This window comes from Leopardus geoffroyi, chromosome B1 (genome assembly GCF_018350155.1).
Source record: "Leopardus geoffroyi isolate Oge1 chromosome B1, O.geoffroyi_Oge1_pat1.0, whole genome shotgun sequence".
Taxonomy (NCBI): domain Eukaryota; kingdom Metazoa; phylum Chordata; class Mammalia; order Carnivora; family Felidae; genus Leopardus; species Leopardus geoffroyi.
The window spans coordinates 21,244,153-21,373,269 of NC_059327.1; the positions used below are offsets into that span (position 1 = coordinate 21,244,153).

The 129,117-nt window shown below is 38.4% G+C and overlaps 1 long non-coding RNA gene and 1 pseudogene across 3 annotated transcripts; both read left to right on the top strand.

Moving 5' to 3' along the window:
• The first annotated feature begins 10,169 nt into the window (after positions 1-10,169).
• LOC123586142 lies at positions 10,170-90,250 on the top strand. 3 transcript variants are annotated; one of them, XR_006706632.1, is made up of 3 exons: positions 10,170-10,311; positions 14,168-14,355; positions 90,102-90,250. It is a non-coding gene; the product is annotated as an uncharacterized LOC123586142 (long non-coding RNA). The 3 variants fall into 3 exon arrangements; XR_006706625.1 differs by lacking the exon at positions 10,170-10,311 and adding an exon at positions 11,251-11,488; XR_006706629.1 differs by lacking the exons at positions 10,170-10,311; positions 90,102-90,250 and adding exons at positions 11,251-11,488; positions 60,623-60,705.
• LOC123586137 lies at positions 68,160-68,805 on the top strand (annotated as a pseudogene).
• Positions 90,251-129,117: the final 38,867 nt, after the last annotated feature.

The following is a 129,117-nucleotide window of genomic DNA, read 5'->3' on the forward strand; positions in this document are numbered from 1 at the left end:
TCCCGTTGGCAATCCATTCATTCTCCACATCATTTCTAGAGTGACATTTGTAAGAACAAATTTATATATGGCACCCAGATGATGCAGACTTGTTGACAATTCAACAAATGCCAATAACTCTAAGGGGAGGGATGCCTTCCCTCTATTCTTCAATAAGGTCATTCTTTAGGACTTAATTCCAGCATGACACTTCCAGGAAACCATTAGTGGAATCTTCCTGTCTGGGTTAGAGGGCTCTTTCTCTTTCCTTATGCAACAATTTGTGCTTATCTGTACTGTAACCCTTATCATACTGTACTCTAGTCATCTCTTTGCTTCTCTCCTTCTTTCACCAGATTGTAAATTCTTTTTCCTGGTTTCATCATTTAATAGAATGCATCATCTTGGCCACGGGAACTTTGTTTCCGAGCCTCACCCAGTTCTTTAATATGCAAATGGGAATGATGACATCTATGTCACAGGAGTGTGGGTCAGACAAAACGAAGTAATTCGGGTACAACATTGAGCATGACGATGGCACAAAGCAGTCATATTTGGCGGGCAAAGAGATAAGCACTTTACATGGATTAGCTCACTTATTCTGTACAACATCCCGTGAGGTGACTATTCTATCACTCTCTTTTCCAGACCGGGGAAACTCCGTCTCAAGGAGAATAAGCCTCTTAACTAAGATCACATACTTAGTGAATAATGTAAGTGGGGCTCAAACACAGGGAGTCCTAGTCACTCAGTTTTCTCACTAAGCTATACTGTCTACTGTAATAAACCCGGAATGGCCACTTTTACCATAATTTCTCTTTTAGCTCTAGCACCGTTCAGTCAGAGCCAGGTAAATGTTCATTGAATGCACATTTTCTTTTTCTTTTTCTTAAATTTATATTTTTAATTTTAATTCCAGTAGAGGTAACAGTGTTATATCAGTTTCAGATGCACGACATAGTGAGTCAACAATTCCATACATTACCTGGCGCTCATCGGGACAAGTGCACTCCTTAATCCCCATCACCTGTTTCACCCCTCTCCCTACCACCTTCCCCATCAGTTTGTTCTCAATAGTTAAGAGTCTCTCTCTCTCTCTCTGTTTTTTTCTTTGATCATTTATTTTGTTTCTTAAATTCCACATAAGAAGGAAATCGTATAGTATTTATATGTCTTTCTCTAAGTGATTTATCTCACTTAGCATTATACTCTCTTACTCCAACCACATCATTGCAAATGACAAAATTGCATTGTTTTTTATGGCTGAATAATATTCCATGTATATATACACCCCATCTTCTTTATCCATTCATCTATCGATGCACACTTGGCCTGCTTCCATAATTTGGCTATTGTAAATAATGCTGCTATAAACATAGGGATGCGTGTATCCCTTTGAATTAGTGTTTCTGTATTTTTTGGGTAAATACCCAATAGCATAATTACTGGATTGTAGGCTAGTTCTATTTTTAACTTTGAGGAAACTCCCTACTGTTTTCCAGAGTGGCTGCCCCAGTTTACGTTCCCACCAACAGTGCAAAAGGATTCCTTTTTCTCCACAACTCAGCACCACCTGTGGTTTCTTGTGTTTTTGATTTTAGGCATTCTGACAGGGGTAAGGTGATATCTCCTGTAGGTTTGATTTGCGTTTCCCTGATGATCAGAGATGTTGAGTTTCTTTTCATATGGGTGTTGGCCTTCTGGATGTCTTCTTTGGAGAAATGTGTGTTCATTTTTTAATTGGATTATTTGTCCTGGGGGGTGTTGATTTATATAAGTTATTTATATATTTTGAACATTAGCCCTTTATTTATGAATATGTCATTTGCAAACATGTTCTCCTTGAATATCTTCTCCAAAAAAAAAAAAAAAAAAAATCCCCCTGCTTTCCCCACACCCAAGATTCAGACATATAAAAATTATCTTGGTATCCTAGAAAATCATTTTCTTTTAAAAATTCTTAGTGTATTTTTTTTTAACCTCTGCATGAAAAATCTCACTTTCCTTCCTTGCCAAATAAACTCAATTTTCAATTCTCTGCTGTTTTGTCTGTGAAGCATTTCCCGGATCCTTGATCCACCAACATTTTATTGATGCCTTAACTTTAGTACATATCTTCCTGTTCTGAAAAAAGCTGTGTGTTTGTCCACATCACTAAACAATTAGCTCCTTAGGAGCATGAGTCATATTTCGTTTCATCTTTGTTTCCCTGTGCCTGATGCAGTGGGTGCCCAGTGGGTAAAGAAAAATTGTCAAGTGGCTGGATAAGAGTTGTGAGATGCTGAAACGAATTTCCAAGAGGTGTTGTGAGTTTCTCAGTATATTTTTAAAAAGGTTGATGTGTTACTTTTTTTTGACACTATTAAGTTTCTTTGTAATCCCTTCCAGAAGTGTTGGAATGGTATAGATAATTTCTATTTTTAATTCTGTTACTCTATTATGCATAGACATGTATGTGAAAGGTGTAATGCTTGTATGTATATACAGACAGGCAAGAATTTATTGAAATGGAATAACAAAATTTATTGGTCCTTATAAATCACATGAAATAGTAACAGACTGAATTATATCTGGCAAAATAAATGAGGTTTTGGACTTGGAAACAACAGTTCTATCCATGGACAATACTCTATCCCTCCAAATTAGTTTAGAGTAGTGTTATATGTAAGACAAAACCACAGACGCACATATTTAAGCAGTTTCTAGGAAATGCTGATGCTCTATTCCAAAAATAACTAGAAAAGAGGAAAAGTAAAATATGGCTTCTTCAACAAGGAAAACTTCAGAAAGAATTGCAGTGAAGAGGAACCATCCATATCTCTAAGCTCCAGTGAGATCTATGTGCATGAAACTCAGGTTGCACCCAGATGAAAATGTCAGCAACCATGAATATGCTAGGTCTTTTTAAAAATTAGATTATTTTATTTTTTAAAAGTTTGTTTGCTTATTTATTTATGTAGAGAGAAAATGAGGGAGGGGCAGAGAGAGAGAGAGAGAGAGAGAACCCCAAGGAAGCTCCACACTATCAGGGCAGAGCCTGACTCGGGACTCGATCCCACAAACTGTGAGCCAAAATCAAAAGCCAAATGCTTACCCAACTGAGCCACCCAGGCATCTCTGAAGTAGCTAAAATAGTCTCTGCCACTTAGTAGGCACTCAATGCATATGTTTTGAATGAATGAACATAAACGTAATTTTGTGTGATGTAAGATCTGTTTTCAAACATTATATTTGAGTTTAGATGGATACATTCAAGATACAGTAGAGAGAGCTCATATAAATACTTGATTTTAGCTCATTTCATTCTCTTTTACAACATCTAAGGGAGATCCTATCCTTCACCAAAATGTTAAAGACTTTGGTTTTGGAATGTTGTGCTGCCATCTAATGAGGCAAGTACAAATTACATAAATTTCCTTTTCTTCTATTTGTTGCTACAACTTTTTCTTCAACAACAACACCCATTAATCTTCACAGAGTTGCCAAGACTGGAGAATGTTAACTAGCGAATCCGGATCCTTGAAAGCAAGCAAGTAGAAGCATGCAAACCGCTCTCTTGAAGTCTGAAAGCTCCCGATGTACAAAGCTGAGGCAGAGTAAAAGATTATATCAATTACAAATGTATTATCTTTACTTCAAATAACGTTTGCACTGGAAAATGAAACAAATCACTTTATGGGTCACGCTTTTATTTACAAAGTACACCTCTGGTTTGACCTTGTACTGACCTAAAACATGGGGAATTTCTTTAGCATAAAATAGAGCTTAAAGGGAAACTTTGCAAGAGGTTTGGGAAAGTGGAGAACCGGATTTTTTCTCTACACCTGGGGCTCAAAAACAGCTCACCTGGGGCTGAAATTTTAGAGGCAGTGGACCACAGTAGAATGGTTTTTGCATGAAATATGTCACAGGAATATATACATAGTTAAGATTTGAGGGCCTTGTAACAAATGAAGATGCTCAGGCACAGAAGCCTATCTGATGGTCTTGATTCGTTAGGTAGCAATATTTTGGGACAACCAATTGAAGACCCACTCACAACTTAAAATATCACAAATTTTTTGCTGTGGCTCCATAATCTGTTATTTTATAGATGCTACATATATGTAAGTTTTTCCCAATGACTAGAAAATTTTCCACACTATATTGGTCATCTGATCGACAACCTGTCTTCAGTTCACGGATGTTTTCCCCCTCTTCCAAGAAGTTGTTTCTCTACCCTGTTCTTTGTGATTGCTAAGAAAATATATTTGCTTAAATTTATTTTTATTTTTACCTGTTTAAAATTTTTTTTTAATCTTTATTTTTGAGAGAGAGAGAGACACGGAGTATGAGTGGGGAGGGGCACAGAGAAAGGGAGACACAGAATCCGAAGCAGGCTCCAGGCTCTGAGTTGTCAGCACAGAGCCCGACACGGGGCTCGAACTGACGAACTGTGAGATCATGACCTGAGCTGAAGTCGGATGCCCAACCAACTGAGCCACCCAGGGGCCCCTGCTTAAATTGTGTATGTTTAGAACATACATAATCTTGCATTTCCCCCTTTTTAAGAATTGACATCTTAAAAAGTCACCAGTATTTATTAGACCACAAAGCCACGTTTTTTTTTATTTTTTTATTTTTTATTAGTGATTGACAATCTGCTGAAAGGCATCAAACACAAAATGGAAACTCAACATACTGGCTAAAACTCTATGCAAAACGTGTACTGGAATGGCTACTTAAATGCATTTTGAGAAAGCCATTCTCTTCTGAATATTTTTTTTTCAATTACCTACAAATGAATTTACTAAGAAAAAAATCCAAATATAATTTCAAATCATTTGAGCTTTTTATTTGGTAACTCTCATAGTATGACAAACCCTTAAGAGCCTCTGGGTCACTATGTCAACTACAGAGCCATGAGGGTAAATCTATGTTCCTTCTTACTCCATAATTCATTTTGTCACAGAAATGCTTGAAGCCTGATTCTATTCCTATCCTTATTGCTCTTTTCCTGTCTCATGCTTGGAATCTGAACTCAAGAATTATAATGACCTGCAGTTATCAGGTGAGTGGGGGAAACAGTGCTTTAAGTGATTCAAAGCTTTGGACCATGTTTGTAGAAATTGAATTGTGTCTTATGCTGTTAGTCCTGACTTTATTTATGTTTGTTTGTTTAAATTTTAGTTAGTTAACAGACAGTGCAGTATTGGTTTCAGGAGTAGAATTCAGTGATTCATCACTTACATACAACACCCAGTGCTCATCACTAGTGCCCTCCTTAATACCCCTCACCCATCTAGTGGACCCCCCAGCCACCTTCCTCCATCAACCTTCAGTTTGTTCTCTATTGTTAAGAGTCTTTTGTGTTTTGTTTCATTTTCTCCTCTTTTGTCCCCATTCCCATATGTTCATCTGTTTTGTTTCTTGATTTCTACATATGAGTGAAATCATATGATATTTGTCTTTCTCTGACTGACTTATTTCACTCAACATAATATGTTCTAGCTCCATCCATGTTGTTGCAAATGGCAAGACTTCATTCTTATTGATGGCTCAGTAATATTCCAACACACACACACACACACACACACACACACACACACACTTCTTTATCCATTCATTACTCAATGGACATTTGGGCTCTCTCCATAGTTTGGCTATTGTAAATAATGCTGCTATAAGCATAGGGGTGCATGTATCCCTTTGAATTAGTGTTTTTGCATTTTTTAGGTAGATACTGAGTAGTAAAATTACTGGATTGTATGGTAGTTCCATTTTTATTTTTTTGAGGAGCCTCCATACTATTTTCCAGTGTGGCTGCACCAGTTTGCATTTCCACCAACAGTGCAAGAGGGTTTCCCCTTTCTCCGAATCCTCCCCAACACCTGTTGCTTCTTGTGTTGTTAGTTTTAGCCATTCTGGCAGGTGTGAGGTGGTATCTCATCATGGTTTTGATTTGTGTTTCCCTGATGATGAGTAATGTTGAGCATCTTTTCATGTGTCTGTTAAGCATCTGGATGCCTTCTTTGGAAAAGTGTTTATTCATGTCTTCACTGGATTATTTGTTTTTGGGGGGTTCAGTTTGATAAGTTCTTTATAAATTTTGGATACTAACTCTTTATCCAATATGTCATTTGGAAGTATCTTCTCCCATTCCATAGGTTGCCATTTTATTTTTGTTGATTGTTTTCTTCACTGTGCAGAATCTTTTCAGTTTGATGAAGTCCCAAGAGTTCATTTTTGCTTTTGTTTTCCTTGCCTCTGGTGTGCTAGTCCTGACTTTGTATTTAGAGTGAAGTACTAATTTATTTAAACCATATTACGTATATAAAAAAAATCCAAACTGGGGTACCTGGGTGGCTAAGTCAGTTAAGCGACTGACTCTTGATTTTGGCTCAGGTCACAATCTCACAGGATTGAACCCCATGTCAGGTGCTGTGCTGGGTGTGGAGCCTGGTTGAGCTTCTCTCTCTCTCTCCTTCTCTCTGTCTCCTCGGCTCCCTGCTGGCATGCACGTGCACTCTCTCTGTCTCAAAAAAAAAAAAAAAAAAAAAAAAAACAAACAAAAAACAAAACAAAAAACAAAAACAAACCCACAGCTCTCTATTTTTATCTTCTTAGAAGCAATAGCAATCTATTTTGGAGTCACATGGGTTGCCCTTTACGGTTGAAGAACTGTGAATCATGTGCTGTATTGTTTCCTTACTGTAATTAACATGCATGCCCAAGTGAAAACTGTTAAGTTATAAATGATTATTATCTACATAACTTTTGCTTTTAGAAACTTGTGTTTTCTTCAAATTATGTGAAATTCACATTTATTTCTATTTTATGTTTCATCACCCGTATGTTGCAGAGGTTGTGATGACTCTAAACAGGTAGAAGATAACTAAAGAGGTTGCCAAGTGTCCCTTTACTGTTCAACCCTGCTGTTCATTTCTCCTCAGATTGCTCATTTGTTCAGTGTTCAATCTTACAGATAGATGAAAACTATCTCCCGTCAAGGGTATGAGTAAGTGTGAGCTCCTGCCAGAAACTTGAAAGCAGTGGCAGGAATTTAGCTAGAACTTCCGCTCATTTCAACAAATAATTAAAGAGAGTTAAGTACGTGAACCATTTCTGATCCAGAGCAGGGAAGAGGAACGTGGACACTGAAGAACTTGCTCATCCTTGTGGATGATGGTTGGTCTAGCCTTGCTAAGATGTGGTTTAAAAGGCAACATAGGGGCTGTCTAAGTGAATGAATAACCATATATTTAATAAGAAAGTAGAGCACTACTTAATTGGTCACCAATAATTAGAATTACCTTTGTGCAGCACATTAACTGATGTAGAATAAGGGCATTGGCCAATCACCAAGGGGTAGGGAAAGCTTTATCCAAAAACAAAACACAGTCTCCTGGGCAGTTCTGTAAATGTTCACGTCTTGTAAGAAAATGCCTGTTTTCCTTTAGTGCTTGACATAAAGTGTAACTTCCTGCCCAAAGCTAATGCCTAACTTTGTGATTTTTTTCACAGCACTTAGCACAATATAGATCTTTATGTATATCATTTGTGTGTGTGTGTGTGTGTGTGTGTGTTTGTGTATCTGCCTCTCACAGTGTGTAGCCTATAGTAGGTATTCAGTAAATAGTTGTTGAATAAATGAAATTGGCAATTTATATTGTATATTTGTTCCAGAAAATGCTGCAGTGTACCCAGACATGTCTGAATTCCAGCGAGGAGTACAGCTTTATGTTCAAACCTAATCTCTCCCATTTCTTATCCCAAGTCAAAAAAATAATACAGATACGAAGAAAGAAATGCCTGAACACATTCAAGGTAAATTAATGGGGGAGCTTCTTTACTCATAGCAACTTAGAATAATAGGGAGGATTCTAAACACGAGAATATTCCTAATCTGCTAGTGGCAGTGGAACTAGCAAGGTGTCATGGAGGTGATCAGGAGTTAAAGACTAAAGTTCCATGTGTCCCATTAAATGGATACAATGACCTAGAACAAGCAACTTAGCTTCAACTGGCTTCTCTTCCTTCACCTGAAGGAAGAGGGGGCTGGACTACATGATGTATAGTTTCTTCCCGCTTACAGATTATTGTTGTGCCACATACCCTTTAACAACCACAAACAGGGGTTTGAGATTTCTTCAGCAAGAACGGAAGACAGCAAGAGAGGATGGCTGTCCTGGAGAACTTGACCCTCAATAAAAAAACTAAAGTTAGGAAACATGAGAACTTAGGAAACTTGTGAAACCAAGCATAGATGAGGTGGGCAATCTAGAATCTTACTGTCAGGATGAAGCCCGAAACCCATGTAAATATGTTAGCTCATAACACAGCCAGTTAGCTGCTGGACTTTATACTCTGCTCTCCGTGCTGTGAATAAACTTTGGCTAGCTCTGTTTTTTTCGTTTTTCTCCCCCCATCACTCCCTAAAGATGCAAAGTCTCAGGAGTAGCCCCTTAGCCAAGGTCAGCTCTCTCGCTCATGTCCTGGCTAACCTGGACCGTCTCTTTTTCTTTCCATAGCAGGAGCCGAGGCCTTGCTTCCTTTCCTGTGTGGTGATCCGTTTCTGGGAAGGCAAAAACAGCAGACCTTGGCTGGATCCGGCTTGGGACAAAATGACAATCTGGCGAATTCTTTACTCTTGTCAGTCTGAGGCTGATGGGTGAAGCTCCACGGCGTGGATCGAGACTCAGGAACTACGTTTTGGGCGGAACCAGACGATGAGGGGTTTACGTGCCTACGTTTGCTGCTGGGGACACAGCGCACCCGCTGCTCCGAAGGCTGAGGCTCCAAGTTTTCCAGAGGGTCTGAGGAGCCTGTGGTTATGACACTAGTACCGGCAGCCCGGAAACCACGGTCCTGGGGAACTACATTTGTGCTCTGCTCCTGGGCTTGCTCCATCTCCTACCGCCCTGCTCCCGGAATCAAGATGCAGGCCAGCCAATGGGTGCCATGCCTGCTCTCGCACTATCTGGGAGTCTCAAGGGGGCACTTGGTTAGAAAGACAGATTATATATATATATATATATATATATATATATATATATATATACATATATACATATATATTTATATATAATATAATATATTATATTATATATAATTATATAATTATATTATAATTATAATTATATTATATAATATATTATAATATTATATAATTATATAATTATATTACATAATGTAATATAATTATATAATTATGTTATATATAATATATTATATATAATATATATATAATCTATGCCTCTGAACAAAGGTTTCAAACTGACTTGATCTTACTTAAAGAAATAATATGACATAGGGCGCCTGGGTGGCTCAGTTGGTTAAGTGTCTGACTTCGGCTCAGGTCATGATCTCGTGGTTGGTGAGTTTGAGCCCCACGTCGGGCTCTGGGCTGACAGGTCAGAGCCTGGAGCCTGCTTTGGATTCTGTGTCTCCCTCTCTCTCTGTCCTTCTCCTGCTTGCACCCTGTCTCTCTCTCTCTCTCGCTCGCTCGCTCAAAAATAAATAAACATTTAAAAAAGAGGAGATAATGTGACATAATGTCAAGCATCGTTTTGTGTATGACTAATCCCACTCTATTATGCCGACTTCTTTAGTTCTGATCCCCAATGTTTCAACGATATGTTCTAGTGTTTGTTTTAAGCTTTGAAATTCCATGGATGTCCTTATAAAGTTATTATGAATACTTTATAGATAGTATCCATATAGTCATTTACTTATTTAACAAATAAGTAAGCACATTCAGGATTCTAGGCGCTGAGTATACAATTAATGAACAAGACTTCATTCCCATTCTCAAGTAGCATACAATCTTGTGAGGCAAGTATATATATACGTAAAAAATGTAGTACAGTTTATGAGGCATGGTATATACATCTACATAGGGTGTCCTGGGGGCAGAGTAGCTGGGCATCCAACTCTTCAGTGGGCAAGGGAGAAAGTGTTGTCATTGGAAGTTTTTCAGACAGGTTGACAGTTGACCTGAAAACAGAAGCAGGGCACCTGGGTGACTCAGTCAGTTAAGCATCTGACTTCAGCTCAAGTCATCATCCTATAGTTCATGAGTTCAAGTTCCATATCGGGTGAGTACGAGCCCCACTTCTCTCTCTCTCTGCCCCTTGTGGGATTCTCTCTCTCTCTCTCTCTGCTCTTTGCTCACTTGTGCCCTTTCTCTCTCTCTCTCTCTCTCCAAAAAAAAAAAAAAGAAAGAAAGAAAGAAAAAAGAGAGAGAGGAAAGGAAATATTTTTTTTAAATAAGAGAAGCATGAAAATGGCAACTTAGTATTTGGAAAAAATATGTGCAGAAGAATAGAGACCCAAGGGAGCCTGGTATAACTGGTAAGTGGAAGGTAATTTGCTTATGACTGGTATGCAGTTAGTTTTGACTTTATCATTGGTGATGTAGAAGCTGTGGTATGGAAGCAAAATGACCAGATTTGAGCGTTAGGCACATCTCTTCGGTGGCAATCACTGTGGAAGATGATTGAGAGTAAGTGGCACTTATGTATATGTAGGTGCATAGATGTGTGTGCGTGTGTATATGTGTGTATAAATGGAAATGTCTAGAAATTCCCAGAAGGGAATCTGAGTAAGACTGGCTAGCTGAGAAGAGGGAGTAAATCTGTAAATGGACAGCTATACGTGAGTACTAATTTTGAATTAGGTAAAAGGCTCTTGTGCTTATACAAATTCACATGGCATGTGCATTTCCTCACTGAGGGCTCTGTTTGCAAGCTTAAAGCCTCTAGCATTTCTAATATGTGTACACAGATGCCACCTGCATAGAATGTTTGTTGGTTCACACACAAAAATACAGTGCTGATCTCAGAGCCATCTGTCATATGCTTGGCTAGATGGTGTTACAAAATTTGCAGATCTTTGAGGCAGCTCACAAGTGAGATGCTGAAATAATATAGAATCATATTTCAAGATTGGGGAGGACTTAGAACTATTTGATTCTTCCAGTTAATGGAATTATTTATTTATTTATTTTTTTTTTATTATTATTTTTTTTAATGTTATTTGCTTTTTTCAACGTTTATTTATTTTTGGGACAGAGAGAGACAGAGCATGAACGGGGGAGGGGCAGAGAGAGAGGGAGACACAGAATCGGAAACAGGCTCCAGGCTCTGAGCCATCAGCCCAGAGCCTGACGCGGGGCTCGAACTCACGGACCGCGAGATCGTGACCTGGCTGAAGTCGGACGCTTAACCGACTGCGCCACCCAGGCGCCCCACGGAATTATTTATTTTTAAACCTTACTTGTTGTTGAGTCCATGATCAAAGACACAGTATGAGAAAAGTAGGGAACTAGTCCTTCTGGCTTCCTTTCCTGCTTCCCTCTATCTTTTTGTGTATGTTTCTATCTACCAGGCTCTGTGCTACATGATGGGGATGTCAGGAAGGCTAAGACCCGGATCCCAACCTCATGGAACTCAATTTCTCTAAGAGAAAGTAGATAGGACAAGAAGTAAATATAATGCAATTTAATAATATGATAACAACATGACAAAAAGTAAGTAGAATGGAATATAATAAGTACTATGATAATAGTATGAGCCAAGCTTTGGGAGAACAGAGAAATGAACATTTAATTATTGTTGCCCAGCAGAATTGTGGGAGTCTTTATAGAGGATATGACACCTGACCAGGTTGTTGAAGGAGGAACAAGATTTTGCTTTGTTAGATCAGCAGGGCATTGCAAACCTGAGACAGACCACATTCCCTTGCCTTTCAATAAGAGCCTACTGAGTCTGTGTTCAATGTCTCAAGAACTTGAGGACATATGTTAATGCTGAAACAGCAGACTAATTAAATTCTAAAATTGGATTAAAAACTTGGACTCAAGTCTGGGTATGATGATGATATGGGGAAGGAAAAGAGAAATAGTATTTGTTGGTTGCTACTATTCTAAGTGCTTAATATTGCTGATCTCAATCTAACAATCAGTGAAGTAGGTATTAATACTTATTCATTTTTAAAGATAAGAAAAATGATCAAGGCTACTCAGCAGTAATAGCCAATATTTGGACTTGGATCGTTCTGACTGAAAAAGTCAACATAATTTTCTCTGCACCCTGTTCCCTCTATGCACCTTCCTTGAATATGTGCATACATATACACACAAATACATAACATTATAAACAAACAAAAATACATACATACGTAAGTCTACATCCGTGTATATATTCTTTGTGTTCTTTACCATAGTATGAATCTATGTTGCTGGAATACTTTTTCCACTAACTCAAATGATTCGGAAATAAAATATAAATACTTTTATTAGGGAATAACTTAGGGGTTGTATGTGAATGGACATTACCAAGCCTAATTCTGGTTTGAACCATGCTCTTTTGTCTGATTTTGGTACAAAATATTAGTAGGACAGTCTGTACTTGTGGCAAGACTCAGCCTACCACCAACTCCTTTTATTGAGAGGCTTTCAACACATAGCTGCCTTACTGTTTACTAACACTTACAAGTGTTAAAATCTTTCATGTCAACAGTTTGGGGATCTGGCTGTTGAGTCAATGGGGGCATTTTGTTGACTTCATAGGGTTTTTACAAAGGAGATCAAAGGGATGCATTATGTTTCAATACATAACTTTATAGGACAGATGGAATCCACCTTGAAAGACCTATGACACTTAAAGCCAGATTACCGAAAGTTTCAGACACTAAAACCTATTAGCTTCCTCGAAACTTATCCTCACAGTTGGCACATTTCAGCTTCATTTATAGGTAGTGGACAATCCAGCTTGAGTTTTAACTACTGCCAAAGTTCAAGCACGGGTTAGGAGGATGGCCACGGAGGGGTGGTTTGTTCTGGAGACGTTCTGGTCTCGTATGTGCACTTGCTCTCTTGAATGGTAATTATACATAAATGACTAAGTCACTTCATTTGAATAGAAACATTACCCAGTCACAACTTTTGGGAAGAATTCCAGAGCTTCATATTTGGCTAGGTGGTAGCTTCACAAATCTGTTCTGTCTCTCTCAAGAAAAGAGCACGAAAGAAAGTTGTTTGTTTTTCATCTTCCAAAAACTCCAAAGAGATTCTGCTCCTGTCCGCATCTGTCATCAGAAATGCACACAAACTTTTAGCTTCCCCCCTCTAGCCTGGAAACAAATTGCAGTGTTAGAAATGACGGTGGTGTACCTGAATATCCCTATTTTTTTATTGATGAAAAAAAAAGGAATTCTGTGCATCCAAATCATTATTAAAGCTCCTCAAAAATCTTGTTTTGTGAAATCCTTTTAGATACATAGGGTAATTTTTTTTTTTTTTTCAACGTTTATTTATTTTTGGGACAGAGAGAGACAGAGCATGAACGGGGGAGGGGCAGAGAGAGAGGGAGACACAGAATCAGAAACAGGCTACAGGCTCTGAGCCATCAGCCCAGAGCCCGACGCGGGGCTCGAACTCACGGACCGCGAGATCGTGACCTGGCTGAAGTCGGACGCTTAACCGACTGCGCCACCCAGGCGCCCCAAGGGTAATTTGAAATAATTATTTTATAAATTAAAATGCTTTAAAGACGTCTTATTGTTTGGTGACATAGACATTTAACCCAGTGTTTGATAAAACATTTTTAGATGTAATTAAGTCCCAATTGCTTTAACATATACAAAGTCCTAATACTTTATTATCTTTTACACATACTGCTATTTTAAGTGGTGTTGCAAGTGAAATCTTTCAGATTTTCTATAATGTGATACTTTGAGTTACACAATTATTAGAATTTTTATTTTTCTCTTTAAGCAGCTTGGTTAAACATTTCCCAAACAGGTTCTGTACCTGTTCATTTCTTAGTGACTCATCCATTTATCACCTCAAGGTTTCAAAAGAGTAGATTAAAGCAATTGTATACTATTTTTAAAATGATACGAATACACACGACATCAAATTAAGTATGCAAATTAGTGTTTAAAGACTATAAACTACATACGTGTCTGGTATTCATAAGATAACTGTTTTTCAAAATTCTTTTTCCAGAAATATACATAGGCTGTATTTATGCTTGATACATTTTCTAGTAATAACGTAAAAATTAGCTACCATAACAGCTACCGAATGTCGTACATTTAGATTCCTTTAAATAATAATTTATCTTCCTTTGGTGTTTTTAGAAATTTGCCTTCCCCTGCCCCCATTTTTGTTTAGGAGCAAACTAAACTTTTTTTTTTCTATTAGTGTATAGTTTCCTTCCAAGCATGTTGCCAGATGAACCCTATGACTCGGCACATAAACCTCGGAATACGCAGAAGTTTTGTTCTCCTGTTCTTCTATGCATCACCCTTTGAAGAGTGTGTTTTTCCACTTCTGTCCCGCGGGGACCCATCACGAGCAGAAGAGGTGAAAGGCATCCGCCCATCCGACAGGTGTGTAGGCCAAAGTCTCCGTCTCCCTTTGTTGGCGGCTCTGAAATGCAGGTGTTGAACACCAGTATCATCATTCCGTTTGATAGTTTGGCTTTTGTGTGTGTCAGGTGGGGACATTTACACTAAATCTGAAGGGGAAAACCTCTCATGACTTTGTTGTCTAGTCTGAGAAGCATAAAACAGATTTTTTTTTTGACTGGTTTTAAAGCTGAAAAGATTGGTGTGGCTTTACCTGTCAAGCTTCTAGGTAGAAGTCTTGTTTTAACTTGACCATAAAACAGATCCAATTTATTCCTTATATAAAAAAAAATTAAACATTAAACGGTTCTAAGTGGAACACTAGATATTTCCAGGATTTAACCAAGAGATCTCGGGTGAAGTGAATGCTTTGCCCTGATTGGAAAATACACCACCTTTTAAGACACTTGTATTTGTCTAGATCCTTTGGGTTTAAATTATAATTGTACTTTGTTTTTTATCACACTATCTGTCGCCTTAAATTAAGATGTATGTAGCACCAGGTCAGAGGCACTCAAGAAAGTCTCCCTTTAAAATGCCAAAATTATCTCTAGTATCTCTTGGGCTCCCTGGATCCTATCCAGCTGTCACTTCTGCTCCATGATTCATTCTTATAACGTTAACCAGCTGTTGATTTAAAAATCTATTGTTGCTGGAGTTCACGGCAGGAGTTTTGGTTCTTTCTGAAATAGGCTGAACAATATAATAATGATGTTACACTCTTTCTACAAAAATATGTTATTGTCATTCTGATTCTTCAATCCTGGTGGAAAAGGACGTCTATTATGCTTTGAATTATTTTCATGTCTGAGCATGTCTAAGATGGAAAAGTGATTCCTGTGTTTGCATCTCATGGAAAAGTATCAGGGCTCCAGAGTATCAACATGTGACAACATGCATTTCCCTAAATATCTTAGTATCACATGTTCCTTTTTTTTTTTTATCTGTTAACATTTCTCTTTCACCCAAGAGGCCACATCACTCAACAAACGTCAATAATTTGGTAAACTAGACAGCTTTTGTTCTTCCAATTAACTAAATTCATTTATCTTTTAAATCATGGAAATTGGTAGTAAAGTGAAGCCATTTTATTCAAGGACTTAAAAATATCCTTTAAATATTATTAATGTTAAGCCTCGCTTATGATACAAATTAAATATTGAGTACTGTAATAAAAAATTTAATGTAAAGATTGAATAACTACGTAGATTATAATATTGATAAGAGCTACAATTTATTTTGGGTCCTACTCTGTGTCAAGTGACCCGTTTAATCTTTCTACTAAGAATTATTCCAAGTAAGAAAGAGCTGAGAATAGGAAAATTTAAGTAACTTTCAGTCCCTCAGCTAATTCAAATCCAGCCCCATCTGATTCTCAGCTTCTCTTATCAGGTGGTAGGTACTTGCTTCTTGGTGAAGTAGGAAAATAACACTGTGAAAAAGAAGGAATTAGGGACACCTGGGTGGCTCAGTCGGTTCAGCGTCCAATTCTTGATTTCATCTCAGGTCATGATCTCACGGTTCCTGAAACGTGACAGAATGGAGTCTGCTTGGGATTCTCTCTCTCCCTCTGCCCCTCCCCCACTCATTCTGTCTCTCTCTTACTCTCTCGGCTCCCTTCCCACTCACTTCTGTCTGTCTCTCTCTCAAAATAAATAAACATTAAAAAATAAAAAGAGGGGCGCCTGGGTGGCGCAGTCGGTTAAGCGTCCGACTTCAGCCAGGTCACGATCTCGCGGTCCGTGAGTTCGAGCCCCGCGTCGGGCTCTGGGCTGATGGCTCAGAGCCTGGAGCCTGTTTCCGATTCTGTGTCTCCCTCTCTCTCTGCCCCTCCCCCGTTCATGCTCTGTCTCTCTCTGTCCCAAAAATAAATAAACGTTGAAAAAAAAAATTAAAAAAAAAAAAATAAAAAGAAAGAATTATGTAATAGGGTGTTAGAACGAATTGCATTTGCAGGTTAGAGTACATTCATTAACAAACTCTCATTAACAAACTCTGCATTAGATTGCCTTACCAAAAGATTTCTAATACACACAGGTGCGTACACACACACACACACACACACACACACACACACACACACACTTGCTTTAAGAGTTTATATAGGAAAACTGAATTGGTGATAGTGTAGTGCCCACTTCCAATGTGCTTGACATGGATGGTTTCTTTCGATTGTCATAACAACCGTAAGAGGTAAATTATGATTCCCATTTTACACAGATGAATACAATGAAGCCTACTAATTTAACAAGCAAGTGGGAAAGCCGGGTTTTGAACTTAAGCCTCTTTTAACTCTACGAGCTAGAGCTAGGCTGCACTGCAAGCTAGTCTCACTCTGTAGATCAGCGTTTACTACACAAATGTGAATGTGAAAGATTCACAGCGTTTGAGGTTAAATTAGAAAAAAAAAATTAATGTTTATTTATTTTTGAGAGAGAGAGTGCAAGTGGGGAAAGGGCAGAGAGAGAGGGAGACAGAATCTGAAGCAGTCTTCAGACTCCAAGCTGTCAGCACAGGGCCTGACATAGGGCTCAAACCCAAGAACTGCGAGATCACGACCTGAGCCGAAGTCGGACGCTTAACCGACTGAGCCACCCAGGCGCCCCTGAGGTTAAATTTATACTGAGTCCAAGGTATATTTACAAACGTTTTATGCATTTGTTTAATTAAATCTAGTATGAATGTGTGTGCATATGGATGTGTGATTTGACCCTGTCCCCCCAAATTAGTAGGGGAAAAAATCCCAGCAGTTAATGAGGGATTCTAGTCCAGTTTTTGACGTTTTACTGTATCTTGAACTTACCGCTGAAATAAGAGAATACTGGGAAAAGAAGAGCCAGGAAGCCCAGCCCTTCCTTCTTAGACGCCCCTGCCGCCTGATGGCGCCCCTCAGCTTTGGTGAGAGCGCTTGCAGAGATCTGCTCACAATTTGGACGACAAACTGTTGTTCTTCATGTTCTTTGTGGTAATGTTGCTGCGTGCGGTGCTTACGAATTTTGTGGTTATTTTGTTCTTACTGTTCTTCTAAGCATTTTTCCTCGGCCTTTGTAGTGTATCAGAAGAATGCAGAGAAATGAAACCTATTTCGTGTGTTCAAATGAGTGAACAACCACGAACTGATGAGCCCCTCTGTGCTTACACACCGGAGGCTCAGCAGGTGTGTGGTTGCTACTTTTAATTCAATATTGCACTTCCTCCTCATCAGAACTTACTTTATATCCTGAATGATTTTTCCATTTGGTTTTTGTATTCTTCCCAGTATGATTAGCAGCTCTGTAATTAACAGAAACGATACAAGGACTAGATTCACTCCAGGCAAGACGAAGTGTAGCTTCTAAATCCAGGTCTGTTAAGCAGTTCTTTCTAACCTTAAAAATTTTCTTTTGCAGACCCAGCTTATTATACGTAGCTAGGTTTCAATCTTCCTTATTATAGAGTTCATATTCAACCTCATGTTAATGAATTTAATATGATTAAAATATAGTAGTAAGGCTCCAGTACATGCTGCTAGAATAATGGCTTAATTAAGCCTAATGTGCTTGCGTTTATAAGCCCATAAACAGGTTGCCCCACCTGAATCTGTAATATTTTTATATAATTAAAAACATATAATTTGTAGGCACCTGGGAGGCTTAGTTAAGTGGTTGACTTTTTTTTAATGCTCATTTATTTTTGAGAGAGAGAGAGAGAGAGAGGCAGAGAGAGAGGGAGACATAAAATCCAAAGCCGGCTCCGGGCTCTGTGCTGACTGAGCCCGATGTGGGGCTCGAACTCACAGACCACAAGATGGTGACCTGAGCCAAAATTGGATGCTCCACCGACTGAACTACCCAGGCAAAGTGGTTGACTTCTGGGTTTGGCTCAGGTCATGATTTCCTGGCTGGTGAGTTCGAGCCCTGCATCCAGCTCTGCACCCACAGCTTGGAGCCTGCTTGGGATTCTGTCTCTTCTTCTCCTCTCTCTGTCCCTCCCGTACTGGCGCTCTCTTTTTCTCAAAATAAGTAAAAATAAACTTAAAAAAATATAATTTGTTTTTTTCACATGCGAGTAAACCTTAAGAAAATTATATACTGATAAGTTTCTGGAAGTTAGTTCAATTTTTAAGATAATTTTCTTTTCTCTCTTAGACTATTCTTTTGGAAATACCATTGTTGGTTGTTTTCTCAGTTGTTCCAGGATACTTTGAAGTAAAGGCAACCTGTCAAACCAAAGTATGGTGTTTTATATTAAATAAGTTATTGTATAAGATTATATACAAAACAGAAATGCCTTTGGGTACTGTGTAACTGTTGTGAAAGAGTCGGGTAGATGTACCCAACAGATCATATTTTTAATATTTATAATTGCTTTTGTGACTCAAGATCCAGAAAGTTTATAATTTTTTTAATGTTTATTTTTGAGAGAGAGAGAGAGAGAGCGAGCAGGGGAGGGGCTGAGAGAGAGAGAGAGAGAGAATATCCCAAGCAGACTCCATGCTGTTCACACAGAACCTGACGTGGGGCTCGAACTCCTTAACTGTGAGATCATGACCTGAGCCAAAATCAAGAGTTGGACATGTAACTGACTGAGCCACTCACAAGCCCCAAGATCCAAATAAGTTTAATACATTGTGATTAATAAAAGCTCTTGAGGATCTCCTAATCTCAGATTCCTCTTCCATTCTTTGCAATTTATTTTCTCTAGTTTTATTGAGATATTATTGACATAATACATTCCATAAGATGCACAGTATGTTGATTTGATACACTTACATGTTGCAGAATGATTGCTCTCGTAGCTTTGGCTGACACTTCCATCACCACACATTATTATCACGTCTCTTTTGTGGTGAGAACATTTGAGAGCTCTCGTAGCAACTATTAACTATTATCACCATGGTGTGTACATTACACCCCCAGAATTCACTGATCCTGTAACTGGAAGTTAGTGCTTTTTGGCCAGTGGCTCCCCATTTCCAGGTCATATTAACTATCATATTTTACTAGGTAGCCATCTTCTTTACTTCCACTGAGAAGTGAAGTCTAATTTTTCTTGAAATAAGCTGTTTTCATCCATCTATTATCTTTTCACTTTTGAAAGGGAAATTTGGATATGAGATATTTTATGTTTTGTTCTCCTTAATCTGTGACACAAAGCAAATAGCACAAGTCCCATGACGAAAGTCAGCTGACTTAATTTCACGGTAAGGAATGCCGAGGAACTTGTGACTTCGTACTAGAGTATGACCTTGGCCATGCAGCTTCAGCTGATGGTTGCTATCCAGGCATATCCCCAACTTTTTTAATAAAAGCCAGAAATTCACATTTTTAATGTGAAAACTTCTAATTTTAGAAGATTGACAATGAGTGAAAAAACACCATGTTTGCTAGAATGACTCAAACAAAGCTCACTGCCAACAGGCCTCCAATTTGTGGGAACTAGTTTTCTCTTCATACAGTTCGCTCAGAGAAATGGTAGATTGCCAATCAACCCAAGATACGGTATTTCTTCCTCTCCAAACGTTCCCCTTTCTTAGCTTTACTAATGACATTTTTGTTGTACTTTTAATATAAATATTAGTACCCAAGCATTCAGGTTAGCTATCGTGGAGGTCTGTGGTGGGCCAAAAACTTTAGAACTGATATAGCCCACTTCCCTCATTTCACAAGTGAGAAAATGGGACAGGAGGGTTTTGTCTTTTTATCTCCTTTATTTTATGATTTGGCCAATAACATTCTTTGCGGGGGATTTTCCCCACAAAGTCAATTTCGGTTTAGTTCACTGGACTTACACTGTGGTATTCTCAGAATATAGTTTCTGAAAAAAAAAATTAAATCTAGTTTACTTTCTAAGAGTTCCTGTTGCATTGTCCACTTTGTCCTTTAGTATCCCATTTGTGAGAAACCTCAGTAGAGAAACTTCGACTGAATCTCAGTGTAAGGATAAACATTGCTTCTTGGAGGCAATCAGGATGTCCAGTCTTATGATCGGTTTGGATACTGGAGTCTGTGTTTCCTCTGTATTTTGACCTCTGTTGACCCTTAGGGAAGTCAGGGCCGAATTAGCAATTGACGTTTAGTAACTGACTTTAGGACTTTAAGGCCTGCTTTTATGTGCTTACAATTTTTCACGGTCTTTTTACTGGGAGAGTCTCTTTCTCTCCGATTATATATATTTTATTATTTTGTATTATGTATATTTTTATAAGTCATATAAAATATTTTGTAGAAATGCTTGGAATATAAATAAATATGTAAACTTACATTTATATATGCAGGCGTATGCATATACACATTTGTACGAAGTCACATATTCAGAGCAGGTGGTATGCTATTATGTCTTTATGGACAGTCATCCACTAGCTTTAGTAATTATCGCTTTTCAAAATTAATAACCCACAATAAGCACCCAATCTATTTTTTAATGAATTGATTTCTCTAACATGTGTATCATGCAAAGAGTGAATGATCAACCAAACAATTTCTCATTATTAAGGGCAGGATGCTATTTTTCAGGATGGCATAGGAAAGTGCTTCTAGAATGGCTATCCCCTTTGTATTTAGGTTTTTTAAATTCATCAGCTTTGCCAACCTTGGATTACAGGGTTTCTAGGGTAGGGACGATGTTGCTTTAGTATACATGATACATTGTGTAACACTGTTTCTTACAGATGCTTTCTAAAAGCCTTCAGTGATGGGAGCAGCTGGATAATTTTCTTTTTTTTTTTCACATTTATTTATTTTTGAGAGACAGCGAGACAGAGTGCAAGTGGGGGAGGGGCAGAGAGGAGGGACACAGAATCCGAAGCAGGCTCCAGGCTCTGAGATGTCAGCACACAGCCCGACGCGGGGCTCAAACTCATGACCGTGAGGTCATGACCTGAGCTGAAGTCTGACGCTTAACCGACTGAGCCACCCAGGCACCCCACGATAATTTTCATTTTTATGGGAGAGTGTTGTAGCTCTTATTTTCAAAAGGAATGGAAATAACTCAAAACATGATTCAAAATCTGCCTTGTTCCAGGTACTTGGTGTATTTTCTCACTGCATTTATCAATATTCTTACAAAATAGGTTATTACCCTCCTTCTGATTGGCTAGAAAACTTAATCTCTGCCCTGCCTTAGGTCACGTAATAAGCAGCGACTCCCCAGCTGGCCATCAAATTCCATCCATCCATCTTTGTATGGCACTGGTTTTTGGGAAGAGTAATTTAGGGGATTTGTCTGACTCGGTTTTATGCTCAGCTCTCACCTGCCCACCTGTGCAATGTGTCTTTAATGTTCAGATAAAGAAAAGATTTGGTAGGGATGGAAGTCAATGTTCACATAGGTCCAACGATAGTGTGATTAGAGGTACTTACACATCTGTCTCAGCCGAACCCGTGTAACAAAAATATTTAATTTAGAACAAGCATGATTCAGAATAATTCTATCTTCCTTATAAGTGTTTAATTCAACTCCCAAGTGCCCCTGGTTTGATTAATAATCTTGAGTATGAAACATTTAAATTTCTAATTAGTTAAATATAAAAGAGGAGTTACCTTTGCCTTAATCATGCCCCAACCTAGGCTCCCACCCTTTCTCCTAGGACTTGTGACTTACTAATAGTAAAAAATCTTTACTATCTATTCTATATTTTGATCTCTTTATATACTTATGGCAGATAATTCTGTTGGAATGATTAGGACTTAGCTTGGAGCTAAACAGTCATTCTTATATAATTAGTTTAATATCTTAAATAATGCTAATGTAATTTTAGACCAATTGGATTGATTTTCTACTAGATTCCTGAGTGACAAATGGCTGACCCAGAGACATGGGCACATAGTTTTGCATTATAAATTCCTGAAAGATAGGGACTTTGCTGGCTATCCATTTTTTTTTCTATTGTGATTAATACCATGATAAATAATTTCAGTTTCAACTAAATAATTTCATTAGCTAAAACAATATCAGAGGAAAAAATAATTTCAGTTCCCTTTTATTTCTTCTTCCTTTTTTTCTTTTTTCGTTTTTTGGATTGTGAAAATTTTCAATAGGCATGTGTTACTTAATCTATCAAGAAAAAACTGTGGAACTATTATCATTTTAAATAAGTAAAAAGGAAGCAGTGATACTGTAGGCTCTGTGTTTGTGGATCAAGCAGTAGATTGAACTAATGCCTCAGGGAAAAAAAGCATTTTGTTGTTGTTGTTGTTGTTGTTGTTGTTGTTGTTGTTTTTGTATAGATTAGAATGCATTTACAAAAAAGCAGCCTGAATAAACAACATTTGGCACACTAAGAGTTGAGCTTGTACTAAGATTCGAGTTTTCATATTTTGCCTTTATAGGAGAACTATAGACTCAAATTCTAGTGACAATATTATTTATATTGTGTGGGGTGAAAAGATTTTGTGAGTTTTGGTTATCACCATTCGAAATTCTCTAAGTCAGTTGAGACAGAAAGTGCAAGAATAACTTCGGCTGTGGAATAAAAGCTGGACTCAATCCTAACAGGGGTGTTTTTGGTGTTTTCAACCTCAGGACTCAATACAAAGTGATTATATGATCCGAATTTGAAATGAAGAAAATTCGGGCTCGTAACCTTTGGGCTTTATCTAAAAAACAAGCTAATAAAAAGCCCAACCCTGTCCCTTACCATCAATAGTTTTCAAAAACATATTTTGATATTTATTAGTTCACCTTCAAAATAGATACAGATGAATCTGGAGAAGAGAAACCCCATTCAAACAAGTAAGGACACACAGGGATTTAAGGTGATATCTCTAATGAAATACAGAGCTTCAGTACTGTGAGAAAATTAAGACTTGGGCCAAGAATCAAAGAGGAGCTGAAGAGTGTTCAGAAGGCGTTTTTATAGTCTGGGATCAAGGGGGTTTCATCTGCTGAAGTGTCGACGACCAGTAATGGTCTGTTAATCCATGAGGAGCTTTTATATTGTTTTCTTTGCAGTTGCTGAGACTGTTAAAGCTTAAGAGTAAGAGGTTGCAGGCTGGAAGTCAGATGAGCTCCAGAGGGAAGATGTCCCACCTTAATTCAGTGCCATTCGATGCAGGAGGGCACGGAATGCTTTTAGGGTTCCCTTCGAGGTTAAAGAGGTCAACTACTCTCAGTTGCTTCATTGACATTTGAGGGACAAAAAAAAATTAGAGAAAGAAAGAAAGAAAAAGATACAGAAGCATAGTGAGCTATTCAGGTTTCTGAATCAAGAGTAATGGTTGCATTTAATTTTTTTTTTTTTTTTTTTTTTTGGATACATGATATTTGATTCTTCCATGCTGAAGTGACCTAGTGGCCAGTATAAATTTGGTATACGTTTGCATATCATTTAATTTGAATGTTTATGAAGAAACCTTAGAGTCTTCATAGTAAATATTGATATTTTAATACTGGAATTTAGTCTTAATTAAAAAAAGAAGGTGATTAAAAGCTGCTTGTTTTTATTTTGAATACAGCAGTACCACATCTTGCTGGGGGGCTAACTTCTCAAGTTAGAGCATGCAAAAATCACATGGAATCAAAATTATGCTTGAAAACTCCTTCCCTCTTCCACAAAGTACAGCATATCTGGTTTTCTGTAAACAGCCTGTACAATAATTATGTACATACTAAAATATAACATATAACAGAGAGCATATAAAGTATAATTTCACATTATATAACATTCTCCATTGCATCTTTATTGTTGTTATTATTTTTGCCAAACGCATTGTTTCTGCAAGCTAAGTATGCATCTGAAGAAACACCAATTACATATCTGGTTAAGTGAAAGGAAGAACCTCTTTGGTTTTCAAATGTCAGTATAGTAAGAATAACCAAAAGATAAATGTTGCCTTGGCATATTTAATCAATGGCAAGATTCTGTTTATCTATTAAATCATCACCATTGGTCTCAGTATGGGAGAAGGGAAATGCTGAGTTCTCTAAAACCCCATCCCAAATGGCTTTGAAAGATGATATCCGCAATTAGATCTATGAAGTAATTTAATGAAACATCCTCAATTTTATCCTCTCCTTTCTGTTAAAAATTTAGAAAACACCAAGTAAATCTCCCAATAAAAGAACTACTGAGAATATTTAAAATTCTAGTTAAAGGCAAAGATACAAAATCTCTCTACTTTTCCTACTTTTTTCCTTCATTGACTTATCTACAAACCTCTCCTACTTTAAAATGATCACCACTACCATAGGGGACATGATTTTTATTAGCTTAAAAAAAAAGTCCCCCCCCCCCTTTTTATCTTTAGAATACCTCATGGTAGGAAGACAGGCTAAATTAAACAGAAGTACTTAATAATTTAAGAAAAATATTTTCATATTTTAGCTATTCCATACTGTTACATGCTACCATGGCAACATCTTCCCCTCCATGGCTATTGTTTAGAAATCTAAACGATCGTGGCTGTTAGTTAAGAAAGTAGTGCTCAGATTTGACCAAGGTGAAAGGTGAAATTAGGCCAAGGTGAAGGCAGTGGTGGCCTTGGGTCTGAGTCTGGCCTCCACACACAACGTACAATGTGCATCTCTGGAACGTGGTTATAAGGGTTAAAAGAAAGTAATCTTTGGAAGTTCTTTATACACCTTAAAGCACTTGAAATTCTATGATTTGAAGGCAGTATTGTATAGTGTAGAGTAAGAGTGTTATTGCTGCAAAGTAAACCTTAAAACCCCAGCTCTTTAACAAATGGTGTTAGCTCTCCTGGCTTAGCTAATTTCATTAACCCTAGATTGATAATCAGTAACAAGAACACACTAACAGTATCTACCGGGTAAAGATGTGAAGATTAAATAAAATAATGCATGTAAAACTTACGGCTCAGCGCTTACCACATGTTAGGTATGTAGTCAATGCCTGTTTTAAAAATTATAATTTGTTACAATTCTCAGGTTCTAAGGAAGTTTCATAGCACATATAAACAAAAAACATATTTTCTTAGTCTACAGAGTATCATACTCTTTGAATAGTTTTACAAATAAAATGTAACATAATTTGAAAAACAATAACCGGGGCACCTGGGTGGCTCAGTTGGTTAAGCATCCAATTTCAGTTCAGGTCACGATTTCATGGTTTGTGAGGTCAAGCCCCACATTGGGCTCTATGCTGACAGCGTGGAGCTGGCTTAGGATTCTCTCTCTCCCTGTTTCTCTGCCCCTGCCAGGCTCATGTGTGCCCTCTCTCTCTCTCAAAATAAATAAATAAGATAAACTTAAAAAAAAAAATAATCAAATGACATATTGTTCATTAACTGTACTCTGTCCTCTTGAATTTTCTTTTTTTTTTTTTTTTTAATTTTTTTTTCAACGTTTATTTATTTTTGGGACAGAGAGAGACAGAGCATGAACGGGGGAGGGGCAGAGAGAGAGGGAGACACAGAATCGGAAACAGGCTCCAGGCTCTGAGCCATCAGCCCAGAGCCCGACGCGGGGCTCGAACTCACGGACCGCGAGATCGTGACCTGGCTGAAGTCGGACGCTTAACCGACTGCGCCACCCAGGCGCCCCGGTCCTCTTGAATTTTCTACCACCATCAGGTCCATCAGTTTCCAAAGACTCAGCAGCTGGCTGAAGGGATCTTTTAGAGTTATCTGCTTTCAGCCTAAATCCTTTTCTACGAGGGGATCCTTTCTGAGAGGAATGGGGCAGGGGTTGACTTCTTTACTTTGTTAACGTGTGTGTGTGTGTGTGTGTGTGTGTGTGTGTGTGTGTGTGTAGTAGACAGACATTGAAGATAACCCACCTTAATGTGAGATGAGTTGTAATAGCTCATATCTTAGTGAAGCCATCTGCCAGAAAGTAATGGCAGCAGACGTTGGTACATGAAGCAGTCTCCTACAATTAATCAGCAAATTCACTAATTGCCTCTCATTTGCATATCTTGAAAGATAATAATTTCAAAATCTGAGTTCCTAGTAAGATATGAAATCAGTATGAAATCTAAACATATTAATGCAATTTAAATATAGTGTCATTTGTTAATTAGCTCAATAGTTGAACATGGATTAAGCAGTGCAGATCAAATAAAGCAATACTTAGATCTCTCTCTTCACACCTTTATTTTCCATCTCTCTAATCTCCTCATGAATTTTACCAGTTAATCTTTGCTTAATATGTACATACTATACATTTCAGAATTCAAGGAAGTTTTGTTAGATACTGTCATAAATTTACCTACAAACATGTATGACTTCCAAGGCTTCTCCATGCTACTCAATTTTTATCTGGGTTTGTCCTTGGGTTTCTAGAATATATGTACTTGGCATTACCTAAGATTATGTAAGATTACAGACCTGTTTATTGCATCATAGCACCTAAAGGGAAACTTTCTCATGAAAAAGACTGAAGTGGATTATATTGACTTCTCAAGTACGTGGTCAGTTTTACTGTGATTATTATTGTTTCTTAAATGGTAGCTGGAAGAAAATAGGGGTGAGCCTATTGAGTTTCAACCCTTTGAGTTCTTTATTTTGTGTTGTTTTTTCACTTTTACAATTGGATCAAGGAGTGAAATTGATATATTTAATAATTAGTATTGATGTAAATTAATATGTAGATCACAATTTTAAAATACATGACCTTTTTCTCCAAACACTAATATAAAATGTAATGCTGCTTACCAAGTGATTGAAGGTGAAGTGCAACACATCAAATTATTCAATAATTTTCAAAACACTTGAATCCAATTACTTGAAATGGTTGACTCATCTTGGAAACTGTTGATGAAATCTCTTCGTGTTATTTGACTGTTCCTAGCTAAATGATGCCCCTGAATCATGATCTGTCATGGAAACTGTCATGCAACAAGACAAAATGGCTACGTGGCCACACACTACCTCGCCTCAAGACTGGAGTGTCTCCCAACAAGCTAGTTCCTTTCCTGGGAGGAGGGTCTACAAGTTAACTCTTATTTGTCAGTAATCACATCCATCTTCCAATTCTTCCCAGTTAAATTGGTATTCAGTTGACTTCCAGCTTCTGTAAGCAGAGGATTTCTTTAACATCAGTGATATGTTAATGATGCCAATTGTTTTCTCAGCTTCTGCTGAATTTAGGGGAATTGTTAAAATTATTTCTTTTTTGTTTTGTTTGTTTCAAGGTTTTAAAAGTTTATTCATTTATTTTTGGGAGAGAGAGAGAGCGAACGCACGCACAAGTGGGAGAGGGACAGAGTGAGAGGGAGAGAGAATCCTAAGCAGGCTCTGTCAGCATGGAGCCTAACTCGGGGCACGAACCCATGAGCTGTGAGATCATTAACTGAACCGAATCCAAGAGTCAGAGGCTTAACTGAATGAGCCATCTGGGTGCCCCTTGTTTTAAGCTTTTATTTAAATTCTAGTTAGTTAATATACAGTGTAATAATAATTTCAGGAGTAGAACAAGTGATTCATCACTTAGATATAACACCCAGCACTCATCACAACAAGTGCCCTCCTTAGTACCCATCACCTGTTGAACCCATCCTCCCCTCCAGCAACCCTCAGTTTGTTCTCTATAAGAGAACGTTTCTTGGTTTGCCTCTTTCTCTTTTTTTCCTTTTGCTCATTTATTTTGTTTCTTAAATTCCACATATGAGTGATATCATGTGGTGTTCGTTCCTCTCCGACTTATTTTGCTTAGCATAATGCATCCTAGCTCCATCCACATCGTTTCAAATGGCAAGATTTCATTTTTTATGGCTGAGTAATATTCCATTGTGTATATGTGTGATATATATATATATATATATATATATATATATATATATATATATATATATTTATATCTCACAGCTTCTTTATTCATTCACCAGTCAATAGACAGTTGAGAATTTGGGCTCTTTCCATTAAAATGATTTCTAATCATTTTAATTCTTTCTACAACAGACAAATATTAACTATCTCTATCATATACTAACATAAATTATATATTGGAAGTCATATTTGCTTAAGTCAAACAATCCTTCAGCTTAGAAGAGAGGTATTGTAAATGGTATCATTGAACATGGTCATTTGCAGGCTTCCTGAGATTTTTTTTACCACAAAACCTCTGCCTCTATTTCCTCACCTGTAAAATACAAATGATGATATTAATCACAATCATCAAATGGGTTAATATATGTTTAGAATGGTATTTTATAAAGATAGTTTTATTTTTACTAATCAAATCAAAGCTGTTATGCACACAAGGGATGGACATTTAGTGAGTTTTTTTTGTTTTGTTTTGTTTGTGTGTGTGTTTGGGTGGGTGGGTTTTTTTTTTTTTTGCTGGTGAAATGTTTAAATTTTATTCTGGTTGCAGTGGGAAGTCATCGCAGGTTTTTTTTTGTTTGTTTGTTTTTTAACTGATTGTACTTTTCAGAGCAGTTTTAGTTTAATAGCAAAATTGAGCAGAGGGCGCAGAAATTTCTTCTATACCCCCCGTCCCATAAATATATAGCCCCCCTGTTATCAACATCCTCCACCAGAATCACATATTTGTTACAATTAATCAACCGAGAGTGGTACATCGTTATCACCCAGAGTGAGTTTATGTTAGGGTTCACTTTGGGTGTTCATTCTGTGGATTTGGAGAAATACGTAATGACGTATACTCACTATTATACTATTGCACAGAGTAATTTCACCAAAAATCCTCTTCCTTGTCCCACCTATTCAACCCCCTTTTCCACCAATCTTGGCAGCCAGTGATCTTTTAGTGTTTCCATAGTTCTGCCTTTCCCAGAATGTCATATAGTTGGAATCACACAGCATGAAGCCATCTCAGATTACCTTCTTGCAACTTTGTAATATGCATGCACTTTGTAATATGCATTTAAGATTCCTCTGTGTCTTTGCATGGGTTGGTAGCTCATTTCTTTGTATCACTGTATAATATTCCATCGTATGGATGCATCACAATTTACTGTCATCCAAGAACATCTTGGTTGCCTCCAGATTTTGGCACTTATGACTAAAACTGCTATAAACATCTATGTGCAGGTTTTTGTGTGGACATGTTTTCACTTCCTTTCGGTCAATATGAAGGAGTGTGATTGCTGGATCATACGGTAAGAGTATGTTTAGTTTGATACGAAATGTCCACTTGTCTTCCAAAGTAGTCTACCATCTTGTACCTACCAGCAACGAGTGAGGTTTCCTGTTGTTGCACCCTTATCAGTATATGATGTCATTAGTATTGTGGATTTTGGCCATTCTACTAGGTGTGCAGTCGTATCTCATTTTAATTTCCATTTTCCTGACGATATATGATATTGAACATTTTTTAACATGTTTATTTGCCACCCCTAACTCTTTGGTGAGGTGTCTGTTAAGGTGTCTTTTGTCCATTTTAAAATCAGGTTGTTTGTTTTCTTGTCTTTGGGTTTTAAGAATTCTTTGTATAATTTGGATGACAGTGCTTAGCTGTCTCTTTTGCAAATATTTTCTCCTGGTCTGTGACTTGCCTTTCCATTCTCGTAACTGTATCTTTCACAGAGTAGAATTTTTTAATTTTAATGAAGTCCAGTTTACCAACTATTTCTTGCATGGATTGTGCCTTTGGTGTTGTATCTAAAAGTCATCGACATACCCAGGGTCATCCGGGTTTTCCTCTATGTTGTCTTCAGTGTGTTTTATAGTTTCGTGTTCTACATTTAAGTCTGTGATAAACTCTGAGTTAATTTTTGCGAAGAGTGTGGGGTCTTTGTTTAGATTTACTATTTTTGTACATGGATGTCCTGCTCTTCCTGCATCATTTATTACAGTGACTATCTTTGCTCTATTGCATTGCATATGCTCCTTTGTCAAAGATCAGTTGATTAATATTCATGTACTTCCCTCTCTCTGAGTTTTACTCTGTTTCTTGACATTCTAATATATGAACACAAGTAGCAAGCTCACTTCTACTGCCTCGGTTTGTGTTATCTGGTACCTGGCCTACTGCAATAACCTTTTCTTTTCCCAGATGATAGTAGAGTTTCCTTTTAGTTCTTCTACACCAGTGGCTTGCAAACTTTAAAAAAATGCAGCCAAATCTTCTAAAATCAAGCTAACTCTCAGGTGCATCCAAAAAAACCCCATTATACCACACAGATAGAAGGAGAAGCCTCTGATGTCTTTGCAATCAGAGGATTGGGCCTGGCCTCTCTTGTCTCCCTTGCCCATTTTCCTTACCTGCAACTGAGGGTCCACTTGACGCTTAGTAGAACTCTGTGAAAAGTAGCACTATTTGGTAGGGCTTCTTAGAGACCTGAAAACTACTTTGGTTTAAGTTCCATTTCTGAAGCCCAAATCTGATCATCCCATTCCTCTGCTTAAAAGTCTTTGTATATCCCAATAATTTCATATCTAAATATCTTAAACTATGTTCAACACCCTCTAAGATCTGCCTCCCACCGTCTCACTCTAGACTATACCCAGGTCTTGATGGTTTCATTTCTACCTTTCCATGCCAACTTCATAACTGCTGAAACTAAACCTTATAACTTCCCTGTCTCAGAAAGTGCCAGTGATATTTTGCTACCTGAGCGTTTGCACATGGTGATATCTTTGGAATCCTCTTTCCCCTCTTGCCTATAACGAATTCCCGGTAATACCTCTTCCAAAGCTTAGGTCAAGCGCTATCTCTCCGTAGAGACTTCTATGTTGCTGAACAGAGAGAGGGTCTCTTCTCCCTTAGTTAAGTACCTGTTTTCCCTAGTGGTCTGTGAACTCCTCAAGGACTAGGAACATGTCTGCACACCATATCTTCCCTTCTGTTCTATCAACCACAAACGTTATGCTGTCTGACACAAAGAAGGAGTCCATTACATATTTGCTGGATGAAGAAATGAATCAAATATTCTCATATAACAGAAAAGACATGAAATAGATAAATAGACTTGCTTGGCTAAAGAGAGTTTGGAGCCAGATCTCCAGGTTCCTTAAAATGGTAAAAAAAGAAAAAAAAAAGAATTTTAAGAAATATCCTTGAGTATCTTTGAGCCTATTCTTCCTGACAAGATTAGACCCTTTAGAATAATACTCCTTAAAGTTAAAATTTTTGTATAATGTTACTTACCATCAGAAATTTTCCTTTTTACCAAAGTAATGCACTTTTCTATTCCTGAGCATCCACCTAAGGTAGGAGAATGATCTTAGCCCAGCAAAGGATGAGCTTATTGAAAGATGTTGCTGCACATTCGCGTCAAAAAGAAATAGTACTTCTTTAAGAGAGCTCCAATTCTGAATTTGTTTCCAGTCCTTAAAACTCAAGGAAAATTCGCCCTTAATCTTAGATTTTAGTACTATTTTTGAGTTTTAAATTCCACTGCAATCTCTTGTCTGGAGTAATAATGTCTACCACTTGAAGGCACACTTAGCGTTATTATTATTTGACTCAAGAGGTTAATCCCTAACTGTAGGTTTGTGGTTGAGGGCCGTCTTAGAAAAGCTGAATTTTGGCAGGAACTTTAACCACAAATATTTAGGGGGTTTCTTTTCAGTTCAATTTTTATGTTACTAAAAGCTGGTGCCGTCTAAAATGCCTTTCATTTCCTCTTTGAGCCTGTAAGTATAAAGAACATGCTGACCAACTATTAATACTACACTTATTCTTTAAACACAATAAACAACTATGGACTACAGGAGCTTAATAAATCTTTGGTGATTGAGGGACTCGCTCTAATGGTAGTGAACAGTTGTTGCCACTTGTGTGATCTGTGAATAAATATCATCTCTTAATTTACATCTTCCTCTTCTGGTATTTATCTTGACTTTCGACACATGTATATTTTCATAGGTCATAGAAAAACACAATGGCAGAAAAGAAAGAAGATAGGATTAGATCTTGCATTATAGCTCTGGGAGGGATTCTATAAAATGAGTCCAATATGTGAAATTTATAGATGAAAATAGTGATAGTCTAAGACACCACGGGATATGCTCCAGGTCACAGTTAGCTAATTGCAAAAATGTTACTGGAAAACCTAGTCCATTCACCAGGCTCCCAGGTTCTCTTTTTATTGTTCCAACCTTTTAAATATTTTTAAGTTGGGTCAAGTCATGACCCATTGGCATTCTCATTTCAGCATTGGATATAGCAAAGTTGTACAGGATCTAGCTTAGCCTCTTCAGGGTGGCTGCCTTAAGTTATGTAGGCAATCCTTGCATGAAGAGTTAGATGACCTGAATCACTTTCAGTCTCAGTGTCTTTGACATAATCTTAATTTGGGCCAGCTCACAGCCTATGGGACCTCTGTGTAGGGCATTTATCTCAGACCCTCTTTGTTTTTTTTTTTTTTTTTTTTTTTTTTTTTTTTTTTTTTACAACTTTAGTGAGATATCATAGAAATACAAATATTTAAAGTGTGCATTTTTGATAAATCTTAACACACGTATATGCCTACAAAACTGCCACCATAATCAAGATAATGAGCATATCCATCACAACCAAAAGCTTCTGCATGCCTCTTTGTAATCTCTCCTTCCCCTTAACCTCTCTCCCACCCCTTTCCCAGGCAACCACTATTCTTACCTTTTGTTCCATTGATTAGTTTTATTTTATAGAACTTTAAATAACTAGAATCATACAACAGGTACTCATTTTTATGTGGCTTATTTTACTTAGCACAATTATTTTGAAGTTCGCCCATGTTGTATTGAGTGTTGATCGTTTATTCCCTTTTATTTGTAAGTACTATTCCATTGTCAAATACACTATACTTTATTTATTCATCTGTTGATTGTCATTGGGTTATTTCCAGTTTTGGACTGTTACTAATAAAGCCGCTGTGAACACTCATGTACAAATGTTTTTATAGACATAAGCTTTCATTTCCTTTGGGTAGATACCTAGGAGTGAAATGAATGGATCACAGGGTAGGTGTAAGTTTACCTTTTTATGATCTTGCCAAACTATTTTTTTCATAGTTCTTATCTCCTATTCCCACCAGCAGCGCATGGGTATTCCACTTGTTCCGCATCCTTGTCTACACTTGCTGTGCTCAGCCTTTTACATTTTAACCATTCTAGTAGGTGTGTATCACATTGAGGGCTTAATTGGCATTTACCTAATGACTAATGATGTTGAACACGCTTAAGTTTATTTGCCACCCGTTGAACAGATAAAGTTATCTTTTCAAAATTTTTGTCCTTTAAAACATTGTATTATTCATTTTCTCACTATTGTGCTTTGAGGGTGGTTTTTGTATTTTGGATACAAGTCCTTTATCAGATACATGACTCCAAAATGGTTTCTGTTAGTGTAGCTTGTGTTTTAATTTTTTTAATAGTGTCTTTTGAAGAACAATGGCTTTTATTCTGAAGAAGCTCAGTTTGTAATTAAAAAAAAAATTGATTTAGTTAAAGGGGTCTAAGTAATCTTTGCCTAACTAGGGTCACAAAGATTTTTTTCTTACATATTCTTTTGAAAAGTTTTACAGTTTTAGGTTTTACATTTGTATCCATAATCTATTTGGAGTGGATTTTTTATACTTTTGTGTTTTTTTTCATATGGTTATCCAGTTGTTGAACATTATTTTAAAAAATTATTATTTTACCACTGATTTGCTTTTGCAGCTTTGTTGATTATCAGTTCTTCATATATGCGTGGTCCAGTCTATTTCTGGACTTTCTATTTTGTTTCCCTGATGTATTTGTCTATCTTTATGCCAATACCACACTCTCTTGATTGTTGTAGCTTTATAATAAGCCTTGGGACCAGGTAATGTTAGCACTCTAATTTCGTCCTTCTTTTTGAAAGAGGTTTTTGGGTTTTGTTTGTTTGTTTGTTTGTTTTGGCTATACTAGGTCCTGTGCATTTCCATACAAGTGTTAGAATTGGTTTGATAATTCTTACATAAAAATCTGCTGGGGCTTTATTGGAATTATGTTTAATCTTGAGTTTTGGTTTGAGGAAAAGTAACACCATAACAATATTGAGCTTTTCAGCCATAAATGTGGCCTATCTTTGCATTTATTTACTTTAAAAAACGTCTCAGAAATGTTTTATAATGCCCAACATGCAGGTCTCAGGTATCTTTTGTCATATTTCCCCCTATTTTATATTTTGATGCTGTTGTAATTTAAAAAATCAGCTTCTGATTATTTAAAGTTTTAAAATTTCAGTTAGTTAACATACAGTGTAGTATTAGTTTCAGATGTACAATATAGTGACTCAGCACTTCCACACAATACCCGGCTACTCATCACAACAGCTGCCCTCCTTCATCCCTATCACTGATTTAACCTTCATCCCCACCCACCTCCCCTTTGTTAACCATCAGATTGTTCTCTATAGTTAAGAGTCTGTTTCTGGGTTTGCCAATCTCTTTTTTTCCCCTTTGCTCACTTGTTTTCTTTACTAAATTCTACATATGAGTGAAATCATATTGTACTTGTCTTTCTCTGAGTGACTTGTTTACTGCTAGTACATAGAAGCATCTTTAACTTTTGTTTGTTGGTTTTGTATACTGTGATTTGTTAAATTCATTTATTCTAGAAGAGTTTTTTGTAGATTTTATTGGGTTTTCTACATAAGCAATGTCTGTGAAACAAATTGTACTTCTTTCTCAAACTGGATGTATTTCATTTATTATTATTATTATTATTATTATTATTATTAGCCTTATTGCACTGGGTAGAACCTCCGATACAACGTTAAACAGAGGTAGTAAGACTGAACTTGCTTGCCTAATTCCTGATCTTAGGGGAAAACATTTATCTTCCACTCTTAGGTATGTTTGGTTAACAATTTTTTCTGTAACTATTGAGATGATAATATTATTTTCTTTTAACTTTGTGATCATGGTGAATTATATAGATTTTCAATGTTAAACCTTGTATTCCTTGGATAACCCCTTCTTTTGTCATGATGTGTTATTCTTTTTATGTAATTCTGGATTCTATCTGCTAAAATTTGTTAGGAGTTTTTCCTTTGTGAGGCACACGGGTGGCTCTCTTGGTTAAGCATCTGAATCTTCATTTTGGCTCAGGTCATGATCCCATGGTGGTGGGATTGAGCCCTGTGTTGGGGTCCATGCTGAGTGTGGAGCCTGCTTAAGATTCTCTCTCTCCCTCTTCTTCTGCCCCCTCCCTGCTTGCACACGGGATCTCTCTCTACAAAAAAAAAAAAAGGCATTTTGCCTTCTAAGTTTGTGAGGAAGATTGATCTATAGTTTTCTTGTAATGCCTTGTCTGATTTTGGCCTAAAGGTAATGTGTCTTTATCAAATAAGTTGAAAAGTGTTTCCTCCACTACAGTTTTTGGGAAGATTTTGTGTAGTATGTATATGTTTGTAGCATATTACCATTATTACTATATTTATAGGTATATATGTTATAAATATACGTAAATCCATAAATATGTATGTTTTATTATTATATATATTTTATGCAACCATATTACAGTTATTTCTTCCTTAAATGCTTTGTAGGATTCACCATTGAATCTATCTGGGAATGAAAATTTTCTGTGTGAAAAAATTTTAATTTGTTGTAATAGCCATAGATTTATTCTGGTTGTCTATATCTTTTGGAGTGACCTTTGATAGTTTGTCTTTCAAAATTTTTTCCCCCATTTTATCTAAGTTGTTTAATGTATTGGAATAGAATTGTCTATAGTACTGTTTCATCATCCTGTCCTTTAAATATCTACAAATTCTATTCACTTTCACAGGTACTTTACCACACGCCCCATAAGTAATGATTTTTTTCTAGTTTGGCTTGAGAACAGGCAGCATGGTCAACCCTATGGGATTGCCTCATGGTCTTTCCTCTAATCCTTTCTGGGTATTTATTCCTCGCCTTGGTAGTTTCCTTGAATGCGTATTTTTATAACTACCTAGGACACATATCCAATGTTCTCTCCCTGTGCTGCACTTTTCTTTCCAGAACAATGTCTTTAAACACTAGCTGCTTTGGTTGCCTGGAACTCTGTGTTGGATCTTCTCAGCTCAGGTGGTCCCTTGGGTTCTGCCTGGCTCCCCTTCCTTTCATGTGGCCTGGAAACTCTTCGATGCAGTAAGTTGGGGTAGATGCAGGGCTCAGTCCCTTTTCCTGTCTCTCAGCAACCACCATTATTTGTTGTCTCATGTTCAGTCCCTTGAAGATCGTTATTTTATATATTTTCTCTGGTTTTTGGTTAAGTTGGGCAGGTAAATCTAAATCTCTGTTACTGCATTTTGACTGAATGGAAGTCCCTTTTTCAGTTTTAAGTTACTGGAAGGAAGTTTTTGATCGATCGGAACTCCAGAATTTATTGAATGAAGGTGGGAAGACTTTTAACAATTCAGATAAATTCAAAATTACTTTGAGGTATAGATTAGATGAGATATCACAGTAACAGGTGAGGAAACTATAACCGATGATCTACAGGACAGCAAGAGAGCACATAGAAAGGTGTGAACGAGGGGATCCAAGGACGCTTTTCCATAAGAAGTGCCATAAATCTGGGACCTGCTTGGTATTAACTAAGTTAAAGTAGAAGAGGGAGAGTGTTGTGCACACAGAGAGTGGCTTTCATTCATTTATTCATACCCTGAGAATACATTTGAAAGCCGTTTTTAGGCATCTCTATGTGTCAGGCTGCATTGTAATGAACAAGATAGGCATAGATCCTACCCACATGGAACTTACACTGAAGGAAGGAGACAGAGTAAAAATAAGGAAGAAAGATCTACAAAATAATTATGCATTGTTATAATGATTAGGAGGTAATCTATCAACAGGATAACTGGGATCATGTAGAATCTTCTAAGGATGGGTAATAAGGACATGCTTCTTTGAGAAGATGACACCTTAAGATAAATCTTAAAGACTGAAAAGGGTCTCGCCCTGTAACTTTAGGAGGAAAAGAGTGTATCAGGCTGATGGAACCACGTATTGGTGAATGCAAGTTTCGCTCAGTAAAGAAGAGAAAGGTGTACAGAACGCCTAGAGCAGAGAGTGTACAATGGGTAGTGGCTCAATGAATAGTTGAATAGGGGGCATCAGAACTATACTGTAGAGGGCCTTATAAGGAAATCTGAAAACCCAGGCTGCTTTAGGATCTGAGAAGTTGCCATGGACATGTAGAGATCCTGTGAAAAGGAGAAGGTAATATAAAGGTGAGTTAAAGCTGACGACGTCAGCTGGCCATCCTTAAGAGAGAAATGTCCTTTGAGGCATTCCATCAACTTTTTGAGGAAATTGTTCTAAATTCTTTGTAGGAGGGAAATGTACCTCTTAGAGTATAAGCTCTCTGAATGTGTCTGTGTTGCTTACAGCCTTATCCCTAGTGCTTAGCATAGTGTCTGGCAAACTGGAGGTATATGAACAAATACTTGCTGATAGATGGGGGCCAAAAGAGATGAAATTTCAAAAGATCTTTCACCAACTTAGCAAGGGCTTCTAAGAATGACAGCAGAGAGGTAACAGGGTAGTGTTTGATGGAGGATAGTTCCAACAGGGACAAAAACATGAACTTGAGCCATGAGAAGGGAGATAGACTTGGAAGAAGTGTTGGAATTACTATGATTTTTTAAAGATTTTACTTTTAAGTGATCTCTACATCCAACATTGGCCTTGAACTTACAAACTTGAGATCGAGAGTCTCATGCTCTACTGACTGAGCCAGCCAGGTACCCCGAAAGTATTACCATTTAAATAACTCTCCCACCAATGGCAACAAAGGTAAAATTGTTGCCTGCGAAGAAAACACAGTGCCAGGAAATGTGGGAATTGGCAGTCACTTGAAGAGGGTTGAGATCTTAGCAGGCACTTTGTGGAGTTCGGAGTCTTGCCCAGACAATTACAACAGGGTCCTGTCTGATTTCCTGCTTCCACCCTTGTTCCCCACCAACAGACTTTCCTTATAGCAACAAAGTAATCTTAATATGTCAATTAGACACATTCCTCTCATGCTTTAAAGTTCTTCCAAAGCTTCCCTCTGTCCTCAGAATAAAATCCAAGCTCCCTTTTGGTCTGTAACGCTCTGCAAGAGGAGCCCCATTTCCCCAGCATTCCCCACTGCTTCCTACTTTCCAGGCGTGCTCGGCTTTGCCTTCCTTGCCTCAAGGACCTTACTCCTGGGGTTTCCTTGTCCTGGATTACCTTCACTCTTAACCTGCTAGCGCCTTCTTATGTTTTAGGTCATAGCTAAAATGGCCATAGGGAAGTCTTCCTTAGCGACCCTAATAAATTGGTTTTTAATTTTTTAATTTTAGCCCATTGTTATTTTGTAATACTATTTATCATAGTTTGCTATTATCTTTTTGTCTTTATCTTTGTCTGCCTTCCCATAAAAATGTAAGCATCATGTATACAGGATCCATGTCTTTATTCATCGATATTGATCCCTAGGACCTTGCACAGGACTTGGCATATGGACTGCCTCATAAATTGTGGTTGAATGAATGAAGAAATAAGGAAGGAAAGGAAGAAAGAGAGAGGGAGAGGGAGAAAGAGAGAGGAAGGAAGGAAGGAAGGAAGGGTGGAAGGAGAGATGGAAGAAAGGAAGAAAGAAAGAAAGAAAGAAAGAAAGAAAGAAAGAAAGAAAGAAAGAAAGAAAAGAAATTCTTCTGTTTTCCCTGATATGACCTAAGGGAGGTGATCACAAATTATATTTTTTATTCATTATGGAAAATTTGGAAAACAAAAAAAATGAGAAGAAAAAGTATGGTTATAGTCCTACCTGAAGATAACCATTAATATTTCTGCCTAGATTCTTATAGTCTTTTTCTTTTGCATTTTAAAATACGATTGCCATCATATAGCATATATACAATTTTAGTTACTGATTTTTAAAATTAGCTAATTTTTTTGGTATAATCATAGTGCAGAAAAAATTAAATATATAAAAAGGATTAATAAAATGGCACAGTGTCTTGACATATAGAAAGTTACTGTTATTAATATTTGGGTGTATTCTAGTATTTCTCAACCTTATTTTCATTCTCTCTCCCTTAAGAATCCTTCTTAGACATTTTCCAGTTGCCTTCCCCATCATTCCATAAAATTTTAATACCACAGATATACTGTATATCTATTTATCTGTTTATGTTTACCTGTGCTTTGTACATATAAACTCCAAGGTTTTTTTTCCCCTCTGTAATAACCAATTGTGTGCTTTTGGGAGTGTTATTGCCTCAGTTGGGAATCACAGTCTATTGTATTTTTTAAAAAAATTTTTACGTGACCTTTTAAAAAATGCTTATTTATTTTTGAGAGCGAGCGAGCATGCATGGGAGCTCGCGTGTGTACACACACACACACACACACGCACACACGTGGGGGAAGGGCAGAGAGCGAGGGAGACGCAGAATCCAAAGTCAGGCTCCAGGCTCTGACCTGTCAGCACAGAGCCCCATGAGGGCTTGGACCACAAACTGTGAGATCATGACCTGAGCCCAAGTTGGACACTTAGACAACTGAGCCACCCAGGCACCTGCATGGTATATTGTATTAAGCACTTTTTTTTCCATCCTATGAACCTCTATTTTATGTTGTCAAGTAATAAGTGCATGTATAGATTTTATAGCACTCTTAGGGCAGAGCCATCCATAAATCCGAAGTAGAATATGATATGAAGAAGATTGTCACAGATGATAATAAGCCACTGCATAGTTCATTAGTCTTCTTTTAAATTAATAAAAACTGGCTCACTATGGATATGCATTTTCCAAAATTAAGCAAAATGTTTAACAGTGCTGAAACACACATAACATAAAATTTCCCATTTTAACCTTTTTTAAGTGCATAGTTCAGTAAGGTTAAGTATACTCACGTTACTGAGCATATAATCTCCAGAGCTTTTTCACCTTGCAAAACTGAGATTGCATTCTTATTAAACAATAACTTCCCATTCCCCACCCTCCCCAGGCCCTGGCAACTTCCATTGTGTTTCTGTGAGGTTGATTACTCTTGATTGCCCCATGTTTGTCTTTTTGTGGGCTGGCTGTTTTCATTCAGCATAGCTGCTCGCTTCCATCCATATTGTAGCATGTGTTTGTGTTTTTTGTTTGTTTGTACTTAAGGCTGAATACCATTCCATTGTATGTATAGATCACATTTGGTTTCTCCATCCATCAGTGGACATTTGTGTTGCTGTACCCTTTGGCTATGGTGAAAAATGGTGCTGTGAACATGGATATACAGATGTCTCTTTGGGATCTTGCTTTCAAATTTTTGGATGTATAAGGATATGAATTGTAAAGATGCAATAACCACACACATTTCCCAAGACAAGAGTAATAGGAGAAAAATAATTACCAGCTAAATCAAACATTTAAAGTCAAATTTCTTTCCTACTGTGTGGAATTCTCCTGATAGAACATAATCTATCTCGGAGTTTGAGGTTCAAGCCGGTTAAGAACACGTTATAGTCTTTATGACATTTCTTCCAATTTTGTAGTTACCATTTGGTATTTGCCTGTGCTTAGTTGGAATGTATGTTCAAATAACGTAAATTTTTTTTAAACATTTATTCATTTTTGAGAGACAGAGAGAGATGGAGTGTGAGTGGGGGAGGGGCAGAGAGAGAGGGAGACACAGAATCTGAATCAAGCTCCAGGCTCTGAGCTGTCAGCATAGAGCCCGACACAGGGCTCAAAATCACCAACTGTGATATAACGACCTGAGCTTTAGTTGGACACTTAACCGACTCAGCCCCCCCAGGTGCCCCTCAAAATAACTTTAAAGGTATAAAAGGACTAATATATTTTCTGAGCTTCTGTGGAATAAGCACAGCTTTCTATTTCCTTCACACATGTAGATTATGTTACAGGATAGAAAATTCTTTATTTTATTTTATTTTATTTTAATTTACATTCAAATTAGTTAGCATATAGTACAACAATGATTTCAGGAGTAGATTCCTTAGTGCCCCTTACCCATTTAGTCCATCCCCCCTCTCAAAACCCCTCCAGTAACCCTCTGTTTGTTCTTCATATTTATGAGTCTCTTATATTTTGTCCCCCTCCCTGTTTTTATATTATTTTTGTTTCCCTTCTCTTATGATCATCTGTTTTGTCTCATAAAGTCCTCATATGAGTGAAGTCACATGATATTTTTCTTTCTCTAATTTCGCTTAGCATAATACCTGCCAGTTCCATGCACGTAGTTGCAAATGGCAAGATTGCATTCTTTTTGATTGCCAAGTAATACTCCATTGTGTGTGTGTATATATATATATATATATATATATATATATATATATATATATATACACACACCACTTCTTCTTTATCCATTCATCCATCAATGGACATTTGGGCTCTTTCCATACTTTGGCTATTGTTGATAGTGCTGCTATAAACATTGGGGTACATATGTCCCTTTGAAATAGCACACCTGTATCCCTTGGATAAATACCTAGGAGTGCAATTGCTGGGTCATAGGCTAGTTCTATTATTAATTTTTTGAGGAACCCCCATGCTGTTTTCCAGAGTGGCTGCACCAGCTTCCATTCCCACCAGCAATGCAAAAGAGATTCTCTTTTTCCACAGCCTCACCAACATCTGTTGTTTCCTGAGTTGTTAATATTAGCCATTCTGACAGGTTTGAGGTTGTATCTCATGGTGGTTTTGATGTGTATTTCCCTGATGATGAGTGATGTGGAGCATTTTTTCATGTATCGGTTGGCCATCTGGATGTCTTCCTTGGAGAAGTGTCTATTCATGTCTTTTGCCCATTTCTTCACTGGATTATTTGTTTTTTAGGTGTTGAGTTTGACAAATTCTTTATAGATTTTGGATACTAACCCTTTATCTGATATGTTGTTTGCAAATATCTTCTCCCATTTCGTCGATTGCCTTTTAGTTTCACTGAGTGTTTGCTTCGCTGTGCAGAAGCTTTTTGTTTTGATGAGGTCCCAGTAGTTCATTTTTGCTTTTGTTTCCCTTGCCTCTGGAGAGATGTTGAGTAAGAAGCTGCTGTGGGCAAGGTCAAAGAGGTTTTTGTCTTGTTTCTCCTCGAGGATTTTGATGGCTTCCTGTCTTACATTTAGGTCTTTCATCTATTTTGAGTTTATTTTTGTGTTGGTGTAAGAAAGTGGTCTGGGTGGATTCTTCTGCATGTTGCTGGCCAGTTTTCCTGGCACCACTTGCTGAAGAGACTGTCTTTACTCTATCGGATATTCTTTCCTGCTTTGTCAAAGATGAGTTGGCCATACATTTGTGGGTCCATTTCTGGGTTCTCTATTGTGTTCCATTGATCTGAGTATCTGTTTTTTGTGCCAGTACCATACTGTCTTGATTATTATAGCTCTATAGTATAGCTTGAAGTCCAGAACTGTGATGCCTCCTGCTTTGGTTTTCTTTTTCAAGATTGCCTTGGTTATTCGGGGTCTTTTCTGGTTCCATACAAATTTTAGGATTATTTGTTCTAGCTCTGTGAAGAATGCTGGTGTTATTTTGATAGGGATTGCATTGAATATGTAGATTGCTTTGGATAGTATTGACATTTTAACAATATTTGTTCTCCCTATCCAGGAGCATGGAATCTTTTTCCACTTTTTTGTGTGTCTTCTTCAGTTTCTTTCATAAGCTTTCTATCGTCTTAAGTGTATAGATTTTTCACCTATTTGGTTGGATTTATTCCTAGGTATTTTATGGTTTTTGGTGCAATTGTAAATGGGATCGATTCCTTAATTTCTCTTTCTGTTGCTTCATTGTTGGTAAATAGGCATGCAACTGATTTCTGTGCATTGATTTTATATCCTGCCACTTTGCTGAATTCATGAATCAGTTCTAGCAGTTTTTTGGTGGAATCTTTAGGGTTTTCCATATAGAGTATCGTGTCATCTGCGAAGAGTGAAAGTTTGACCTCCTCCTGGCCGATTTGGATGCCTTTTGTTTCTTTGTGTTGTCTGATTGCAAAGGCTAAGACTTCCAAAACCATGTTGAATAACAGTGGCGAGAGTGGACGTCCCTGTCTTGTTCCTGACCTTAGGGGGAAAGCTCTCAGTTTTTCCCCATTGAGGATGATATTAGCGTTGGGTCGCTCATATATGGCTTTTATGATCTCGAGGTAGGATCCTCTATCCCTACTTTCTTAAGGGTTTTTATCAGAAAGGATGCTGTATTTTGTCAAATGTTTTCTCTGCATCTATTGAGAGGATCGTATGGTTCTTGTCCTTTCTTTTATTGATGTGATGAATCATGTTAATTGTTTTGTGAATATTGAACCAGCCCTGAATCCCAGGTATAAATCCAACTTGGTTGTGGTGAACAATTTTTTTAAATGTATTATTGGATCCGGTTGGCTAATATCTTGTTGAGGATGTTTGTATTCATGTTCATCAGGGAAATTTGTCTATGGTTCTCCTTTTTAGTGGGGTCTCTGTCTGGTTTTGGAATCAAGGTAATGCTGGCCTCATAGAAACAGTTTGGAAGTTTTCCTTCCATTTCTATTTTTTGGAACAGCTTCAAGACAATAGGTGTTAACTCTGCCTTAAATGTTTGGTAGAATTCCCCTTGAAAGCCAACTGGCCCTGGAGATGGTTTGGGAGATTTTTGATTACTAATTCGATTTCTTTACTGGTTATGGGTCTGTTCAAATTTTCTGTTTCTTCCTGTTTTAGTTTTGATAGTGTATATGTTTCTAGGAATTTGTCCATTTCTTCCAGATTGCCCATTTTATTGGCATATAATTGCTCATAATATTCTCTTATTGTTGTTTTTATTTCTGCTGTGTTGGTTGTGATCTCTCCTCTTTCATTCTTGATTTGATTTATTTGGGTCCTTTTTCCTTTTGATCAAACTGGCTAGTGGTTTGTCGCATTTGTTAATTCTTTGAAAGAACCAGCTTCTAGTTTCATTGATCTTTTCTACTGTTTTTTGGGTTTTCATAGCATTAACTTGTGCTCTAATCTTTATTATTTCCTGTCTTCTGCCTGTTTGGTGTTTTATTTGCTGCTCTTTTTCCAGCTCTTTAAGGTGTAAGGTTAGGTTGTGTATCTGAGATCTTTCTTCCTTCTTTAGGAAGGCCTGGATTGCTATATACTTTACTCTTATGACTGCCTTTGCTGCGTCCCAGAGGTTTTGGGTTGTGGTGTTATCATTTTCATTGGCTTCCATATATGTTTAAATTTCCTCTTTAACTTCTTGATTGGCCCATTCATTCTTTAGTAGGATGTTCTTTAGTCTCCAAGTATTTTTTACCTTTCCAAATTTATTCTTGTGGTTGATTTCAAGTTTCATAGCATTGTGGTCTGAAAATATGCACAATATGATTTCTACCTTTTTGTATTTGCTGAGGGCTGATTTGTGTCCCAGTATGTGGTCTATTCTGGAGAAAGTTCCATGTGCACTGGAGAAGAATGTATCTTCCACTGCTTTAGGATGAAATGTTCTGAATATATCTGTTAAGTCCATATGGTCCAGTGTGTCATTCAAAGCCATTGTTTCCTTATTGATTTTTTGATTAGATGATCTGTTCATTGCTGTGAGTGGGGTATTGAAGTCACCTACTATTATGGTATTACTGTTGATGAGTTTCTTTATCTTTGTGAGTCATTGATTTATATATTTGGGTGCTACCACATTTGGCACATAAATGTTTACAATTGTTAGGTCTTCTTGGTAGATATACCCCTTGATTATGATATAATGCCCTTCTTCATCTCTTGATACAGTCTTTATTTTAAAGTCTGGATTGTCTGATATAGGTATGGCTACTCTGGCTTTCTTTTGTTGACCACTAGCATGATAGATGGTTCTCCATCCCCTTATTTTCAATCTGAAGGTGTCTTTAGGTCTAAAGTGGGTCACTTGTAAACAGCATATAGATGGATTTTGTTTTCTTATCCATTCTGTTACCCTATGTCTTTTGATTGGAGCATTGAGTCCGCTGATGTTTAGCGTGAGTACTGAAAGATATGAATTTATTGCCATTATGTTGCTTGTAGAGTTGGAGTTTCTGGTGGTATTTTCTGGTCCTTTCTTTTTTTTTTTTTTTTCAATATATGAAATTTATTGTTAAATTGGTTTCCATACAACACCCAGTGCTCACCCCAAAAGGTGCTCTCCTCAATACCCATCACCCACCCTCCCCTCCCTCCCACCCCCCATCAACCCTCAGTTTGTTCTCAGTTTTTAAGAGTCTCTTATGATTTGGCTCTCTCCCACTCTAACCTCTTTTTTTTTTCCTTCCCCTCCCCCATGGGTTTCTGTTAAGTTTCTCAGGATCCACATAAGAGTGAAAACATATGGTATCTGTCTTTCTTGTATGGCTTATTTCACTTAGCATCACACTCTCCAGTTCCATCCACGTTGCTACAAAGGGCCATATTTCATTCTTTCTCATTGCTACGTAGTACTCCGTTGTGTATATAAACCACAATTTCTTTATCCATTCATCAGTTGATGGACATTTAGGCTGTTTCCATAATTTGGCTATTGTTGAGAGTGCTGCTATAAACATTGGGGTACAAGTGCCCCTATGCATCAGTACTCCTGTATCCCTTGGGTAAATTCCTAGCGGTGCTATTGCTGGGTCATAGGGTAGGTCTATTTTTAATTTTCTGAGGAACCTCCACACTGTTTTCCAGAGCGGCTGCACCAATTTGCATTCCCACCAACAGTGCAGGAGGGTTCCCATTTCTCCACATCCTCTCCAGCATCTATAGTCTCCTGATTTGTTCATTTTGGCCACTCTGACTGGCGTGAGGTGATATCTAAGTGTGGTTTTGACTTGTATTTCTTCTCTGGTCCTTTCTAATCTTTGTTGCTTTTGGTCTTTATCTATCTATCATCTATCTATCTATCTATCCATCCATCCATCTATCTATCTTTTCTCTCCTCAGAGAGTCCCCCTTAAATTTCTTGCAGGGATGGTTTAGTGGTCACAAACTCCTTTAATTTTTGTTTGTCTGGGAAACTTTTTATCTCTCCTTTTATTTTGAATGACAGCCTTGCTGGATAAAGAATTCTTGGCTGCATATTTTTCCGATTCAGCACACTGAATATATCCTGCCACTCCTTTCTGGCCTGTCAAGTTTCTGTGGATAGGTCTGCTGCAAACCTTATCTGTCTTCCCTTGTAGGTTAAGGACTTTTTTCCCTTGGTGCTTTCATGATTCTCTCCTTGCCTGAGTATTTTGTGAATTTGACTATGATATGCCTTGTTGATGATCAGTTTTTGTTGAATCTAATGGGAGTCTTCTGTGCTTCCTGGATTTTGGTGTCTGTGTCTTTACCCAGGTTAGGAAATTTTTCCTCTATCATTTGCTCACTGAACCCTTCTACCCCTATTTCTCTCTCTTCCTCTTCTGGGACCCCTATGATTCTGATGTTGTTCCTTTTTAATGAGTCACTGGTTTCTCTAATTCTTAAATCATACTCTTTGCCTTCATCTCCCTCTTTTTTTCTGCTTCATTATTCTCCATAAGTTTGTCCTCCATATCGCTGATTCTCTGTTCTGCCTCATCCTTCCTTACCGCTATGGCATCCATTCAGGATTGCAGCTCAGTTATAGCATTTTTTATTTCATCCTGACTAGCTTTTACCTCTTTTATCTCTGCAGAAAGGGATTCTAATCTATATTCGACTCCAGCTAGTATTATTATTATCGTGATTGTATTCTGGTTCAGACATCTTGCTTGTATCTGTGTTTGTTAAGTCTCTGGCTGTTGTTTCTTCTTGCTCTTTTTTTGGGGGTGAATTCTTTCCTTTGGCATTGTGAAGGGAGAAAAGGAATTAATGAGGTAGAAAAAAATTAAAATTAAAAAAATAAAATTAAAAACATATTAAAATTAAAAATTAAAAACAAACACACACAAAATCAAATAAATGATGCTAGATCCTAGGTATGTTTTCGTCTGGGGGTTGAAAGTGGCTTGATAGATTATAGAAAAAATGGGGAAAAAAAGAAAAAAAAAGGATATCATTTGAAAATTTGAAAAAATGAATGCACTGAAGTAGACTAAAATGAAATGATGGAAGTAAAATAGAATTTGAAAAAATTTGCACAAAAGTAAAAAAATATAGTAGAAAAAAATGAAAGAAAACTATTTTTAGTAAAAATTGACAATAAAAATGAATATTTTCTCTTTCTGTTTCAAGAAAAAGAAAAGAAATGAAAAAGGGAAAATAATAAAAAGAAAGAAAGAAAGACAGAAAGACAGAAAGAAAGAAAGAAAGAAAGAAAAAGAAAGAAAGAAGGAAAGAAAGATAGATAGATTTTGAATAGTTGGACCGGCTAACATATTGAAATATGACTGAAATTACTTCATTTTCCGCTAGAAGTAAAACTATGAAGCACTTTATAGTCCATAAACTAAGCAGGCGGTGAGACTTGTATTCTTGAAGAGCGAGGTTGGCCCAGTTGGGCGGGGCTTAGTGTTAACGGCTCGGTTCTCCATTAGATGGCGCTGCTAGCCTACTGGGGTGGTTTGTTGTGGCGTTTGTAGATGTGTATGCGTGTGCGCGGGGGGGGTGGGGGGGTGGTGAAAATGGTGTCATCCAGCTACCCATCTCTAGTATTGGAACTCTGTTCTCCCTGATGAGCAATCGCACACCCGTCCTTCATCTTTAGCTTCTGTCCGCTCACCACTTCCACACTGTCTGTGACCAAGCCCCAAGTAAAACCTCCCTTCCAAGTTTTGTCTCAGATGTGGCTGCCTGCACTGGCCCCCCTCTTCTGAGGGACTGCGGCTTTGACCCACTCTGCCCCTCTGCAGACTGTCTCACCAAGCAATGGCTGGGTGCCAGCTGCACCCAGGAACATTTGCAGGACTATGCTGCTGCTGGTGCCCCAAAACTGCGACCAGGTGCCAGCCCACCCCAGAAAAAGTTTATGAGACAGTGTAGCAGCGGTGCCATAGAGATTATGGAAAATTACAACACACACTTCACCCCCAATGACCTTGGTCCAGCGCCAGCGAATGTGGCCATTTTCTGGGGTCTGCTGAGACCAGGTGGCCTCAAGAGTCTCTACCAAATGTCCTTTCAGCAGTGGAACCGCTTTTCCCTGTGTGGCCTGAGAACCTCCCAGACCCCACTGTGCTCCTGGGGATTCGCCCTTCCCACCAGAGCACTGCCAGGTATCAAGCTGCAGAGTTGCAGACTCTGTGCTCCCCCTATTCACAGTCTTAATGGAATTTAAACCCTCTCCTTTCTCCCTTTTTAGTTAAGTCTCTGTGGCTGTTTCCAATTTTCCACTTTCTCTCCAGTTGCTTTTGGAGAGGGGTGCTTTTCCCATATTCCCCCCCACCTTGCCCTGTCTCTATCCTCTCTCTGCACGCAAAAGCGGCTCCCTGCCCTCCGTGACTTCTCTTTCCCCAAGTTCCCCTCTCCATGCCACATACCTGCTGAATTATGTGGTTCAGGTTGTGCAGATTGTTATGTTAATCGTCAGATGAATTTTCTAGGTGTGCAGGATGGTTTAGTGTTGCTGTATTTCATGGGCACGAGACACAAAAAACTTCCATCCTGTTCCGCCATCTTGGCTGCTCTTCCCAGGATAGAAAATTCTTGAATAATAATCTTCTCTCCTGCAGTGACTGTAGACCTTGTACATTGTTTTCAGATATTTAAGGTAGAAAAATAGAAATTTGTGGCTGACCTGGTTTTTATTTTTGTATGTCCAGCTGAATACTTGTGGAGTTCTTATTTTATTCTGGTAATTGAAATATTTTTCTAGGGTACACCTGTATGTAGAGCACACTTCTTAAAGGCAGTCACTTTTGACTAACTAGAAACATTACTGTTTTTACTTTTAAGCAGGAAAAATTTCAGTTGTGAGTCTGGTTATTGTTTTCATCTTAATTTGTTTGGTTTTCTCACTTGTATTCTGATTGGGTCTCCATTCCTTATTCTTCACTTCTGTTACTATTTTCCTCATTATTTCCAGTTAGTCAGTCTGCCCCTCTTCCTTTCTATCTTTCTATTTCCATTGCTCCTTTCCTTCCCCCTTCCTCCCTGCTTCCTCCCTCCCTCCCTCTCTCTCCTTCCTTCCTTCCTTCTTTCCTTCTTTTCTCCCTCCCTCCCTCCTTCCCTCTCTCTCTCCTTCCCTCCTTCCCTTCCCTTCCCATTCCCCTTCCCTCCCACCTCCCTCCCTCCTTTTTCTTCCTTCCTTCCTTCCCTCTTTCTTTACATTATTATTTTTTTTTTTTTTTTGCATTCTAAGAGTTTTTCAAGATTGTCTTACACTTCATTGGCTTGGTTTCTCATGTCACCAAGTTCTTCCATTCACTGCTTCCTCTGTACATCTTAATTCTCCTACTGTATTTTATACTTTCTAAAAATCCTTCCTTATTTCACCTTTGTCTTTTAAAATTTCATCATGATTTATTTTCACCCTGTTCTTATTTGGCTTCAAAAAGTTATGTTTTCCAAAATCCTCCTAAGAAAAATCTGTTTTTTCTTTTTTCCGTTTTAAGCTATTTTTAGAGACTGTTTCTCTGAATCTTGAGTATGACACTTTTTCTTAGGAATATTTGTCCTCACAGTCTCAATGCTAATGTTTCTGCATCAATTTATTTTAAAACTTTTGCCGATAGATAGGGTAAGTGAATTTCCCTTCAAGTCTCCTTATGCCTTCTTTACAACTACAGCTTTATGATATGTTCCCATGAATGATTCCCAACCTAATCCTCCAGTGTTGACTGGTTTCTATTTTGTTCAGTTTTGTTGGATTGAGAAGGAATCTTCTCTTTCTCACACCTTCAACATTGTGTTTGAAAAACTGCTCTTGTAAGTATGCACTTGACCATGACCAAGCTTTTTCTAGCCTTTTCCTCCTCCTGGAGATTTAATTGTGGATCTATTCCTGTGAGGATGCATGGTGCCTTTCCCACCCAACACCCTTGCTCTGACTTAGCTACCCAGCAGCCTTGTCGATACAGAGGTTTGGTATTGTTTGATTCGCTGGGTAATTGGTTGTGGTGGGAGACTATTGGCTCTTTCCCAATTCCTGAGTTTCTGTCTTTCTCATGGTATAATGTGTACAGCTTTTGGTTGGAACTTTTGTCCAGTTTCATCAGTCTGAAATTAGTGGAAATCTTCTAGCTTCTTGTAATAACTTGACTTTCATTTCTTGTTTTCATTGCTGTTCCCAAGTTGTGTTTTCTCTGTTTCTTCAGGGGTGCTTTATTAAGAAGTAGGAAAGGCTGTATGACAGGCTGCTACTCTAAAACTATTTTCAAAAAGAAGCATTTATAATTTATGATTTTATAATCAGAAAACATCATTTAAATTACTTGTTATTTAATATTATATTTATGTCAAACATAATCTATAAGCATTGTCTATGAAGCATGGACACAGAAAGTATGTGTGAAAAGAAAAGTCTCATAAAGTACTCACTATGTTGGTTTAAAAACAGTGTAACCTATGGGGAGCCTGGGTTGCTCAGTTGGTGAAGTGTCCAACTTTGGCTCAGGTCATGATCTCACCATTCATGAGTTCAAGCCCGTGTCAGGCTCTGTGCTGACAGCTCAGAGTTGAAGCCTGCTTCGGATTCTGTGTCTCCCTCTCTCTCTGCCCCTCCCCTGCTCATGCTCCTGCTCTGTCTCTCAAAAATAAAAATAAACATTGAAAAAAAAAACAATGTAAACTAATATATGATGAACTGTATAGAATGATAAAGTGAATAAAATGAGAAATATATCAGAGCTGGCAGAATTTCAGACACAAATGCTCCAAATAGGAATTAAAATATGTGAGATATTTGTATGCATTTCTTTAGGATTAAGAGTTGGAAATAGATTACCGCAAAATGTGAAAAATCACACAGCACATGGTGCCTGATGCATAGGAGTAATCTGTAAATGTTTTCTTGCCCTGGTTTTCCCTCTTCCCATTGTCCTCTCTCCCTTTCTTCATCCCTGCTTTCTATTTCATTTTGGGCTGAGATTGAAGACATAGGCATAGAACCGAACAGTGTATAATATATAATGGTGTCTTTATTAATGGGAGACGGCCATGGTATCAGTCCACTTAAATGTTGAGTATCACAGATGAATTGTGTTTAATTTGTGTATATACATATATATGTACACATACACACAAACCTACATATATATATATACACACATATATACACATACCTACATATATACATACAGATATAGACAAATACATATATCATATATATATATGTTGGACACAATGTCAGTGATTACAAAAGAGGAGAAGAATATAAATTGTATACCATGCTTCGTTATTAATACAAGAGTGATAGACTAGAGAAGTATTTTGCTGCTCCTTTTCCATGTTTATAATTTTTCTCTGTACCTTAACTTTAAAATAAATTCATTAAATCTAGTTTCAATATTTGAAACAAATACTTAGAAAGTAGATACTTAAAGCTCTATAGTTTGCTGCTCTTTATACACCCTGGGTGGCAAACTTTAAACACCTCAGGTGACTTGAAGAATGATCAGTGGACCATTAAGCAGCTATATCATGCCATAAAGCTATATTCCTGGCAGCAGGCGACCCATGTCATCAAGTTCTTCCTTGCCCGTCTTCTAAAATAACAGTCCGACAGCTTTATGTCCCCATGTGTAGACTGGTAATGCGATCCCAGGCAGGGTGCAGGGTGCAGGGATCATGTTCAGCTCAGATATGTTGACCTGTAGTCAAACAATGGATAATATGTCAGTCGCAAGACTCTCTTCCAATACAGGAACTTTGCTCTAAACTGTAACACGCTCTGGAATATGTCACTTTTGTATAAGTGCTCAGCTGAAATCAGAATTTTGAGGAAAAGATATGGGTAAATGTATTTTTGAGCACTTTCTGTTTTTCTTTTCTTAATGTGTGTACCCCAATCAACTGCCAGTCAAATTCATGGAATTCACCTCATGCGTATCTTTGTGAATGCTTTATGATCATGAGAGTCCATTGAAAAAGGTGGCAAACAAAGCAAAGGAGATGACAACCAATGACAGTGTGGTAGGTGAATGCAGGGGTACACAATTCGTTGCTTTGAAAGACGGGTAGGATACAAAGAGGTCAAATGGAAATGTTAGGTTATGCTGGGCAGAAGAGCTTAGGCTTGGTGTGGAAGGCAAGATTCTTGAGAAGAGTAGAAGCCTGACAAAAAGCAGTATCTTAGGTTAATAGCAGTGGGCCACTGGAGAGTCTAAAGCAGGAGATGTTTAGAGACGAGAGAACAAAACAGTATTTTTTTTTAATACTTTTTAAAATATTTATTTATTTATTTATTTTTGAGAGAGACAGCGTGAACAGGGAGGGGACAGAGAGAGGGAGACACAGAATCCAAAGCAGGCTCCAGGCTCTGAGCTGTCAGCACAGAGCCCGATGCGGGGCTCGAACCCACAAACCACGAGATCATGACCTGAGCCGAAGTCGGCCCCTTAACCGACTGAGTCACCGAAGTAACCCCGTAACAGTATTTATGTACAGGTAATGACATGAGAGCCATAGAGGGCAAAAGGAAGGTGTTGCCTGGAAAGACAGAAAAAGGCAAATTTGAGAAGAATTGTGTCAAGAATCATTAGCATATGGATTTGGCATGTAATTGCTCAGTGCATAGATGGTAGGAGAAATCAACAGATTAGATGTACCAGAATGCACATCCCTAAATATTTCTCCTTAAATCATACTTTGATATAATAGAAAATATTCTCAACTCAGATATTTTCAAATCTAAGACACTCACATCTAGAAAGTTACTGAAAATAGGTTAACAATTGAGGGAAAGAAGAGGCCAATGAGATTGGAAATGTTGAAAAGAGACACTGACTGGAGAGCGGTTAAATAGCCTTGAGATAGGAAAATAAAGTGCCAACAACACCGAGGCACTTGGTGCCTATGCTTGCATCCGTGGGTGTGAGGAGAACACCACCTGCAGTTTCCACTCGGTTCTTACCTGGCTTTGAGTCTTCATGGCTCCAGAAACGCCACGTCGAGGCCTTACTATCATTGCACACACTTCTTGTTTCCTGTCCCCGGCACCTTTCTAAGACTTCTGTATGTTTTCATTTGGTCACCACAATACTTCTGTCAGCACAGTATTCTTCTTTCCCCCCGTTTTGCAGGTGAGGAAACCGAGATCCAGTGAAGTTCAGTAATATGATTTGTGTCATGAGATGAATCTTAGTAACCTGATGAATGTTAGACTAGAATTAAAATTGGGGCAACCTGACTTCCAGGTCTCTAGACTGTTAACCACTGTGTTAAACTGCCTGTCTATAATGCATGGAGATGTCTTTAAATATTAAAGTTGAATAAGAAGAGCTTTGTCTGCAACTTGTATCAAAGAAATACCGAATTGTTGTCTCCCCTCCATTAAAATCAGAATATGAGAGTGAAATACAATTGTTTGAATTGACACTTGTGTTGGACGATATTGGCATTTGCCCTTATGTTTGTTCCTCCAGTCTGTTTAACTTACTTCCTCTGGCTCACCTGCTTCTATCTGCAGGCCATGGGCTCTCCATACCCTGGGACTGACTGCTGTGTTGGAAAGAAGCAGATGTACAAATCATCCTGGGTGAGGCAGAAGGCATCGTTAGCATGTTGTGAATAGAGTTTTTGCAGCCTCTAGACCCCCTTCCTGACTTTCTCATATTCCTGCTTCTGTGTAGACTAAATTCCTGATACTCTAAGTGTGGTATATGGACTATCCACATTGGCATTCTCTGGGAACTTGCTAGAAATGCAGAATTTCAGATTCTGCCCCCAGTATTATTGAATCGGAATCTGTGTTTTAATAAGATTCCCAGATAATATGTATGCACATTCAAATTTGAGAAGCACTGATCTAAATGGTTTTTACCTCTCATTGCTGACGTCTCTGTGTGGTATCTAATTTCAAACATCATTTCTGATCTATTGTGTAAATTTTGTTTCTGGCACTTGGAATCCATTGGTTTGTAATTATCTACCTAGTCTCTCAAATACATCCCTGTCCAGACTTCTACAGTCCGTGTGTTTCTCAAATTTTCCATTCCTGGTTTCGTACTGCCTCTTCCATAATCTATCCCTATTCGTACCCTTACAACTAAAGTAATGATAATAGTTATACTACCTGGGGCGCCTGGGTGACTCAATCAGTGAAGCGTCTTGCTCTTGACTTCGGCTTAGGTCATGATCTCATGATTCATGAGTTCAAGCCCCACATGAAGCCTGGAGAGATGACATCATGGAGCCTGCTTGATTCTGTCTCCTGCTCTTTCTCTGCCCCTCCCCTGCTCATGCTCCCTCTCTCAAAATAAATAAATAAACTTACAAAAATTATATTACCTAGCTATTTCCCTGTCAAAAAAAGAGCAAAATGAAAATACGTATATAACTAAAGGAGTAATTAACCCATGTACAATTTAATATCAATGATTTGGATCTGATACTTGGCTGTTTTATATTTATTATGGTGACAGAGGAGGTCAACAGAACCCTCCACTCCCGTTCTTGCTCAATCTGCAGTGTGTGGTGTTATACATGAAAAGGAACTTGATAGCAGTTCTTATTTTCCCATTATGTTAAAGAAAAGACAAATTACCATTCATCACTGTTCTGTGAGTAATGATTAATGAATGTCTTTGTTGCCTTTCTACACAGAGGTGTAGAAGAGGTCAATTGGCTGTTTGCCTCTGTTGTTACTTCTAGGATTCCTATGTTGTGTGAGCTATTTACTCAATTTAAGTATTAGTCATCCATGGGGATTTCCTGTGTAATAACTTTTGAAAGTATAATGTCAAAGAAGAGCATAGAAGAATATTTACAGATAGCCACCCACACCCTTTTCCCTGCAGAGTGTGCTTTGCAAACACTGCCATGAGCTCTCTTTGAAGATCCAGCAACAGGTAGGGACCAAAAAGAAAACTTTTTTTCTGGGTAGAGTTACAACGCTTTACCCACTCTTACCTACGGCAGACTGAGCAAGGTCAGGGATAGAGAAACGTGCATGGTAATTTTAAAATCATACATTAACAATTGGAAAGCTAAATGATAGAATCGTGACGGATAAGGAATCATTCATTTATGCCTTCATTATGACCTTTGTGTAGTTGTTGCTGTGTTCCCTTCCTAATTTTTCACAGGCATACGCTGGCCAAAGGACGTCCTCTTGTGTCATTATTCTTACCCATGCTGCAAAGCTGAGGCATTTGGAGAGGCTCTGCTCTCCCAGTGAGAGTCGGCAGCTGGGGAACAGTTGCACACAAAATAAAACTTCCAGGAATCTTTCAGGACACTTTGAAACATTTTGGAAGTGGCCTTTGTCCAAAGGCAAGTAATTACACCAGAGACACAGGCTCACTTTTCTAAGTGATTAAATTCAAGCTCTCTCTCTCTCTCTCTTTTTAAGTGATATTCTTGAACTGTAAGACTGTGTCATCATAAAGGAACAAAGAGCTCTAGGATGTATATTCACGATTTCTTGACAGTTGTCTTCACATCTCTCACGATTCATAGAGCAAAGTTACTGTGTGGCAATAACATACGGAATTTTGCAAACTGATTGGCTCTTCACTGAGACAGAGACATAGCTAGATTGTGCTCTGTGGATCTGCTGCGGAGGCAAAAATCAATTTTAAGCCTTTTCTGGGGGATCACGTGAGGCTAGAGTAATTTTAAAAAGTGTAGTTAAAGAGATTTCATGCTTTACAACCTCAGAATATTGAAATAGTCCGGGGAAAGGGTCGTTTCGAACAGTGAATAATTTTAAAAATCTCATAAAAAGCATGTTTAGAAAGAAAGCACTGGCAAGGTGTTTCATTGGGTAGTAACGTGTGGAGCAGGTATGGCATGATACGCTGCTTTCCTTGGCATAATTCCTTTCTCTTCCGGTTCAGGTCTTGCTTGATATATGCTGAGATCATTTAAACACATAATGTTTGTATTGTTATATACCGACCTATTGAAATTCAACTCCTTTTTCGAGGAATAGCCCTGTGTATTGTATTTCTCTGTGCTTATGCCCTTTTATAAGAGCAATCCTGTCTGAGTCGGTCCCTGAGTAAGCCTGAGATCGTCCATTTTTTGAGCTGGAAGTCACCCCAAGGCCAACCTAATTCGAAGCCCTCATTTTAGAGTTGGAAGAGCAGAAGCCCCAACATAATACATAATCCATGGCCCAGCTGGCACCAAGGTTTTTGTCTACATCACTGTTAATGCTCTTTATACCTTTTAATGCTATGTTACTTAGTCTTCGGATAAATACTACTTTGCATTTGTCAATTTTAAGATATGCTTTTATCTTCTTTTCCGAACCAGAAGTTTCTTAACGGTGTGAGTATGGTCTCCCTTGATTGTATGCACAAATATTGGGACACTGGTTACCATATAGTACAATTAATAATATCTTCAATAAGAGAAGTCTGGTATATTAGTCAGCAATTGCTACAGTAATGCTGTGTAACAAACTCTTCCAAAACTCAGTGGCTTATAACGACAATCATACATGGGCTACCTATATTTGGGTTGGATGCAAATGAGCTGGTTTAGATTTTGCTTGGCTGGTTCTGCTGCAAGCTGTGGGTCAGGTTGGGCGTGGTGTCTCCCTGTGGGTATGGTTCAGGTCTACTCCAGGTGTATTAATTGTATGGTCCAAGCTGAATAGGAACTACCCAAGCTCATCTTGTGTGATGGCTGAGATGCAAGAGGGCAAGTTCAATGGCCCTTATACCTTTCCAACCTCATTTTGCATCCCTTTTGCTAAGGTCCCACTGGACAAAGCAAGCCATATCTCTGTGGCCAAAGTAAAAAGGGTGAGAAGTTCTTTTGATCCACCATGAGGCTAAAATGAGTCCCATGAATCAAGGGAAAAAAGGAATAACTGAATAATAGTCTACCACGATAATGATCCTGTATTCTGAAGCCATTCTTGCCATTGCTAAGACTCTCTACACTCTTGATAGATTCTTAAGAAAGAAAAGCAAGGGTTGACACATGATACTGTTGCTGGTTGTTAACATTTTTTCTTGGGTGAGTATAAAGCACACCTTTTGCCTAGACTTTGCTGCCCCCAATATCTGGACCATTCTTCTTTCCTTGTTCACGTCGGCTTTCTGAAGCCTTAAAGTCAGAAGTCTTTTGGTCACAAGTAATGAAAATCAAACCAGAACTAACATAGCAACAAAAAGGGATGTATTAGTAGAGTGGCTGTATTAGTTTGCTAAGGCTGCCGTTAGAAAGTATCAACGACATAAATTTATTGTCTACAAGTCCGAGGTGCTGTCAAGGTTAGTTCCTTTTGAGGGATATGAGGAAGAAATTGTTCTACATCTCTCTTCTTGTTTTATAGACGGGATCTTATTGTTGACATGGTGCTCTTCCTGTATGCCTGGCTGTCTCCAAATTTCACCTTTTTATAAGAACACTGGTCATATTGGTTTAGGGGCTAATGACCTCCCCTTAACTTTATGATCCCTGTGAAGACCGTATCTCCAAATAAGGTCACATTCTGAGATACTGGGTTACAATTTTAACATATGAATTTGTTGGGGTATGGGGGTGAGGCAGGACACGGTTCAACCTATTACAGTGTTTGTATGTAGGATTGCTTGGGACGGTCCCATTTGATACTGGTTTCCCTGAAGTAATTACTAATTACAAATCCCTCTTTCAGTGTCAATAATGTACCAGTTTGAGTAATAAATTATATGACTCTTTAGTTAAGAGAATACAGGGGTAACTCATTAATTGCAGAGGGAGATTTTGACTGAAATTTGGAAACAATCTGGTAATATAATATTTATTCTCTGCTCTATAGTCATATTAATTATTATTATAAAATTGCTGTTTTTAACCAGACTGCACACTTTTGTGAGAATCTGTGATTTTTATCCAAAGCAATAGGTTCTTAAATTTAAAAAAATGTGTATGTCATATCTATATAATACACATTCATAATATGTAGGGTGCCTGTTACATATGTTATATATAATGTGTATGCTATATATATATAATATATATTATATATAAACACATTCACGCGTATATATCTACGAGTTTACATATGTTTCCCTTTTCCCTTTCGGGACTTAAGCTATTTTGTGTTCATCAATTCCTGTAACATTTCTCTCAGCAGTCACAGAAGGGCAACTCGAAAGCACTATTATACTTTTATAGAAGATGGAGAACGAGACAACATGGCAGTGTTCTTCCCATGATAGAGGCAGAACACGCAAATGCCTTCTGTTTTAACCAAATGTTCTTAGTTTTACAGCTTTCTGGGCACAGCTAAGGCAGCTCTTTGAGCAAACTGAGATCTTCTTTGTCTTCCTCTTGTCCAAAGGAAATTATGGGAGTTTCAACAAACAAAGAAATAAAAGCAGATAAGGGGATTTTGGTTAATTTAAAAAACAAATGAAGAAGAGATAAGAGGCTTTTAGGACTGTCCCTGTCAGGTGAGGGGACTGAAAGGGAGGGAACCTGGTCTTAATGCACAGAGGAAATGCCTCCCTGAAAACAAGTTGTGGTGAAGTGAAAATGTAGACGATCTCAGGAAGGACTTGGCAAAGAAAGGCTTTAAGGTCAGGCTCTTTGCCGGCTCCTGTTCTGAGAGGCCAGAAATAAGGAGTTTGCGTGAGCAGGAGAGTGAGGGGATCCGAGGCAGAATCCAAGACTCCCTGCTCCTGTCTCAGCCCTGGGCATCATATCAGGACTCCATCATAAAGACACATTTTTCACATTTCAACATAATGACGTCTTTTCTAACAAATTGGTAAGTACTTTTGAAAGCCTAGGATTTGCATTGAAGTGTGTGACTGTAACACCTCAAGTTAAATCGAGTTGTAATGAAGACCACTACCATAAAAATATATTGGTCTGAAAGAATTCTCCAGAACTCGGCCAGATCCCATTCCCCCTCCCCCAGCTCTCCCAGTGTCTACCCACATCTCTTTAGCTATGAAATATCTGTATTTATCGTCTATCTATCTGTCTATCTAATCTATCTCTGTGTCTGTATCTGTAGACCTACAGGTGCCAGACCTACCTCTTAAACACGGATCCTTGTTTCGAGTCTCATGTTTTCCTTTCCAAATGTCTCTGGGTCAGTTTCATGCGTTGTTCTCACTTCACGTGCAGTTTGGCTAGAAATGATCATCATTCTTTTCCTCAACCTGGCCTCTTGTTTGAAATTCCAAATTCTCTCATTATGACTACCGTTTTCCTGTATCTCAGCAGCATCCTTCCTACTTATCTTTTAATCGCCTCACTCGTGCTTGCTGATCAAATCTGTTGCTTTGTTTTGCTTTGTGACCCTGCTCAAGATCCTATCTCCCTTTCCTTCCTTCTACTTCCAGCTTTGTTTAAACATGCCGTCACTGCTCCCCTGCACTATGGTGAGCACCTCCTTACTGGGTTCCCTGTCTACGGATATTTTCCCTGGTCCAGTCTATTTCACGTCAGATTAATCTTTTAAAAATCTTTTTAAAATAAAAATCTTTCAAAAATATAAAATCTTTGCCACGTTTCCTCTGTGCAAACACCTTCAATATCTCTCTATTGCTAGCAGAATAAAATCTAAGTTCTTGAACCGGCAACCAGAAACTTCCGTGGTTTTGGTTTCTTCTTTATCTCCTGTTCTTCTACTTCACATTTTTCAGATACAAGATATGAGTTGGTCATTATCTTTCCTTTAGCCCTTTACAAAAATGAGATATTTAATAATGATTTGCTGAATAACGATTTGCATCTTATGAAAGCATTTTGCTGAAATAAAATTTCATGAACATAATTTGTATTTCTTGATTTTTAATTTTAAAATAATAAATCTATGCCAGAGATTAAATTTTCAGCAATATTTTCCACTTATTAAATGTGAAAATTTACAGATTGATTTGAGTAAAGAGTCTATATACTTCACTGGCTTACCATTCTTGTATGAGTTTAAGTAGAAGAAATGATACTATGTGTTCTTTACTGCCTGGTCAAACACCGGCCTGCAAGATGACCCAGACCACATCCTCAGATGTCCCCTCTGAAGATGTGATAATGTAAGCCTTTCTCTAATAATTCTTAATTGAAATGAAAGCTTTCTGGAATAGATGTGTCCTGAGCCACACCTGTGTCAGAGTTTTATTTCATTTCGTTTCGTTTCGTTTCATTTCATTTCATTTCATTTCATTTCATTTCATTTCATTTCATTTCATGTTATTTTATTTTTAAATGTTTATTTTTGAGAGGGAGCAGGCGGGGTAGAGGCAGAGAGAAAGGGAGACAGAGGATCTGAAGCAGGCTCTGCGCTGACAGCAGAGAGAGCCAGATGCGGGGCTCGAACCCAGGAACCGTGAGATCATGACCTGAGCTGAAGTCTGACACTTAACCGACAGAGCCACCAAGGTGCCCCAGAGGTGTACCTTCATTTACAAGGTACATCCACTGTACTCCACAGATTGTATAATTTTATCTCTATTATTCTGTAACCCACATTCTCTCTGTTGCAGGAGAGCCTCACCATCCTTACTTGCACAAGGAAGTAAGGAAAGTAAGGCCTTGCTGAGATTGATGAGCACAGAAATACAAAAGGCGAGTCAGATATGAGAATTAATTTATAAGAAAAATCGACAAAATTTATTACAGACTCACTATAGAAGATGAAATACCATCTTGTTTATGAGAATTATAGTACCACTGACCTGGAAATAGGAAGTTAGGTGTTAGAGCTTGACTTAAAAAGAAAGATGATGAACTTAGATTTATTTAGATTTATATTTAGTTGAAATGTGTGATCACAGAATGCCCAAGCAGGGGGAGAGAATTGAAGATTTGAGTGGTGAGGACTGTAACTGTCAATTAAAGGCAATAAGATTAGAGGCAATAGTTAAAATCATGAGAGTATATAAGATCATTTAAGAAGAGACTATAAAGTAAAGAAAACAGAGGGCTGAGAACCAGTCAAAACAATTCTTTGTCCTCAATCTAGGTTCAGTATCTGTTCAAATATATTCCCTTATTATAACTTCATCTCTTTCTCGTTGCTATTTTAACTACCTGTCTTGCCCTCCTTTTTCAGTTCTTGCTAAAAATCCCAAGTGAGGAGAATCATGGCTCTTATTCTGACTGCCAGAATCTGCATCTCCTTGATTTCTAGTAGCTTTCCTGGATTCTGACCACGCCATTGACTTGACCCTTTGCATTTCATTTCCTCCCCTGGTCTTAGTTTCTCATCTGCTGTTCGTGTTTGGTACGGTCACAGTCCTGAGGCAGGGGTAAGAAGAGAAGAAGAAACCAGTGAAAGATGGGGAGGAGTGGTTCTAAAAATATGAGTACCAGAATTATGAGGCATAATGGAAGTCAAGAGGGAAAGACAACAATTCAAAACCTTTTGAGGGCTTGTATTATCAAATACAATATCTTTGCCATAAGAATGCCAGCAAATTATAGGACTACCATAGAGACTGCTGTGGACTGAACTGTGTCCCTCCAAAATTCATATGTTGAAGCTTTAACCTTAATGTGATGGTATTTGGAGACAGGGCCTCTGGGAGATAATTAAATTTAGGTAAGGGCATGAAGATGAGGTCCTCGTGATAGAATTACTGCCCTCATGAGGAAAGACACCAGATAGCTTGCTTCCTTTCTCTCTCCCTGTCACACACACAGCAACACGGCAAGAAGACAGCCATCTGTAGGCTGGGAAGAGCCCCACCAGTGAACCCAATTGGCCAGATCCTCGATCTAGGACTTCCCAGCCTCTAGAATCATGAGACATGTTATTTTAGTCACCCATTCTGTGGTAGTTGGATATGGCAGCACAGGCTGACACATATAGGGACTTTAATTATTTCACTTAGACTTCCCAAACCCATATCAAAAATCACACTCCAGCGTTGACATTTTCAATGATCAGTAAAAACTCACCCTTATAGAAAGTAAAGCTCTCATGGCATTGTCATTTATCAAGCTGAGAACATTTTAATTTGATGAAATGTAAGATTATATTTTATGGGATTACAATTCTGATGGCATCTTTAGGGTCGCTTTTGGCTTCTAAGGTCAGAACTAGCGAAAGTCAATATTAGCTAGAAGAGCTCTCATTAATTTCTGTTATAGATGCTTTTCAACAACTTGCCGTGTAACATCCACGGCTTCATGGTCAACAAAAAAGATCTATTACATATGACTTGGAAAAATTACGAACGATGTTTTAAAAGAAGCCTGGCTCATGGAAAATGCAAAAATCTAGTGTGCCTCCATGGTCAATATTCTATCGATTAAGGATTTAGTTATTTCTGGATAGTTCAAGGCAATGTGACTATAGATTTTGTGTCTGTTTTGTTTCTTTTTAAAACTATTGTGGACTGCTGATGGGGTGTGTTTCAGCACTATTATTTTAAGCTCATCCTCAGATGCCTTATTCTTTTGCTACTCTGTTTTGTGTGCTTCAAAACATAGTAAACTGCATTCCCTTTTGAGCTGTTCAAGTAATACCTATAATTTCAACTTGGCAGAGGTGACTTAATACCAGTAAAATCGGACCATCCTGTAATCCTGTGGCTTAATACTCACCTGTGACCTAGCTGGAACTGTCACCTGCTGATTGCGGTACTCACAGCTACCTTATGTCTGATTGCACAGATCTTGTATATTACTAACACATTTCTCATACTCGTGAGTTGTGGGTCATTCATTTCTGATAAGAACATGTTTTGTAATGCACAATTTTGCCTGAGCCTTGTGCTCCCTTTTTGGATTTGGTTTTGATAATATGATTGTTAAAGAAATTTCCACACCGTACAGGAACCCCAGGGCTTAATGAGGAAATGAGTTGTATTATTACTTCATCCTATCTGTGGTTTCCTGATCATTTTCTTTCGTACCGTCATGACTGGTGGAGCAGTGGAGACCTATGGATTTCAGGCATGAAGGAATTTTTACCTAGGAGATCAACACTAACTTTTAGGTCACTTTCATTATGTATGGCATAGGGATTAAAAGTGTCTTCTGACCCAAGGCCTATGGTCTCCTTTTAATCCCCAATGGTTTTTTACATTTGGAAAAAGAGCTTCTGAATTTTATCAAGTAGTATAGAAAGAACTATAGAGTGATTCATAATTTTGTGTGTGAACGAAAGCTTTTAAACATACACACCAAGGTGATATCAATGCCCCTCTCCTCAATAATAAGCAAAACAACCCAAAAAAACACCATCTGAATCACTGCAAAAATGACTTAGAAAAATAAATCGGTACTGGTACCAAGCCTTGTTTTAACATGCAGTGAGATGAGATGACTATACTTTTTCAAAGACAAAGGTAAGGCAACCTAATAACTTTGGGAGGACCTTGTCACAACTATTAGAAATGGCTGTCCCCAGGAGTGCCTGGGTGGCTCAGTCAGTTAAGCATCTGACTCTTGGTTTCGATTCAGGTCATGATCTCATGGTTGGTGAGATCGAGCCCTGCGTGCAGGCTCTGTGCTGGCAGCATTAAGCATGCTTGGGTTCTCCTCCTCTCTCTCTGCCCCGACCCGACTCACATTGTCTCTGTCTCTGTCAAAAATAAACTTGAAAGAAAGAAAGAAAGAAAGAAATGGCTGTCCTCATTTGGAGAGTAAGTTAATTCACTGAGGATCACAGGTGAACTGCACAAAGTAAATCTCAGCAATTATGCTGTTGAGATTAATAGCCAAATCTACCAACTTTTCTTTTTTTCTTTATCTTTTTTTTTTATTGTCATATTGGTTTCCATACAACACCCAGTGCTCATCCCAAAAGGTGCCCTCCTCAATACCCATCACCCACCCACCCCTCCCTCCCACCCCCCATCAACCCTCAGTTTCTTCTCAGTTTTTAAGAGTCTCTTATGCTTTGGCTCTCTCCCACTCTAACCTCTTTTTTTTTTCCTTCCCCTCCCCCATGGGTTTCTGTTAAGTTTCTCAGGATCCACATAAGAGTGAAACCATATGGTATCTGTCTTTCTCTGTATGGCTTATTTCATTTAACATCACACTCTCCAGTTCCATCCACGTTGCTACAAAGGGCCATATTTCATTCTTTCTCATTGCCCCATAGTACTCCATTGTGTATATAAACCACAATTTCTTTTTTTTTTTTTAATATATGAAATTTGTTGTCAAAATGGTTTCCATACAACACCCAGTGCTCATCCCAAAATGTGCCCTCCTCAGTACACATCACCCACCCTCCCCTCCTTCCCACCCCCCATCAACCCTCAGTTTGTTCTCAGTTTTTAAGAGTCTCTTATGCTTTGGCTCTCTCCCACTCTAACCTCTTTTTTTTTTCCTTCCCCTCCTCCATGGGTTTCTGTTAAGTTTCTCAGGATCCACATAAGAGTGAAAACATATGGTAACGTGGATGGAACTGGAGAGTGTGATGCTAAGTGAAATAAGCCATACAGAGAAAGACACATACCAACTTTTCTTAAAGGCCTCTTCTTACTTTCTGTCCTGCTTTCCTTCCTTTAAGATTCCCACCGGTCATTAGGTCTCTGTTTCCATGTTTCTTCCCTCTTGAAATAAGTGTTTTATGGTTGTTGGGCTTAGAGTCTTATACTCTTTTACAGTTTAAAAAGTGAATGAAGCCTTAAATATTTCTTTAAAAAAAAAAGCCTTGACATTGAATTTATTTTTTTTTTTCAGTAGAAGGAACAAACCGAAGGAGAAACAATGTACAAAATATAAAGAGACAGGACAAAGTAGTAAAAAATAAAAACAGCACACAGGAAAATGAAGGAGGATGGGAGGAAGGAGAGAAACGAAATGAGTGTGAAACGGAACAGGCAGAAGATGGGAGAGAAAGTTTAGTTGGTGTTGGGATGATACGCAAAATCGATTAAGAAGATTGGAGGAGGCTCAGGTTCAACTTTGGCATATTTGGTTTAACAACATAGACCCTACTCTTAATTCTTTCTCATTTACCACTTTTTACATTGTCTCTAATTACTTAAAATGCAGTGTTGGATAGAAAGAAGCACCTTTAGGTGAGGCTGTAAATTATTCACACTGTCGATTGTTTACACTGTTAATTCTGCAAAGTGTTAGGACAAAAAGTAAAATCTTTCTCCTGGTATAATTCATGCATGCTTAAGTCAGTGTGCAGATGATAGAACTCTTGAAGTCTGATAACCAAACAAAGCCTCTATGATACAAGTCTCATTTTTATTGTCTTTGTTACACCCCAAACCTCTACTTTTGATAAGAAATAGCAACATTTTCTTTTCAACAGTATGCCTCCTTTTTGCAAAATCTCTATTGTCAAACAACTTTAGTGAAGTGTAATTGACATGTAAAAACACACATATTTGAGGCGCACCATATAACATATTTTAATATGAAAATGCCCACACGTTGGGGCGCCTGGGTGGCGCAGTCGGTTAGGCGTCTGACTTCAGCTCAGGTCACGATCTTGCGGTCCGTGAGTTCGAGCCCCGCGTCAGAGCCTGCTTCCGATTCTGTGTCTCCTTCTCTCTCTGCCCCTCCCCCCTTCATGCTCTGTGTCTCTCTGTCTCAAAAATAAATAAACGTTGAAAAAAAAATTAAAAAAAAAATAAAAAAGAAAATGCCCACACGTTTCTCACTCATATTCATTAATTAACATATCCGTCATTGCCAAAAGTTTCCTTCAGGTGTTTGGTAATTTCCCACAATTTTCCTTCTCTTCCATGCCCCTACTATCTCGGAGCAATGCTGGTCACTGTACATTAATTTGCCTTTCTTAGAATTTTGCATATACAGACAATATATACTCCTTTTGATCTAATTTCTTTCCCCATTGTTCCGGGAGACATCCATGTTGTACTGTGTATCAATAGTTCATCCTCTTTATGGCTGAGCAGTATTTCATTGTCTGAACATATTATACTTTGCTGATTTGCCTGTTGATGGACATTTGGGTGGTTTCTACTTTGGGCTATTGGAAATAGAACTTCTATGGACATTTGTGTCCAAGTTTTTGTGCGAACATAGGTATTTATTTTTCTTGGGTAAATATCTAGGAATAGAATGACTAGATCACATGGAAGATATCTTTTTAAAGAAAGTCCCAACAGTTTTGCAAAGTAGTCAATCATCTAAATTCTCCCCAGCAGTGAATTAGAAGTTTGTCATTTGCTTTGATATTTTGATCTTCTGTTTCAAGGCATAACTAATTCTAGGACCTTTTTAAAATTTTTTTTGATGTGTATTCTTATTTTTGAGAGAGAGAGGGAGAGAATGCACAGCAGGACAGGGGCAGAGAGAGGGGGAGACACAGAATCCGAAGCAGGCTCCAGGCTCTGAGCTGTCAGCACAGAGCCTGACGTGGTGCTCAACCGACTAGGTCCGACTAGGACCTTTTAATCCAGCAAAGCTTGAACCACTTTGCAACATTCAGTCAGGTTTGTTGACCTTTTCTCATTTTCTCAAGTCTTTATAATTTGAGAACCCTGGAAAAACTGATGCCAAATTTGAATGCTATAACAATTTCGGGAAGCAAATTATACACTTACACTAAAAATTAAGGAATATTTGTTGAAAGAAAGACCAGAGAAATACTCCTCAATATCTGATGAACAGGAAAGATGATGACTATTTAAGTTTGACACGTACATTTTATCAGGTACTTCTAGGAAAGCATGGACTGTGCTGTTTTGGGAACCAAGATTAGCATCCTCCTAATCACTTACATTTTGTGTCATTTGGTCTAAATTTATCAAGTTTTGTTTGGTCAGATAGCAATAATTAGGACTGGCTACTTTCAAAGGAATCTTTCTTTTCCTTTGATTCTCACCATGTAAAATTATCATAATTAAAGATACCATATTTCCCTAGTTCACCCAGGAGGTGCATATGAATCTGATAGGCTTGGCGATAACCTCAAATATATTTGGGAGAAGGCATTTATGATTCTGATTTAGATAAGATTAGGTTAGAATATAGATTAGGATATACCCGACATTATTAGCAGTAGGATCAGCAGTGGTTAATCACAAAACACCATTCATATTTGAGGATTTCCACATCAGATTTTAAGTATTTTGGTTTCCCTCTCTTTTCTCCTCTCCCATTCAGTTATCTGTGTTAAGTCAAGGACCGCATCAATTTCATCCCAAACCTATATTTAAATACTGTTTTACTGATGATTTTTAGACATTTCTTGAGTTTTTTTCTTCCTCAATAGTTGGGTTTTGAGGGACAATTCAGTTGGTTGAGCGTCCCACTCTTGATCTCTGCCCAGGTCATGATCTCGGGGTTCCTGGGGTTGAGCCCCATGTTGGGCTCTGCACTGACAGTGCCAGGCCTGCTTGGGATTCTCTCTCTCTCTCCCTGTCTCTGCCCCTGCCCTGCTTGCACATGTGAGCTCTCTATCTAAATAATTAAGTAAAAACTTAAAAAAGTTAGATATTTAGGCAGAAAGTGCTTTTGAAGAAAAAAGACTTTCTAAGGGAAAGTCTCCTGGACCTTCTTATGTGAGACATTGAAGTGACTGACATGATAAAACAGTGTGTGTTTACAGCAATTATCAAAGAACAGTCTTATTTAGATGATGAACCATTTCGTAGATACAGATATTCTTAAGAAAAGAAGTTTCCTGGGGTGCCTGGGTGGCTCAGTTGGTTAAATATCTGACTTTGGCCCAGGTCATGATCTTACGGTCTGTGGGTTCGAGCCCCGCGTCAGGCTCTGTGCTGACAGCTCAGAGCATGGGGCCTGCTTCGGATTCTGTGTCTCCCTCTCTCTCTGCTCCTCCCCTGCTCATGCCCTGTCTCTGTCTCTCTCTCTCTCAAAAATAAATTTAAAAAAGAAAGTTTAAAGAAAAGGAGTTTCCTAATTCCACCTCGGTAGTTTTTCCTGGAGTATAGAAATACCTAAACTAAATAGGATAGAGCTTATGGAAGTATGAAGACTTGGTATTTATTAAATTAAAGATTAAAATTGTTCCTTAGTTTAATTTATTGCTTTTGAATCAGAGAAGGGAACAGGCCCTCAGGCAAGCTTTAGGGCTTGTAAATAGTACTTGTAGTAGACGTTCCCTTATCCATTTAAAACTTTGGGCTCTCTTCCCGTAAGCGGCCTGAGGTGATCTCTGAAAATGGTTCGCTATTCACTTGACCCGGAAAACCCGACAAAATCATGCAAATCAAGAGGTTCAAATCTTCGTGTTCACTTTAAGAACACACGGGAAACTGCCCAGGCCATCAAGGGTATGCATATCCGAAAAGCCACCAAGTATCTGAAAGATGTCACTTTGCAGAAGCAATGTGTGCCATTCCGACGCTACAATGGTGGAGTTGGTAGGTGTGCCCGGGCCAAACAGTGAGGCTGGACACAGGGTCGGTGGCCCAAAAAGAGTGCCGAATTTTTACTGCACATGCTTAAAAATGCAGAGAGTAATGCTGAACTTAAGGGTTTAGATGTAGATTCTCTGGTCATTGAGCACATCCAGGTGAACAAAGCCCCCAAAATGCGGCGTAGAACTTACAGGGCTCATGGTCGGATTAACCCATACATGAGCTCTCCCTGCCACATTGAGATGATCCTTACTGAAAAAGAGCAGATTGTTCCTAAACCAGAAGAGGAGGTTGCACAGAAGAAAAAGATATCCCAGAAGAAACTGAAGAAACAAAAACTTATGGCCCGGGAGTAAATTCTGCACGAAATACATGCAAATAAAAGTAAAAACAGAAAACAACAACAACAACAACAACAAAACAAAACTTTGGCACCTGTATCACAGGCTTTTTTTTTTTTTTTTTTTTTTTTTTAATATCAGTCTCTGCCATCGTCCTGTCTGGCTTTGGTATACTCATGGAAGGAACGGCTAAGAGCGTGGCCTCTCACTGTGGGGCATTTCTCATCATCAGTTACCATCTCTTCTTCTGTACCTGAGCCACAAGCTCCCATGAACATACCACTGACCCCAGGAGCATAAACAGCCTCACCTACAAGCTCATTACCTCAAATATGTATACTACTCTAGCATCGTAATCTCTTTTCTCCTCAGGGAACTTAGCACTCTGATCGCTCTTTGACTTCATCTGCATCTTCGGCCGGTGGATTGTCTATTTTCTTCCAATTCACCAGCCCTTGCCTTTCCTCTCTGTCTGCCATATTACATACATTAAATTCTCCTCCACATCTAACATTTGGTTTCACCTATCTGGAAGAACCCACTTGAAGGTGAACCTGGTACCCATGTTTTCTGCATTGACCTCTGAACAGTAGAGCACTCGGAGAATGTCACACGATTGGAATTTTGGTTTTGCAGTCCATTTTTGACAATGACTTCAAATGCACTCTCAACACTGCGTGCCATTTTCTCAGGTCAACGTGCTCTTAACCTGAGAAGGGGGAAGGATTCATCTTAAGTAGAAAGAGTAATAGTTTCTTTGTTATAACAGGAGGCAGTGTGCTAGGATGGGTGAGTCTATAGATATGTTTGTAAGATAATGAAGGTAAAATCAATATGGCTATTTATTTTTTTAGAAGGACACCCATCCCATAAATAAAGGATAAACATTATCTAAACTCTAGATTAGTTTAAAATATTTTTAAAAATTTTTCTTTATTTATTTTGAGAGAGAGAGAGAGGGAGAGGGAAAGTGGGGGACAGGCAGAGAAAGAGGGAGAGAGAGAATCCCAAGCAGGATCCACGCTGTCAGCACAGAGTCCATCATGGGACTTGAACTCACAAACCATGAGATTATGTATGACCTGAGCCGAAATCAAGAGTTGGACACTTAACTGACTGGGCTGCCCAGGTGCCCCTACCATGGATTATTTTATATATCAGATTAGTCTTTCCTGCAAAGAAAGATTGTGACATTGTTTTCTGTCTGTTATAAATTGTTCTCCTTAATGGGTGAGTTGACAAATTTTTGCTCAAGTTTCTAGCATAAATATTTATTGAAGCACATAGCTTCCAGTCTTCAAGCAGGATTTTGACAAATGAGGAATAGCAACTGCAGATAGTCTTCTGGAAAGTTGAAGTTTTGAGCTTTGGGCATTTTCCTTCCAATTCATCTTCCAACTGATAGTCTTAAAACATTTTGATCATATCACTTCCCTTCTATAAACATACCATGGGCCCACTGCCTGCTATATATCATGTTTCAAAACAATGGAACATGGTTCTTTTTTTTTTTTTTTTTCAACGTTTTTTATTTATTTTTTTTTGGGACAGAGAGAGACAGAGCATGAACGGGGGAGGGGCAGAGAGAGAGGGAGACACAGAATCGGAAACAGGCTCCAGGCTCTGAGCCATCAGCCCAGAGCCTGACGCGGGGCTTGAACTCACGGACCGCGAGATCATGACCTGGCTGAAGTCAGACGCTTAACTGACTGCGCCACCCAGGCGCCCCATCAATGGAACATGGTTCTTGAAGCCATCCATACTTGATTGCATTCAATAATGTATTCAACATTATAGTTTTCCATATGTAACCATATTCTGAATGCTTTGTTCCAGTCCATTACCCTTCTCCTAATTCTCTGCCACTGTGTCTCTCTCTATGAATCTATACTGGCCAGCTTGACCTGGGGGATGAGCAGACAACCAACTGGTAGTAATAGATGGAGAGGGAGTTTTCCCATTCAAAACCAGTTAATCCACAATGACGAGGTTAAACATAACATCTCAACCATGACCTTAAACATAACATCTGGGAAGATGAATGTGGATGAGGTAAAGAAGAGACCATGGTTATACTAAGAAGGAGCTTCCAGAGCTGAATTCCACGGAGGTCATCAAGATTGGACGCATTAATAATTTAAACTATTAATCACCACATATTTTGCTCTGTGATCATTCCGTTTGGGCTGGAGGGAATGATTCTCAGGTCAGGCTGACTGAAAAAGAAACCAAATTCTCAACCTCTAAATTGAAAATGTCACGATCTGTTTCTCAGTTATAATGGAGAAACAGTGAGCTGCTAGTACATCCACAGCTCCTTACCCATTCTTCCGTCCCTTCACTGCTGCCCACAGACTTAGAAAACAAAACAAAACGAAACAACCAAAGCAAAAACAAACAAACACAAACAAACAAACGAAAACAACTTTCAAGCTAAAGTGGAAAATAGGTTGGCAATGAGACAAGAAGGGTTAGAAGTGAACCTGGGGGTCATCACCCTTTATTCCACTCCCCTGGGAGGGCTCTTTGTAAGGTGTGACATGATAAAATTTTGGTGTGCAGATCCCATTCTTGTCTGCCACTAGCAGTCTGACAGAATTGATGGGAAGAGGTCCCCTGACAACACCAGCTCTCCCAAGGGCACCAGAAAGGTGTGGCAGAACCACTGAATTTCTCTATTGCCTTCAAGAAGAACATGGAAGGACTGATATCCTTGTTTGCAGATACTGGTTCTTCAAGAAGAACATGGAAGGACTGATATCCGGGCTGATGAACCCCAAGAGGTCCAGAATTGAGGGAGAGAAGACTGTAAAAGACCTGATTTTACTTGATGACTAGACCCTGTGGTTAAAGTGTAGACATCTCTAAAGAGGCATGTCAGGGATGGGGACTGAGATGGTAGAGATTGGCTGATGACAAGGCAAATTAGATTTAGAGTGGGGTGTCAGCATGGGACTGGGACTGAGCAACCATGAGAAGGATAAGAACGCTTCCCACGGCACTACAGCGGTTGTACAAATCCCTAAAAGACTAGAATGAACTCTAGCAAAGTGAGAGTAAGAAGAATATCAGTTATACCTTTGAAACCAACAAGTATCACCCTTCACTGACTGAAAAATCCTGAATGTGGACTGAATGTACCTGAAATTAACCACATTTAGTTTCTGACTTTCCAGTGGAAAGTGAGGATAAGGATACTTTCCAGTCACAAGATAGTTGTGCATCTTGTGCATTTTGCATTTTGGTACCTATCAGTTTTATAGGCTGTCATGTGTATGAAATGCATTCCAGGCTTCTGAACCAGAAGCCTCAACTTTATTGCGACATTAGGGAAAAATGGTGTGGGCTTAGCTGTAAAAATCCATAGCATCACAAATTTTGTTGAAATGCCTCTTCTTCATCTGGCTCTGGTTTTCTGAAGCAGATCATACGTGCCATCGCTTTCACCCAAAAGGCAACACTGAGCCCTGTTTTGAAGCTCCCTCTCCTTTATTTTTCTAAATCTGACTCTTAGTATGTCTTTCCTTTGTCTTGTCCTTATGCCATAAGTCTTCCTTTGTCTTTTTCTCAACCTGTCCTTAATGAGTTCGCTTTCTCTACACCTACTTCATTTTTAGTCTTCATGTACCTTCTCTAAACATATTAATAAATAGCAATATGGAGTAGGAGCAGGGAAATACAAAGATGATACAGCAGGTTTAGATCCAGCCTCTCAAGGAAGGTCAATGAGTGGATGACCTTTAATAAAATGTGAGAAGTGATCTGTTAGCATTATTGTCCACATGCATAGACATATAGATCACATATATAAATTCTGTATAGTTAAGTCATAGAAGGCTTTCACAGAAGGTTGTAGATGAAGGAGTAGCATTTCCTGGTGAATGAGAATGGAGAGGACATTTCAAACACTAATGAAAGTTGTAAAAGTTATTCTAAAAAGTATAAAAATTAGTAAGGCTATTACTAAATTTTAATGGTGCGGAAGGAATATGAATTATGATTTTGAAATATAAACCAACAAAACAACAAAATCACAAATACAATAACCAACCATGGAAAAATATTTAGGGGCACAGTTTGAGTATTAGAGGTAGGATGACTGAATACATGTCGACTAGAGTTACTTAGATAGAAAGAAGTGTCGGCTCGCCTATGGCAGCAGCAACAGGAATGGCAGAGATACTTGTAATTTCATTTCAGCAATTGACAAAAATTAAATGCAGCGTATTTTAAAATAAATCCAGGATATACAGCATCTTTTCTTAATTGTGTCCTATGTGGAAATCCTATTCCCCCCAAAATGGTAGGCACCTAGAAACAGGGACTACAGGTTATTTCTCTTATAGTGTTACATTGGTCAGCGGAGTATCTCTTGAGCAGACGCTTATTTATAATTTTTACTTGTCTGGCGACCAGAAATGTGTGAACTCATTGTAAACAATGGCTTCCAACCCCTGCTGAGATGAAAATGACAAAATCACAGTGATTGGACTGACCACTCATATATAAAGATTGCAGGTGTCATTTCTGTCATCACTATGAACATCAAAACTGCTCACCAGTGATTTAATGGACTTCTCCGAGACACTATCCCGAACATGCATATATCAATGAATTCTGAGCATTTTATATTCCAAGGTAAATATACCTTGCTTTTATTTTTAAAATTAGATTTTAAAAATTCAAGGTTTTATTTTTTTATTTTTTTAAGTTTATTTATTTATTTTGAGAGAGAGAGAGAGAGAGAGAGAGGAGGGAAGGGGCAGAGGGAGAGGGAGAGCGAGAACTCCAAGCAGGCTTCGTGCAGAGCACAAAGCCTGACGTGGGGCCTGCTCTCACAAACTGTGAGATTACAACCTGAGCCGAAATCAACAGTCACTTAGTCAACCGAGTCACCCAGGTACCCCCAAAATTCAAGCTTTTAAAAACTGTGCTTCATGGTTGATAACATTATTTGAATTTAATCATAATATATAATAGTAACATTATTATTCTATTCTTTTCTATTACAGAGATGAAAGATATAATCTTAGTTTGTAAAACCGGTGTACCTATTTTTCGTCTCTGTTAGTGTGACATAAACAAAACTTATTTACATCTTCGTCATCCTGTTTTAAATGAAATCCCAAAGCTTAACACTTATTAAACTCCTGCTTTGCCTCTCTTTTTCAAAGTTATCAATTTTTCTTTCTGTTGCTATACGTTTATTTTTTTCCTACTTTGCTAACAGCCATTTCCCATTGGTTAAATTGGTGTCACGAACTCAGAGTAGCAGTAAAACACATACACATTGACAACCATAACAATCATAACTGGATTACATTATTAAGATCAAGATGTGGGTCTCCTTATCTGGAAAAAAAATTAAGAATTGTGTCTCAGTTAGAACTTGAAATAATAAGAAACTGATCTTATAAAATCTTTCTCAACTTCTTTTGGTTCCTTGGCAGGTGGGATAAGATTAAAAAGAAATAGCCAAAAGATAAAAAAAAGGAAAGAAATAAGAGAAAAACAAAGAAACAGCCAATTTGTTGCATTGCCACTGCAATACCATTGTTTACTCTGGTGACTTTTTTTCCTTCTTAGACTGTATCTATTATTTTACCTACTGCAACGAAGGGAAGCCACAGAAGAAATGTAGAAAGAAACAGAATTTGAGCTTCTAAGGGCAAGGTCCTGACAATGATGATAAGACTAAAAGAATATTGTAATAGTCTGGATGTCAGACCCTGAGCTAAGCAGGATGAGGCAAAGAAGTCATAGAGGGAAAAGAGCTGAACCCTTGGTGGGTGGGGGGAGTGATATAACCCAGCTAGGCTGGGGAGTTCTAGGGTAAAGGAGACCTGGGTCTTGTTTCCCAAGCAGAAACCATGAAGTTGATAAGGTCCCAGTTATCTCCTACCCTGTTGCAGTGCAGTGACAATACAGTAGAAATGATAGACTCGTTTGGATAGGTGGGGCTGACTAGGCAGCAAATTTCCTGTAGTCCCAGAGTAACATGGTGACTTTTCCCATGCTTTTGCAAAAGATGTGGGCATTAGATGATAGAGAGAGTTGAGGAATTGAAAGGGGCTTATTATTTAAGATTATGGTAACAGAGGACTATGGCTTGAGGTAGAAGGGCTGAAAGACTGATACCACATGGGGAATGGGGGGGCGTCTCCATGGAGGTCAGTATAGAAGAGTGAAAACTATCAGGAAGATACCAGCTGACTGATGGCCAAACATCTCCCCTAAGTTGGTGTTGAGTCCTTAACTAGTGACCATAAAGATATATCCCATACTAAGGGGAAGGATTAGGTAGGAGAAATCCTGAACTAACTCTGTTTCCCTAGAGACAACTGACTTTAGCCAGAACTGGTTAAGTCTTGGTTTTCTACTGTGTGGAAAAAATGAGAACTTGAAAGGAAAATTGTTAGAGTAAAAAACAAACAAAAAACCCCCCCAAATAACCCTACTTTTGTATAGACGAACATGTGGCTTCAAAAGGTGAATGCAATACATATTGCCAAAAACAGGTAAAGATCAATGTAAAAATCACTGACCTTTGGGAATAGATCTAGGAGCATAATATTCATTGAACTCAGTCAAACCTAGGGTTTGATTCATGAAAACCAGAGAGTTATTCAGAAGAGATCAAGGCATATCTACTGTGAAAGGCTGGTTGAGTGATAAAAATTCTTATAAAGCTTGAATAGCCCATTAGACCTTGAACAGATAGAGGAGACTTCTGTTGAATTTCAGTCTTCCTCCCACTGGTTGTAGGGCAGGAGTTGGACATGAGATGGATATGACAGAACCAAAAGAAACCTCAGCTAGGGCTACCTGGCTGGCTCAGTCAGGAAAGCATACAACTCTTGGGCTTGGGCTCATGAGTTTGAGCCCTACACTGAGTGTAGAGATTACTTAGATGAAAGAAAAAAAGAAAGAAAGGAAGAAAGAAAGAAGGAAAGAAAAAGAAAGAAAGAAAGAAAGAAAGAAAGAAAGAAAGAAAAGAAAGAAAAGGAAGGGAGAAGAGGAAGGAAGGAACGAACGAAGGAAGAAACGAAGGAAGGAAGGAAGCAAGAAATTTTAACTACAGGTAAAAGCAAATCACGGGGTTTGGGGTCAACTTCAGGTGCAGGATTCAAGTACCAGTCCCAGTTTCACCAGTAGCTCATAGCTGCAGGAAAGTCTCTGTTTTCTCACCTATAAAAGTAAAAGAATGTTTAGGAATTATAGGTAGGAGGCAATGTATATAGCAGCAGACAGAGAAGTATAAGCTTTACTTTTCAATAATTAAAAATTGTGAAAGGGACTGCTTTATTTTCATTCTCCCTTTGGGGCTCTAAATAAACAAAAATAGAAAAATTCAGACATTTGGCATGCCTATATCCATGACCTCTGGTCCAAGAACACCTAAAATATAGAATAATTAGAAAAAACCCTCAAATTGGAAACAACCCTTACTTTATTTCAGTGCCTACTCAATGTGATTTCTCCGAGATGATCAAACAGTTGGAGCATAGCGGTGATTTTTGGTTTTCTAGTTTTAGGCAATCTGGAAGAAAGGAGGGTAGCACACAGTGTTCATTAAATGTGTAATTCCTTCCTTATGCTGAAAAACTTTCCTCTCTTATCTGGATCCTCACTACTGTCTGCAGCTTTCTAACTTCCTCACTTAAGTGACACACTAATGGGCTTAGCTCTACACGGAGTTTCTTTGACAATGTAGATGGTAAACTATACAGAGAGTAAACTCAGGGCCTATTGACTTTGATAACAAAGTTCGGAAAAAGGAGACCCTTCTTGGTACTTTGCAGGCAACTATCTGTGTAAACACACACATTCAGATGAATAGCACACCCATCAGACGCCAGATGGACTAAATACCCTCTTAATGGTGGAAAAGAGGAACAGATGAACTCAGAGGTGAACACAATCTTGGAAATTAAAGAATGAGAGCAACCGGGGTGATGTTATATAAAACAGTACTGCGGGGAGAATGTCACTTCTGTAGGTATAATGTTTTCTACTAACGTGTTTTGATTACCAGTGCAACCAGCGGGGGTGGAAGAACATACTGGAATTCATCCTCCTATTGTCATTTACAACATCGTTCATTGTTGTGATATATTATTAAAAAGAGAGATTATGGGGGCGCCTGGGTGGCGCAGTCGGTTAAGCGTCCGACTTCAGCCAGGTCACGATCTTGCGGTCCGTGAGTTCGAGCCCCGCGTCAGGCTCCGGGCTGATGGCTCAGAGCCTGGAGCCTGTTTCCGATTCTGTGTCTCCCTCTCTCTCTGCCCCTCCCCCGTTCATGCTCTGTCTCTCTCTGTCCCCAAAATAAATAAACGTTGAAAAAAAAATGTAAAAAAAAAGAGATTATGTAGTGCCAAATATTGCAAGAGAATCTACTCTCTAAGAATACTGAATATGCTTTTCCTTCCCCTCCCAATTTCTCCCCTCCACCCCCAGTTTAGGTGATCATACGTATTTGTAATAAGCAAATGCCACTGCTTAAAACTTCTGCAAATAACTCAACTGAGATTTAAACTGAATTATTTTAAAGGTCAATAGATAAAAATGGTTCACAGAACGATAAATCCTTGAGATAGGACATTTGGGGCCATTTTCTTCTAAGAAATAGGAATAGTTTAAAATCAAGTGGAAACATAAGGTATCTGTCTTTCTCCGTGTGACTTATTTCACTTAGCATAACACTCTCAAGTTCCTTCCATGTTGCTACAAAAGGCCATATTTCATTCTTTCTCATTGCCACGTAGTATTCCATTGTGTATATAAACCACAATTTCTTTATCCATTCATCAGTTGATGGACATTTAGGCTCCTTCCATAATTTGGCTATTGTTGAGAGTGCTGCTATGAACATTGGGGTACAAGCGCCCCTATGCATCAGCACTCCTGTATCCCGTGGGTAAATTCCTAGCAGTGCTATTGCTGGGTCATAGGGTAGATCTATTTTTAATTTTGGGGGGAACCTCCACACTGTTTTCCAGAGCGGCTGCAGCAGTTTGCATTCCCACCAACAGTGCAAGAGGGTTCCCGTTTCTCCACATCCTCTCCAGCATCTATAGTCTCCTGATTTTTTCATTTTAGCCACTCTGACTGACGTGAGGTGGTATCTCAGTGTGGTTTTGATTTGTATTTCCCTGATGAGGAGTGACTGTTATGTGGATCCTGAGAAACTTAACGGAAGACCATGGGGGAGGGGAAGGAAAAAAAAAAAGAGAGGGAGAGAGCCAAACCATAAGAGACTCTTAAAAACTGAGAATAAACTGGGGATTGATGGGGGGTGGGAGGGAGGGGAAAGTGGGTGATGCACATTGAGGAGGGCACCTGTTGGGATGAGCACTGCGTGTTGTATGGAAACCAATTTGACAATAAATTTCATATTTAAAAAAAAAGGTTAAAAAAAGAAAATCAAGTGGAAGTAAGGAAAATCACAGGCTCTTGGCAAAGGTCAAAGGATGAGGTTCTCAAACCCTATTCTCATGCATCAAGAAACAGTGCACTGGACCTTTACATTGGTGCTGAGAAAGTCTCAGCTGGTTTGGAGAAGATTCACCGATGCAGACCTTTCAACTCTTCCCACACGAGGTCCCTCTGCTCACTCACAAGGGGTTTGCTTTGCAGGATTTGTTTAGAGAGAATCTTCCCTTTGGAATTCTTGCCAAGTGCTTAGAAGCTCTTTACTTGAATGGCATGGTCTGTCCCGGGAGAGGCTGTGTATCCAGGTTGCTCTCGTTCACCTCCACTCTGATCCAGATACTTTTTCATTTGCTTTTCACGGTGCTTCCCAGGGAACATTCACACCAGCTCCCCTACAGTGGCTCACGGTGATCTTGTTAGTTGCTCAGAAAAGCTGTTAGCGGTTTTGTGGCTTTTCTTGATGTGTCCTTGTTGAACAGCCTGGCTCACCTTTTTCTGAGGTTAGAAGCATGATGAAATGCCATGCTTGTGTCATTGTTGTTTCATGGTTCCATCTCCTACATGCCAGTGTCAGTAAAAAAAAAAAGAGAATAGGCTCTTTCCATCTGGCATTGGAATGGAGATCAGCTACATCAATTTTTAGGCCTCATTTCCCTCCCCAAGTGTGAAAACTTCATATTGCAGCTCCGATGAGGGTATGTTAGACATATTTTATGCGCTGACTGACAAGACAGTGGCCCACATTTTTGCTGTTGCTGCGGCAACCGGCACTATGCAGTGGTCACCTGAGGCCACCTTGTTTTAGCTGATTTGCTTCTCTTTTGCTTTCTGCTTTCTGTGTGCTGCCTCATTCCAGCCCCGCAAACTTTGACCAATGGGGATGGAAGGTATAGGCAGCAAATTCTCTTTTGTCTCACATCTTTGGGCAGATAATCGGAGGCACGGCATACACAGTTCCTCAGAGAGTTCCCAGCTCCGGGAACTCCAGATAAAACACGGGATTCCAGTTAAATTTGCATGTCAAAGAAACAACAGATACTGTTTTTAAGAGTAGACATATAGGGGCGCCTGGGTGGCGCAGTCGGTTAAGCGTCCGGCTTTAGCCAGGTCACGATCTCGCGGTCCGTGAGTTGGAGCCCCGCGTCGGGCTCTGGGCTGATGGCTCGGAGCCTGGAGCCTGTTTCCGATTCTGTGTCTCCCTCTCTCTCTGCCCCTCCCCCGTTCATGCTCTGTCTCTCTCTGTCCCAAAAATAAATAAACGTTGAAGAGTAGACATATATCCCAAATATTGCATTGAGACACACCGCTACTAAAGAAAAAAAAAATTGTTTTTTATCTGACATTCGATTTCATCTGAGCGCTTTTAATTTTACAAGCAATCTTATTTCCAGTGGAATGGAGACCTCCTGGGCTGCAGTAGTACTCAGTACAGCACCACACCCTTGGGTTGGATTGGATTTACTTCTTCTCCAATCTACCCCCCCCCCCCCACGCACTTTCCATCTTCAAAGAAATTACCCACAGGCAAGCTTTTGTGTCAGGCTCTGTTGTTTCCAGAAGGCAAGCTAAAATATAAGGCTAAATATGAAAACCGTAGATTATAGCTCATTGGGTTGTAAATATGTAGACAACAGTCCATTGAGAATTACTGGGTTTATAATTACTTGGTATTTTCCCAGTAATCCACACATCACTTAGAGTTCTTATCTTTTGAAATCTACATAAGCCTGATTAGAACTGTCAGTGCTCTGTAAAAGTACAAAGCTGCCCACAGATACCTGTACTTTCTGAGATGCTTATATCCTGTTGTAAACTCCTGATTCTGTAAATTAGTTTGGTTTGTGGATCACCTCGCCAACCTGGACATCCTGAGTTTGGTCTCCCCAGTGCCCCTCTCTACCCTCCCTCCCCAGGTCTTCTGGAAATGAATCCCCAGCCCTTAGCATAATGCCAGGCAAATGGTGAATGCTTGGCAGGTGTTTGTTGACTCAACAAATGAATACAGTGCTTTTTTTTTTATGCATCCCATTTCAAACCATAAACTTGTGTGGTGTTTCTTCTTTCCAAAACACAATTCTGTTTTTTTTTTTTTTTTAAGTTTTCATTTTTGCTAACTGCCCTGCCCTCCTCAAGTACATAATTAAGAATCACTGTAGGGTGAGAAGTTGGTAAAAAACGGAAGAAATCCACCACGGATCAACTGAATGTTTCTGACAGCGTGTGACAGTCACTCAGTTCATTATCGCATTCAAAGACACTCATTAGAATAAGTTCTGTGGGTTGAGGTTAAGTGAGGTTTAGTAGAAAGCTAGTTATCGAAGAAAACAGCAATGATTAGGTGTAAGTGCTGATAACTGGAAAAGCAAGAATCAAGAGATACATTTTACGGTGGTTGATTATTCAGGAAACTATTTATGAGATTCTATCATTTGAGAACCATTTGTAAGGCACAACTACGTGTTCCATAGGAGTATTTCTTTAAGGAGAGAATTCTCTAAAAGTATATTATGTCATCCCTTCTAGTTTGTCTCTGCGCCTGATATTTTTAAACTTGATTTCATTTAACTTATTCTTTTTTCTTGGCCTTAATTCCTTTGTGCCTGACTCTAAATTGACAGGCACATAATTTTTTCCAGCTTTATTGAGGCATAATTAACAAATAGAAATTCTATATATTTAAGGCATATGAACATGATAGTTTGATATATGTGTACATTTTGAGATGATTACCGTAATTGCGTTAATCAGCACATCCATCAACTCACATGGTTACCATTTGGGGGGTTGTGGTGAGCAGTTCTCAGCAAATTCCGGGAATACATACAGTATTCTTATTAAGTATAGGCCCTGTGGTGTCCATTAGACCCCAGAATTTACCATGAGGCTTGCATAAAACATCTTAATACTTCTTAACGGTAAACCTATGTAAGTGATTTGGTTAGGCACACTGGAGGCAAAAGTATTGGAAACCACAGGCAATCTGATACAAGGGCAAATGATCTCTAAAAAATCATACCAATAGAAACTTATTATTTCATCAAGGTAAACAACAAAGTCAATAATAATGTCTTGGAACAATATTAAATGTTGCCATGTATGTCAGGCATCCCGCTAAATGATTTTTACCTGCCTCCTGTCTCAACATTCTTGTGCAGAAGGTCCGGCCATTGCTTAAGTTTCATACATAAGGGAAGTATTTGATCTATGACTGCACGAGCAGTAAACAGAAGTCAGATCTAGGCATTGTTGAGTTCAGCATCCTAATGCCACATCATTTGGGAAATTGAGACATGACGGAATTAAATGGGAAGGGAGGGGAATGGGAACGGTCAGGGTTAGATCTGGTAATAGAACAAGGAATTGTAATTAGTTAGAAGTCATTATAAAATTTATTTCAGTTGCTCTTTTTTTCTCTTGCCTACATATTGGTGAAATTCTTGTTTATAAATTTGGAGAATGTGGTCATAAATCTTGCTTTGTCATCAATCATGTTCTGTCACTGCCACACACACATAAAGGAAAACTTGAATCTTCTAACACAATTGATGTCCTGACTCCAGTTTGAAGCTTAATTTCCTATTTCTCTTCACCCCTTGGGAATATCTGTGGTTCGTTTGGTGACTAAGCTGATGAACCACAGTTGCTGCTTTGATAACGATTCAATCTCAGTTTAGTAACATCAAAAAAAAAAAAAAAAAAAAAAAGAAAAAAGAAAAAAAAATCCCCCTCCAAAACAAACCCCGCAGAACAAAGGCGAGTTAGGAGAAACGTTATACGTTAGAAAAAGTCTTTGCATGTTATTGCTGAGATAAAGATAAAATAGCTCTTTGGCATTGTTCTAATATAGGAGTCGTTTTCTTTAGGGTCTTTGAACTCCAACTTCTTAAATATCTTTAATGTTTGTAGGCAGGAGATAATGCTCGTAGGTAAGAGACACATGGCAACGTTCTATGTCTGACTTCCAGTATTGGTTTCTTTAAGCCCAAGAGAAAAACGTGCAGCCCTGTTCTAGAAGGACTCTGATACCGGTTCATGCCCTGTGGGCGTGACCAACTGGGTAGCCAACATATAACTAAATATTTTTCATTCTGCCACCATCTCTTGGGGTTGATTATTGTCTCATGCAAAGGACACCTCCTAGGCCCTTATTTCATTAGCATTAAACTTTTCATTTGCTTGAATTCAGTTTTTCGTAGTTTTGAAGAGACACGTCACCGTGGACGGTGCGTCCATTTATTCAGAAACGTACCGTCTCAGCCTCCAATTACAAGTGTGTTTTGAGCAGAGCATCTGGCACAGTTCCTGTCGTTCCGTCTGGCCCTGGACGCAGGGATGCGTGGCTTGTTCTTTGTTCAGAGCACTTTCCAAGAGATTGGGCCGAACAGTTGCAACCAAGAACCACTTATACCACTAGGAGCTGAGAAACTTTGCGGCTGTCATGAATGAAGTTTGGAGTGACACAAATCTTGTTTGGAGAGCTCACTGTGTGGTGCTGGAGAATTAATCTTTGACTGTAAACCTTCTTCTCTTTCCTTAATCAGATAAACTGTCTGGCCTGAAACACAGGTCTTTTCTTTTCACAGACAGCTCTGTTTTCGCCCCCAAAGAGATTTTGTCCAACATAAGGACACAGTGCAGTCTAAGTGGAAAGCGTCTCAGATTTATATAATTTTATTCCTTTTCTAACAGTTGTGCGAAGCAGGGAGAATTGCTATAAAACGGGTTGTTTTTAAAATTCATTTTAGGAAAATTTGAGGTGAGAAAATAATTTGCATCTTTCTACTTTGGTTAAGAATAACTAGCCTTATCTATTTATTTGTTTATTTATTTATTTATTTTTAAACTTTTAAAAAATGTATATTTTTGCAAGAGGGAGAACATAAGTGTGAGTGGGGGTGGGGCAGAGAGAGAGGGGGACAGAGGATCCGAAGTAGGATCTGGGCTAACAGCAGAGAGCTTGATGCAGGCCTCGAACTCACAAACTACGAAATCATGACCTGAGCCGAAGTCGGATGCTAAACCGACTGAGCCATTCAGGCGCCCCTAATTTATTTTTTAAAAAGGTATTTGTTTCACTAGTTTTTCAACAGGGAATACAAGCATAACCTAAAATAAAACAAAATATCCCTTCACCATATCTCTGATATATAAGTTTAATTGTAATGGTACAGCATAGCTCTTATAACGTGATAGTATATTTGTATTTAACGTTTTTTACTTGGCATTTAAAAATTTTTGGACATTTTCATATCTATGTAGCTGTATATTTTCATTTAAAAACATATTTTAAATGTTTTTATTTCAAAAGTTATTTTTGATGTTTATTCATTTTTGAGAGACAGAGACAGAGTATGAATGGGGGAGGGACAGAGAGAGAGAGGGAGACAAAGAATCCAAAGCTGTCAGCCCAGAGCTCCAAGCTGTCAGTCCAGAGCTGGACAGGGGGCTTGAACCCATGAACTGTGAAATCTGACCTCAGCTGAAGTCAGATCCTTAACCGACTGAGACACTCAGGTGCCCCTTAGAGAGATATTTTAATGTAATGACATAATTTTTACTTTTTTTCAGCAAATTTTTCGCCAAATGTTCAACAATTAAATCACTTTTTTTTCTCCCCCTTTCCCTGTCTCCCTCCTTTTCTTTCCTCTTTAGTGTTCTCTCTCTCTCTCTTTTTTTTTTTTTTTATTTTTGGAGAGAGAAAGCATGAGTGGGGGAGGGGCAGAGAGAGAGGGAGAGAGAGAATCCCAAGCAGGCTCCACACTGTCAGCGCAGTGCCTGATGTAGGGGTCGATCTCACAAACAGAGAGATTGTGACCTGAACTGAAATCAAGAGCCCCATCACCCACCCGACGAGCCACCCAAGTGCCTCCTCTTTAGTGCTTTTAAACCACGATGGATACTAACCATATGTAAATATTTTTGTTATCACATCATAGGACACAGTTTTATGACTTTCCTCATCTTTCCTAATTGCTTTCTTAAAAGATTAGTCAATTTATTACACTTAGTTTTAAATAATTTTTTGTATGCAAAATAGTTGTTTGTAATAATATTTATAAAAATGGAGATATATAAAGAAAGAACATTAGGTATCCACTGATGTGGTAGATGGCTTCTGACATGAACTTCAATGATTCCTAGCTCTTGGTGGTCCTAGTTTTGTAAACTCCCTCCCCCTGAGTAACTTGCTTCTAACTAATAGAATGTAGTAGCCTTGAGAGGATGTAACTTTTGTGTTTAAGTAACAAAAGATTGGGACCTCTGTCTTGCTTAGCACATACTCTCTGTTGCTGGTTTTAACGAAGTGAGCGGCCACATTGGAGAGGCCCACATAGCAAGGAACTGAGGGTGGCCTCTGACAGCAGCCAACAAGGAACCCTCAGTCCAACACCCCTCAGAGAAATGAGTCCTGACAACAACAAACATGTAAGTGAGTTTGAATCTTCCCCAGCCAAGGCTCCAGAGGGGACCTCAAGGCTTGGTTGATAATGAAGTTATTATCACCTTGTGACAGATTGAAGCAGAGATCCCAGCTAAGCTGTGCCTGGATTCCTGATTCATAGAAATGGAAAGATAAGGCATGTGTGTTTTTTCAGCTGCTATGTGTTGGGGTGATTTGTGACTCAGCAATAGATAACTGATGGAATTGATAACATTTCACTGTTTTCTTATCTTTTTTTCAAGAAGGAAATATATATGCATATTAAAATTAGGATAATGTAAACTGAGTTTTGCTCCCTAGTTTTTCCCATACATTTCCATGATACTAAATAAACCAACAGAACCACATTTTTAATGGTGCTATATACAATATGAGTGTATAAATGCAACGTAATTAATGAAATACTCCATGGTTAGACTTTTAGCTTATTATTGATTTTATGATGCTAAATAATTCTTTGAAAAAAATTCCTCTACATAAATATTTTGCTTCTCTATTATTTTTATTTAGTGTGTGAATCTAAAAGTGAATAACTTGGATAAAAAACATTTTAAATGCTCATGAGCAATATTACTAAATTCCATTATTCTGGGAAGATTGACTCAGTTTTTTATCCCCACCAGAAATGTGTGACAGAGTCATCCCCTCATTATATATCAGCCAACACTGGGATTTTAGTCATTTTTCCTACTTATATTACTTATTTGATAAATTTTACTTATTTTAATTTGCATTTGGATTTCTAAAAAATTTGGTCATTTAGGTATTTTAGCCATTCAGGTATTTTGTTTTTAGTAAAATTCTGGCTCATATTTTGGTGATTTTCATATTGTGGTATTTATCTCTTTATTTACTGATTTTAAGAGTTGTTCCATATTAATGATGTCAGTGTATTAGGTGGTATGCAAATAGCTTTTTCTCATTAATGCATTGTAATTTTAAAATCATTGTGTTTTAAAATAACATCTATTTTGGGGCACCTGGGTGGCTCATTCGGTTGAGCATCCGACTTCAGCTCAGGTCACGATCCCATGGTTCATGGGTTCGAGCCCTGCGTCGGGCTCTCTGCTGACAGCTCAGAGCCCGGAGCCTGCTTTGGATTCTGTGTCTCCCTCCCTCTCTGCCCCTAACCCACTCGCATTCTGTCTCTGTCTCTCTCAAAAATAAATAAGCATTAAAACAAAATTAAAATAACATTTATTTTGACCTTGATTCTAGAGCAAAAGGGTCCAAATATATTCACTTTTCTAGCGGCATTTGTCTCTCTCTCACCCACATGCATTCCACCTAATAAAAATACTGTCAACCAGTCTGTATCAAACCTGTGTCATATTTATTTATTTAAGCACTGTAATATGTATTTTTCCATTTGGTTTTTCACAGCAATCCTGTCTAGGTGGGTATAGAAGGTCTTATTATCTTAATTTTCATATGGTTTAAAATTTTTTTTAATGTTTACTTATTTTTGACAGAGAGAAACAGAGCATGAGTAGGGGAGGGGCAGAGAGAGAGGGAGACCCAGAATCCGAAGCAGGCTCCAGGCTCTGAGCCGTCAGCACAGAGCCTGACCCGGGGCTCGAACTCACTGACCGTGAGATCATGACCTGAGCCGAAGTTGGACCCTCAACCGACCGAGCCACCCAGGCACACTTATAATAGTTTAAACGTAGCTCAGAAAAGTGTCTTAACTGACCCAAAGTTGCAGAGTTTAGTAACTGGTAGAGTTGGACACAAGCTGCTTTCTGACTTACATCCAGTACTCTTCCCTCCGTGATTGTTCTTCATGCCCAGGGTTATTCTAGGCTGTATCCTGTATTCTAGGCTATATCCATGGCTGAAGGCAGAAGGGTAGGGAATTAATGTTTACAATGTGCTTGATATTTTTTTTTAATTTTTTTTTTTTAACATTTATTTATTTTTGAGACAGAGAGAGACAGAGCATGAACAGGGGAGGGGCAGAGAGAGAGGGAGACACAGAATCTGAAACAGGCTCCAGGCTCTGAACAGTCAGCACAGAGCCCGACGCGGGGCTCAAACTCACGGACCATGAGATCATGACCTGAGCCGAAGTCGGACACTCAACTGACCGAGCCACCCAGGCGCCCCTGTGCTTGATATTTTTATGTACATTAACTCATTAAATACTTATCATAATACCATAAGTAATAATTTTCATATTTTTTATAAAGGAGGAATAGAAGTCTCAAAGATTTGCTTGCCCAACATTAGAAAAGTAGTGGAGGATATTATCCAACCCTTAGGTGGATATTTAAGGCCTGTGCTCTGCCTTCCATAATTTGGAAATAATTAGTGTATGGACCAACTGGAATTTATTATGGAGCTTTATTCTTTTAGTATTTCTCTTTTCCCACAGTCTTTGTAAGTTCCTTCTTAGAACTCTTATGTATGAATGAGGTTTCACTGGGACTGATTTTTTACCTGGTTAACATCTAGTCTTTGGCTAAGGCTTATGTCAGGCGTTGCCACCTCCAGGAAGCCTGTTGAGCCTGGATTTCTTTTGTCCTTACTCAGACGCTGTGCGTATCTCCGTCATGGTACTCATCTCATTGTAATCTATGTGTCTATTTGGGCATCTGCCTCACCATTTAAAAATGGGAATTTCTAAAGTTCTTGGAGGACTGCTTAGGATTCATTTAGAATTCTCCTTGCCTAGCACAGTGCCTGGCTCATAGCGGGTGCTGAAATGTGAAATGAATGAGGAAAAGGATGGAATGGCTGGGATGCTCAGGACGGCAGGGGTGCAGCTGGCTCATTGATACTTCCGTAAAGACAGGAATCGTAGGTGCTTACAATATACACAGTTTCGACATCTGCTTGTGTGGGAGTTCCATCAGAAAAGGCCAGAAAAACATTTTGTTTTAGCCTCTCTTCCCTTCCATGGCAGGTGTCTATTTGAAGCTTTTAAAATAAAGTCAAGGGGCACCTGGTAGTTCAGTTGGTTAAGCATCTGGCTCTTGATCTTAGCTCAGTTCATGATCTCATGGTTCATGAATTCAAGCCCAGCAAGGGTCTCTGCACTGACAGGGCGGAGCCTGTTTGGGATTCTCTCTCCCTCTGTGCCCCTCCCCTGCTTGCATGGTATGTGTGCTTGCTCTCCCCCACCCCCCCAAAAAAGTCTAGAAGATTAAGATAAAACAGCAACTTAAATGTGACATACTAGCTTAAGTGACACTTCTGGGAATTCCAGAGTTCTAAACAAATTGGTGGAGGGGTGCCTGCATGGCTCAGTGGGTTAAACATCCCACTCTTGACTTTGGCTCAGGTCATGATTTCACGGTTTCTGAGTTCAAACCCCGCATCAGGCTCTGTGCTGACCGCAGAGAGTCTGTCTCCCTCTCTCTCTGCCTTTCCCTAACTTGCTCTCTCTCAAAATACATGAAAATAAACTTAAAAAGCAAAAGATGGAAAATCTGCCCTACAAATGATACACATCTCAATTTTACTGATTTTTTTTAAAGTTGAAGTAGTCACGTACACTGTGCATGAGCATGAATATGTAGATACGTACGTATGATATTTACCATACAGCTTAATTATGGGGTATAGTTGTTCAGATACTGAATATAAAAGGTAATTCTATCATTTTTGTCCAGTTTCTGAAAGTAGAAATTGGAGCATTAATACGGATGAGATGAAATGAGAATAGAACAGAATAATCTCTTTAGTGGGCTTGCTGATGAAAGTGGCTTATCTTGGAACTTCAAAATACCTGAAAAGACGTAAACAATTAAATTAATAACTAAAGCTGAATAGTGACACATTGCAAAAGTTAGCTATGAAGTTAGTACCTGGCTACCTGTGTGAAATGTAAAGGAGCTGAACTATGTATTTGCATTTGCCCCACTTGAAATCGAATAATTTGGAAAGAGGGAAACATTTCTTGACAAGTCAGCTGGGCCCCTGCCAGTTTTGATCAAAGAGAAGCTTCTGGCAGAATGCTGTAAATCCCAACGATACTTGGGATTTTTTTAAAGCATTTTTTTAAACAACTGCTTTAAATTCTGCTAAAGAATTTTGCAAATACACGGGAACATGCTGATACTCTTAGTTAATGAGCAAGGTTTAAAAAAGAAAGAAAAGATTTCAAAATGATGACACCGCTGAATATGAATATTGATGGTCCCATGTTAAAGGTCAAAGAATGTATGTAATGAATATTCATGGACACCTTTTTTTCCAGGAGGCAAAATATCACTCTCGGAAGAGTCAGATTTTAAATAATTCTAATTATGATGTTCTGTTGAATTCCCAGCAGAGTCCTGTACCCTAAAAAATATGAAACATCTGTTTGACAAGTGATTTCCATGCAGTTAGTATGCTTTGACAAATAGCCGCATGCATGCTATATAGCACCCTCTAGCTAGATTCCAAGGTAATTGATTACAACTCAGTTCTGCTTCCAGTCCATAATTATTCCAACTTCCCTTTTCCTCTTTGAATTACACTGTATTACTTAGATGTTTTTGTTTCCCCTTCTCTTTAAAACATAGCCCCCAGGGATTTTTTTTAATCCCAATTTAAACAGTCTGACGTGATAAATGGAGTCCCATTCCTAGGAGGGGGTACTCATTGGTGATAAATTCCTGACACCTTACAAAAGCATTTGTTTCTGTCATAAACATGAGGCTCTGATTAGGTTTGCGTCTCGGGAAGGTTGTTTCATGAAGTTACTGAAATTCCAAGGTTAGCTGCCTCTACTCACACTTGAACGATTGTTTTAAATTTTTTTTTTCAACGTTTATTTATTTTTGGGACAGAGAGAGACAGAGCATGAACGGGGGAGGGGCAGAGAGAGAGGGAGACACAGAATCGGAAACAGGCTCCAGGCTCTGAGCCATCAGCCCAGAGCCCGACGCGGGGCTCGAACTCACGGACCGCGAGATCGTGACCTGGCTGAAGTCGGACGCTTAACCGACTGCGCCACCCAGGCGCCCCGAACGATTGTTTTGATAGTCAAGACGAGGTGAAGTAAGACTCTGGCTTCAGGTAGTCCACCTTTCTCCAACAGGTCAACCTTGGCAGGCCTTGAATGCCAGGGTGAGGAGGTAGGGAGAGAATGGGGGGGGGGAAGTGTGGGGTACTGGTGACAAAGGCAGGACTGGAGAAGCAGAGGGTGGCTTTAAAGAGGAGAGTCGTAAACAAAACCAAGAAACTTGAAAAGGAGAGAGTAGAAAGGGGAGATAGGAGACATGAAATAGAGAAATCAAACCGAGGGACAGACAGGGGTCAGCCTGGGGTAAAGAAAGTGTAAGAATAAAGGAAGTCCAACAAAGAATAAAAAAAATAAAAGAAGAATAAAAGAAGAAAGTCGAGAATAGGGATTTGTTTTCACCGTCACAGTTAACATTCTTCTGATACTACCTATCTGGAAACTGGGGTCTGCAAACTGGAACCAAATCGACGTTGTTGATAGTTAACTAATCCTCTAACATTCACTTTCTTGATCTTGCGTTGATAGGTAGAAATTTACACGAGTTGACAATACATTTGGAAATGAGAAGCTATTGTTTCCTCCCATCTTCAGAGCCAGTTTACATCGACAAAAGAAAAAATTAAAGAAAATTGAGATTTCCTTTAATAAATACATATTACCAACTTTTTCTCATAGTCAGAGATGCTGAGATGTTCATGGGTGCCCTAAAGATGTTGAGGAACATTCAGAGCCTCCTCCGTGAGAATTGATTGCTATTACCCTATAAAATCATATTTCAAATGACTTTTCTTACAGTTGCCAATGACTCAACTCATGATGATAGATGCATATGCAAGGATTTTTGACAAAATCCTCAATGTAAAAGAATATGAGCAGAGCAGGATCTTTACAGGTATACTTAAAAAGGAAATGTTATATTAGAAATGGTAAGCAAAGTTCTTAGTGTTTTTAGATTTGCATGATCATGTTTTTAAAAATTGAAGTATAATTAGCCTACAGTGTTCTGTTAGTTTCGGGTATGCAATACAATGAATCAACAATTCCATACATTTCTCAGTGCTCAGCAAGATAAATGTACTCTTCATCCTTTTACCTGTTTCACTGATCGGCTCCCACCTCCCCTCTAGCAAATACCGGTTTGTTCTCTGTATTTAAGACTCTGTCTTTTGTTTGTACTAATAATGGTTTTGCGAAGATTTCTTTACCAATTTTCATTTAATGACTGTGTCACATGATTCTACAGGACTTTTGCTTTAATTCTCAGCAGCCTCTCTTTTGCAGATTGACAGCACTTTAATGACCCTCTGCAGAATGTAGAGAAGACAGTTTGTCAGTGATACTTTGCTATTTCTCAGTACTGCTTTGTGCCTTTACAATTCCCAATTTCCCATTTGGCTTACCAACTCTTCAGCTTCTGTTCAGGAAAGACTCTATCACGAATGCCATTTGTACTTCCAGGTGGCTTGTTACTAATCTCTGCTTGGTTATGAATTGATAATTAGGACACGAGCAAGTATTGGGTTAAGACTTAACCTCCTCGTAAACATTTTTCGGAAAGAGATTACCTATCTATCTATCTATAATCTATCATCTGTCTATCTACCTATCTATCTAGCTGTCTATGCAACTACTCATCTTTCTATGTTAAACAATAATATGTTTGGTTTTTTTTCCATTCTACAAGAGACCCAGCAGTGGGTCAGGCTCTAGAGTAGGTAATACAGTGGCTCAAAGATGTCATCAAGGGCTCAAGTTCTTTCTTTTTCTTTGATGTCTTCAAAGTCATTTTCACCCTTCAGCTGATTTTTGTCATGGTCAGCAGCCATCCAAGAAATTTCTTCTAATGCCTTGATAAAGCTCAGGTCTCATGTTTATTCCTAATCATGGAAAGAGGGGATTACAATGATAAGCTTACAGTGTTTCTCAATCTTGGCTGAAATTGAAATTGAAACTGAAATTGAAATTTGGAAAAACTACCAATACCTAGATCCCACCCCCCAGAGATTCTGAGATGCAGCCTGGAGCATTTAACGTTTATTTTTTTTTTCTTTTATTTTTAAATTTACATCCAAGTTAGTTAGCATATAGTGCAACAGTGATTTCAGGGGTAGATTCCTTAATGCCCCTTAACCATTTAGCCCATCCCCCTCTCATGACCCCTCCAGTAACCCTCTGTTTGTTCTCTATATTTAAGAGTCTCTTATGTTTTGTCCCCCCTCCCTGTTTTTATATTATTTTTGTTTCCCTTCCCTTATATTCAGTTGTTCTGTGTCTTAAAGTCCTCATATGAGTGAAGTCACATGATGTTTGTCTTTCTCTGACTAATTTCACTTAGCAAAATACCCTCCAGTTCCATCCACATAGTTGCAAATGGCAAGATTTCATTCTGATTGCCGACTAATACTCCTATATATAGGTGTGTGTGTGTGTGTGTGTGTGTGTGTGTGTGTATACACCGCATCTTTTTTATCCATTCATCCACTGATGGACACTTGGGCTCTTTCCATACTTTGGCTATTGTTGACATTGCCGCTCTAAACATTGGGGTGCATGTGCCCCTTCAAAACAGCACACCTGTATCCCTTGGATAAATACATAGTAGTGCAATTGCTGGGACGTAGGGTAGTTTTATCTTTAGTTTTTTAAGGAATTCTGGAGCGTTGAAAGTTTTAATGGAAAGATATTTTGAAAGGGATTCTTTAAAACAAAATTTTAAGTTTATTTATTTTAAGAGAGACTGAGAGAGAGAGAGCAGGCGAGGGGTAGAGAGAGAGGAGAGAGATTCCCAAGCAGGCTTCCCACTGTGAGCGCCGAGCCAGATGTGGGCTCAAACTCAAGAACCGTGAGATCATGCCCTGAGCCAAAACTAAGAGTCAGACACTCACTCAATAGCCTGAGCCACCCAGGCGCCCCTGAAAGGGATTCTTAAAGGAAAGAAACCTTCAAGAATTAGGAATAAAAAATGTACAGTAGGTGGTAGAATACATATTTTTAGATGAAACTCCCCTAGTCACCACAGGGGTCTACTGTTAAGACAGTCCCTACTCAAATCGTTTGCAGAGTCTCAAGAAATTTTAGCTTCACCGCCTTCAAGCCTTTACAGAGATTTGTCATTAAGGCTTGTGTCCTGTGGCTGGAGAATTGCACGAACATAAAATTATGGCCCCTTCAGTGCTCTGGCCTGGTATTCACTCCTAGGTACCATCTGACTGCATCTGCGAAGCCACACAACGTCCTGAGAGTTTTTGTGCGGGCTGGACCGGTGAGTGCAGGCTGAGATCCAGCTTCTCTCTGCTGCTGGGTTCTTGACTCTGGCACCAGGCTGCATCCACCTGCCTGCCAGGTGACTCGTGGGACGGTGAGGCCTTCCTGGAGGGTGACAAATACAAACCTTTGAATCGCTTCTACCCTCTACCTACAATGAAGAATTTGTGATTATTTATAACAACTGAAAGACAAAATCCAGGTCAAATTTAAAGTACGTTACAATCTGTATAGTCCTGTTTTATTTAGATTCTCTTCTTAGGATACCAGTATATGTATTGTTTGATGTGCTATCCAAAACGTGGAAAATTCTCTAATTTTTTTTTTTATTCCAAAGACTCATAGTAATGTAATAGAGAATATTTCAGTGTTTTCACATTATAAAAATACTAGCTCAGGGAGCGGTTCGATGGACTCTTTCCAAAATCCTCAGCTGTCTAGTTGCGTGTTTTCACGATTCATTTACTGAAGCCTTAGTAATGAGCCCTTGCTTTAATTGGACTTCTAAGGACAGATAGGCTCCTTAGACAAGCAGATATATAAGACCAGATGGCAGTTTGTTATAACTAATCCAGAGCTTCCTCACAGCCAATTATTATTTTTTTTTAATTTTTTTCAACATTTATTTATTTTTGGGACAGAGAGAGACAGAGCATGAACGGGGGAGGGTCAGAGAGAGAGGGAGACACAGAATCGGAAACCGGCTCCAGGCTCTGAGCCATCAGCCCAGAGCCCGACGCGGGGCTCGAACTCACGGACCGCGAGATCGCGACCTGGCTGAAGTCGGACGCTTAACCGACTGCGCCACCCAGGTGCCCCACAGCCAATTATTTTTTAAACTTCAGGAAGGACAACCACTATAATTTTTTCTACTTCATTGGAACGAGTAGCACTATAAAGGGTGATGGCCAGATCGCTGGCCTGCTGTAATATTGGTTCACTGAATATTTGATTTGTTTTTTGTTGAATATTGTTAAAGACTCAACTTTAACAATACATCTTGGGTCTCTGAAGGGATATCACTGTTGCCAGCTAATAATAATAGCAACAACAATAATGACAGTGAGTAGAGTTAATTGTGCACTTATTATGAGCAAGGTGTTCTGCTAAGCACCTTACATAAAAACAGTGATAACAATAAAGAGAAAGATAGTACTAGCATTATGACTGCTAAGTAAAAGCAAATAGTAATTAAAATGCTTCATCCCAGCTACTTTTCCAAGTACTTGACGTGCATTATCTCAAGCCTTCTGACAGCCATATGAAGTAGGTTCCATTGTTTCCTCTATTTTTTAGATGAGGAAATGGAGGTGCATAGAGGTCAAGTATGACTCCTCTCAGGATCGTCCAGTTGGGAGGTAGCATAGCTGAAATTGGAACCCGGGCCATTTGATTCTAAAGTCATGTATTTTACGATCAGATGTGATGCAATCATTTAAATAAAATAATGTTTCTTTAAAATCGGCTATGATCTGGGGGCTCCTGGGTGTCTCAGTTGGTTGAATGTCTGACTTTGGCTTAGGTCATGATCTCACAGATTCATGAGTTTGAGCCCCGCGTCAGGCTCTCTGTTGTCAGCATAGAGCCTGCTTCAGATCCTCTGTCCTCACCCCCTCCGCCCCTAACCTGCACGCACATAGTCTTTCTCTTTTGCTCTCAAAAATAAATAAACATTAAAAACATAATAAAGCCAGCTATGATCTCTTCCCCTCAACTGCATTTAAGAGTAGGCGTTCTTGTGGTAATTAGACTCTAGGTCAATATTATATAACATATATGTATAAGGTTAAAGAGCCAAACTGCCTAAATTAGATTCTCTTAAAAGTCTCTTCTAAATGGAATATATTATTTTCAATATTCTATGTCCTATGAACAGGTTCACATAAAGTAATTTGATAGATACTGCCTTTTGGCTTTCAGCAAATCCATTTACAGTTTTAATGAAATTTTGGAGTTTTGACAATAAACTTTTTAGAACAGATCAGAGAACCAGTCTTTCTTCAGAATAAATTAAAATTTGGGACAATACATTTTATTATAATGTGAGACTGTAATCATAAAATTTTTAAATTTGAGTATTTCATTCAGGGGGTTTTAGCCTTTATGGACTTAGTGATTTGGAGTGTTTCTAGAGTGTGTGTTCCATGTTTTTCTCACAATTTGCTACCGCTGATGAAAATGTCTAAGACTGCAGTAGGTTTTATACCTACTAGTCTCCCACAGATGCACAGGATGGGCCCAAAGGCAGCCTCTCTAGTTTTAGGAAAAGGCGACTCAGGTTGTTCTATTTGTTGGCAACGATAGAAGCCAACTGTTCAACGTGGAACTGCTGTGCTCATTTGTTAGGCTCTATTGGCGATGGAAAGATGGGGCTTAGCTCCTACTCCTGAGTGGTTCACTCAATCTAGTGGCCCTGTGAAACGTCTGTAAGCCACTCCAACATCAGGCAGGTAGTTATATATGCTGTCAACGGTCAAGAAAACCCAAGTGCTATGAGAATATATGGCTGAGAGATCTCACTTCCAATTGAGAGGGATTCTGGGAGATGTTTTAAGAGATGGAACTGGATCTGGATTTAATGGATATGCGAGACCTTAAGATTGGTGTATGGGAAGGAAGATCGTTAGCAGGAGTACAAGCTTTAGGGCCATACAGGCCAGGCTGAGAATGGCTGGCCAAACTCTTTTCTCTGTTATTATTGGGTGTTTCACTTCACCTTTCCCTACCTCAGTTTTCTCATTTGCAAAAAGAGGATGATGACATTACTTCATAGAATTTTTGTGAGGATTATATGAGAACCTAAAACAAATGCCCAGCATATTACCTGGAATGTTATAGGTACTTGATATGCTGTGCATGAACACACAAAACACACACACACACACACACACACACACACACACACACTCAAGAAATAATGTTCCTGTGTGACATTTTCAGTATTTTATTGGAGAATTGCTAATTGATGGTCAAAATTAAGTGAGTTTTGTTCAGTTATTAGCTACTTCTCCTTGCCAATGATAGCTCATTACGTGGTTTGCTAATCTTCCTTTGCTATTCCTAAGAGAAATCTTAGATGTTCCTGGGAATTAAAGTATCCCAGGAAATGAGGCAGTTCTGAGGCGAATATGACAGAAAGTTTAACATTAGGCACAGTGCATTTTACAAATGTGGGGGCCTATTTCCTACGTAATAAAAAGCAGGAAGCAGGGGCGCCTGGGTGGCTCAGTTGGTTAAGCGTCCTACTCTTGATTTTGGCTTACGGTTGGTGAGTTTGAGGCCTGCATCAGGATCTACACTGACAGTGTGGAGCCTGCTTCGATTCTCTCACTCCTTCTCTCTCTGCCCCTCCCCTGCTCGCCCCCTCTCTCCCAAATAAATACATAATTAAAAAAAAAAAAAAGCAGAAAGCAAAATCTATTTCTTTTAAGAATGACTGTTTTATGTGGGAGACAAATGTTGTTCTTCCTAAGAGAACGTAACAACCATTGACCTACGAATGATGGTGGTTACCTAATAGCATTCAGAGTGGGAGACGAGTCTACTGGATGGCGGCCCAGGGTAGAATGCATGATGAAATGGAATGAGAATGCTTTCTTCTCGGAGTCCTCGTCCGCAGATGGAAGGAGCCCTGCCTTTTACATTAAATGAGGACATCACCGATGATGTCTGCCGGGAGATGAAGAGGTTTTGTTCTCTGAGTGGATCTAGTCGGAAGATGGCCAGAGAGCACTACCTCATCTATTTGAATGACTAGAAATGTGGCATGGTGCCCAGAAATTAGGTCAGAGCCTTTTGGATGCAGAGGAGAGGTTTTTCAAGACTTTTTTTTCTGGTGTGGTAGCCTGACTTATGGAAAACAAATTGATCCCATAGGAATGTGCCCCGGAACCTAGGTTTTTTAGTTGAGGAAGCAATTCAGAGAAAAAAATTACATGTTTATTTTATCTTAATGAACAATTTACTGTGACTAATAGTGGATGACATGGAGATTACTCGTATTTCATTTAATTATCTCTGTTTAAAAACACTACTAATTTGTTAGTCTGCGTGAATCTTTAAAAAATATGTAACTTGAGGACCTCTTCCAAAGGATTCTTTTGGACAAAATGGAAATTGGGAATAATTATATTAAACATAATATATCTTGAAAATGTTCCATTAAAAATTCCTCGATAAACATAATTATATTAATTATTAATACTCAAATGAACATTATAAACTACCTAAACTATTATAAACTAATAGTAGTAATAGTTAATATTATTAATTAACTCTGATTTAATCATAATTATATTAATGATCCCTCATTGGAGAGTGATTATTTTCAGTGGCATATACTTACAGTATTTCACTTGTTGGAAATGTTCAGATACCAACTATAATGTTTAATGGAGAAGATTTCAAATATGCCATTTGTAAATCAGGAAGTATCTATTGTTTTAAAAGTAGTTAACTGAATGTGGAGTTTTCTTCAATAGTTGACATTGTGGGATTTTAAGTTTGTTGTTATTGAGGACTTTACCTGAATGAAAAAAAGGATTTTTAAAATGTTAACCTGAAAAAAGAGGGACTAGTGGAAATTCTTACCAACAGTTTGCTTTTAGCTCTGAATCTTGATTTTATGACATTATTGTGCCTCATTTTATCTAAAAAAAATAAAAGATAATATGGAATCTAAAAAGTGTTCTCAAAAAAGATTTTAAAATGTATTTAAAATGAAAAATAAGGGATCTGTCATAAAATACTGTGATTCCACAGTCAGTGAAGACATTTTTATTGGTTACAGAATGACAGTTTAGTTTTTAAATGATACTCTGAATGTTTATATATTGTTTTTTAGATGGATCTGTTGTTAAAATGTTTGCCAATCTCTCCAAGAAGTAAAGGCTATTGTTTATTTTCTCCTAATTCAAACATGGAAATTTTAGTGAGCTCTGATAGAGAAGTATTTAAAATATAAAATTGAACAATTCCTGGGACATGAATGAACATGCCAAATATACATGTCTTTTTAGAACGACAAAAAAATGCTGCCTCCACATAGATATAACTGGGAAAAAAATGAACTGTTTTGCCAATGTTATACAGAAGGTGTGTTGAATGATTCCACAAACATTCCATAATTTCATGTGAACATTTAAAAAACATTTTTATTGGGGTGCCTGGGTGACTCAGTCAGTTGAGTGTCCGACTTTGGCTCAGGTCATGATCGCGTGGTCTGGGAGTTCAAGCCCCGCGTCGGGCTCTGTGCTGTTGGCTTGGAGCCCGGAGCCTGCTTCGGATTCTGTATCTCCCTCTCTCTCTGCCCCTCCCCCGCTCATGCTCTCTCTCTCTCTCTCTCTCTCTCTCTCTCTCTCTGTCAAAAATAAATAAACATTAAAAAAATTAAAAATTTTAATTTTATCATTTATTCCATTTTGAGAGACAGAGAGAGACAGTGTGAGAGCTGGGTTGGAGCAGAGAAGAGGGGGAGACCCAGGATCCAAACCAGGCTCCAGGCTCTGAGCTGTCAGCACCGAGCTCGACATCGGCTGGAACTCACCAACAGTGAGATCATGACCTGAGCTGAAGTTGGATGCTTAACCAACTGAGCCACCCAGGCCCCCGTAATGTGAACTTTTTTTTTTTTTTTTTTTTTTTTAGCTGTCAAGTACATATTCTATAACTACATTCTGGAATATAGTCTATAGAACATAGTAACTTAGTTGATTTATACTTTTAAACAATGTTCGTTTATTTATTTTGAGAGAGAGAATCCCAAGCAGGCCTCACACTATCAGAGTGGAGCCTGATGTGGGGCTCGATCTCAGGAACAGTCAGATCATGATCTGAGTCGAAATCAAGAGTCAGACACTTAACTGACTGAGCCACCCAGGTACCCCAGTAACTTTAGCTTATTTTTTAATGACCTTAAGAAAAAAATTTTTTTATAGAGACGATCAGAGGGAAAACTAAATTTCAGAATGGTATTTGATCCAATTTATAGATCCCTTATAATATTGTGAGGGCTATACTTAAGTATTTCTATTTAAACATTTCTATTTCTATTTATGCCTTTTATAAATATACCAGGACATTTTTAAAAATTTCATCAACTCAAAACATATTGGAGGCCTTTAGAATCTACACTGTGAAGACAAGAGATTTTAAACATAATTGCTGCTCTTGTGGAACTTACATTTAAGTTAGGGGAAATGGATAATAAACAACATAGCAGACATTTAAAATATGCAGTTGGGGGAAAGATGCTAAGATATGTCATAGCAGGGAAAATGAGGCAGAGTACAGTGATTGGGGGTAAGACATTCCAGGAAAACAATTAAAACCTTTTTTTTTTTCCTTCTGTTGATTGCTTGTTTGATAAAATCAATAAGATACAACGACTCAAAATCTAACGGTGGAAATGATGCTGGTGTGTACAGCAAAACGTGATCTATGATGCAAAAGAGAAACAATCTTAATGTTCTTTTTATGATTCTGTTATTTCAATCTATTTATGAACATTAAAGCATTCCTTTGCTGGATACTCTCCATATTCTAGGCCCTATAAATGAACACAGTACATGGTTGTAGCCTCCTTCCAAAACTGGATATCATATATCATATTATTCCTTATGCCTGCTGTGCACATTTTAGAGGTAAATATGTGATAAATTTCATATACACATAAAGACTTAGATATAGCTATTCATTGCATCAGTGTTTGCAAAAGTGGAAACTGGAAACAGACCAAACGTCCATCAATAGAAGAATGGGTAGGCAATTTACGGCCATATTGGAAATTATGGAGTGGTTAAAATATTGAGCTAAGATTATATACATTATCATGGAAAACTCTTTAAGATACACTGTTAAGTTTTTTTTAATTTTTTTTTTTTTTTTTTTGAGAGAGAGAGAGTGGGAGGTGGGCAGAGAGAGAGAGGGAAACACAGACAGAGCCTGATGCGAGGCTCAAACCCATAAACCCTGAGATCATGACCTGAGCTGAAGTCGGACACTTAACCGAGTGAGCCACTCAGGCGCCCCAAGATACACTGTTAAGTTTTGAAGAAAACACATTTCAAGACAATATATTTAGTAAGATGATAATTACAAACAAATTCAAACAAATCGAAACTATGTATCTTGGTATGTAAGGTATATCACTTTACTTTCTCCAACTCTTCCCTTCACCTTTGTAATAGAATTGTACATTAACATCCTTTTTTTTTACATTTATTTAGTTTTGATAGAGACAGAACACAAGTGGGGGAGGGTCAGAGAGAGAGGGAGACCCAGAATCCGAAGCAGACTCTAGGCTCCGAGCTGTCAGCACAGAGCCCAACTTGGGGCTCGAACTCACAAACCGGGAGATCATGACCTGAGCCAAAGTTGGACGCTTAACCGACTGAGCCACCCAGGTGCCCCAACATCCTTTTTATATGAAATGCTGATATTGTCACATACTAAATTGCTGTAGTTATTTGTGTTTGTATATCCCTGCCCATTGCCTTCCTGGCCATATAATGTGGCTTGGTTAACGGAATGCTAGAGGGCAGGATGTGAACAGAAGCTTTAAATGTACTTGTCTGGTTTTGCCTGTTCTCTTACATGCCTGCTATCTGCCATGAGGACCTGAACGTATCTATAGCCTGAACCAGAGTGGTGCTAGCTGCCCATAATCCCTTGGCCAATAAAAATAAATGTTCTAAGCCACTGATTTTTGAGGTTGGTTGTTATGCCGCGTTATTGCAGCAATAGCTGACTGACACAGTGTTTGTGTGAGTGCTTAGGAAAAATCAGGAACAATAGCCACTAGACTATAATCTTTATCTCTAAGAATTAATATTGGATGTAAAGAGGGAATTAAAATTATTAATTTATACTGTTGAATTTATTTTAATTTAATTTTTAAGTAGGTGATAGACTTTTTCTGTTTCTCACATCCAAATCAAAATCAAATACGCTAAGAAGATCAGCTCTCACTCTTTTCTCCGTCCAATCCATTTCTGCAACCTATAGATAATACATTAGCATCTTATTAATCTTAATGACAATGCAACAAAAAACAAATGTGTTCTTATTTTCCCCCTTTATTAACTATGTTTTGTTCTTGACATTGCTTTTTTTTTTTTCTTGCATTTGTATATAATAGAGATCTTGTCATTTTGGTACATATATACTTTACCCCTTCTCTTTCCTTCTCCTTCTCCTCTTCCTCCTCCTCCTTTTTACAACTGAATAATGTTCCACAGTATGGAATTAACTTAGTTTATTCAACTTGTCCAATATTTGCTAAGCTCTTGGATTATTTCTAGACCTTTTCTACTACAAACAGTGCCCACAATGGATAATCTTATACGTACCATTCTATGTGTAGAATCATCTGCAAACATAATTTTACCTTTTCCTTTCCAGCTTTTATGCATCAAATGTTTTATCCTGTATAAATATGTAGCTGAATACATTTAAGACAAGGTTAAATAGCTGTGTTAATAAAGGCCACCCTTTTCTTGTTCTTCCAATATTTGCTCATTAGAAAATCTGCTGGTGTTTGGTCTGGGATGATCTATAGTCATGTTGTATTAGCTGGGATCTTTGCAATAAACAATTAAAGGAAGATTGTTTCTCTACTCATAGCATTTCTGCCACCAAATGTATGGGGGTTTTCACTGTAAGCAATTCCCCAATTCTCTGCAGACACCAGCTGAGTGTCCTACAATTTTGTTCAATTCTGGCACCAACTACCTGGAGTTAAGGCGGACCTCTCAGGTTCAGGTCTCAGTCCCATAAGACTGCCTCTAACTGCAAGTAATGAGTTCCTAGGTTACCTACACTTCTGCCCAACTTGACTGCAAATTAAGGGTTCCCATGATTTCCTCTTCAGTTTAATAATTTGCTATAACAGCTTACAGAACTCAGAGAAATACTTATTTTTACTGATTTATTATAAAGGATATAAAGGACACAAATGAACAAATGGAGAGGTACACAAGGTGAGCCCTGAAAAATTAAAATGTATGAGCTTTTGTCCCTGTGGAATTTGGGGTGGGTCACCTTCTTGGCATGTAGAAGTGTTCACCAACTTGGGACCTCTAGGAACGCTCTTATTCAGGATTTTTATGAAACCCTATTGGATTTCATAAAATGGATTGCTTGAATCCATTGGCCATTGGTGATTAATTCAATCCTCAGCACCTCCTCTCCTCCCTGGATGTTGGGGAATGGGGCTGAAACTTTCGACCTTCGAATCCCATGATCGGTTCCTCTGGTAATCAGCCCCCGTCTTCGAAGCATCATCTCATTTGCTTTAATTGAAGTATGACTTTGAAAGGGGCTCATTCTTTCAGATAACAGAATAGCAAATACCAGAATAACAGAAGATGTTCCTTTAGCCCCTACCACTCAGGGAATCACAAGGGCTTTAGAAGCTCTTGTACCAGGAACTGGGGATAAAGAATAAACAGATATGTCTTATTATATCTCAATCACAACAGTGCAAGAAAACTAAGTAATTAATGAGAGTTTAATGAAGAGAAGCCTTTTATAAGATGGTGGGCCATATTAAGGTTACCAAAAGGGGTTGGTGAAATTTATGGAACTAACAATAGGGAGACAGCATTTCTCTCCTTACGACTGAAAAAAGACGTAGGAAATAGAGGTTCTGGGAACAGAGAGATTTGTAGGCAAGAGCCTCCTGATAAAAAGTGCAGCCCTCAGGAAAAAATCACTTTAACCCTGCAGTCTTCTCGAATTGGCTTAACTCAAACAGAAACCACGTTGTATGGTTACTGCAGACCACACAAGAGCCGGATGGAGAAGAGGCAAAGTGGATCTAGAGGGGCCAAGCAGGGATGACCCAGCATACATATTAAGGAAGTGTCTACTCCTTTTTTATTGAATGCTTTTAAATATAAGAATGGAATTGAATTTTTAAGTTATTTTCACTATCCATGGAGATGATCATAGGATTTCCTGTATAGATCATCAATGTTCTATTAAGATATATATATATATATATATATATGTGTGTATATATATATATATATTACACTTCTTAATATTGAGCCATCCTTTCATACCTAAATTCAACTTTATGCCTAATATTTTATCTCTTTTTAAACTTCATAAACGTGGAATAATAAAATGTGTACACTAATGTGTCAGCTTCTCATTCTTAACATGTTGAGATTCATCCAGGGGTGCCTGGGTGGCTCAGTCAGTTGAACGTCTGACTTCATGGGTTCCAGTCCCGCGTCGGGCTCGGTGCTGACAGCTCAGAGCCTGGAGCCTGTTTCAGATTCTGTGTCTCCCTCTCTCTGCCCTTCCCCTGCTCATACTCTGTCTCTCTCTCAAAAATAAATAAACCTAAAAAAATATGTTGAGATTCATCCTTTTGTGTATAGATATGTTTAGATACGTATTTCATTTTGTGAATATTCTATCCGCTCTGCTGTTGAATATTTGGGTTAGTCTAGTTTGGGCTATTCAAAATACTGCTGCTGCACATGCTTATAAATGTACCTGTATAAACATTTCTATTTACCTAGGGATAAAATCGCTGGGTCGTTAGGAATGCTTATTTCGAGCTTTGCTAGATACCGCTAAGCGGTTTTCCAAAATAATTGTACCACCTTTACACTCCCATCAGTAATGTAGGAGATTCCCCATTGCTCCCTATTCCTGCTAACTCCTTAAATTTGGCCATTCTAGTGCATGTCGAATGATATCTCGGTGTGGTTTTATTTTAATTTCCCTTCTGTCTAATGAGGACAGATATCTTCTCATATTTTTATTGGACATTTGGATATCCTCTTTTGTGAAGTGACTATTCAAGTTGTTCACTAATTTTTCTATTGGATTTTTCTTCTAATTTATTTTGATAAGTTCTTTATATATTCTGGGTGTGAGTCCTTTGTCATGTTTTTTTGATTGTTCTCTTGTAACAGAGCTCGTCTCTTTGCATTATTAAGGATTTCTTTTGGCAAATAAGAAGTCTTAGTTTTTAGGTGGGCTGGTAAGTCAATGTTTTTACACATGGCTACTGCCTTTTCTCCTATTTATAGATTTTGCTCAACCAAAGTTGCTGAAGATAAGAATTAATCCATGTTTTCTTTTGAAACTTCCCTGTCCAATACTACAGTGACTATATACATATAGCTATTTAAATTGAAACATAAGTTACTTGGGGCGCCTGGGTGGCGCAGTCGGTTAAGCGTCCGACTTCAGCCAGGTCACGATCTCGCGGTCCGTGAGTTCCAGCCCCGCGTCAGGCTCTGGGCTGATGGCTCAGAGCTTGGAGCCTGTTTCCGATTCTGTGTTTCCCTCTCTCTCTGCCCCTCCCCCGTTCATGCTCTGTCTCTCTCTGTCCCGAAAATAAATAAACGTTGAAAAAAAAAATTAAACATAAGTTACTTAAAGTTAGATTACATTAAATAAAAAATTAGCCTCTCCACTGCTTTAATCACATTTCAAGCGCTCAGTGGCCACAGGTGGCCTGTTGGATACAGCAAATATAGAATATTTCCATTATCACAGGCATTTCTACTGGACTGTGCCATGTAGAAAAGTGGGAAGGTGAAGAATATAGCTGGGCCATGTTCCTAGAGGAACTAGAAGTCCTTATTTGTGATTTTTTAACAATGAGAATTAATCGTGTCATTTTTATAATTAAAATAAGGAAAGGAGAAAAAAACTGCTTTAGTTTACAAGCTTTGTTTTATTTATTTTTTTTCTTTTCTTTTTTTTTCTTTTTTTTAAAAAAATTTTTAATGCTTATTTATTTTTGAGACAGAGAGAGACAGAGCATGAACAGGGGAGGGGCAGAGAGAGAGGGAGACACAGAATCTGAAACAGGCTCCAGGCTCTGAGCTGTCGGCACAGAGCCCGACGCGGGGCTCGAACTCACGGACCGTGAGATCATGACCTGAGCCGAAGTCGGATGCTCAACCGACCAAGCCACCCAGGCGCCCCTACAAGCTTTCTTTTAAAAGAAGCAGGCATAGTTATAGGTATATCATGATCTGGCACCTAGCCAGATTTCTAAAAGAGTATTTGTACTGTAAACTGACTGGAACACAGGTTTCGTATTTGACCATAATACAGACTGTCCCTGAAACAGACTCCTTTTACATATGGAGGTGTTTAACAAACTTCCTCCAACCATTCTGATTAGTTTGGAGACCGTTCTAAATTGTTCTACTTACTAAATCTCCTTAACTTAAAAAATGCTTTACTTCCCTCTTTAATCTATGGGTTTTTTTTTTTTTAAGCACATTAGAGATTTTTGTTTGTTTGTTTTTCTAAAATGTAACTGATACTTTTTCTTTCCTAGTGAAGTTCATGGTTGTCTGAAGGATTATGATATGGTTTGGAGGCAGACGTTTACAAATATTTCCCTTGGGTTCAATTTTAAATTGATACAATTTATAAGCTGGGTTTTAAGTAATTTAGGTGATTTTTTAGTGTGGAACCCAGATAGAAATCCAATGATTAATCACTGCCTCCTACTTGATGAACTCCTTCAGAGATCAAAGGATAACTTATTAGCCACTTAGAAAATACAACAGGTTGGTTAAAGCCCATGGAGTCCTGAACTGTTCTGATTTCCAAAGTTACCTGTCAGACTTTGAACTAGAGAAAAGTGACAAGTTGAAAGGACTAAACAAAAGTTACCTTCCTGAAGGGGCTGCTGACCATGATAAAACAGTCATTCACAGGTAGCCTGTCTGGGGGTGTTTTACCCCAAAGATAACAATGCAGCTTTCGTGATGGTGTTGAAACGTATTTCTATTTTGGTACTTAATTTTTCTGAACACAAAGCAGTCTGCATGCTGTCAAATCAAAACACGAATGTTGAAATCTGACAAGTTCTTTCTGGTACATACTTCCGGAGCATGTTGTATATTCTTCCAGCACTTTTCACAGTTTCAGTGATTTAATTATTTTGAAATTGTTTGTCGATTATCTGGCTTCTCAGCTATACCACCAGCTACAGAGGAAAGGGCTGTGTCTGTTTCGTCTAAAACTATCTTCACCTCTTAGGACAGAATCCAGCCCTCGGTGTATACTTATTGGCTAACACACATCAAGCCGGATCGAAGTGCGGTGAGATCTTTCCAGCACTTGTGGGTTAGGCTCGTAATGGGAACTTTAGAGCTTAAACTGCAAACAAGCACTCCAGTGTTGGTGGCTTTACTTGGACTCCTGTTCTAAGGCTGCTCTTTCAAAAACTCGTTCAATAGGATTTCTACTCATTGGTATAATCAGTGGTACCTACATAAATCTACTTTCCCCCATAGTGCTCTGCTCTCTGTTACCCTTTTCTCTTCCACTCTTTCACTGACGTTACTTTGTCACGTCTAGGCTTTAGGGCCAGGACTTGGTATTTCCAGTAGGGACCCCATTTTTGTCGATTGATTGAATGCTTGGTTGAATATGTGAAAAATTACCAATTCATCATTAACATAAATGTCCTCATTGAGTGAGCTGCTACCAAGAAAATAATTCTTAAGCAAAAGTCACATTTTGGCTTAAATATATTTACCCCAGTCCTCTTGGTGGGGAGAAAGAAATTATGAAATATCTAATGTATTATAAAAATGTGAGTTATCTGTAAATGAAACTAGCCAGAACTCAATATTGGAACAGATGCTATCCCCATGGAAGCACTGTCATTAAAAATAAACTGTTCTTAAATATTTACAATTTTTTTTAACAAGTTTACAAAGCCTACTTTCATGTTGCATCTCATGTAATCCTTAAAACCGGGAGTTTTTTGGCATGTACTTTACAGAAAAGGAAACTGAACTATAGAGACATTCAATAGTTACTTGGGACCTACCGGTTTGTCAGTTTTCAGATTTTACAGTCCAGTGTCTTGAGGAAAGACTCAAGACTTCTCTTGGATCTGCTTTTCATGTTTGGATGGGTTACCTTTCCTATCTGAACAACGTGGGTTTGGATGGTTTGGTTTCCTACATATTTGGACATAAAAACTAAGCACCATAGAGCAATGTCTCTGTGATTCCAAGATGATGGAAGCAAATGTAGTTAGAACGAAGAAACACAAGGTGATTCAAGCTGGTGACAAAATTCTCAAAGATACTTGAAAACTTAACTTCTTTATTTAGTAGTGTGAAGTTTTTTAGCCTCTGAGTTATGGATTTTTTAAAATGAGGCATATCATTGCAGGAGTGAAAAATAAACAATGCTTTTTGTAAAAGTTGATTGAACTCTCTGTTCTTTCCCTTAGTCTCTCCTCATACACATGCACGTATCTTATTAAAATGTACAAGATCACTATTAAATTCTGCATTTGCTTTCTATTCTACCCTAAGATTTTCTGTTCTATTCCTAAGATTGAATGGAGAGCTAGCTGGGATGTTCGGAATGGAGAATTTTTATTTCAAAAGATGAACTTCAAATAAAATCTTTGATATCGATTTTGGATTTTACTCTTGTTCCAGCAGGATTTAACTTGCAGTAGGCTTTCTTTTACCACGTACGTGACTTGAGAAAAAGATGTGAAAGAAATGGTTCATCCGGGGTCACTTAAGAGCTTCCAAATGACCATAGTGGGCAGCTTTTGGCCTTTGGATTACCAAAAGAAATAAACTTGTCTAAGAAAATCTCAACTTGTTGTTATCTGAATTTAAGACATTGACAAGCATTTGACCTCGATGGTCCTAGTAAAATGAGATAGTAAACATATGAACTACTACTTTTCTTTTTTCCTTTCTTACTCTGTTGCCCAAACTTAAAGCAACATTGAGTAAGTTTCAGACTTTTTTGATTTTGACATTCTCAATGCTGTCAAAAATGAATAAGGTCTGTATTCATTTCATAGGTTGATATACTAATATATTCATTATTTACAATCTTAAGAAAAAATAGAAGTGGTGAACATTTTGGAATTCTAATTTCTTTAATTCTCTGGCTCTCTAGAAGGATGGATTCTAGAAGACAAATATAATACCAGTTGTGATGTGCCTAATTTACTGTAAAACTTGCAATCAAATGCAAAAGAAATGAGCAATATTTAATTTACCTTGGGTAAAATTTAGAATACAGTAATAAATAGAGTCAATACAAAAATATTCAGGATTTCACTAAGCAGAAGGTATGGAAGTTTCTTTGTAACTTCAAGATTTGTATTTACCATCTCATTGCCAATTCATTATTTGATTAATGAAGCAAACTGTGCACCACGATTACCAGTCCTTGTTCCAGGCTCTTGATATTTGTCGGCTAACAAAATAGACAAACAAAACAGATAACATAATCCTGCCTAACAATTACCTACATATACAGTGTACATTTTATGCACATTTATGCTGTGTTTAAAATGCATGTGCACTCTTAATTAATTTTGTAACACAGTAAACAATGTAAATGGTGCACCTAAAGGTTAAAGAACCATTCGAATGCATCATATTAAGTCACCTGTTAGAGACCCATTATTCATTATCCAAAAAATACTTTGCATACACAGCATGGAAATGCTATGTGAAAAACTTCGTTGATCTTAGTGATTGCATAATCATGGAGTTGTCAATCCAAAAATGCAATAACTTGATACGGAAGGTGGATGAGAAAAGCTCAGATACTGACATCTAAACATCGTTACCCCATGCGATCATTTCCATAACCCTCAGTGATGCAGTGCAGTTTTTTTCTTGATGAAGTATACTTGTCAAGCCATAGATGATCACTGTGGCTTATAGCTGCACATTCCATTTGGGTCACGCAAAATACTCTTGTTGGGACTTTTTCATCTATTTACAGGAGACTGGAAAAGGAGGTGATTCCCTCTCCCACTACTCCCCAATATGTTTTACACTGTGGCTGGAGAATATCTCTGGAAAAATACCAACATTTTCTTGAAGTGTAAGACATAATTTCATTAAATTATATATCTTTCACTGATTTTTTTAAGTTTATTTACTTGTCTGAGAGAGACGGGGAAAGAGTGCATGCACGCGTGCAAACGGGGGAGGGGCAGAGAAAGAGGGAGAGAGAGAATCCAAAGCAGGCTCTGCCCTGACAGGGCAGAGCCCAATACGGGGATCACTCTCCCCGACTGTGAGATCATGACCTGAGCTGAAATCAAGAGCTGGACGCTTAACTGACTGAGCCACCCACGTGCCCCGGTCCTACACTGATTTTTAAATTATTTTTGGAGATTTTTATTTATTATAAATTATTTATGTATTTTATCCATATTTATTAAATGACTTATTTATTTACATTATACTTTTTTTATACTTAGAAATACGTTGAATAAAAGTGAAATGTTTTAGGTAAGTTTAAGAACCTATAGAAGAGATTTAATAATCTTTCTACACCGAGAACTGAATAAAATCAATGATTATTTAAATGGCTGGTTGTTTTTAGACACATTGGGGCAATTTATCTGAGATAGAGTCATTCCAGCAAGCCCCTTCCAAAACCCAGCAATTCACCCAACTTAAGCATTTTAATAAAAAAGACCTTCTGTTCCCGTTGCTTTTGTCCCAGAAGCGGGGTTGGGGGGGGGGGGAGTGGGGGGCTGCGGGGGAGGAGCAAACTATAGAGTAAGCTTTTAAAAACAGACAAAATGATATTTTCCTTTAGAATGGGCAAGGCAAGTTTCATTGAAAGAAACACATCTCAGGTAAAGCTAGTTTTACTTTTATTCTTCATCTTCTTAAAACTGACTGGAGAGAGGCCCATTGTGTGCCCTACACTTTTTGTTCTGGGCACCTGAGCAGCGCACAATGTATCACTTATCAGTGGAACAAAAGACTCCTTCATCAGGCAAGGGCTGGGGAGCATGACAGCTGCAGACTCAGAGCCTCTCTAGGCTGCTCCTTTGCTGAGACGGAACAGGAAATAGACTATTCATGTGGACTTTCATGTCTGACCCTATTTAATTTGACTCAAGTAAGATTAGCCTCTTTCAAAACATATCCATCCATGTTGAATGGTAATCCTAGATCTTTGCTTCTTATGAGAGACTTGGTTCAGAAAATGTAGAAAATAATTTGTATTAGGTGGATTTTACAGTAGAAACAATAAAGATTTTTATGTAACCAAAGAGTACCGCTGTATATTTTGAACAGCTTACATTTTGGAATATTTTTTTATTAAAAAATGCAATATAAAAATAATAGGTTTTTTTTTTTAACCTGACTGCAAGACCAAAGAAAACTAGGAAGGTTTTGTGCTGTTGAGGATGTAAATAAATACCAAAACAATTCTCATTTCATTACATTGTAGTTTAATTCTAAATATTGATCTTGTTACTGAGCGTATTCCTTTCCCTTTATGTAAATATATTTTTCTTGTAGCCTTCTATGATTATGCTTGTATTCCCATTGAACTAAGAAAAAAATTCTGTTTGGAAGGTTACTTAAATGTAGAACTCTAAATTCTTGAGCAATTATTGAAAGAAAAAACTTTCTTTAATAGCTCAAAGAGTTCTTGGCTGCTATGTAGGTCACCCCATGTTAGAATAATTTAATGCAGAATATTTCATGCATAAGAAGTCCACACTGATCACATTTTTTTCATTCCATTTTTTGTGTCTCTGACATAAATGTTTGAATAATCATAAATTCGAATAGAAATAATGATATTTATGGTACCGTATACTCTATGTCGAGACTGAAAACAGGATAATGTTGTATGTTTGCAAAATGATTAATTGTAAAACCTTACTGAGAACTCTGGAGGAAGGAGGAAGTCTGGAGGAAGTCTATATAAAAAACTTAATAAAGCAAAAACATTTTACAAAACACCTAAATTTATAGCCTGAATCTTAGTGACTTAGTAAAGACATGTCATAGAGAGGTTCTTGTTTCAATAAATAGTTAAGAATTGCTTCTATCAGTTTTTGCAAGTAGATGCTTCTATAAGCTTGAAGATAATTTGCTTCTTTCCCATAATTACCTCTGATCTCCTATAATATTTATGTCACTGGTTTAGATACTGAGAATAGCTATAAAACAAAATGACTTATTTTAAATAGTTTGATCATAAACACTGTTAGTCACTTAAATCACTGAGTGATTACAATTATTTTTATCACAGTATAATTACAAACTTAACATTTTGCACAGATCTAAGCTTTTATTCAGTATTTTCTCATCTGTGTCAGGTCAGAACATTGGTCCAACATTCAATAACTAGTACCTGAAATTTGAATCTGTATGTTGCTTTTGTTATAGTTTGGCACCTGAATATATGTGCATCTCTCTCTCTCTCTCTCTCTCTCTCTCTCTCTCTGTCTCTATCTTTCTAATCTATTGATCTAGGTACATAGAGTATATATATCTATATAACTACATAAAGATATATACATACCTATATCTTTCGATATAGGTACATATATGTACACCTGGGTCCATATAAAATGGGCCTGATAAAAATGATCTTGTAGAACATCAGGAAGAAGAAAAACATACTTGTCTCTTTAAAAATATTCCGTTTCTTTACTTTTCATAAGATTTTTGTTAAATTGAAATAAAAATGTTGAAATAATCAAAAAGGAATTTGAATTGAAAATTGATTTCTGAAGATCTTTTTGAAAAAAAAATTTTTTTTAGTTGAGAACTTAATTATTTACTGCTGCTTTTGATAATGTTATTTGGGCATTATTACATTATATTTCCTCCAACCTGGTTGTGTTTTCCAAAACCTGGCTTTTGTCTTCATCACCTTCTGTTTTAAAATCAGCCAACTCATCTGTGTTCTAGAGCTATTGTTTCCCTCAACTTACACAGTGGGCTGTAGAATTTACCAGGCATAATTTTTCAGAATAGCCCAAATTTTCTTATTCTCCTCCATTCTCAGAACGTCCAACCATATGTGCCCTGATCATGGTACAGTTAGAACCTATGTGTCTTTTTTCAGTTTACTTTTAAAAATTCATTGACCAACATCTGAGAAATTTTGGGCTTCAGTAGCGTTTCTTATCCTCTTCGCAAACCTCTTTCTTCATTTCTTTGCCACTGCTGTAGCTGTTAGCAAAGCAGTTCATTCTTTATGATGAAATACAAATGACTCATCTTAACAGTAAGAGCATGTATTTGTCCCTGGTATGTTTGAATCATTCCGTATGTCCGTACAGATGTAAATGTTTGCTGAAATAGTCCTCAGAGGATGCCCCTGATCACTAGACAAATATTCCTTCCTTCCTTCCTTTCTTTCTTTCTTTCTTTCTTTCTTTCTTTCTTTCTTTCTTTCTTTCTTTCTCCTTCTCCTTCTCCTTCTCCTTCTCCTTCTCCTTCTCCTCCTTCTCCTCCTCCTCCTCCTCCTCCTCCTCCTCCTCCTCCTTCTCCTTCTCCTTCTTGTTTTAGTTACCAGAGGCTCATTTCTTTTCAATATTGTTCTTCCAGGGAAAACAATTTTTGTAGATTGTATAGCTGCTGGAAAAATGGAAACTATTAGTGTCCTAATAAAACTAAGCTAAAGAGAAAATTAGCCTCCTTTATTGCTTTCTTTTCCTCTGCTGGAGTCGTTGTTCTTCTATACGATTCTGCCTTGATATTCCTTGTTTTCTTATTTTTATTGCAGGAATTTACCTCTTTTAACCTGTGCACTCTGCAATGCGACAACATGATGTCTGTACATCTCCTCGGCCCAGATCTTGGGAAACTTGCCTGTTTTGGTGTGCATCAGGTATGTGAGTATGCTTGGACAAATATATTACTGATGAAAATCATGGCCTCTCTCCCCTCCCTACTATTCAGGCTGGTTGAAAGTCATGGTTTACATACTGGAAACTGTACAGTTTTATGTGCTCCCATGACTTCCCTCTCTTTATACCAAAGGACCCCCAATCTCTTACTTATACAGAGGTATTTATCTTTCATCTCTGATTTACATCGTATGTGCATATGCCTGTGTACATCCACATGACCAGGCTTCTGAGACGAACCTTAGTGTCTTCTGTGTTCTCTTCTTCATGCCCCTTACCCATTCAGTGCTTTGATTCCACTAAGTGTAGTTCTACCATCATCAAGCTCTCCTTGGTTCCTCTCTACTTTCTAGTCTGGATGATTCTATTTGCTCCCCTACTCTTCCAATGGCCATTTCTATCACTTCTCAGTTACCCTACTTCCTCATGATGCTATTAGAATTATTTTTTGATGATTGAACTTCCGTTTTTAAAAAGTTGGTAAGTTGTCAGCATCTAAACAGACCGACCAACGAACCTTAACATGGCAGATAGAATGTCATACAAAGTGGCCCAGATCCTCCCCTCTCTTTGCCGTACCTTGTTACCACAGGAAAAGTTCTGCACAGAGCCTGGCACGTAGTAGGCACTCCATGAATGATTGTTGGTGAACAAGAAGGCACTGTGTAGGCACCAATAGCAATTGAAAAATAAACTAAAAATAGACAAATAGAAATGTGTGAATTCTGTAGCGATGCAAGCAATGGTCTCATTCACTGGCTCTTAGACTCTAGCATCAGAATTACCCCCTGGGCTTGTTAAAACCGAGATTGCTGGGGTTACACTCAAGTTTCAGATTCGGTAGGTCTGCGATGGGGCCCAAGACAAGGTCCCGTGATGGTGCCACACTTTAAGATCTACTGGTCTAGTTAATACCATGTAAATTGTTAACAGGGATGAAAGTCATTAGTGTTTTTGTTGTTCACTGGTGCATCTAACCAAAGGGCCTACTCTTCTTCATGGCACTCATGTGCCATCTACATAATTTCTGTTGTATCTTGAAGTCTTCCAAATCTTCTGTGATGGTTAATTTTGTATACCAACTTAGCTAGGCAATGGTACCCAACTATTTGGTCAAACACCAGCCTGGATGTCCCTGTGAAGCTCTTTTAAAGATGATATTAACATTTAAGTCAGTAAACTTTGAGTAAAGAAGGACTACCCTCCCTAACGTGGGTGTGCCTCATCCAATCAGTTGAAGACCCTAAAAGAAAAGACCCTGGTCCCTTGAGGAAGAGGAAATTTTGCCAGCAGTAGGCCTTTGGACTCCAGATGCAATGTCACCTCTTCCCAGAGTCTCCAGCTTGACCAACTATCCTGCAAATTTCAGACTTTCCAGTTCCCATAATAGAATGACTCGATTCCTTAAAATAAATCTCTTTCTACCTCCCATTCCTCCCTCCCATCTCTCTCTCTTTTCTCTCTCTCCATATATATTTCCTAATGCTTCTGTTTCTCTGGAGAGCCCTGACTAACACACCCAGTGTGTCCAGGATTAAGAATCACTTGTCATCTGTACTCAGTCTTTTCCCTGGACTGTATAAAGTGGATTGATGCCTTAAAAACTATAATTCTTTTAGCATTTTGGATAGATATGATATAATCACTAAGATAAAAAAAAGTACTATTCAAGTGTAATGTAAATTATATTATACATGTGGGCCTTAAAATTTCTAATCTTTGCTTATACTAACAAAGTCCTTCTGATTTTTTTAATGACTTAGCTACTTAGAGAAATATTAAGCTAAGAAATAGAATATAGAAGAAGCAGTATGCCTTTTCTTTTTATTTCCATTCAAGAGCTAACAGTTTTTATTGGCAGGCCAGTTCAATTAGGAAGAGAGAAAAAATTAATGGTCATTACAATGGTTTATAAGATAGAGACAGCAATGCTGAATTTAGGATTATCACTCTAGTTTCTAATTTCTTTAAAGGAATGCAGTGGTGCCTTTGTTTAGTTGTATAAGTGTACACTATTTTAAGGAGAAGTAAAGTGCTAGAGAAATAAAGTGGAAAAGTAATGAAAAAATGTCCCTATTTCAAGCTTCTTGGTTCATTGTAAGAAAAATATTTTTCATTTTCTCTTAGTTGTAGGTCCTTCAGTGGCTTGATTACATTTCAGCAGAAAGAAGCATTGGGGACGGCATTTTGTCCACTTTCATACTAAGGAACATGATCATCATATATACATTTTTCTCTTCTCTAGCTTATACCAATAGGAATGTAAGGATTACACTAAATAATTGCATAAACGGCTACTTCCTGCCAATATAAAATGTCTTTGAGCACAATGGTAGGGTCTTTCTCCAAATCACTACTGACTTTTTGGTCTGACCTACGAAGGGTAAATCACATAAGCTACTTAAAGTTGGAATAATAGTCTTTGCAGATTAAAATGATGAAAGCTCTAAGGCTGGCGTGATGCCAAATTTTGATTTCCTGTTGTACCTTTGGGGCATCGTGTGGCGAATTTTGCAAAGTTGTTCTTCTGTTTGGTGTTCAGGTACTTTTCTGCAATTCACTCCAATTTAGCTACTGTCCTATTTTAATAGCTGGCGAATTTTTGCCAGCTATTAAACACGACACTCTGATATCATTTTCACATTTATTAGTAATAAGGCTGTGTGGACTAGAGGGTAGGGCACAGATTTGGGGCAGAAAGAAGAATGGGTCCAAATTCCAGATTTGCCTTCTATTAGTTCAGTGATCTCGGGCAAGTTAATTAACATCTGGGTGAAAATTATGAATAAAAGTGTTGTGAGAATCATCTCAAATAGAATGATGCATATAAGATGCCTAGTATGATACTGATCACTGTTTTATCATTTGGGAGAGAAATGCATTTCCATTTCAGTGTCTTCTAGGAATCTCCAATTTAACAGCCCAATATTGGACTCCCGATCTGCAGTCCCTGCAAATGTACTCATCTCAGTTGATGGCAAATCCATCGTCCAATTACTCAGCCTCACCTTTTCTCATTCCCCACATAAATCTTTGAGGAAAACTTTTAGATTTCATTTTCTACTTCCCGCTGTTTTGTTGCAAGCTATCATCATCTTCCCATTGGGTGACTGCAGTGGCCTCCTAACTTATCTCCCTGCGTTCAGCCTTGACCCATTAGAGTTGATTTTCAATAAAGCCAACATAGTGGTCTTTCAAAAATGTATGACAGAACAGGTCACACCTACTCATGAACCTCCAGTGGTTCTGCATTTCCCTCAGAGTAAATGGCTCACATGGCTCTGTGTTTGGTCCCAAGCTGTATCTATTGCATCAGCGCTCTGTGACCTTATATCTGCCTTCTCTCCCCTAACACATTTCTCCAGGGGCCTTCCCTATTTCCCTTAACCTGTGCTCACGAGTCACCTTCTCAGGAAGGCCTGCCTTGACCATGGCACTCCGAAATCCTTTGACCTTGCTATACTTCTCCATATGATTTACTACCTTCTAATGCATCTGATAATGTATGATTTACCATGTTTGCTATTTATTTTGCTTCTCATGTTACTGTCTCTCTCTCTCTCTCTCCGCTAAAATATAAAGCCCACAATGGCAGGGATTTTTGTTTTTTTCATGGACATATATACCCAGTACCTAGAACAGCGTCTGACACATAGTAAGCTGATGCATTATTTTTATATACATATATAATCAATATCATGTTGGTTCACCATCAATTTAAAGATACACAGGACGTTTTCATTTATATTATTTTCTTTGAATTATCACTTGTCTTCTCCCAAAGTACAGTGAGTATATTATGTAGTCAGGATTCAAATTCATGTTTTCTCATGCTGTTCCTATTTTTCTTCCTCTGTTTATTACACTTCCCTTGGAAAGGTAATAGGAAAGCATATCTAAATTTGGATCAAAGAGTAATATGATTTAATCTGTGCCTTAGGATCAGTCATCCAGGGGAAGTATGTAATGATATTGAAAGGAAAAGAGGCTTTACAAATATCAAGGAGGACTGCATTAAACTTCTGACATTGTTGATAGAAACAGATCATGTGAAAGTATTTTTAGGGTAGAGTCATAAAACTTTCAAACTGGGCTTGAAGGGCTAGAAACAGAATTTAAAGATGACTAAAAATTTGACCTTGAATAATTAGACAATGGGGCTATCAAAAAAGTTATTCATTTTCAAGAGGCTCAAGGAAGACAGTTTAGTCAATAGGACTAAATTATTTCATTGCAGTTATTAGTTACTGAGATACAAGAACCTCTCTGTTCAGTCTACACTATATTAACCCATTTTTAAGTTTCCTAACATCGTAGCAGAATTCATGATTGAAACGCTCCTGTTGATTGAGATATACTGCAAAGTACTTGGGGAAAAGAAGATGATAATCCTTTTGGATGAGAAAATACTGTATTTGATATAGAAATGAAAATTGTGGTAGCTAAATACACTTTTTATTTTCTGATAAGTGATGTCATGTTGGATATCACTTTATCCAAATTTTTTCCATGTTGATTTACACTGAACCTTTATTGTTTGGTTTTTATTTTGCCTTATACCTGATAGCTCAAGCTATGAAATTTGGTTAATTAATATGGTATAATTTGTCTTTAAAAATTTCTTATTATGGAAACTGAAGAAATAGTACAATGAACCCCGTATACTCACAACTCGGCTTCAACAATGATCAACACTTGACCAGTCTTATTTTATGTATTCTTCCTCTGCATCTTGTCTCTCCTCAACTGGGCAATTTTGAATTATATTCCCTCTATCATATATTTTGTCTATAAGTATTCAACATATATTTATTAAAGATAAAATCTTGATTTTTTAAAGAATCCCAATGCCTTTCAATGTACTAATAGTGAATAATTTCCTTTATAATTTATTCTTAAAAAAGTTTTAATGTTTATTTTTGAGAGAGAGAGACAGAATGTGAGTGGGGGTGGGGAACAGAGAGAGAGAGGGAGACATAAAACTGAGGCAGGCTCCAGGCTCTAGGCAGTCAGCGCAAAGCCTGACATGGAACTCGAACTCACAAACGTGAGATCATTACGTGAGCTGAAGTCAGATGCTTAATCGACTGAGCCACCCAGGTGCCCTGTGAATAATTTCTTAATATCAGTTAATATCCAGTTTTGTCATTATCCTCATATTACATATTCAAATATAATTGAATGTCTCATTTAAGGATAACTTTTGGCCTCTTATCCCATGTTTTATTTTGGCAATATCTATAAGGTGATTTTCAAAATGAGTTGTTTTGCAAATAACCAATATGCTCCTCAAGTAATAAACGGTAAATGAAACGCAATAAAAGAAGGGATTCTTGTATAATTTGTTCACCAGTAATGACCAGCTTTTGGAACATTACTGGTATATAACAATTATTGACTGACTGAATGAATATTCTACCCATTATTTGTATATTTTGTCTTTTAAGCTCATGTAATTTTTATATATACTAGGTTTTTCTACTGGGCCATAATGTTCTTCCATTGCTTTGATTTTTTTGACTTTATTGTTTTAGTTACAATTAGTTAAATGTTTTTAATGCTCTAACTTTGATTAACTTCCCGTTCTCTTCTCATAAAACACTTCACAATTTTTCCAATATCTAAATTTACCGATATATATAAATTACATGTATATAAATCTGTCTTTAAAAAAATTTTTTTTAATGTTTATTCATTTTTGAGAGACAGAAAGAGAGCACGAGTCAGGGAGGGGCAGAGAGTGAGGGAGATACAGAATCCAAACAGGCTCCAGGCTCTGAGCTGTCAGCACAGAGCCCGACGCGGGGCTCGAATCTATGAACTGTGAAGTCATGACCTGAGCCGAAGTTGGACGCTTAGCCGACTGAGCCACCCAGGTGCCGCATAAATTTCCTTCCTTAAGGAAGAAAAGACAACTTTCTTTTTGGCAGTTGTTTGCTGGGTAACCAATAATATGTGTATATGTATATATTTTATTTATTTACTTATCAATGTATTTGTTGTAATCTTTTCACTTATTCGTTAAAATCATTTTCCTTCTCAATTATACTTTTCCTTTATTCAGTATAATTATATTCTTCTTTAGATAAGATTAACCTTACAGGAAAATTTGCATCGTACACAACCTGTTTTAGCAAAAGAGATCCTCTGAATTAATTGTCCATAGATATTTTATTAATTATGTGTCAGAATGCATTCAGGTCCGGGTGCCTGGGTGGCTTGGTTGGTTAAGCGGCTGACTCTTGATTTTGGCTCAGATCATCATCTCATGGTCCGTGAATTCTAGTCATGCATTGGGCCCTGCACTGACAGTGTGAAGCCTGCTTGGGATTCTCTCTCTCTCTCTCTCTGCCCATCTCCCACTCTCTCTTTGTCTAAAAATAAATAAATAAACATTAAGAAAAGAATGCATTCGGTTGCTTGTAGCGTAATACTCAAATCAGGTGAGTCAACACAATAATGAAATTAATTGGCTCACAAAATAGGAAGTTCAGGACAGCCTTTGCAGTTGGTGATGCTTAAGTCATCAAAGACTCAGGTTTTTCCTGGTTACTTGAATTCCCTTCAATGGTTTCTACTTCATACTAATGCTGGTCCCCCTTTAAGCTGTAGGATTACCAAAAGTAGCCAAGTAGGAGAGAGTGCGTATCTTTCTGTGGCTTTCTTAAAAGAAAGGGGAGTTTTCATAATTCCCCAGCAAAACTCTCTTTACATCATTAGTCTTCACTGGGTCATTTACTCATTCCTGAACCTGTCTCTGCTTTCAGAGAGATGTGCTGACGATTTAAGGTCAATATTCCTAAACCAACCTACAAGACAAATAAATCCAATGATTGGTTTCAGTGACTACAAGCCTTGCTCTGAAACTGTAATGTTGATACGTAAAATGTCCTGGGGAAAAGGTGTAAGAGAGGTATAGGGAGATTGAATTACAATAGGCAATACAACACCTTTAACATGTTTTAAAAATATTAATATGCATATATTTATCGTACACATATTTATTATATTTTTATAATATACAAATATGCATTATACATAAACGTATATATATTCATATTCTGGCAGGCAATATGAAGACTCTGGATGAGAAAACAGATCATTTATTAGTTTATTTATTATCTTAGCACTGGTTTCCAGAGCACCCACCTCTGTGGGGCATCATGGTGAACGCCTGACATTACCTTGTACTAAAGTAGGATTATATCCCAGGAGAGGAACTCTGAAATTCTGAGACTCCGAGCTCATGCAGAGAGACTGTCATCCCAACCCATCCTGGCCTCTGCAAGAAGGGAGAAGGAAATCTTTACTCTGCAGTGTATACAACTCTTCTCCAGGGAGGTGGAGGAAAAGGTCTCCAGACTCCCTGCAATAGAAGCAAATGGCTCCAGGGGAGATAGCTCTAAATCTCTCTGCAGCAATATATTGTCTCTAGTTTCTGGCATTTTTGTTCTCAATCACCCTTTAACCAACGCCCTTTGCTCAGAAAGCTCAGATTGTCCAGAAATGTGAAAATACTCATGAAGAATTGTTTCCCAACATTTAATAGCTGACCCAGACTCTTGAATGAAGATTGGAGAATTTCATGAAAATTTTGGTCTGGTATGTTAAAAATGCAACTTCTTCGATTTTAATTTAAAGTCAAGATTGAGACTTTGTGGTTCGGAGAATATTTTCGGATCAGCAGTTGATTGAAAACAGAGAGCAGCAACCACCCAACATCTCATGCTTTCACTAATTCTCAAGTAAACACATCTGAATTCTATCCCTCCATCGCCCACTCTACGCAATGTACCCATCCCAATCTGCCGCCACAGGATGGCCTCTATCTTGTACACCTTCCTTGAATTGCCAGGAGTAAGTTTGTGCCATCCTGCTACTCTCCATTAATAAACTTGCGACTGTAGTCCATTGCCATGCATATTTGTTTCATTTACCAGAATCTACTCTACATCTCTAGTTTGGGTTCTCACATGCATTTTGGGAAAGGTTGTAAGACGAATTTGTGGCTCTCTTGTTCCTTGTCACCAGTGACCCCTCTGCACGATCCTGTAACTGTGATGTTTGTATGTTGACATCCTTGTCGCCGTTGTGATCTTGAAGGGGTGGTGTGGTATTTTACTCACTTTTGTATCCCTGATGCTAAATCCCAAGTCTAGGGATTAATCCCTCAGCAAGTATTCTTTTTTTTTTTAAATTTTTTTTTTTCAACGTTTATTTATTTTGGGGACAGAGAGAGACAGAGCATGAACGGGGGAGGGGCAGAGAGAGAGGGAGACACAGAATCGGAAACAGGCTCCAGGCTCTGAGCCATCAGCCCAGAGCCCGACGCGGGGCTCGAACTCACGGACCGCGAGATCGTGACCTGGCTGAAGTCGGACACCCAACCGACTGCGCCACCCAGGCGCCCCAACCTCAGCAAGTATTCTTAACAGTTATTTTAAATTAAGATATTCATTACCTACAATAATGATCACTCATTGTACATGTACAGTTTAATGAATGTTAGTAATTATATATGGTCGTGTAAGCAGACCACAACCTAGACCTAATCCAGGTCCCTCTCCCCCAAATCTTTCCTTCTGCCCCTTTGCTCTTGTTGTCCAGCTCTGAAACCTGGCTAATATAGCCATTAATCTACTCTAGAAAAAGAGCAGTTTTGTCTATTGTAAAATTTTGTGTAAAAATAAAAAAAAAACCACCTGGGATTCAGGCTTTTGTGTTATGTTGGACTGTCTGATATTATCTATCAGGTTCCTGGGGTACATTTTCTCTCTTTTTTAAGTTTTTTCACTCTATTCCTCATCTTGGGGGATTATCTGGTAGTGTTGTGGTCCTTCACACTTGGAACTTGAAGTCCTCTACAAGCATTAATAAATAAAATCTGAATTGAATTAGAAGTTAGAAGAAGGACATCCTTTGGGTAGGAAGAAACCAAGTTTTGTATTAGAATTTATGGACATACAGTTAGAAGGACGTGACCGATGGAATGTGAGAGTTAGATAAGAGCAGAGAGGTTAAATGGAATTCTGAACTGTTTGATTTCAGTGGTGGTATAAAAGTCATGGAATTAAGTGAGCTATTACGCAAGAGCAAATCGAAGCAGGCTTTTAAAATGATGCAGTTTTAACCTATTTAACGAGCCTTTCTGAACTCTTGATCAAAAGTATTGTGATAAGAATTTCATGTTAAGAATATCTTACAGTCATAAGATAGTTCTGGAAGAGGCTTGGATTATTTCCAGTTCCATTTCTGTATTTCATCAATATAGTAGTTAATATCAGGATAAGATCTTCTGAATCTAGCATTGATCACGTGTTGTCATTGCCGTTTCACCAGATGAACTTCCTCTTCATGGTTTCATTCTCTACTTGCCGGATTAACAACTTCCCCTTCTTCCTTGAAAAGGTTTTCCTCCCTCTGCTCCCCTTAGAAATTTTGTCCATTTTTCTCCATCAGACCATGTCTACTTCTCGAAGCCTTCCCAGACAGCTGGCATGGTGTGTTCATTCTACAGGCGCATCATTTCCGTTATATGAATACCCCATTCCAGAGTGCCACGTAAGTGTCTCTGTGTGGTCTTGTGCTTCTGCTGTTAATGCCTTATTAGAAAGAATTTAACAAGCTAAAATTTATCAAGTACCAGGGACAAAGCTTTTCACTTTTCTGGGGGGAGGCTAATTCTTTCTTTTACTTCTCACAATGGCATTAGAGGGCAGCACTCTAATTTTGCAATTGAAAACAGAGGCAGGAAGAGATTAGGTTCTTGAACACTGATCACCCAATTGACACCCGGCAGCGTTTGCGTTTATCTAATAAGAAAATGCACCTGGAGTTCTCGCTACGAGCTGTACATTTCCGTGCCTGCTGCTAGGGTTAGAAATATTTGTTCTTCCGTCTCGTCTGTTAGATATGAAATGACTTTAGGGTGGGCTAATATCTTTTTTCGCCTTGCAATCTCCCGGTGTTCCCAGGGTTATCCCTACTTGGTTTTGAGTGACCAGATGGTTATCTTTGCCTGTAAAAGCAATTGTTCCACGGGTCCACGCAGAGCAGTAGCCGACCTGACATTTGCTGGCAAAGGCCAGCAGCGGTGCAAGCCAAACCATATTGCTTATGGAGGTCCAGCAGAGCCCTGGTCACTGAGGCAGCGGCTGTTCTTTCAGCCAATCCCTTGCCACTCGCTGCCTCCGCCGGTAACTGTGGCCAGCTAGTCCCTGCTGTTCTGCAGCCTGCTCTTTAATATAGATCGTTTACCAGAAGCAAACCTATCTTACAACGGTCATCTTTCCAATGACTTTGAGAAAGACTCAGGGCAGCAATTATTCAACTTTATTGCCTCACCGACTAAAGAATTTTGCGCTTTAATGGGCTGCCAAGCTATACAGAGAGAAAGCGCTTGTGGCTTGCCCAGAAAGAGGAGTTAGAAAAGCTAACTCCTCTCCCTGGGGCTTGAGCTAAATAGCTGGCTTTTAGATTTCCGTGTTTCAAGGAACTCTCTGATACTGGAAGCTGTGATTAGGTATTTGACCCCCTTTGTCACCTGTTCATGTTAACACAGAGAAGTTCACAGTGTTGTTTCTTGTCAAAAGAACTAGGCTAAGATAGGCGAGCCTAATTGCGTATTTTGTCATGCCGATATTAACGACCCGGAGGGAGGCAGACCACCAAAACATATTGAGTAGAGAGAATATTTTACAAAGGGGCGAACCCATGGCACACAGTGCCCTGGAAAGATGCGATTTGGGCACAACCAGCCAGATCTCAAATTGATCTGTTACCTCATGCTTATGCTGTCTGTGGGGAACAGGTGCCTGAGGTATCATTTGAATGGGGACAATCACTACTTTTTTTTTTTTATAATCCGGGGTTGCTCTTATCAACAGATACAAGTGTATTAAGTGCATCTTAAAAGGACACACCAAGTAGGTAAGATAATAGAAATTTGATCCTTAATGAAGACTTTTATCTTACTTTCTATTACTCTGACAGTGTATCATATTGCATTAGGCCGATTTGACTTACAATATTGTGGAATACAACAGCATTTAAAATCATTCCAGGAAATTTGGTCTGCCTTACGTGACTTTGTACTTAGCCATGGAGGGTAGAGTGTGAGATTTAAGGCAGTTGAAAACAAAATACCCAGCAGGTGATTTCAAGGCTATGGGTTCTATTTCGGTTGAGGATGAAATGAAAGAAATATGTTCCTGTGAGATACCTGTGGGAGGTTCGGTGATAAGTATAACCTCAACACAAGAGGTGAGGAACTAGAATTAAGGAAGAGTTTTCTTTCACAACTGTTAGCAAGGGTGTGAAATGGCTTGACAAAAAGTAGTAATGCTCCAAAGGCTGATGTGGCTGAACCAACTTACCACCACCAGCAAAAGAGTATTATTTACTGTATAAAAATTTTACTGTATAAAGATGTTGAAAGCAGTGAGATTTCATACCAGGAAATCTTTTTTAAAAGTCTGTATATTCTTTCCTTTCCTTGGATAATCTTAAAATGAAGTAATTATATGCATATATACATGCGTAGTATAATGTAACATAATAATGATAATTACCCCCCAGAATTATTGTAGGGAGTTAACCTATGAATGTTATAATTTATTTCCTTATATCTTTTAAAACAACACACTTTTTTTAAGGTTTCTAACATCATGTTTGACTAAGAAATGAACTACTATTTGACTAAAAATAAACCAATACTTTAGAATATGATTTTTGTATAAGACATCCCTTGTATGATGGCTTCTGCAGTCCAATTTGAAGGTGTGGGCAAGAAATTCCCCCCTTCCCTCCTGCTGAGGGGAGGTCTAAAAGGAGTAAAAATAATGAGAAATGACAAGTAGAAATGTTTGTAAACATTCTCCATTGAAAAACTTGTGAAGCTGTGCGTAGGTTGGTTGGGGGAAGGGTCCAGTGATCAATTAGGGCTGCCTTTCATGGGCCATGGAATAAGGGAGGGGGGATATTTGTCTTTTTTTTCGCTGAGGTTGTAGGTGAAATAGTGTTTTGATTCTAATCCAAAATGTAGAGAAGGCAATTCCTCGGGCTGCCCTGGGTTGATGGAAATATTCTATAAGTGGCTGCACCATTTTATATTCTTACTGGTATAGAATGGCTAATGATGTTGAGCATCTCTTCATGTGCATATTGGCTATTCCTATATCTTCTTGGATGAAATACCTATGGAGATTGAAAGGCTGGCTTTTGGTAGGGAGAATTGTAAGAATTTGTCAGACTGATGGCTCGTGCCATTGAAAGCCTTTCCCATGACCTTCACCTGTTACAATTTCCAAGAGCCTATGATATGTCAAGAGGATACATCGTCATAGAATTACCTTCGTAAACCGCAGATTTAGAATAATGTCACATATTGGACATTATGGAAGTTTTACAGGGATGTGTGGACTAAACTGAGGTCAGTGTAGAGCAAGCCACACACAAATTGGAAAAACAAAAACAAAAGCAAAAAAAAAAAAACCCAAAACTGTTCTCCCAGACTACCCACTTAAAGAATTTAAAAGATTTTAGGGGAAAACCTTGTCAGAACTACTAGAGGGTACCGGCTATTGTGAAGAGAGCGTAGGGGAAAAAAGGAGAGTCAGAATGGTAGGTCTCCTCAGTTTCTGCAAGGCTCCCCATAAAATTACTGAGTTTCCAATACCATTTAGGATGGTTTGAGAGAAGAGTCAGTTTCTAGAAATAAATTTAAATGTGAATACCACAGCCAACGACCCCTTGGAAACTCTCATTGCTTGCCACTCTGAGCTAAATATCCAGTCAAGTGTAGATTCTATCAAATGAAGATTCTTACTTTAAAAGGAAAGAGAAATTTGATCACTGCTGGGAGTAGGTAAAGTCAATTGCTGAGGTGAATAGGAAAAGGACACAGTTTCAAAAAGAAAGTGAGAGTATCGAAGTTGGCTCTTTCGATATGCTTCTTGGTGAACCATCTCTGAGCCTCTGTTCTCCAGGTAGTTAAGGAAGTGAGTCTCTGACAAAGAGGGCTCTCATGTGCCTCCCTGTGTAGAAGGCGGCTTCTCTAATTGCATTCGGTTCCTTTGAAAAGCCGTAGTTCTTATGGTTTGAGCTTTTGTGGTTTTCAGCAAAAAAGTTTGAGGAAGGCTAATAGATTTATTTCCAGAATCCAGAGAGACAGATGTCATTGAAATATGTCCAGTGTATCTTTTATTAAAACTGAAATATAATGCTGTCTCTGGAGCAAGTAGTTTACTAACCAGAGGTGTTTCATTGCAATCTAGGTGAGTATTAGTTTATCATAATCTTCCCCATTATCTCAGTGGGTTTGTTTCAGTTTACATTTGTATATGTTGATTTAAGCCTTGGTTTGTTTTGGAAGAAGAGCTATTCTCTTTTGGATCAGTTCTGCTATATGTATGATATCGCTGGGATTTTTCTTAGGAGTCCACTATTTGCCATGGTGGGTTCTGAATGAGAGGAGATGAGAACGCCCGATCTAGTTATCATAGAGCAAAACAAAACACAACAAAAAACAAAGAAGTAAGAGAAAACCGAAAAGTTGTCAAGCAAACGCAAGTTGGAATCACTCTTTCAGCTGGAGGAAAAACAGTTTGTAGATTCCACATAGTAACGATAGAGATACTGTTATAGGTGCAAGAGTACTTTAAATTGTGTATTTTCACGCATACTGTTACATTGGATTCTTGCGGCACTGTTGTGACAGATCACAGGCCAGGGTGGGCTTTTGTAAATGGTGAAGCTGGGTGTATTCGTTGCCTAAGGCTGCCATCACAAATGGCCATAAACTCAGTGGGTTTACGATGACAAATGTATTCTCTCACAGTTCTGGAAACCTGAAGGCTGAAATCAAGTAGTCAGCAGGGCTGTGTCCTTTCTGGAGGCTCGAGGGGAGAATCCATTTCTTGTCTCTTCCAGCTTCTGTCGGCTGTCAGCATTCATTGGCTTGTGGCCACAGCCCTCCCACCTCTGCCTCTGTGGCCAGCTTGCCCCCTCCTCTTTTTTTCTGTGTCTCAAACCTCCCTCTATCTTTCTCCTGTAAGTGTGGACTTGCGGCCCACCGAGATAATCCAGGATATCTCTTTATCTCAAGATTCTTAACTAAGTTTGATCTGCAAAGACCCACTATACCCCAGTGCTTCCAAAGTAAGCTCCTTTGAAACTGTTTGGTTTCCGTGTGTGGTAAAGAAGAATGAAATGGTGTCATCAGAGGTGGAACCAAAGGCTCAAGTGGTCTTGGAAATTTGAGACTCATAAAGTTAACCCGAAACGTCTTAAATGCAGACCTTTCAAAGCTTTTAGCATTTCAGTTTCAGTGCATTTTGAGTTTTCAAGGCAAATGCTGCGGTTTCCGGGATGATTCGATGAAGGTAATTCTTTTTTTCTGAGCTTTAGGGAATAGTGGGCTTCAGAACATAGTCTGGGAAACAGTGCCTTTGCCACGTGGCAAAGAGAAATTTAGCTCAATTCCTATAAATAACCTGGGGGAATAGTAATAGGGATGCATATCATCTGTTGAGGGTTTACTATGAGTTAGGTACCATGTTAAGCACTTTAGATGAGTTAACTCATGTGAGCTTTCCAATGCACGTGTAAGAATGTTCTGTTCGGGGTCACTCAGGCCGGCTTTCTGAGCAAGGCCGTCTACCTGATCAAGCCTGCTGTGTTAATCCTCATGCCATTCTAATATTAAAATGTTCTCACAGCGGTTCCAGTGCACCCAGGTAATTAAATATATATATGCAAATCAGGTCTCAAGAGTCTGGAAAGCAGCAGCTGGGTGACTGTGGTGTGTATCTGCATCAGGGGAGTGAGGCTTGCTGTCCAATCAGTCCGTCATCGTTTCCATCATTTGGGGCTCTGAGATGAAACGAAGCTAGTGTTCTCAAGGAGGGCAAGAAATATGTTGCTCTGTTCCTAAGACTTATGTCAAAAATGTTTCAGTCCTCAGGTAATTTGCTAGGGCTGCTTCTATTCCTATTTACTTCAAAGCTTCAGTAAAAATGAAAGGGATGCAACATGGTATTTGGTTTTGCAGAGAGACATCTGGATTCTTCTCCTGGATCTGGCCTTGCTGACAGGAAATGTCCTCTGACGATCACATGGCCCTGCCGAGGTGGAAGGTATTTATTTTCTTTTCTCTTAAATAAAATTCCAAAGGGGCGCCTGGGTGGCGCAGTCGGTTAAGCGTCCGACTTCAGCCAGCTCACGATCTCGCGGTCTGTGAGTTTGAGCCCCGCGTCGGGCTCTGGGCTGATGGCTCAGAGCCTGGAGCCTGTTTCGGATTCTGTGTCTCCCTCTCTCTCTGCCCCTCCCCCGTTCATGCTCTGTCTCTCTCTGTCCCAAAAATAAATAAACGTTGAAAAAAAAAATTAAAAAAAAAAAAAATTCCACATGGTTTTTTTTGAATATTCTCCAGCAAATTTTCTATGGTGCATTTAAAGCTTTCCCCCACAGTTAATTACTACTGCCCTTGCTCCCCCCTTTAGTTTAGGAGTGAATGCTGAAATATTTTACAATGAAGAAAAGGTTTTAGGTAGAATAAGACCATAGGCCATATTTCAAGGGGTGGCATCGAGCTTATAGGATCAAGTCAGGTATGGTTTGGAAGGTGCTTTGAACAAATGCCTGCCATAAATAACTGCTTGTCAACTGGTGAAATGAAAATACAACTCAGGGAGAGCTTGTCTTCTGTGGGGTTCCTGAGAAAATAGGAGAGGAGTCAGCGGCCGAAGTTCAAGCAAGTGTTTGTAGGTGAGCTGAGAGCTCAATGCGTAATATGTAATGATTTCCAACTTTCTAAGCCTTGCCAGTTTGGCACAGTGACATGCTCCCCAACGGTGACTGGCTTCTATTTAGATGGAAAAGGGGCCCTAAGGAGCCTCAGGAAATATAGAGAGATCTTACTGTCATTGTTGTTCAGACAAGGAAGTTGAGCCTCAAAGAGACCAGGTCAGGCTGAGTGTGGAGTTAAAACCATCGCTCTTGGGCCCATATCATCCGTCCTGTATCGAGGAGCTTCCACAGCACTAGTCAAGGCAAATAGGTCCTAAATATTCTGAGTAGAGCAAATATTTGTTTATCTTAGTGTTTTGATCTCATCAAATTTGGCTCCGAGAAAGAGAGAGAGAGAGAGAGATCGCTGTGGCAAAATTTAAATGGACACGTTTCCTTTGCTCAAACAAATGCTTTCCAGGATAGACTCAGAGAGGTGGCAACATGCTGATTATGTTGATTACAGGGGAAGTTATGTGCTTTGGGAGCATGGGAATTTATACCTTCTTAAAAATAACTGATGGGAGCAGGGGAAGTGATTTAAAAGTTTAGTTGTACGTGATCTGGAGTCATTCATTTAGCAAACATTTTTTGAAAAGAAACTTTTCTACAAGTGGCTGTCCTGAGCTTGCGGAAAAGAAAGATGAGGAAGACATACATGCGTCTGGTAATGAGCTTACGACCCAACGTACATGCCGTCTTGTCAAGCAACTTGTAGTTTTCGGACGCACTAAATATTGCAAAAGAAAGCAGAAACCATTTATTTTTCAACCACTAAGCTAATGTGTTCAAGCGACAATTAATCTTCTGCGGCCAAAAGTTTATGTA